The 144,179-nt window shown below is 36.1% G+C and overlaps 2 protein-coding genes across 3 annotated transcripts; one reads left to right on the top strand and one right to left on the bottom strand.

Moving 5' to 3' along the window:
• Positions 1–60,039: 60,039 nt before the first annotated feature.
• Positions 60,040–77,079, top strand: OVOL2 (ovo like zinc finger 2). The gene is made up of 4 exons (XM_053711992.1): positions 60,040–60,408; positions 61,254–61,507; positions 71,751–71,937; positions 76,368–77,079. Exons 1-4 carry the CDS (start codon positions 60,309–60,311, stop codon positions 76,676–76,678), a joined length of 852 nt encoding a protein of 283 aa, XP_053567967.1. The 5' UTR covers positions 60,040–60,308; the 3' UTR covers positions 76,679–77,079.
• On the bottom strand, positions 76,522–143,216 carry MGME1 (mitochondrial genome maintenance exonuclease 1). 2 transcript variants are annotated; one of them, XM_053711989.1, is made up of 6 exons: positions 143,106–143,216; positions 133,910–134,501; positions 122,219–122,441; positions 121,523–121,655; positions 118,216–118,385; positions 76,522–76,652 (listed from the first exon to the last, which is right to left on the bottom strand). In XM_053711989.1, exons 2-5 carry the CDS (start codon positions 134,481–134,483, stop codon positions 118,239–118,241), a joined length of 1,077 nt encoding a protein of 358 aa, XP_053567964.1. In that variant the 5' UTR covers positions 134,484–134,501; positions 143,106–143,216; the 3' UTR covers positions 76,522–76,652; positions 118,216–118,238. The 2 variants fall into 2 exon arrangements, with proteins under 2 accessions (XP_053567964.1, XP_053567963.1); XM_053711988.1 differs by lacking the exon at positions 76,522–76,652 and having other exon boundaries at positions 117,825–118,385.
• Between the last annotated feature and the right edge of the window lie 963 nt (positions 143,217–144,179).

The following is a 144,179-nucleotide window of genomic DNA, read 5'->3' as shown; positions in this document are numbered from 1 at the left end:
ATAAAAAAAAAACCTAGCCTACACTAAACTGCCAATGGCCCTTAAAAGGGCCTTTTGCGGGTCATTGCCACGAAGAAATCAGCTCTTTTACCTGTAATAAAAAATACAAACAACCCCCAACAGTAAAACCCACCACCCACACAACCAAAACCCCCAAATAAAACCCTATCTAAATAAACCTAAGCTCCCCATTGCCCTGAAAATGGCATTTGGGTGGGCATTGCCCTTAAAAGGGCATTTAGCTCTTTTACATTGCCCAAAAGCCTAAGCTAAAAATAAAACCCACCCAATAAACCCTTAAAAAAATCTAACACTAAACCCCGACGATCCACTTACAGTTTTTGAAGACCAGACATCCATCCTCATCCAGGCGGCAGAAGTCATCGTTGAAGCCAGCAGAAGTTTTCATCCAAGCGGGCAGAAGTCTTCATCCAGACGGCATCTTCTATCTTCATCCATCCGACGCGGAACGGGTCCATCTTCAAGACATTTGGCGCAGATCATCCTCTTCTTACGATGGTTGCTGAAGAATGAAGTTTCCCTTTAAATGATGCCATCCAAGATGGCGTCCCTTACATTCCGATTGGCTAACACCCTAACATAAACCCCAAGTCTAAACACCCCTAATCTGCCGCTCCCGACATCACCACCACCTAAATAAATCTATTAACCCCTAATCTGCTGCTCCCAATATCGCCCACACTAAAATAAAGATATTAACCCCTATTCTGCCGCTCCCCGACATCGCTGCCACTAAATAAAGTTATTAACCCCTAAACCTCTGGCTTCCCACATTACAGCCACTAAATAAACCTATTAACCCCTAAACCGCCAGCCCCCCACATCACAAAAAACTAAATTAAACTATTCACCCCTAAACCTAACAACCCCCTAACTTTAAATTAAAATGACAAGATCCCTATCTTAAAATAAATAAAAACTTACCTGGGAAATTAAAAAAAAAAAAACAAGTTTAAACTATAAATTAAACTAACATTACTATTATACTAAAATTAAAATAACTATCAATTAAATAAATTAAATTACTCATTAAAAAAACTAACACTACTAAAAAAATATATCTACAGTTACAAACAATTGAAAATACTATATTACAAAAAATAAAAAAAATACTAAATTGCAAAAAATAAAAAAAAAATACTAAATTACGAAAAATAACAAATGAAATTATCCAAAATAAAAACAATTACACCTAATATAATAGCCCTATCAAAATAAAAAGCCCCCCAAAATAAAAAAAACCCTAGCCTACAATAAACTACCTTTTGTAGGGCATTGCCCTAAATAAATCAGCTCTTTTCCCTGTAAAAAAATACAGAGACCCCCCTACAGTAAATCTCACCACCCAACCAACCCCCCAAAATAAAAAACATAACTCTAAAAGAAACCTAAGTTACCCATTGCCCTGAAAAGGGCATTTGTATGGGCATTGCCCTTAAAAGGGCAAACAGCTCTTTTTCATTGCCCCTAAAAGGGAATTTAGCTCTTTTAAGAATTCCCCAAACCCTAATCTAAAAAAAAAAAAACACCCAAAAAAAAGTTGAAAAACCCCCTAAAACTAACCCCTGACGATCCACTTACAGTTTTTGAAGTCCGGACATCCATCCTCATCCAGGCGGCGATGTCTTCATCCATCCAGGCGGCGGCTTCTATCTTCATCCAGGCGGCAACTTCTATCTTCATCCCGGCGGCACGGAGCGGCTCCATCCAGAAGACTTCCGGCGTGGAGCATCCTTTTCATATGGTCACCGCCGTATACTGAATCTTTAATGCAAGGGAGCCTTTTCAAAATGGCGTCCCTTGCATTCCTATTGGCTGATTTGATTTTGGAAATTCAAATCAGTCAATAGGATGAGAGCTACTGAAATTCTATTGACTGATATTACTAGGTAATTTAAGGTATGGGTAATGAAGAACTGCTTTTAAGCTGAATGGCGCTATTAAATCAGATTCTAAATCATAGTATGTAATGTATTCTGCCTCTGTTAACCAATTTATACCATATTTATTAATTGATACCCAGTTATCGTATCTAATGTTTTGGAGTAAAAATCCACCGTATTTTCTAGCTTCAGACAGTCTTTCTATTGACAAGCAAGATTTCTTTTTACCCCAGAGAAAACCCGCACATGCCCTATTATATTTACTAATGTCTTGTTTTAATATGAATGGGGTAAGTTTTGCAGTAGGAACAGAATACGTGGAAAGAATATTGTTTTGATCAACATAACTTTTGCGGAAAGGGATAGAAAGAATATATTACATCTGCTCAACTCATTCAACAAGTTTTTAAATAGGTCAGAGTAATTGAGATGGTACCAATCCTGTGGGTTCTTACCAATTTGATTCGTAAGTATTTAAGCCGATTTACCTCTTGGAATGGGTGGTTATTGTAACTTTTGAATGTATAATGTATCCATAAAATTTCAGATTTCTTTGAGTTTATTTGATATCCCGTGAATGTATTAAAGCGTCCGATAATCTGTAAACATTTTGGTATATTTGCAATTGTATTGTTTAAAAATAGAATAATGTCATCTGCATATAGTGATAACACCAAATTATGTTTCCCTAGTTTTATTTCTTTCCTACGATATACAGCTAAGGGTTCTAAAGAGATGTTGAAAAGTAATTGTGAAAGGGGGCTTCCCTGTCGGGTTCCTCTTTGTAGTGTGATGTATTGTGAAAGTTCACCATTCACTAGAAGCGGAGATCTGGGTTTATCGAATATTAATTTTATAAAGTTGACCATATTTCCAGAGAAGCCAAAATTTAACATTGCTGTAAACATATAGTCCCAGATGATGGAGTTGAATGCCTTTACGGTGTCTGTCATTACTAATGCAAGATCATTTTTACTGTGCTTATCTGTGTTGTAGATTTTGTTATAGTAGTGATCTAGTGTTAATAGTACTCTACGCATATTTTGTGTTGGGTTTCTTCCTGACATAAAACCTGTCTAATCCTCATGAATTAATTAAAACCCATGAATACTCTTTTAAGCCTATCTGCTATTATGGACCTTAGTATCTTATAGTGAAGGTTTAGAAGTGAAATAGGTCTGTATGATCCCATATCCTCTATTTCTTTGCCTTTTTTATGTATAAGGGATATAATAGAATCTGCAAAATATGGTGATTGCAATCTATTATGAGTATAATAAGAATTGAATAATTTAGCTAGCGTTTCCACTACCTCTATTTTAATAATTTAAAAAAAAAAAATCAGATGGAAAACCATCTGGGCCAGGAGCCTTATTAGTCTTCATTCTTTCTATAGCTGTTAAGATTTCCTCAACAATAATTTCTTGATTGATGTGTTCCAACCTTAGTTATTTTTGGAAGACTTATATTTTGTCAAAAATGTTCTTTTTCTGTATTATTAATAGCTTCCTCTGTATATAATCTCTGATAATAATAATAAAAGGCCTCTCTAATTTCTTTCGACTTTGTATATGTGTTATTACCCTCCTTAATGAGGGAGATCATATTCTTGTTTTTTCTAAACTTCATAAGCTTTACTAATTTTTTGGCAGAGATCCCATGATGTCCCTGGAGGTATGCTCTAGATTTTAAGTCTTCAAAGGACCTTTTTTTTAAAAAAAAAACACTTCCCGCTCTGTTTTGGCCTGGGAATATTTATTCCAGGTTAAATTATTTGGATTTGAGTTGGTTTGCCAGTTGTGTTTCACGTGCTTTAGCTTTCTTTTTTCTTTTTTTCTTTTTTTTCTTTTTTTTTTTAAATATTTTTATTGAGGATTAGAGTATACATACAGACAATCCACTATAGCAAATCAAACAGTATAAAATTTACATATAATATATTCCTTAGCATAGAAGAGACATTACAGCATGAAGGCACTAATATGTGGACAAGAGAAAATATGATTAGTACAACATTGTTACCAACTATCTAAGCGACAACTCCTTGATACAACCAAAAGAAATATAGGAATGCTATCTAGTGGTAATCCTCAGTTTTTTGCCTCCTAACCAAAAATAAGGTCTCTTACGGACCATTAACACAGCTATTATAGCGAATATAAGGAGGTTTACAAGAATATAAGGTCCCCTATGGACCTTTTGAGTGCTATTGAAACTAATAGAACATGACTATACCAGATAGATCATGTAAAATATTTATAATCATGCCGCATAAAGGGTAGGGGGGATTATATCAACAACTGCTATGTATAATAAGTTTTAACCAAAGTTTAGGGATTTTCATATGGGGTCTAAGTCCCTAAAGGCCGCTATCATATATCTTAAATATAATAATCAATAGGGAGATTTGCGATGGAATATGTGTTCCTTAGCTTACTCAGTAAACTACTAGGGGGGGGGGGCCCTAGGGGGGAAACGGAGCCAACCGATTTATAATATACAATTAGGTAAATGTGACTGTGGGGGTAGAACGTAGTGTTATCCTTGATGAATATAAAATGAACATGAGAACAATAAAATGACGAAAACACGTACAACAAAAACTGACTAGTTTCTGTATCTAATATCAAACAGGAATATCTTTGTTAACGGCAATTAGTATATAACACAGAACCTTTGGGAGGTCTATAGCTTAAGACATCGAGACCTTCGCTATGCAAGCTAACTGCATCACAATCCAAGCCAACCCAGCCGTGTGGACACGGGCCCTATGTCCCACGGCCAGGCAAATATAATGTTAGGCGTATATGGTATACACAACTCACAATGGTCTCTATTGTTCCACGTCACATATAGCACATTTCAAACACGGCAATCACACAGGCATTAGACAAGGAAATTAACTACAGTATATAGAGAGGGAACCCTTACATGTATCCTCTGAATGGTAAGTAGCCCAAAGACTGTATATTGATGGAGTTGAAAAGTATGGAGTCACCTGGGCGGGAATCTAAAATGTAAGATTTTGTAAGTGAAGCTTAGTGGCTTTAGCTCACTATGTGACCTTGTCTATGGGGACTTATGTTGAAGAGTTAAATTAAATATATTTTAGAGAGGCAACTCTTTCTTCTATCTTAGGCCATATTACATAGCATATAATGAGAAGCTCAGATGTGGTGTCATTATCCTCTGGAGATCTAGCTATATTTTTGGACATGCAAATATACAGAACAGTTCTATGGGTAGATAATATCCCTTTAAATAGAGCATCAAGCATATCACATCCACACATAGTCATTAATTTTAAGAGCTATTATCAAAAACTATAAATACCCACAGAGGAAAGTAATAATATTAAGAAATAAAGCATGTCAGGGCATTGTATCATAACAGATAGTGGCACATATACTATGTAAGTCCCAGTTGTGAATTAACTAAGAGGCCAATATGTCCGGCATAATATACCATGTAGTGAGTCACCATAGTCCAGAAATGATGTAGTCACTTCCACATGGGGCAGAGGCTCTCACAGCAGTAAAAAACATATAGAAGTAACAGCAACAGGAGAGTCTGTGAACTCACTCATATGAAACATACTGCAAAAGCAGGTCCCTAGATTAAAATAAAACAGAGCCCAGTTCTTATGTAAAGTGAACAAACACATTATCATTAAAATTAACAGTTGCAGCTTGTAACTTGGCTGCATAGCAGAAAAACAAGTAATGAAACACAAGAGGGTAAAACAAATAAATATTTAACTTGTTATATTGTGTTGGCCGTTTTACGGAGGTCTCTGATCTAACTTGAGTAGGTGCTTGCTAGGCTTAAGTCTATTAGCCCACTCCACAGCTTAGTTTGCAGGGCATTATATTTTTGTATCGCTGCCATAGAGTATATCCAGCTCTGTGAAGCCCCTCTTCCACATGCTCCGGCGACCATGCACTATCTCCTAAGAGCATACATTTCATTATGCCGGAGGTCCTCGCCAAGCACAAGCCCCGGTCTGCCACCACCCAGCACCCGCGATCACCGAGGCCCGCCGGCTGCTGCAGAGGGAAAGCCGTCTGGAAGGATATGCACCGCCACTCTAGAGCCGTCATGGAAGTCGGTACTACCATTGTAGGTAAGGGCACAGCAGGTGAGCCATTTTTAGTGTCCGGAGCGAGAGCCATTTTCTCTATCGGCTCGCAGCCAGAGGTAACCGGTAGCATAGGGTTTTGGTTCAGAGAGGCAAAGATTGTTTCCAGATCGCTTCTGAAGGCTATAAAACAAGTAGAGAGTCGTTCCTGTAAACTGCGTTCCCATCTCTCCATTGTCGGCAGCATAACCAAGTCAGTGCCGCTGGGAACCAAAGCAGTCAGTTGAGCAATAGTCCGATTATGGAGCTCTGGTGCGTGTCGTAAAATCTCTAGATTGAAGCTCACTGTATTGATCGTGTAGCCAGGCAAAATGGCGCCCGTCAGAGTGTCGCATCCACTGCTCACTATTATCTCACTCTTTTCAGTATTTTTCACATGCTATCCGTTCCAAATCAGACCGCAGCAAGTCCACAGACATGAGACTTCTTTTTTAACATAAATTTAAGTAAGATCTTGAGCTTAATATGCTTTTTTGGTCATTTAGTGCAGAGAGATACTAATCCACACGTCTGCTCTGGCTGTTGGCTAGCTCCGCCCCCAGCTTTCTTTTTTATTTTAATCATATGTGCTTTAATTTCTCCTCTCAAGGCAGCTTTGCCTGCTTCCCAGAAGGTCTCGATTTTGTGACTGTACGAATGGTTTAACTTATAATAATCATGCCATCTTTTTATAAGCCAATTGCAAAACCATATGTTATTACCCATATACCTTGGGAAACTAAATAAATTTTTGTTCTTCCCCGTATACAAATTTGATTTAATCTTTAGGGTAATGATAGCATGATCCGATAGTAAGATATCTGCAACGTAAGCTTCAAGATCCAAAGTCAGGAGTTTATCTTCTAGTAAAAACATGTAAGTTCTCGAGAAATTTCTGTATGCTTTAGATTCACATGAATAATTTCGCACATCTGGGTTTTGTGAACTCCAGATATCTTTAAGTCTTAATGCTTTACAGAACTCCTGTAGAAGTTTAGCTTCCTTGTGATATTTAGGTGAGTCTTTCTGACAGAATCTATCTATTTCTGGGTGCATTGCTATGCTAAAGTCACCCTCTAATATTAAGCTCTGATCTATATAAGGAACTAATTTGTTTTTCAGGCAATGCAAAAAATTGTAGTCGAATCTGTTTGGACCATATATTTTGCTTAAGGACCAGATCTTTTTTTTTATTTCTACTTGGAGAATTAAGTAACATCCTGCCAGATCTAAATCTTTTTTTAACTATATTGTATGTCATTTTTTATTAAAAAGTATGGCTACCCCACATTTCCTCTCTTTGCAAGGTGTTGCTATAATCTTTGTGATCCAATTAACTTTTAATTTGGGGATTTCACTGTCTGTTAAATGCAATTCCTGTAAAAACATTACATCAGGATTTTGCTTTCTGTGAAATTTTAAAATATTTTTTTGCTTAATCGGGGAAGTAATTCCCCCAACATTCCATGAAACTAAATTTAACTTTGTACACATCTAGTTAAAAAAGCCATAGCGTATTTATAATGGGACCCTGTAAAATCCTGAGGGATGAGGCGGGAAGCAAACATATTAAAGGAGGGAGAATGAAAGGAAAAAAAAAGGGGAGAAAAGTAGGAGAGGTAAAAAGGGAACACGTCCCACAAATATATCCACAACCATCTTAAATAAGAAAAACAAATACACCTCAGCATACTGCTTACTGTAGCCTGACATTTTAGTCTAGTAGCTAATATAGCTTTACTATAAGTGCAAAGGGAATAAACCTTAACATTCTTGTCTTTACAAAATGTTTTGGCCTCTGCAAATTACTTTAGGGTGATGAGACCCTGACTATTCTTAATTGTTATTGTAGCGGTGTACTTCAGATTAGCTTTCAAGCCAGCTTTAATTAAACAGGTACAAAATGGGGCCATTTCCTTTTTTTTTTTGCAGATGTCTCTGCCGCAAAGTCTTGGAACAAGAAAATCTGTTTCAAGTCTATCAATACTGGATTATTTTTCCTGTAGGATCGCATGATATTTATTTTATCTTGGAAATTTAAATATTAAATCATGACCATTCTAGGGCGACTGTTGCCATCAGAGTAATTTCTGCTAGACCCTATCCTGTGTTCTCTCTCCACTTGCACCCTCTCTTCCTGTGTCTGTATCCCTACTAAACGTGGGAGTATAATAGCAGCAAAGGTTATTAAGTCCGTAATTACGCCATTCTCTGGCAATCCAACTACTCTTTTATTATTGCGACAGGATCCAATTAATCGACTTTAGCTTGTAATAATTTAATAGTCTGTGCAATTTTTGTTATGGGTTCCCTGTTTGTTACAGTGGTCTTCTAATTCAGATACTCGTGTTTCTACCTCTGCTATCCTATTGGAAAACTGACTAATTTCCAAAGTGAGACTCGACAATTCTTTTTTAATTAAAGGGATACTAACCCCACATTTTTTCTTTCATGATTCAGACAGAGCAGGCAATTTTAAGCAACTTTCTAATTTTCTCCTATTATGATTTTTTCTTTGTTCTCATGTTATCTTGATATGAAAAAGCAGTAATGAAAGGTTGGGAGCCGGGCCATTTTTAGTTCAGCACCTGGGTAGCGCTTGCTAATTGGTTTGCTACATTTAGCCACATATCAGCAAGTGCTACCCAGGTGCTGAACAAAAAATGGGCTGGCTCTAAAGCTTACAGTACTGCTCTTTCAAATCAAGATAGCATGAGAACAAGGAAAAATTGATAATAGGAGTAAATTAGAAAGTTGCTTAAAATCTCATGCTCTATCTGAATCATGAAAGAAAAAAATTGGGTTTAGTATCACTTTAAGTCAAATTGAGGTAATATTAATTCTGCTAGCTGATTAAAGGGACACTATACCCAAACATTTTCTTTCATGATTAAGGTAGAGAATACAATTTTAAACAACTTTCCAATTTACTTCTATTACCTAATTTGCTTCATTCTTTAGATATACTTTAATGAAGAAATAGCAATGCACACAGTGAACCAATCACAGGAGGCATCTATGTGCAGCTACCAATCAGCAGCTACTAAGCATATCTAGATATGCTTTTCAGCATAGAATATCAAAAGAATGAAGCAAAATAGATAATAGAAGTAAATTAGAAAGTTGTTTATAATTGTATGCTCTTTCTAAATCAAGAAATACAAAATTTGGGTTTCATGTCCCTTTAATCATTGTTTTAGTGTCAGGATTAATATCAGATATCTCATGTGGTTCTGGAAGCCCCTCTAAAGATGCGTCATGTAACATTTTTCCTTTTTTCTTTTACTTTACTGGAATAGCTGGAAATCTAGATTTTGGGTTTGTAATACATTTTTCCATTAAAAGTGAGAAGTCTTGTTCAGAAGTGCCAGTCAGTTTTTTGAAAACCTGAGTGAAAGTGAAGTGTGTATAGTGTGAGTCTAATTCTGCTTATACACAGTACAAATGGTGAATAAGTGAAAAGGAAGAGAATCTCCTCATCCTGAAAAAAGGTGAGAGTGGAACAACACACACACAAAAAGTGCACATGTGGAAAGTGAAGAGTGAGAAAGAAGGAAAAAGAGAAAGAAAAAAAAAAAAGGTGTCTTAGAGGAATGTAAGTTTACTTATCTAGTTAAGATCTCTGCTAAATCCAGCAAGAGCTCACGCTGCCAAATTGGCGCTATTTGAAATTAAGGGCTAAATTAACCTGCTAGAGGGAATCTGAGCCACATGATCTTTTTTTAAAAGGCTTTATATTCATGGTGATGTGTCTTATGTTCAATTTACTTTAACAGTTATTTGCAGTTAGAGGCCTATAGATCTCAACATTATAGCCTCTTACAGAACTCATTCAATAGCAATAACAGCAAGTTCGCCATTTGACATATGAAATCATCTTAAACATTTTCTATGAGGAGACAATGTCATAGTTTAAATATATATGCTGTAAAACTTATACAGAAAGACAAATAAACCTGGAGGTGAAAAGAAAAATATATACAAATTGCAATTCTATCTGTGTACAGCTAAAGGGCTACTGTATCAACTTTGTTTCATTGAAGTGCAACTATATTATCTTTACCCAGGGAAACAGTGTTTTTGTGCAGATTCAGGTTTATGACCCTGATTTAGGACATCTTGCAGCCTAATGGTCATTAAGAAGTTAATAGCTGCAAGGGGAACCCTATAGCTCACTTGTTTACAGGGCAGTCTGATTTAGATGTCTGTTTGAGAGAGTTAGCACAATTGTATGCCAAATATGTTACTTATAGTAAACTATCAAAGCACAATATTGCGACCTCAGACCACAAAACAGCTCATCAGGGAAGCCTATAGATGGATCACTTTTTATACATATGAGATCCCATCAATTATCAAAAATTTTGGCTAAGAGGTGACGTTTTCACCTCTTAGCCAATAGCCATGCGGTAAATCCGGCTTGGCTCCCATGGGAGCCGGATTTACCGCACGGCTATTGGCTAAGAGGTGAAAACGTCACCTCTTAGCCAAAATGTTTTTTAGCCATGCGCTGCTGTAGGAGCTAAGAGCAGCGATCGGTTGAATCAAATAAAGGAGCTTTCTACATGAAGTATCTTATACTTCATGAATGAAAGTGCCCTTTATTTGTTTCAATAGTAAATCCTAGCATTTGTAAAACGTTAGGATTTACTTTCACTTTAACTTGGCATTTAGTTTTTTTTGGGGGGAGGTAAACAAACCTAAATTATCGCTGTCTAGACTGTCTCAACTTTGGGGGCTTCAATTTTCCATGTATCCAAAAATACAATTGGATCTGTTTAACCAAGATTATTCCTGATTGGCTGACCGAGTGTGGTCATTTTGCCCTAATAGATATTGAAAATAATATTTTTAATCCGATTTCCCTTAAAGCTGCAGTACATTTAAAATCAAATAAAATGCTGTTCTTTTAGGAATCCTATTTTAGCATGGTATTAGTTATGTAGATTTTGGGATGTCGAGATAGATTTTTTCCAATTACGTGTCACCCTGCTTTCTGTAAGCGCATTAATTCAAAATTGTTTAAAAACTGGAAACTTAAGGGCCTGGAATGCGTTTTTCATTGTTTGACTGAAGATAGGATAACTACTTGCTCTTTTGAAGTAATAAAACAGAAATGTAATATTGGAAATAAATACTTTTTTTTTTGGATACCTACAGATTCAACATTATCTTAACTCTGTGGGGCCGAATTATCAATGTGCGGGCGGACATGATCCGTTATAACGGTATACGCTGTTGGCATTTATCATTGCACAAGCATTTCACTAGTAATGCTTGAGCAATGCCCCCCTGCACATTTGCGGCCAATCGGCTACTAGCAGGGGTGTCAATCAACCCGATCGTATGTGTTCAGGCGGATTGCTGTCTGCCGCCTCAAAGGTGGCGGACGAGTTAAGGAGCATCGTCTTAATAAACAGGTGCATACAGCTCCATACGGGCCTTAATAAATCGGCCCCTGTGCTTCTTGATTTGTTTACTAGGAACTGGGATGGCCTTACTAATGGGATTTTTTTATTTTAAAAAAAGGGATGCCATTCAATTTCTTATTGGTATAGACTTTTACTTCTAAAAGAAAGAGAATGCAACCTAACCTATTTATTTTATAAATGGTTACCTGATATGCCCTCTCTGGAAGATTTTTGTATTAGGGGAAGTATTAGAGCATGAAAAGCAATACTTCTTATATCTTGGAGAGAATCTCATTAAAAGTGATTAACAGGGTTTATATTACCCCTAGTATCCTCTACAAATGGAATAAAGACTAACCTGGTAAATTCTATAGATGTAGTCATCTACAAGCGGATTTGCTGCACTGTATATGGAATTGCCCCAGACTAGTATCCTTGTACTCTTTATTGGTTGATAAAATTAAAAAAATGTGTTCTCCTATTTTCATTTACGTGATCATATACTAGGTCCACAAGTGGCCATATGCTTATTTCTTCCCCTATTATTTAGCTGAAAGGCGAGTGATCCAAGAGCGACCACTATTTAAGGGGGGATTTTTCTATTGTTTATCTTTTATTAGTCTTTAATTGGGATTATTAATCTCTTTACATTTAAAACTTGAGGTTTGCTTATCTATCTTGTGCAATATGAATAATATTCATGACATATTTTTGTTCAACACATCTGATATTTTCCCCTCAGGTGTCCTAATGAGAATTGCTGTTTAAACAAGGTTGTAAAAAATAGTGGTTGTTTGATCCCCCCCCCCCCCACACCTAAAAGGGGTTATCCACATATTTAAAAAGGCACTTTGGTTATATCTATATAACTTTGATGTGCATGTAGGGGACTCCTGTGATCCTCTACTCAAATAAATGACCATTTATACATGCCAGGTGATGATTATTACCACAGTGATGACCTGGCTATAAAAAACAAGACACAGGCTTTATTTTAAACAGGGGCTTCTGGGTGTTAAAACAAGGGGTCATAGGGGTCTCTAAGCCTTTTTGATGACCTTTTATAAATGCCCAGAGACCCCCAGCCTGCAAACAGTGTGGGAAGTGTGGGGATATTTGAATTTTCTACATATTAGTGCATTAACTTTATATCCTCAAGACATCCACCATTTAAAAGACAAACACCTAGATTACGAGTTTTGCGGTAACAGGGGTGCAGTGCTAACGCTCAGTTTATGCTCACCGCTCACCTACAAACAACACTGGTATTACAGGTTTTTTAAACCTGGCGTTAGCCGCAAAAAAGTGAGCGGAGAGCAAAATTTAGCTCCTCTTCTCACCTCAATACTAGCGTTGCTTACGGTAGCGGTGAGCTGGCAAAACGTGCTTGTGCATGATTTCCCCATAGGAATAAATGGGGCAGATTTGGCTGAAAAAAAACCTAACACCTGCAAAAAAGCAGCGTTCAGCTCCTAATGCAGCCCCATTGATTCCTATGGGAAAAAACTTTTTATGTCTACACCTAACACCCTAACCCCGAGTCTAAACACCCCTAATATTACACTTATTAACCCCTAATCTGCCGCCTCTGACATCGCCGCAACCTACTTTATATTATTAACTCCTAATCTGCCGCTCCGGACACCGCCACCACCTACATTATACTAATGAACCCCTAATCTGCCGCCGCCAACGTCGCCGCCACTATATTAAATATATTTACCCCTAAACCTAAGTCTAACTCTAACACCCCCCTAACTTAAATATAATTTAAAATAATCTAAATAAAATTACTACAATTAATTAAATTATTCCTATTTAAAAATAAATACTTACCTGTAAAATAAACCCTAAGCTAGCTACAATATAACTAATAGTTACATTGTATCTATCTTAGGTTTTATTTTTATTTTACAGGCGACTTTGTATTTATTTTAACTAGGTACAATAGTTATTAAATAGTTATTAACTATTTAATAGCTACCTAGTTAAAATAAAGACAAATTTACCTGTAAAATAAAACCTAACCTAAGTTACAATAACACCTAACACTACACTAAAATTAAATAAACTTACTAAACTAAATACAATTAAATACAATTATCTAAATTACAGAAAAAAAAACAAAACTAAATTACAGAAAATAATTACAATTTTTTTAAACTAATTACACCTAATCTAATCCCCCTAATAAAATAAAAAAGCCACCCAAAATAATAAAAATCCCTACCCTACACTAAATTACAAATAGCCCTTAAAAGGGCCTTTTGCGGGGCATTGCCCCAAAGTAATCAGCTCTTTTACCTGTAAAAAAAAAATACAATACCCCCCAACATTAAAACCCACCACCCACACACCCAACCCTACTCTAAAACCCACCCAATACCCCCTTAATAAAACCTAACACTAACCCCTTGAAGATAACCTTACCTTGAGACGTCTTCACCCAACTGGGCAGAAGTGGTCCTCCAGATGGCCAGAAGTCTTCATCCGATCGACTAAATTACGGTACCTTTAAGTGACGTCACCCAAGATGGCGTCCCTTCAATTCCGATTGGCTGATAGAATTCTATCAGCCAATCGGAATCAAGGTAGAAAAAATCCTATTGGCTGATCTAATCAGCCAATAGGATTGAGCTTGCATTCTATTGGCTGTTCCAATCAGCCAATAGAATGCAAGCTCAATCCTATTGGCTGATCTAATCAGCCAATAGGATTTTTTCTACCTTAATTCCGATTGGCTGATAGAATTCTATCAGCCAATCGGAATTGAAGGGACGCCATCTTGGATGAGGTCACTTAAAGGTACCGTAATTTAGTTGTCGGCCGTCGGATGAAGAGGATGCTCCGCGTCGGATGTCTTGAAGATGGACCCGCTCCGCTCCGGATGGATGAAGATAGAAGATGCCGTCTGGATGAAGACTTCTGGCCGTCTGGAGGGCCACTTCTGCCAGGTTGGGTGAAGATGTCTCAAGGTAGGGTGATCTTCAAGGGGTTAGTGTTAGGTTTTATTAAGGGGGTGGTGGGTTTTAATGTTGGGGGGTATTGTATTTTTTTTTACAGGTAAAAGAGCTGATTACTTTGGGGCAAGGCCCCGCAAAAGGCCCTTTTAAGGGCTATTTGTAATTTAGTATAGGGTAGGGCTTTTTTTATTTTATTAGGGGGATTAGAGTAGGTGTAATTATTTTAAATTTTTTTTAATTATTTTATTATTTTCTGTAATTTAGTGTTTTGTTTTTTTCGTACTTTAGATAATTGTATTTAATTGTAGTTAATTGTAGTTAATGTAGGGAATTAATTTAATTATAGTGTAGTGTTAGGTGTAATTGTAACTTAGGTTAGGTTTTATTTTACAGGTACTTTTCTATTTATTTTAGCTAGGTAGTTATTAAATAGTTAATAACTATTCTACCTAGTTAAAATAAATACAGACTTGCCTGTAAAATAAAAATAAATCCTAAAATGGCTACAATGTAACTATTAGTTATATTTTAGCTAGCTTAGGGTTTATTTTATAGGTAAGTATTTAGTTTTAAATAGGAATAATTTAGTTAATTGTAGTAATTTTATTTAAATTATATTTAAGTTAGGGGGGGTGTTAGGGTTAGACTTAGGTTTAGGGGTTAATACATTTAATATAGTAGCAGCAACGTTGGGGGCGGCAGATTAGGGGTTAATAAATGTAGGTAGGTGTCGGCAATGTTAGGGACGGCAGATTAGGGGTTAATAAAATTTAACTAGTGTTTGCGAGGCGGGAGTGCGGCGGTTTAGGGGTTAATATATTTATTACAGTGGCGGAGATGTCTGGTCGGCAGATTAGGGGTAAAAAAATTTATTTAAGTGTTTGCGATGTGGGGTGCTTGGTTTAGGGGTTAATAGGTAGTTTATGGGTGTTAGTGTACTTTTTAGCACTTTAGTTAAGAGTTTTATGTTACGGTGTTAACCCATAAAACTCTTAACTACTGACTTTTAAATGCGGTGTCAGTCTTGACAGGAGAGGCTGTACCGCTCACTTCTTCCAAGACTCGTAATACCGGCGTTTGGAAAATCCCATTGAAAAGATAGGATACGCAATTTACGTAAGGGGATTTGCGGTATGCTCGAGTCGCGGAAAAAAGTGAGCGGTACACCTGTACCTGCCAGACTCGTAATAGCTAACACAAGACTCGTAATCTAGCCGAAAGTGACTACCTTTCAAATGGTGGGTCTTGGGGGTTTCTAGGATTAAAGGAGGTTTAAATACTTACCCCCATTCAGCTCCCTCAAGTCCTATAAACCTGCCTCTTCACTTACTGGTTTCCAGGGAGTGGTGATATCACTGATATCTCTGGATTCCCAAGCACTACTGGACCACCAGGGATTTTGGATTACGTGCAGGCTGTCAACAATGAGCTCTAAAAGCACCCCCCCCCCCCAATGACAATCTGTGGTTATCATTCACACCTATCTCCTTGTGTGGCTAACTGCAACGTGTCATCAAGCACAGTTAAAGGGTTAAACATATACAAATGTGCAGTGAACTTTTTTTACATAGAACAATTGCATCTAGAAACCTTTAAATGTGTCATAACAAACAGATACTTATTAAATGTAAAATTGTTATAGCAGTTATTAAGACTAGATAATTTGCTGTTATGTTAAGTTTAAATTCACAGGTTTCAATTCTTGAGGCAAGTAATATGAATTTCTAATAGTTATTCTCTAAAGCTCAAACAGAAAAGACAAAACTGCACAAAGCATATTCAGACACTGAATGCTACCAATTTTACAGAGAATCTCTTTGTGTCATTTTTTTTGTTTACTTCCAGGTTATCGCTTACATTGTGCGTCTTTTACAACTCAGCCGTGCTTACTACTGTCATTGTTGCCGCGTCATGTCTGTTTTGTGTGTGTATTTGGCATGGATTTGGATCCGGTCTATGACCTATTTTTTTGTCTACTTGGTTTTTGCTCTTCTTGAGTCCGTTTTCTCACTTGTTCGACTTTGGCTTCTGGATTTCATCAGTGCTGTGTCTTGCTTGTCTCTGTATGTTCCCTAACTTAGATGACCCTGCTTGAACAGGGATTTTTTATTTTATTTTTCCAAAAGATTTATTGATTTCATACATCAAATACAAACTTTAAACAATCAATCTTTCCAGATTTTTAACAGAATAATAGAGTATCATTTTCATGATCTATACCTTTTGTTTCAATTAATATTTGGTAAAATATATATTTACTCTATTTTAACCATTTTGTTAAACAAACTAAGTAAGAGACAGCAGAAAAATACATATTATTGAAACATTCCATTAAAAAATAGTAAGAGAAGAGATAACATTTTCCCTTCCCTAATACCAGAAAGACATAATAATCTTACATACCTTCTGTCTTTTCTCCTTTTCAACCACAGAAAGCAAAAAAGAGATGACTATCTTTCCCCCTTATTTCAAAAAACAAAACAGCAAACAAACAAAAAAAAAAGAAAAAGGGGGGGCCTTCCTCTCCTCCCCTCCCCCCAACCTGTAGCCTAATCTAGTCGGCCCCTTCAAAGAGCCATTCCCCTCTCAACCTGCAGTTTTCCATATAGACTGTATTTTTAAAGTTACTAATTATTTTCTTCTGCTCTTCAGTTTCCCTAGTTTTAATCCAGCTCTCCCATTTGTTAAAAAAATGTGTTATGTTAGTGTCAATGAAATTTAGAGTATCTTGTAATTCTATAAAAAAATTGGTGGTGGATAGCTTCCCCAAGATTATCAAAGGAGGGTGGTTTGGCATTCTTCCATCCTTTCAATATAAGGTTCCTTGCTATCAAAATTACCATCGTTATAAATTTCCTGTTTTGCAGGTGTTCTTTTTTATAATGGAAGAAAAAAATCTGTTCTGGTTGTAAAAGATTTTGATTTTGATATACTTTGCTTAACCAATCATTTATCTTTCCCCAGAATCTATGTATCTTAGGACAGAGCCAAAAACTATGTATCAAGTTTGTCTTTGGTTGTTTGCATTTAACACAGATCGTTCCTTCCCCCGTACCACCCCATTTGGCAATCTTCTCAGGTGTAATATACACCATCCACATTAATTTTACATGTTGTTCACGCATAGGGATAGCTAATGATGCCTCCTCCACTCTCTGCACACTTTTTGATATTATTTGCGTGGTGAGGTTCGGAAAGAACAATTCTCTCCACTTTGCAGCTCCAGTTTCAATATGTTGTTTGTAATTGATATTATTTAATAGATTATATAACAATGATATAGAATATTTGCCACTTTTAATGAGATTTATTACTGGGACTAATGGCAAGAGATCCCAATTATTCCCTTGTATTTGTATTAGTTTCAAGCAGTAGTGCCTAATTTGTAAGTAGGAGAAGAAGTGTTTCTCTGAAAGGAGATATTTGTTTTTGATTGTTTCAAAATCTTCGACCTGAGTTGTACCTTGATTATTTTTTGTTAATTGAATAGCATTAGATAATCCCTTTTCTTGCCATACTGAAAATATTTTAGAAGAGAGGCCCTGTTTGAATTCTAAGTTTCCTTTAATAGATAAATAACGTGTTGCATAGGGATATATATTTAAATATTTACATGTTCTGTGCCATGCTACGACCGTATCCCTGAAAAAATTGACTCTTAACATAAAGTGGAAGGTTTTTAACCTCTAGGTGGAGAATATATTTTAAATAGAAAGGGTTTACCAAGCCGCTTTCTATCTCTGGCAAGGTAAAATGATTACTCTCCAAGAGTCAATCTAGCGCAATCTTTGTTACTGCTGCAAGATTGTATATTACTAAATTAGGGAGGCCGAGCCCCAGATGTTCTTTTTTGAGTACTAATTTTTGATAACTTAGTCTTGGCCTTCTATTCGTCCATAAATATTCTTTAATTGCTTGATTAGTTATCTTAATCTCGTGTTTCTTTATCAAGAGAGGTATATTCTGAAAGAGATACAATAACCTTGGGTGTGCTATCATCTTAAGTAAATTTATTTTACCAGAGATAGAAAGTGGGAGAGAACTCCACCTTTTGAGGGTTTCACAAAATTGTCTAATGCCATTGCCAATATTCAGGGCGTACCATTCTGTGGGATCATTAGATATTTTAATCCCCAGATATGTCATTTATTTTGGTTACTTCTTTAAATATTTTTATTTATGATTTATGATTTTTTTTGAATCCATAGTACTTCCGATTTAGACTGATTAATATGGTATCCTGAAAAAGAGCCATAGTTTGCTATAGTCTGGCATATTTTTTTAAAATTTTTATTTGAATTTCTGGAGAATACCAATAAATCATCAGCGTATACCGCCAGCTGTATTGTCTTACCACCTATCTCGATCCCTTGTATATTGCTTCTAAGAGCAATCAACAAGGGTTCCAAAGCAATATTAAAAATTAGAGGCGATAAGGGACATCCTTGTCTAGTCCATCTTAAGAGGGGGAAGTAATGTGTTTTGTTGCCGTTAATAATTATTGCAGCCCTAGACTCGCTATAGAGTTTCTTGATTAAATTAAGGCTATTACCTGTGAATCCAAATTTTGTAAGGGAGGTAACAAGGTGGTCCCATGTAACAGAATCAAAGGCTTTGCTTGCATCCAGTGATACTACTGAACTATCTTCTTTATTTACTTTTTTATTATATTTATCATTATACCAATGATCTGAAATTGTTAAAAAGACCTTCCTTAAGTTAACGTTTGAAGACCTCCCTTTCATAAAACCTGTTTGATCGGGGTGTATTATTGTGTCCAATGGATCCTGTATCCTTTTAGCTAAGATACTAGTCAATGTTTTATAATCAATGTTGAGTAATGAGATAGGTCTGTAAGAGTCTATTAATTGTGGATTTTTTCCTGGTTTAGGTATTACTATTATTGTAGATTCGTTAAAATCAGCGGATGGTTCCAGTCGTCCATTCCAGAGCCCATTCAGCAGAGCATTCAATGTGGGAGTTATTTCATCTATATGAATTTTGTAAAATTCAGATGGAAGACCGTCCGGTCCTGCCGCTTTGTTATTTGCCATTAGTTTGATTGTTTGTCTAATTTCATTTTCTGTAATAGGTTCATTAATTTTTATTAGGCTGTTACTTTCTAACTTTGGGACTGACAGGGACTTCCAAAATGTCTCCTTTGTGTTAAGATTGATATGCTGTGCTGAATAGAGCTCTGTAAAATAATCAAGGAAGGCCTTTTGTATGTCTTCAGTGTAAGTCCATATATGGTCTTTATCTTTGATTTTTTTTATAAAGCTTTTGGTTTTGTAGTTTTTATCAATTCGTGCTAAAAAGCTGCCCACCTTGTTACCATACCTATAAAACTTTGTACAAGATTTTATATTTTCTCTAATTTCATTTTGCATGAGGTAGTTGTCCCTATCTTTTTTGGCTTGAATATATCGTTGCCAATTCTCCTCAGTTTTTGCCTGAATATAGTTAGAGTATTTATTAATCAAGCAATTAGTTATCTGCTGTCTATATGCTTGCATTTTTTTATTTTGTTTTATTTGGTATGCCATAATCTCACCTCTTAATACAGCTTTCGCTGCATTCCAATATATATGAGTTTTATCAAAGGAACTAATATTAAACTGTTTATATTCAGCCCACTTAGCCTTTAGAAAATGTATAAACTTATTATTTTTTATTAAATATTTCGGAAAGAAGAATTGGTTCTGTTTCCGTCTCTTTTGTTTAGGATCTAATGCGATTGAAATAGGGGCATGGTCTGATATGGTTATTATATCAATGAGTGTTTCTTGGGTGCAGTCTATTAACTTCTCTGAGATAAGGAAGTAATCTATTCTGGATAACGTTTTTTTTATTTCGAGAGGCATGTATACTCTCTTTCATCAGGATGTCTACTTCTGTATATATCAATTAGTTTTAAGTCTTGTTGAAACCTCTTTAAAATAAGGGACTCTCTTTTTCTTCTTGCTATTGTAGATTTATCTAATGGTTTTTGCCTCATTGTTTGATCTACGCTACATCTACTTCTGTCTAGTGCGGTATTGGGGGCTATATTAAAGTCTCCTCCTATAATTATGGTGTTTCCCGCATATAATAACAGTTTATCCCGCAAGCTTTGCCAAAAGTCTACATCTTCCTTATTTGGACCATAAACGTTACATAAAACAATCTTTCTATCCGCTATTTCAACTTCCAATATAATGTATCTTCCTTCCTCGTCTCTCACTAATTTATCAATTTTATAGTCTATTGTTTTACTAAACAGAATAGCCACTCCTTTTTTTCTTTGATGCCCTGTGGTATATATAACCTCTTTAACCCACCCCCCTTTTAATTTACTGGCCTCTTCCCCTTTTAGATGTGTTTCTTGCAGAAACAGTACTTGAGCCCCAAGTTTTTTTGCATATCTCAGGATAGATTTACGTTTCATGGGTGATGTAATTCCCCCTATATTCCAGGATACTACTTTAAGGCTCATTTTTTCAAATCTATGGGTTTAACTAGTTTCCATTGTGATACATCCATATCTTTTGCGGTGTGAAATACCACTGGTAACCACCAAGAAAAGCAAAGTAAAGAGATGAGGGGAGGGAAGCAAAAACCCAGACGCAAAAAAAAAAAAAAAAAAAAAAAAAAAAAAAAGGGTTTTTTTTTTTTTTATAATTCTCTAAACTATCACTATAGATTACTAAAACTTCGATAATTCCATTTATTTCAATGGGATACTTCCTCATTCTATTCAGTTTCCCCTTGAAAGGGGTTCTTCCTCTGTACCTCAATTTTATTCTACACGTTTTCTTAAAAACAGTATTTATATACATTACGATCTTTTATATGTTAAATGAAAAAACAAGAAAAACCAGTATCAAAGAGTTGTAAGCTAGAGTAAACAAAATCATACTGCAAGGCCTTGTTGTCTCTCTAAGCTATCTCTATGATCCTTAAGGAACTCATTAACTTCCTCTATGTCCGTGAAAATCCTATTCCCTGCAGTGGTGTATATACTGAGTCTAGCTGGGTATAGAAGTTTAACTCTCCAGCCTTCTTGTATTAATTTGGTGCATATTGGCGCAAGTATTCGCCTTTTATTAGAGGTCTCATAAGAAAAATCATTAAATAATAAGAGTTTCCTGCCCTTGTAATTTATTTCACCGTTTGCCTTCCGATAGGCGTTAAAAATTTTAACTTTTTCCTGAAAGTTCAGCAATTTCATAATGACCGGTCTACCTGTTTTATTCCTACCCTCATCTTGTCTTTCTGGGCCTAGACTATGTTTTCTCTCAATCGTTATAGTTTGGGCTTCAGCTCCATAAATATAAATGTGTTCTCCTCCTTTACCTCTCAATTAAGTGTTATCCCTTTATGTTTGGGAACTGTATCTTTGTGTTAATAAATAAGACCAGACTGTGTGATTGTTCTTGAGGATGTTTAAGGTCCTGTTCTGTCAATGGGGGAGTTTGAATAATTTCTCTAAATTAACTTAAATTATAAGATGCCCTTATATTAACTGTATGATATTTAAGTCTTATGTACTCTATGCTTAAATAAGTTGGGTTTATCTTTTCCCAGGTTTTAAGTTTGTATTTACCAATCCTATTTTAGTTAGTTTCTTGAGTTCAGGTTTAGCAAACGTTATATCTTTTTCTACGTCATTACATATGAGGTCTCTATGACTACTATTAAATTTTCTGTCACACTTATCTACCACAATGATAATTGGCTTTTATTAGGAGTCTCTGAGGAAGCCTTCAAGTAAAATAGTTCACTATTAGTCTGACTTTAAAAATAAGAGCACTAGGAACAGAGCTTTCCCACTTTTCCAGACTATCATTCAATAATCATATATATTGATATCTGAAAAAACCTTAATCCTAGGGATAAGATAGTGATAGATCTCTCAATCTCCCTATATTATATGTATATCTACCCTTTTTCTCCTAATTCCTTTACCACTTATAGGTTAGATTTTATGTTTAGCTTTTTCTATCTGGCCTCTAATATCCTACTAATTGTTGTCCTTTTCTAACCAAAAGAGAGAGTCCTAGTAAAACAATTCAGTATTAAATTTATATGCTACTTGTAAAAAACAAAAAGATGAGGCGAAAAAAAAAACCTTGCAGATGTAAATCCAAAGGTGATTTTTTGTTTTTAGGAGTTAATGCTAGTTTATGTTATATGTTATCACCTTTTGACTTTTACCCCTATATTACCTTACCAATACACCAAACCAAAGTATTTTAAATATCAAGGGGTATGACATATATAACGTTACTACCTTATGTAATTAATTGCATCTTTTCATGGTTTTTAACTCTAAACAAAATTATCCAGCCAGAAATAAACACAAAAATAAATAATTTGTCTCTTTTTAGTCCAGGTTTGACCCCAGGGTCCTTTTCACAAAAAATTCCTTTGGCCAATATATTTGTATGTAAGATCTAATAGTTCCAGTATTAGAATTGTTATATAAAAAAAGCTGCTTGAGAAAATTTATAGTTCCCACATTTCGATAGATGAAAATAAAGAAGAGAAAAAGAAAATAAATGTCACTCTGGGCTTTCTTTCTTTCTTTCTCTTTTTTTTTTTTCTTTTTTTTCTCTTTTTTTTTTTTTTTCCAACAGCAAGCCCTCTCAGTGATCTTTACTTTTAGAGGATCTTCTATTAGGCCATTAATTGCTCTTGTTAGTTCTCTCTTTGCCGACTTTTCTTATAGAGGAAGAGATAGTTCCCAATATGCTGGTATCCTCTAAAAAAAACCGTTTCCCTTCTAGGGGTTACACTGCACTAGGAAGGGGGGGGGGAGATAAATAACCTGCGTCAGGTCCTACCCTCGCTGGAGCGCTACTATGTTCACAACATAGCTCTACACCTGACACCCCCCCCTCTACCATATATATACACGCACAGAGTTTTGCACACAGAGTTTCCTCAAAGTTGCCAATTAAAAGAGAAAAAAGCAAGTTTCAAACTTATCTTGTTCAGTAAAGTAGATTCTGCGTTCTGTGATTTCTCCACACAGCAGGGGTTTTCCTCCTGCACCTACTTCGAGTATGTAGACTTGCTGGCAGGCCGAGGTGATGTTATGCTCAGGCTCCCTTTGGGCTGTTTCCTGAGCTGGGCAACAAGAAGTACTTGTCTCCTTTCCTCTTGGGCCAAGACGTTGGTATCGAAGACACTTTTCCCGCTGTTGTTGTTTCTTTCTCCCGCTCACCAACTGCTCCTTGGGTCCTGGCGGTCAGCGTGTGTCTCAGGGGGCTTGCGTAGCGGTCACTAGAGATGGGCCGTGTGATACAATGTAAACAGGCTCTGCAGGGCTACCAGCCACCTTGGCGGCTAATACGGTTCCTGGGCTGGGTAGTTTAGGCCTGCCTATAGGCACTCAATGCCGCGGTTCCTTTCTCAGGCCTCTGGAAGCAGGCAGCGTACTTCACACGCGTCTGCTCGCTTGGCCCTTCCTACCGGAAGTCACAGTCTCCTTTGAACAGGGATTTAGTACTTCTTCTGCGTAGCTGTTAAAGGACCATTTGTCACGCCGTGCCACTCTAGCTGTTGCTAGGGACGCGGCGCCTGCTGTCTGTTCGTTGCCTAGGGGGAAGTCGGCTTCTCTCTGCGCGCGGCAGTGACATCATCGCTGCATGCTTCCTCCTGCAGAAGCAGGTCTGGATCTCCTGTGGCGCGAATCCTGCACCTATGTAAGTAACGTCAGTCCTACCTATCACTGCCCAAGTATAGGTGTTACTTACTGTTCTCCTGGGTGTTATTGATTTGTATGCTGGATTGTTATTTTGTTGCTGACCCCTGCTTGTCTGACCACTCTGCCTCTTTAACCCTTAACTGCGGGACTGATACTGCTGCTGAACTTTGCTTGTCTGACCACTCTGCCTCTTTAACCCTTAACTGCTGGATTGATACTGCTGCTGAACTTTGCTTGTCTGACCACTCTGTCTCTTTAACCCTTAACTGCTGGAATGATACTGCTGCTGAACTCTGCTTGTCTGACCACTCTACCTGTTAACCCTTATCTGCCCTGGATTGCCTCACTGTTGCCAATCCCTGCCTGCCTGACCATCCTAGTGGTTTACCCCTGGACTACCTTACTGTTGCCGAACCCTGCCTGCCTGGCCATCCTAGTGGTTTACCCCTGGACTACCTTACAGTTGCCAAACCCTGCCTGCCTGACCATCCTAGTGGTTTACCCCTGGACTGCCTTACTGTTGCCGAACCCTGCCGGCCTGACCACCCTAGTGGTTTGTCTCTGGTTTCCTGCCTGTTGCCCCCAAGGACTGTCCTGCCTGTGGTGAGTGCCATTTATCTCATCTTGCAAACCTAGTCTGCTCTAGAATATTCCCTATCATTCCGGCTCTACGTCGGACTACTGGCCGAGTTCGGTCTGATAGAGGAGTATCCCACGAGCATTACACCATTAAACTTGACATTTCAACAATGCATAAAATGTTTCATTATTGCAGGTGAAACATTTATTTTGCTACCTTTTGCTGTCAAATACATCTAAAAGGAGGTTTTTGCCAATTCTACTTCACCCTCCTTCCTAAGATTCTCAGCAGTCATATGTTTGTAAAAGTTGGATTATCAGTTTTGCATCAACAATCATGATAGGAGAATCATTCTTTGCAATAGTAAGTGGAAACAGTGCTAAACCAAAAATAAATAAGGGCAGGCTTCCCCAGTCTCTCTCAACTGCACATGTGTAAACAGACTGCTAGATTACGAGTTTTGCGTTTGCCTTAAAAAGCAGCGTTGAGAGGTCACAACACTGCTTTTTAACGCCCGCTGGTATTACGAGTCTTGCAGGTACAGGTGTACCGCTCACTTTTTTTCCGCGATTCGAGCATACCGCAAATCCCGTTACGTCAATTGCGTATCCTGTCTTTTCAATGGGATTTCCTAACACCGGTATTACGAGTCTTGGAAAAAGTGAGCGGTACACCCTCTCCTGTCAAAACTCCTACCGCATTTAAAAGTCAGTAGTTAAGAGTTTTATGGGCTAACAGGGTAGCATAAAACTCTTAACTAAAGTGCTAAAAAGTACACTAACAACCATAAACTACCTATTAACCCCTAAACCGAGCCCCCCCCCCCACATCGCAAACACTTAACAAAAATTTTTAACCCCTAATCTGCCGACCGGACATCGCCGCCACTTTAATAAATATATTAACCCCTAAAACGCCACACTCCCGCCTCGCAAACACTAGTTAAATATTATTATTAACCCCTAATCTGCCGCCCCCAAAGTCGCTGCCACTATAATAAAGTTATTAACCCCTAAATCTAAGTCTAACCCTAACACCCCCCTAACTTTAATATAATTTAAATACATCTAAATAAAATTAATAGTATTAAATAAATTATTCCTATTTAAAACTAAATATTTACCTATAAAATAAACCCTAAGCTAGCTACAATATAAATAATAGTTACATTGTAGCTATCTCAAGGTTTATTTTTATTTTACAGGCAACTTTGTATTTATTTTAATTAGGTACAATAGTTATTAAATAGTTATTAACTATTTAATAACTTCCTAGTTAAAATAAATACAAATATACCTGTAAAATAAAACCTAGCCTAAGTTACAATTACACCTAACACTACACTACAATTAAATTAATTCCCTAAATCAACTACAATTAATTACAATTAAATTAAATAAACTATATTACGGAAAAAGACAAACACTAAATTACAGAAAATAATAAAATAATTACAATTTTATTAAACTAATTACACCTAATCTAATCCCCCTAATAAAATAAAAAAGCCCCCTAAAATAATAAAAATCCCTACCCTATACTAAATTACAAAAGGGCTTTTTTCGGGGCATTGCCCCAAAGTAATCAGCTCTTTTACCTGTAAAAAAACATTACAACCCACCACCCACACACCCAACCCTACTCTAAAACCCACCTAATACCCCCTTAATAAAACCTAACACTACCCCCTTGAAGATCACCCTTTTTTGAGACGTCTTCACCCAACCGGGCAGAAGTGGTCCTCCAGACGGTCCGAAGTCTTCATCCTATCCGGGCAGAAGAGGTCCTCCAGATGGCCAGAAGTCTTCATCCAGGCGGCATCTTCTATCTTCATCCATCCAGAGCGGAGCGGGTCCATCTTCAAGACATCCGACGCGGAGCATCCTCTTCGTTCGATGGCGACTGGAACAATGATGGGTCCTTTAAATGATGTCATCCAAGATGGCGTCCCTTCAATTCCTATTGGCTGATAGAATTCTATCAGCCACTCGGAATTAAGGTAGAAAAAATCCTATTGGCTGATCCAATCAGCCAATAGGATTGAAGTTCAATCCTATTGGCTGATTAGAACAGCCAATAGGATTGAGCTTGCATACTATTGGCTGATTGGAACAGCCAATAGAATGCGAGCTCAATCCTATTGGCTGATTGTGGGTGGTGGATTGCAATGTTGGGGGGGTATTGTACTTTTTTTTACAGGTAAAAGAGCTGATTACTTTGGGGCAATGCCCCGCAAAAAGCCTTTTAAGGGCTATTTGTAATTTAGTGTAGGGTAGGGATTTTTATTATTTTGGGGGGCTTTTTTATTTTATTAGGGGGATTAGATTAGGTGTAATTAGTTTAATAAAATTGTAATTATTTTATTATTTTCTGTAATTTAGTGTTTGTTTTTTTCTCGTAATTTAGTTTATTTAATTTAATTGTAATTAATTGTAGTTAATTTAGGGAATTAATTTAATTATAGTGTAGTGTTAGGTGTAATTGTAACTTAGAACAAAAGAAAGAGTTAGAGGTGGCACCTACGGCTAGCTGTCTATGAATAATTTAAGGGAACAATTTAATTTGATGTGGTGAATAGTGCAAATCAACGTGAAATATTGATAATATTTTATAAATATAAAAAATCATACAAGAATGTTGAAAGAGTGAAAGGCCAATTGTTACGTTTAAGAAAAAACTGTACTGATATACAGGACTTTGAAAAACAATCAAAAACCCTAATAGAGAGATTTGAACAAAAAGTTTATGATAGGAAAAGAATTGAATTAATTGCAGAAGATGTGAAAAGTACAAACAGAGAAGATCTACTATCAAAAAAGAATAAAGATAGTGATAAAAAGTTTGATATGGGAATTCCTATTATAACAACATATTCCACACAATATAAACTCTTTCAAAATATAATTAAAAAACACTGGCATCTTCTATTAAAAGATCCTATTTTGGGCCAAACATTACACAAACAGCCAAAATTTATTTATAAAAAAACAAAAAATCTGAAATCTATATTAGCCCCTAGCGAAATTAAAAATACTAGAAATAAGAGAATGTTTGATAGAGGGATATTAGATCAAAAGGGAGAAAAAATTGAAGGTTTTTACCCCTGTCACAGTTGCAAATCTTGCAAGTACAGCACTAAACTAAGAAACATTAAATCCGATAAAACAGGGAGAGAGATCAAAATTTCTGACATAATCAGATGTACAGATATTAATGTCATATATCTTATCCAATGCCAGTGCAATTTGAAATACTTTGGTCAAACGAGTAGAAAACTCAAAGACCGCATAAGAGAGCATATACTGGCAATTGAACATGAGAAAGTTGACACTATCCTTTATAAACACTTCAAAGAAATACATCAAGGTAGATTAGAAGATTTTAAGTTCTGGGGCATTAGGAAAATATTACCAGATGGGAGAAGAGGAAACATGGGGAAAAAAACTTCAGAAACAAGAAGCAGAATTAATTTATAACTTCGGGACTTTACACCCCAATGGTCTTAATAATGAATTAGATCTAAATTTTCTTATATAACTTCCCACAGATGACCAGAATCTTAATAGTCGAGTTAAAATAGAGGGTATTCTCCATGAACGGAATTAAGATACAATAAAATTTATAGCTATTATGCTAACCATATATATTAACCCTATATACTAGAACTTTTTTGTAATATAGAGATGAATGTTATATGCTCATTAATGACTAATCCATCACATTAGACACATAGTGACTTAATATCTTCAGACACTGGCTCAATATTTTTAGACACTGGCTCATTATATATATATATATAAATTTTCCGCATTTTTTATATATATATATTTTTATTTATATATTATTATTTAAAAAAACATTTTTGCATATATATTTTATTGTATTTTTCATTTTTTTATATATTTTTTTATTTTTAATTTTTTTCTCATTTATCTATTATATTTCATCTTTTCATGATACTTGGAAAACAAATATATATAATTTTTATAATTATTTTACGCTTTTTAATTTTTATTTTTTACAACTTCTTTCTTTTATGTCCTTTTTTGAAAAACATCGATCCACTTTTTTATTATAAAAGTCTAAACTTTTTTAAAACCTACGAGGTATGATGTAGAAAATAACATGTCATTCACAACATCTAAGGTATATATGATGGTAAAATATACAATGGATCAAGGATATCAACAGCAATATCAAATGATGTCTCTCATCAACTACAGGGAGTGCAGAATTATTAGGCAAGTTGTATTTTTGAGGATTAATTTTATTATTGAACAACAACCATGTTCTCAATGAACCCAAAAAACTCATTAATATCAAAGCTGAATAGTTTTGGAAGTAGTTTTTAGTTTGTTTTTAGTTATAGCTATTTTAGGGGGATATCTGTGTGTGCAGGTGACTATTACTGTGCATAATGATTAGGCAACTTAACAAAAAACAAATATATACCCATTTCAATTATTTATTTTTACCAGTGAAACCAATATAACATCTCAACATTCACAAATATACATTTCTGACATTCAAAAACAAAAGAAAAAACAAATCAGTGACCAATATAGCCACCTTTCTTTGCAAGGACACTCAAAAGCCTGCCATCCATGGATTCTGTCAGTGTTTTGATCTGTTCACCATCAACATTGCGTGCAGCAGCAACCACAGCCTCCCAGACACTGTTCAGAGAGGTGTACTGTTTTCCCTCCTTGTAAATCTCACATTTGATGATGGACCACAGGTTCTCAATGGGGTTCAGATCAGGTGAACAAGGAGGCCATGTCATTAGATTTTCTTCTTTTATACCCTTTCTTGCCAGCCACGCTGTGGAGTACTTGGACGCGTGTGATGGAGCATTGTCCTGCATGAAAATCATGTTTTTCTTGAAGGATGCAGACTTATTCCTGTACCACTGCTTGAAGAAGGTGTCTTCCAGAAACTGGCAGTAGGACTGGGAGTTGAGCTTGACTCCATCCTCAACCCGAAAAGGCCCCACAAGCTCATCTTTGATGATACCAGCCCAAACCAGTACTCCACCTCCACCTTGCTGGCGTCTGAGTCGGACTGGAGCTCTCTGCCCTTTACCAATCCAGCCACGGGCCCATCCATCTGGCCCATCAAGACTCACTCTCATTTCATCAGTCCATAAAACCTTTGAAAAATCAGTCTTGAGATATTTCTTGGCCCAGTCTTGACGTTTCAGCTTGTGTGTCTTGTTCAGTGGTGGTCGTCTTTCAGCCTTTCTTACCTTGGCCATGTCTCTGAGTATTGCACACCTTGTGCTTTTGGGCACTCCAGTGATGTTGCAGCTCTGAAATATGGCCAAACTGGTGGCAAGTGGCATCTTGGCAGCTGCACGCTTGACTTTTCTCAGTTCATGGGCAGTTATTTTGCGCCTTGGTTTGTCCACACGCTTCTTGCGACCCTGTTGACTATTTTGAATGAATCGCTTGATTGTTCGATGATCACGCTTCAGAAGCTTTGCAATTTTAAGAGTGCTGCATCCCTCTGCAAGATATCTCACTATTTTTGACTTTTCTGAGCCTGTCAAGTCCTTCTTTTGACCCATTTTGCCAAAGGAAATGAAGTTGCCTAATAATTATGCACACCTGATATAGGGTGTTGATGTCATTAGACCACACCCCTTCTCATTACAGAGATGCACATCACCTAATATGCTTAATTGGTAGTAGGCTTTCGAGCCTATACAGCTTGGAGTAAGACAGCATGCATAAAGAGGATGATGTGGTCAAAATACTCATTTGCCTAATAATTCTACACTCCCTGTATAAGGTAATTGGCATACATAAACAGACCTTTGTTCTAGCCAATTAAGGGTTAACAGGAAACCCTTTAAATACCTAGGAGAAGCCAAATCTGGTATACTTGATAAAGGCTTGTGTCCTAAAAGCCGAAACGCGTAGAAGACAACCAGCACCAGCATTTACTCTTCAAATAACTGGCCAGTTATAGCTATCTTATGCTCCCAAGACCGTCCGCCTGAAAGTAAAATTCCTTGACTCACCGGACGATAGGAGATTTTCTACAAATCATCGGAAAAGATTTTCCATCTCTTTACGGATACAAAGGAGGGTATTTGAGGATCGGATCCCCCGTAATACAGCCGGATCCTCCGTGATACAGCCACTTCCGGTTAAAAGAAAAACGCCACTACAAACAACAATCGGCGTTGCTGCAAATAGAATTATCGTAGGATTGGGTAAGAGAATCTTTTCTTTTTATATGTCTATGAAGATAATATAACATATATAAGGACAAATAAAGAATCTATGTCCCATATGAAAAGAATATATGCCCCACATAAGAGTACAGTAAAGAGATTCACCTGAAAGCTGTGAGTGAGCCTCTTTGAAATAACATCGGCTGTTCCGTCTTGAAAGGAATCACACTCTAGCAACAATTTGCAACATTGTTATAGAAGAAGATTTATATATACCTTGAAGTGGATACATACTAACAAAATGGTTGGATTACAAGTTTCTGTGGTCACATTGCAATAATCACAACATTATAGACTGTAAAAAGAAGTATATCCAGAACAAGTAGTTGAAAATCAGTTGTAGCTTTATTCCTTAAAATTGTATGAAGACAACATACAGCAACACTGGGTTAGTGAAGACTAAAAAAAACTTCTGACCGGTTTCGGTCATATTGACCGTAATCATAGAATAACACCTGTTAAGGGGTGCACCCTTTTAAGTCTAACACTTCATGTTCATTGATTAAAAACAAGGAGACTTCAAAACTTAACCCTATACATACCATATTAACATTTTGTGCAGATAGTAAACACTTAATAAGTGAACAAATAGATGAAGATGTATATTACAAATAATAAAATTGAAACAAATTTTATATACATATATACACTGCATATAATTGGGATAACAATGCTTTTAGAGATTGAACAAAGGTTTGAACACATTATAAAAGACTGAACACATTGTAAGGAATGATGACTCCGTATATATATATATATATATATATATATATATATATATATATATATACCTACATACATACATACACAAGCACATATACATATATACACATATACATACACCCATACATATATGCGTGCATCTATACTAACTTGCCTGCACATAATATTAACATTATAGACTGTTACTAACACTGCAAGAGACAATATATAATATCTGGTATTATTGTGAAGATTTAAGGATCTACATAGGAACTTAGAGACTCTAAAGACATATTCAGAAATATTTATTTAATAATATTTGAATAAGAAGTTGATTGTACACACAATTTGAAGTGCCAACTTTTGCTAACTTTCATTACCTTTTTTTGCTGCAGCAATTTTTAACCTCAGAACTGTTTTTATATATTTTTTCCAATTTATATATTTTTTTATTTTTTTCTATTTCTTTCATGTAATTAGCAAGAGTCCATGAGCTAGTGACGTATGGGATATACATTCCTACCAGGAGGGGCAAAGTTTCCCAAACCTCAAAATGCCTACAAATACACCCCTCACCACACCCACAAATCAGTTTTACAAACTTTGCCTCCTATGGAGGTGGTGAAGTAAGTTTGTGCTAGATTCTACATTGATATGCGCTCCGGAGCAGGTTGGAGCCCGGTTTTCCTCTCAGCCTGCAGTGAATGTCTGAGGGATGTGAGGAGAGTATTGCCTATTTGAATTCAATGATCTCCTTCTACGGGGTCTATTTCATAGGTTCTCTGTTATCGGTCGTAGAGATTCATCTCTTACCTCCCTTTTCAGATCGACGATATACTCTTATATATATACCATTACCTCTGCTGATTTTCGTTTCAGTACTGGTTTGGCTTTCTACAACATGTAGATGAGTGTCCTGGGGTAAGTAAGTCTTATTTTCTGTGACACTCTAAGCTATGGTTGGGCACTTTTTTATAAAGTTCTAAATATATGTATTCAAACATTTATTTGCCTTGACTCAGGATGTTCAACATTCCTTATTTCAGACAGTCAGTTTCATATTTGGGATAATGCATTTGAATCAATCTTTTTTTTTTTTTTTTCTTACCTTAAAATTTGACTTTTTCCCTGTGGGCTGTTAGGCTCGCGGGGGCTGAAAATGCTTCATTTTATTGCGTCATTCTTGGCGCAAATTTTTTTTTCTGTTTCCGGCGTCATACGTGTCGCCGGAAGTTGCGTCATTTTTTACGTTCTTTTGCGCCAAAAGTGTCGGCGTTCCGGATGTGTCGTCATTTTTGGCGCCAAAAGCATTTAGGCGACAAATAATGTGGGCGTCTTATCTGGCGCTAAAAAAATATGGGCGTCACTTTTGTCTCCACATTATTTAAGTCTCATTATTTATTGCTTCTGGTTGCTAGAAGCTTGTTCACTGGCATTTTTTTCCCATTTCTGAAACTGTCATTTAAGGAATTTGATTAATTTTGCTTTATATGTTGTTTTTCTATTACATATTGCAAGATGTCCCACGTTGCAACTGAGTCAGAAGATACTTCTGGAAAATCGCTGCCTGGTGCTGGAGCTACCAAAGCTAAGTGTATCTGCTGTAAACTTTTGGTAGCTGTTCCTCCAGCTGTTGTTTGTATTGAATGTCATGACAAACTTGTTAATGCAGATAATATTTCCTTTAGTAAAGTTCCATTACCTGTTGCTGTTCCGTCAACATCTAATACTCAGAGTGTTCCTGATAACATAAGAGATTTTGTTTCTAAATCCATTAAGAAGGCTATGTCTGTTATTCCTCCTTCTGGTAAACATAAAAAGTCTTTTAAAACTTCTCATTGTTCAGATGAATTTTTAAATGAACATCATCATTCTGATTCTGATAGTGGTTCTTCTGGTTCAGAGGATTCTGTCTCAGAGGTTGATGCTGATAAATCTTCATATTTATTTAAAATGGAATTTATTCGTTCTTTACTTAAAGAAGTCCTAATTGCTTTAGAAATTGAGATTCTGGTCCTCTTGATACTAAATCTAAATGTTTAGATAAGGTTTTTAAATCTCCTGTAGTTATTCCAGAAGTTTTTCCTGTTCCTGGTGCTATTTCTGAAGTAATTTCCAGGGAATGGAATAATTTGGGTAATTCATTCACTCCTTTTAAATGTTTTAAGCAATTATATCCTGTGCCATCTGACAGATTAGAGTTTTGGGACAAAATCCCTAAGGTTGATGGGGCTGTCTCTACTCTTGCTAAGCGTACTACTATTCCTACGGCAGATGGTACTTCCCTTAAGGATCCTTTAGATAGGAAAATTGAATCCTTTCTAAGAAAAGCTTATTTGTGTTCAGGTAATCTTCTTAGACCTGCTATATCTTTGGCGGATGTTGCTGCAGCTTCAACTTTTTGGTTGGAAGCTTTAGCGCAACAAGTAACAGATCATAATTCTCATAGCATTATTATTCTGCTTCAACATGCTAATAATTTTATTTGTGATGCCATCTTTGATATCATTAGTGTCGATGTCAGGTATATGTCTCTAGCTATTTTAGCTAGAAGAGCTTTATGGCTTAAAACTTGGAATGCTGATATGTCTTCTAAGTCTACTCTGCTTTCCCTTTCTTTCCAGGGTAATAAATTATTTGGTTCTCAGTTGGATTCTATTATCTCAACTGTTACTGGAGGGAAAGGAACTTTTTTACCACAGGATAAAAAGTCTAAAGGTAAATTCAGGTCTAATAATCGTTTTCGTTCCTTTCGTCACAACAAGGAACAAAAGCCTGATCCTTCATCCTCAGGAGCGGTATCAGTTTGGAAACCATCTCCAGTCTGGAATAAATACAAGCCTTTTAGAAAGTCAAAGCCAGCTCCTAAGTCCACATGAAGGTGCGGCCCTCATTCCAGCTCAGCTGGTAGGGGGCAGATTACGTTTTTTCAAAGAAATTTGGATCAATTCCGTTCACAATCTTTGGATTCAGAACATTGTTTCAGAAGGGTACAGAATTGGTTTCAAGATAAGACCTCCTGCAAAGAGATTTTTTCTTTCCCGTGTCCCAGTAAATCCAGCGAAGGCTCAAGCATTTCTGAAATGTGTTTCAGATCTAGAGTTAGCTGGAGTAATTATGCCAGTTCCAGTTCTGGAACAGGGGCTGGGGTTTTATTCAAATCTCTTCATTGTACCAAAGAAGGAGAATTCCTTCAGACCAGTTCTGGATCTAAAAATATTGAATCGTTATGTAAGGATACCAACATTCAAAATGGTAACTGTAAGGACTATCCTGCCTTTTGTTCAGCAAGGGCATTATATGTCTACAATAGATTTACAGGATGCATATCTGCATATTCCGATTCATCCAGATCATTATCAGTTTCTGAGATTCTCTTTCCTAGACAAGCATTACCAGTTTGTGGCTCTGCCGTTTGGCCTAGCAACAGCTCCAAGAATTTTTACAAAGGTTCTCGGTGCCCTTCTGTCTGTAATCAGAGAACAGGGTATTGTGGAATTTCCTTATTTGGACGATATCTTGGTACTTGCTCAGTCTTCACATTTAGCAGAATCTCATATGAATCAACTTGTGTTGTTTCTTCAAGATCATGGTTGGAGGATCAATTTACTAAAAAGTTCATTGATTCCTCAGACAAGGGTAACCTTTTTGGGTTTCCAGATAGATTCAGTGTCCATGACTCTATCTTTGACAGACAAGAGATGTCTAAAATTGATAACAGCTTGTCGAAACCTTCAGTCACAATCATTCCCTTCGGTAGCCTTATGCATGGAAATTCTAGGTCTTATGACTGCTGCATCGGACGCGATCCCCTTTGCTCGTTTTCACATGCGACCTCTTCAGCTCTGTATGCTGAACCAATGGTGCAGGGATTACACAAAGATATCTCAATTAATATCTTTAAAACCGATTGTACGACACTCTCTGACGTGGTGGACAGATCACCATCGTTTAGTTCAGGGGGCTTCTTTTGTTCTTCCGACCTGGACTGTAATTTCAACAGATGCAAGTCTTACAGGTTGGGGAGCTGTGTGGGGGTCTCTGACGGCACAAGGGGTTTGGGAATCTCAGGAGGTGAGATTACCGATCAATATTTTGGAACTCCGTGCAATTTTCAGAGCTCTTCAGTCTTGGCCTCTTCTAAAGAGAGAATCGTTCATTTGTTTTCAGACAGACAATGTCACTTCTGTGGCATACATCAATCATCAAGGAGGGACTCACAGTCCTCTAGCTATGAAAGAAGTATCTCGAATTCTGGTTTGGGCGGAATCCAGCTCCTGTCTAGTTTCTGCGGTCCATATCCCAGGTATAGACAATTGGGAAGCGGATTATCTCAATCGCCAAACGTTGCATCCGGGCGAATGGTCTCTTCACCCAGAGGTATTTCTTCAGATTGTTCAAATGTGGGGAATTCCAGAAATTGATCTGATGGCCTATCATCTAAACAAGAAACTTCCCAGGTATCTGTCCAGATCCAGGGATCCTCAAGCGGAAGCAGTGGATGCATTGTCACTTCCTTGGAAGTATCATCCTGCCTATATCTTTCCGCCTCTAGTTCTTCTTCCAAGAGTGATCTCCAAGATTCTGAAGGAATGCTCGTTTGTTCTGCTGGTAGCTCCAGCATGGCCTCACAGGTTTTGGTATGCGGATCTTGTCCGGATGGCTTCTTGCCAACCGTGGACTCTTCCGTTAAGACCAGACCTTCTGTCGCAAGGTCCTTTTTTCCATCAGGATCTCAAATCCTTAAATTTAAAGGTATGGAGATTGAACGCTTGATTCTTAGTCAAAGAGGTTTCTCTGACTCTGTGTTTAATACTATGTTACAGGTTCGTAAATCTGTATCTAGAGAGATATATTATAGAGTCTGGAAGACTTATATTTCTTGGTGTCTTTCTCATCATTTTTCCTGGCATTTTTTTTAGAATTCCGAGAATTTTACAGTTTCTTCAGGATGGTTTGGATAAAGGTTTGTCTGCAAGTTCCTTGAAAGGATAAATCTCTGCTCTTTCTGTTCTTTTCCACAGAAAGATTGCTAATCTTCCTGATATTCATTGTTTTGTACAAGCTTTGGTTCGTATAAAACCTGTTATTAAGTCAATTTCTCCTCCTTGGAGTTTGAATTTGGTTCTGGGGGCTCTTCAAGCTCCTCCGTTTGAACCTATGCATTCATTGGACATTAAATTACTTTCTTGGAAAGTTTTGTTCCTTTTGGCCATCTCTTCTGCCAGAAGAATTTCTGAATTTTCTGCTCTTTCTTGTGAATCTCCTTTTCTGATTTTTCACCAGGATAAGGCGGTGTTGCGAACTTCTTTTGAATTTTTACCTAAGGTTGTGAATTCCAACAACATTAGTAGAGAAATTGTGGTTCCTTCATTATGTCCTAATCCTAAGAATTCTAAGGAGAAATCGTTGCATTCTTTGGATGTAGTTAGAGCTTTGAAATATTATGTTAAAGCTACTAAGACTTTCCGAAAGAATTCTAGTCTATTTGTTATCTTTTCCGGTTCTAGGAAAGGTCAGAAGGCCTCTGCCATTTCTTTGGCATCTTGGTTGAAATCTCTAATTCATCATGCTTATGTCGAGTCGGGTAAAACTCCGCCTCAAAGGATTACAGCTCATTCTACTAGGTCAGTTTCTACTTCCTGGGTGTTTAGGAATGAAGCTTCGTTTGATCAGATTTGCAAAGCAGCAACTTGGTCTTCTTTGCATACTTTTACTAAATTCTACCATTTTGATGTGTTTTCTTCTTCTGAAGCTGTTTTTGGTAGAAAAGTACTTCAGGCAGCTGTTTCAGTTTGAATCTTCTGCTTATATTTTCAGTTTTTTTCATTTAAATTATTTTGGGTGTGGATTATTTTTCAGCGGAATTGGCTGTCTTTATTTTATCCCTCCCTCTCTAGTGACTCTTGCGTGGAAAGATCCACATCTTGGGTAGTCATTATCCCATACGTCACTAGCTCATGGACTCTTGCTAATTACATGAAAGAAAACATAATTTATGTAAGAACTTACCTGATAAATTCATTTCTTTCATATTAGCAAGAGTCCATGAGGCCCACCCTTTTTGTGGTGGTTATGATTTTTTTGTATAAAGCACAATTATTCCAATTCCTTATTTTTTATGCTTTCGCACTTTTTTCTTATCACCCCACTTCTTGGCTATTCGTTAAACTGATTTGTGGGTGTAGTGAGGGGTGTTTTTGTAGGCATTTTGAGGTTTGGGAAACTTTGCCCCTCCTGGTAGGAATGTATATCCCATACGTCACTAGCTCATGGACTCTTGCTAATATGAAAGAAATGAATTTATCAGATAAGTTCTTACATAAATTATGTTTTTTCATTTTTTAGAATTTTTGAATTTTTATATATATTTTTTGAGCCTTATAGTGTCTATTGATATATATTATTATATAAAAAACTTTTCTTTTGATTGACACATTTTTTTCCTATATCGGATTTTCAACCAGTCAATAGTATACTCATTAAACTATTGAATCCAGTCTACTTAGTTACACGTCCAGCACATGTCTGGTCCCATTCCATTTCTCTGTCATATTTTATTATTAGCATTGTTTTTATATATATTGTTTCTACAATAAATTAATAATTTAATTCACTCTTTCAACATTTTTGTATGATTTCTTTATATTTATAAAATATTTTCAATATTTCACGTTGATTTGCACTATTCACCACATCAAATTAAATTGTTCCCTTAAATTATTCATAGACAGCTAGCCGTAGGCGCCACCTCTAACTCTTTCTTTTGTTCTGTCTAGCATTTCCGGTTGCAAATTTGTGAGATTTTTTGCAAACCCAGAGGTAGGCCAGTCTGTCTCATAAACAGTTTTATATACACCACTTGTTTTTTGTTGTAATTGTAACTTAGGTTAGGTTTTATTTTACAGGTATATTTGTATTTATTTTAACTAGGAAGTTATTAAATAGTTAATAACTATTTAATAACTATTGTACCTAGTTAAAATAAATACAAAGTTGCCTGTAAAATAAAAATAAACCCTGAGATAGCTACAATGTAATTATTAGTTATATTGTAGCTATCTTAGGGTTTATTTTATAGGTAATTATTTAGTTTTAAATAGGAATAATTTATTTAATGATAGTAATTTTATTTAGATGTATTTAAATTATATTTAAGTTAGGGGGGTGTTAGGGTTAGACTTAGATTTAGGGGTTAATAACTTTATTATAGTGGCGGCGACATTGGGGGCGGCAGATTAGGGGTTAATAAATGTAGGTAGGTGGCGGTGACATTGGGGAAGGCAGATTAGGAGTTAATAAATAAAATGTAGGTGGCGGCGATGTTGGGGGCATCAGATTAGGGGTTCATTAGTATAATATAGGTGGCGGCGGTGAACGAAGCGGCAGATTAGGGGTTAATAATATAATGCAGGTGTCGGCGATGTCGGGGGTGGCAGATTAGGGGTTAATAAGTGTAATATTAGGGGTGTTTAGACTCGGAGTTCATGTTAGGGTGTTAGGTGTAGACATAAAAAGTATTTTCCCATAGGAATCAATGGGGCTGCGTTTGGAGCTGAACTCTGCTTTTTTGCAGTGTTAGGTTTTTTTCAGCCGAATCTGCCCTATTGATTCCTATGGGGAAATTGTGCACGAGCACGTTTTGCAAGCTCACCGCTACCGTAAGCAACGCTGGTATTGAGGTGAGATGTGGAGCTAAATTTTGCTCTCCGCTCACTTTTTTGCGGTTAACGCCGGGTTTAAAAAAACCTGTAATACCAGTGTTGTTTGTAGGTGAGCGTTGAGCATAAACTGAGCGTTAGCGCCCCTGTTACCGCAAAACTCGTAATCTAGGTGAGAGATTGTGCTATATCTGAATATTAGTTTGTGATTGGTTAGCAAGGATTCTTTTGTTCTGGAGGACAGGGAAATCAGTAAAATGAATAAACATAAAACAATATACTTATTTGACTCATTTGACAAAATAAAGCTGCAGTTTTCATTGCAAAATTATTCTCAGATATGAAGGTTCAAAATCATGTAGTTTCCAATTTGTGTTTAATGGTCCTTTAATAATTGTCTTGTTCTAGACCAGCGGTTCCCAACCTGGGGTACGTGTACCCCTGGGGGTACTTGGCAGGGCGGTTGGGGGTACTCAAAAATATTGTTGGTAATGGCGGAAGATGCTTTGGGAGGGTCGGGGGGCACTCTCAATGGGTCATCAACTAATAAGCATTGTGGAACTGTGGAAGGAAGGAGCATTTAGCCAGAAAGTGACAAATGAAGTCCTGGCCTGGCATATAGGCAGATGGGAGCCCCTGCACCTGAAATATGTGGACCGGGTGTGGATGACTCCGGTCCACATATTAATAATCACCCTGTGTCACCAGACAGCTTAGCCTCCTGCTCCACCCATCTCTGTCCCATGCACACAATTTTGACTGCAAGTGCTCAAATAGAAGCGGCACTGCAGCAGCGTAGCTACGTGGACACGTGTGATAGAGCCGTTGAGATTGCGAGTCACACAGGCGAGGCAGGTCTGCATCCCCAAATAAGTTATAGTCAGTGCTGGTAAGTAAAGTACTGCTTCTAGTGCTTGCTTGATTCAGACTGCTTCACTTCCAACTAAAAACGTTCATAGTGTCTGGGTGGTTAATATCGATCTGATCTCACAAATTTAAATATTTATTTTTATGATCATTAGACTTTGACTCCCCCCCCCAGGGCCTTGTTTAGGAGCAACCAGGTAGCTGTCAGGGGCACCAGCCACACAGCAGGACTCCTGAGAATAAGATCTGAGCTTTAATCCTGTTGATACACGTACAGTCATATGCAATTCAGGTATAGCTTACCTCCCCTATAAAAAAGTGCTTCCTTTATTTTGAGGGATGGGTGGGGGTAATGAAGAGAGGGGGTACTCATAAATGAAAAGCCTAATCAAGGGGTACAGGAGAGAAAAAAGGTTGGGAACCGCTGTTCTAGACAACTCTCCAGATTAAAACTGTTGGACTATGCTACTGTATTTTCCTCTATAGGTTATGTCCTGGGGCCTATTCACTGCATTGGGATAGTGTCAGTATATATTGCATCTCTGCCATTGGGTCCATACATGGTGTGACATTTATAAACACTACCAATTAGATATGTGCATGATCGAAAAATTTGTTTCGGTTTCGGATCGATTCAGAGTTTTTTGAATTTCGGATCGATTCGAATTCGGAAAACTTCGAATGAATTTGTTTCGGATTCGTTTCGGATTTGAAAAAATTCGGCTGGATTCAGTTCGGAAATTCGGAATTTCGGTATGTGTGCTGTGTATTAGACTAGTATTATGTACTGTATATTAGGTGTAACCCATAGCAGAGTGATATAACCTAATATACTGTACAATACTAGTGTAATCCATGGCCATCCGAATTTACCGAATAAATCCCAACTAATTCGGATTTATTCGGTAAATTCGGCAGTATTTTAATTCGGAAATTCGGATCGATCCGAATCTCCGAATTTGCCGAATTTTCCGAATTTCCGAATCGATCCGAACCAAATTGCACATGTCTACTTACCAATCATGGACTGCTTGTCAAATTAAACTGTTTGTATATCTGTGCAGTTCTGTCACATCTTGTTGTACCTAGATTATAAAAGGCATTCTGCATAGAAGTATCCACCTTCACAATGTTCAGCAGCACTGAAGTTCTGATCTCCAAATTTGACTTAAAGTGAAGGTAAACTTTGATGAATGAAAGCCTGTTTTTTTTTTAAATACTATTAAAAACAGGGGCACTTTCATTCATCAAAGTTTAGAAGGCAGCCGTTTTGATTAAAAACTTTCCTCTCTTCTTTGCAAAGCCAGAGCAGCTTCCCCCACCCGGAAATCCTCTCTTCACATGTCAGCAATGACTAATCCAGCTTCCTCCAATCACGGCATGGCCTCAGGCAATGTCTACACTGGGGGGAAAGCCGTGATTGGAGGAAGCTGGATTAGTCATTGATGACGTGTGAAGAGAGGATCTCCGGGTGGGGGAAGCTGCTCTGGCTGTGCAAAGAAGAGAGGTAGGTTGTTAATCAAAACCGCTGCTTTGTAAACTTTGATGAATGAAAGTGCCCTTGTTTTTAATAGTATTTTTAAAAAACGGTCTTTCATTCATCAAAGTTTACCTTCACTTTAATGTAGAAAGTTATACTGAAGTCATTTGTTTTAAAAAAAAAATTGTGGGTAAACATTTTATGGAGAATTCAATTTCAAGTGTAATAATACCCATCCATATTTACACTTAACTGTGTGAGAGGCAGAGGTGTAACTCGCACTATGTTATCTCTGTTATATAAATTGACTGTTATTGCTAAAGGGAATATATTACACTCAACGACAGTCAGATTTTCAGTGAAAATTTCAGAATGACTGAACATATTGGCGATAAGTGCAATTAAATAAAAGATACATTAAATTAGTTTTATCTTTTTGTTATAAATAATATAAGTTATGTCTGATACACCCTGCAATGCAATGCAGAACACTTTGAAACCCAAAGTAAAAATGTTCATACAGACATAAGAAAAGCCACGAGTATTAAAGGGACACTGAATCCAAATTTTTTTCTTTCATGATTCAGACAGAGCATGCAATTTTAAGCAACTTTCTTATTTACTCCTAGTATCAATTTTTTACCGTTCTCTTGCTATCTTTATTTGAAAAAGCAGGAAAGTAAGCTTAAGAGACAGCCTATATTTAGTTCAGCACCTGGGTAGCGATTGCTGATTGGTGGCTAAATGTAGCTACCAATCAGCAAGCGCTACCAAGGTGCTAAACCAAAAATGGGCCGGCTCCTAACCTTATATTTCTGCTTTTTCTAATAAAGATAGCAAGAGAACGAAGAAAAATTGATAATCGGAGTAAATTAGAAAGTTACTTAAAATTGCATGCTCTATCATGAAAGAAAAAAATTGGGATTAGTATCCCTTTAAGTGTGTATTTTAGCTAAAATGTCTCTAATTCTTATAATTATCCTAGTAATAATACTACAGGTAAAGACTGAATACATAATCATGTTGTTTCTCCACTTAGAATTCAAAGAAGGTTGTAAAGAAAATACCACAGTTTCAATGCTAGAGGGCATTGGGTGGGATATGATGTAACTAATATGATTTCATTGTTAAAAAAAATAAGCAGAATTTTTAATAATGCTACAAAGCAGAAGACTTGTAGATACATTCCACTTCATATATTGTTAAAAAACAAACATTATAGGAACATGATGCAATAAAATGTTATCTGTTCTGTCTAAATACTTCAAAATGAATAATGTTTGTTTTAAAAAAAAATCCTATTAAAAAATTCTTCTATTGAAGAAGAAAAAACAAACAAACAAACAAAAAATGCTGTGGAAGTTGTCCCTGTGAGCAGTAGTCATATGACCGTTTTAAATAATCATACACTTCTTGTTAATTTAGGCAGCTTTCAAATTAGGCAGCAGAGTACTGCTGGTCCCTAGTGGAACCTGCCACTTACCAATACCCAGTCAGCAGCATCAGTCTGGGGGTAGCTTGGTAGAGGAAATACCACTGCTGAATAGGTTAGTGTCAGTTCCTGCTCCAGCAGTACACTCCGACTCTTGAGAGTTAAAGGGACAGTATACTGTAAAATAGTTTTTCCCTTAATGTGTTTACAATTGCTTTTTTACCAACTGCAGAGTAAAAAATGTATGAAAATTAGCTTTTTAAGGCTTGTTTGTGTATATTAAAGCTCTGATTTTGTGTTTTGAAGCCACAACCTAATAAAATGGGTTGAGCTTGTAGGTATAATCAGATCTCATTACTGTATCACATTGTGTTCATATACCTGCTTCTTTATCTTATATCTGTCCTTAAAACATTCACCAGTACTTTGAGAGAACAATGGAAAATCAACATTTTATTACCTTATCTCTGCTTTATCACACTGGGAGTGTAATTTCTTTTGCTGGCTGTGTTTACAAAGCTTATCTATAGCTGGTACGCGCGGCCACAAACTTTCAGAATAGGTGGGGATACCACATGCTAAATTAACAATTTCAAATGCCAATATAAGGGTAAAGGAGCTACTTGTAAACAATTTAATACACTCCAGCAGGTAAAGTGGATCATTGGGAACAAATTAAAGGGGAGAACATTTTTGAGTAAACTGTCCCTTTAATTTACCTATGTGTTAAACCCTTTTACCAACCTTAAACACATAGATTTGCAGTGTCACCTGTCTTAAAATTGCATGCTCTAATGAATAAGAATATTTATTTTTTTCACTAGAACGGTCCTTTAACCCTTTTTTCATGCAAACTATATAGTTTTATTGGGTTTAACTGCTGTTTTTTTGTTTGTTTGTTTTTTAAATGCATGATAGAAATATTTGAGTAATAAGTCCCGTTACAATCTGTTTCAGTGTGCAAGGTATATGAATCACATACTTTTAAAACTTGGAATTTAATCAAAATATTGATTTTGAAATTATGGGTAGTGTCCCTATAAAAAACATGTACTGAAGATACCTTTTTGTAAATGATTCAGAGAATGGGCGTGTCTGAAATTCCCCTATTGATGGTGGGAGTGTTAAGAAAAACACCTCTGAACAACTTATAGAATGAATATATTGTCTTTTACTTGTTTAAAGGGATATTACACAGTCTGTTTCATTGTTGTAATAAGCAAGCACTATGCAGTTGCAATATTAATTATTTTTTTAATGGATTTTACCTTTTATTTATTTTTTAAAACTTCATTTGTGTAGTGTCCATCACTTCCCGTCGCAGCCCTACAAAGAGGCTGTGGTCTCTACAAGAAGCTTATCTAGCATAATGTTATATAACTTACAGAGTTGGTTTAGTATTAACATAAAATTATAAAAAGGTTAGATGGCGCTAATAGCTTTGGGTTAAATATGGTATAAAAAAGCTCACCAAATGTCCCTTTAAATATCTGTATTGGATAGGGTTTAAAACTTCTAAGGTAGCCTTAAGGTATGTCGTTCCAAATTAAAATTTGTAATAGCAATGTGTAATCTGTGCACCTTCCACTTATTTACTATGACCAAAGAGATAGACTAGGCTGGATATATATATTAAATAGACATATATTTTTATTTTATTCTCCACCAATAGGATCAAACAGTTAATTGTCAAGACGATTAAAATCTACTAAAAACAAAAATCATTCATACATACATGCGATATCAAATCCCTAATAAACTAATTTTGTTGAAACTATGAGTTGAAATAGCAACAAATCAGATACCTTCTCCTTTGATATATATAAACAAAATATATTCCAGTGTTTATAAGTTGTCTAATAGCAGCAAATTAGAAACCTTCTCCTGTGATATATAGGAACAATTTTATAAGTGTAGGTAAATAATATAAGTGTAGGTAAATAATCTAATGGCAGCGAATCAAAACCTTCTCCTGCGGTATATAAAAACAAGAGATATACAATCTTGTGCAAAATACATATATTTGTGAAAAAATAATGTGCAAAAATAAAAATAAAATAAAAGAGGGATGTAACCAGACAATATAAATATGATTTAAGCCACTTTTGGAACTGGTTCCTATTGTGCCCAAATGCTTCTTAAAAGGCAATGATTATTCAGCAGGTCAGCTATTTGTAAGCTGGCTCTTACCTGCTTCCTCCTCCGGCGGTGTTGTTTGTATTATTGTCAGGCCGGGAGTCCTCGCGCTCTTCCACTTCTAATGCGCCTCTGACATCACCGGCTTCTGACAGCTGTTCACAGAAATAGGAGAAAATACTTGCGCAAGTATCCGGGGCTTTCAAGAGAAAGCCCCGGATAACAGGGGTGAAACGCGTAGAAAGTGCTGTGAGCGATACCTGCAAAAATTAAACATTTACGGAGGGAGCAAAGAGCTGTCAAGCTGAGAAACCAAAGACCTCTGCGTACGCCAAGTACTGAAGTGCAGAGATACCAACGGTGAACGGACACAAGATATACTTGCGCAAGTATTTTCTCCTATTTCTGTGAACAGCTGTCAGAAGCCGGTGACGTCAGAGGCGCATTAGAAGTGGAAGAGCGCGAGGACTCCCGGCCTGACAATAATACAAACAACACCGCCGGAGGAGGAAGCAGGTAAGAGTCAGCTTACAAATAGCTGACCTGCTGAATAATCATTGCCTTTTAAGAAGCATTATCAAGTAGAACTCTAACATATATACCTGTATGAGGTGGGATTTGGAATTTTAACCCAGCTATTAACTTTACAAATTTTAACCCAGCTATTAACTGAACATTTTTAACCTAGCTATTGATTGAGTTTGGATCTGCAATTGTGTTTTTTTGGAAAGGTGCCTATGAGAAAGACTGATTGATATATTGAAGATTTCTACGGAGAGAACTCTAACTTTTACATTGTTCACCTGAACATTGAGAAGGATTTTTTTGGGCACAATAGGAACCGGTTCCAAAAGTGGCTTAAATCATATTTATATCATCTGGTTACATCCCTCTTTTATTTTATTTTTATTTTTGCACATTATTTTTTCACAAATATATGTATTTTGCACAAGATTGTATATCTCTTGTTTTTATATACCGCAGGAGAAGGTTTTGATTCGCTGCCATTAGATTATTTACCTACACTTATATTATTTACCTACACTTATAAAATTGTTCCTATATATCACAGGAGAAGGTTTCTAATTTGCTGCTATTAGACAACTTATAAACACTGGAATATATTTTGTTTATATATATCAAAGGAGAAGGTGTCTGATTTGTTGCTATTTCAACTCATAGTTTCAACAAAATTAGTTTATTAGGGATTTGATATCGCATGTATGTATGAATGATTTTTGTTTTTAGTAGATTTTAATTGTCTTGACAATTAACTGTTTGATCCTATTGGTGGAGAATAAAATAAAAATATATGTCTATTTAATATATATATCCAGCCTAGTCTATCTCTTTGGTCATAGTAAATAAGTGGAAGGTGCACAGATTACACATTGCTATTACAAATTTTAATTTGGAACGACATACCTTAAGGCTACCTTAGAAGTTTTAAACCCTATCCAATACAGATATTTAAAGGGACATTTGGTGAGCTTTTTTATACCATATTTAACCCAAAGCTATTAGCGCCATCTAACCTTTTTATCATTTTATGTTTGAATTAACTGTCTAGGAAGGAGACAGTATTACTAGATAGGCATATTTGGGTATTTTGTCTAGCGCTACACACATTATCTTTATATACACTGTGGTTTAGTATTAACCCCTTCCCGCCATAAGGATGTTCCATGTTATCCTAACTACGCTGGGCTTTAGCGCCGTTAGGGAGGCATGGAACGTCCTAGTCGTTTGGCTGTCCTGAAGCCACAGCTGCTTCCTAAATGGGATCGCAGGCTGACGGGCGTGCCTAGCGTCATAGGCACTCCATCTGACCCGATCCCATAATTGAAATCACGCGATCACATGAACAATTGCATGTTTTTTTATTTTTACTTATTTGTTTACATCGGAACAAATAATAACCCGGCTGGAAAGGGTAAAGTGAATAGACCAGATAAGCAGGAAGTCAGATTTGTTTGTGCTCAGAACTGGAAGAATGAAACAAGTTTAAAAATGTTTTCACTCATCATACTGGGGGCCGAGGCTACAGTGAGAAATTCTAAGTGCTAATTTTGCAAGAAAACAAGTAAATTTTTGCTTTTTTAAACACAATCTGTTACTTTTTAGCAAAGGAGCACTTTTAATATCTAGTATGAGAAAGAATACTACTGCATTTAGTTGTTCCACAGGTAGAAAACAGTTATCGATTGGATGTCTACTAGTGCAGAGTTAAAGGTACCTTCTACAATACATAAAAAGAGCAATGATTAAACATTTAAACAATATATGTTCATGCAAACAACTAAGATGTTTAAATAGATATTAAAACTAATAGTGTACTCTATTTGTGTACTGTACACGGATAAGCCCCACAAATATGAACAACAAACCTAGTTGTATTCAATATAGGAAATTTCATTTAAAACATATAATACATTTATGTCCCTTTAAACTAGTATATTTACTTTGTTATATAATGTGCATTCCCCAACACTGAAAGACTTGAGAAAGATATCCAACGATGTCCTTAAAGGGACAGTCTACTCCAGAATTGTTATTGTATAAAAAGATAGATAATCCCTTTATTACCCAGTTTTGCCTTGTATCTAAGCCTCTGCAGACTGCCCCCCAATTTCAGTTCTTTTGACAGACTTGAATTTTAGCCAATTAGTGCTGACACATGAACTAACGCCCTCTAGCTGTGAAAAACTGTCAAAAACTATCCTATCCATTCCCATCTAATACCTTCCACCCTCACTCCTGCTCTTACCCACATCTTCAACCAATCTCTCTCTACCGGCTCATTCCCATCTTCTTTCAAACACGCAAAAGTCACTCCCATACTCAAAAAAACCTCCCTCGACCCTAATTCTCCTGAAAGTTACCGCCCCATATCACTGCTTCCACTAACATCAAAACTCCTTGAAAAACTAGTTTACAATCGCCTAACCCACTTCCTGTCCGCCAACTCCTTGCTTGACCCACTGCAATCCGGATTCCGCCCAAAACACTCAACTGAGACTGCCCTTACCAAGGTCACAAACGATCTTCTCTCTGCTAAAAATATTGGCCACTACTCTATACTCATCTTACTTGACCTCTCAGCTGCCTTTGACACAGTTGACCACCCCCTCCTCCTACAGACCCTTAGCTATTTTGGTCTCTGTGACACTGCTCTTTCCTGGATTCACTCCTATCTTTCTCACAGGTCTTTTTCTGTGTCATTTGCCGGCGACTCCTCCTCTCCTATGCCTCTGTCTGTTGGAGTACCTCAACGATCTGTTCTGGGTCCTCTACTCTTCTCCATCTATACTTCTCCGCTGGGTAAACTTATCAACAGTTATGGTTTCAAATATCACCTCTATGCTGATGACATCCAGATCTACCTCTCCACCCCCGCTCTCTCTCCCACTGTCCTCTCTCATGTCAGCAACTGCTTATCTGGTATTTCTTCTTGGATGGCCTCTCACCACCTAAAGATTAACATGCCCAAGACTGAGCTCCTTCTTATCCCTCCCTCAAGTTCTACGCTGACTTCTGACTTCTCTATCCCTGTTGACGGCATCACCATTTCCCCATCGCCCCAAGTCCGCTGCCTCTGAGTCACACTTGACTCAAACCTATCCTTCGTCCCCCATATCCAATCGCTTTCTACATCCTGCCGCAATCATCTACGCAATATTTCCAAAATTCGCCCTTTTCTGAGCGCTGACACCACAAAGCAAATTATCCACTCCCTTGTTATCTCCCGACTTGACTACTGCCATAACCTACTCACTGGCCTTCCTCTTTCCCGCCTCTCCCCCCTTCAATCCATCCTAAATGCCTCTGCCAGGCTGATCCACCTTTCCCATCGATCTGTATCTGCTGCACCTCTCTGTGAGTCCCTTCATTGGCTCCCCATTCACAGCAGAATTAAATTCAAAATTCTCACCCTTACATACAAAACTTTCACCAACGCCGCTCCCCTCTACCTATCCTCTCTAATACACAAGTATACTCCAGCCCGTCCACTAAGATCCAACAATGACCTGCTCCTTGCATCCGCAACTATCACCTCCTCTCATGCTAGACTGCAGGACTTCTGTCGTGCAGCACCTACCCTCTGGAACACTCTCCCTCGTGATGTCAGACTTTGCTCTAATCTTTCTTTCTTTAAATGATCCCTGAAGACTTTTCTGTTCAGGGAAGCCTACCACCCAACTCAATAATAAATTAATTTCACTTACCTAAACATTTCCCTCATCTAACTCTGTATTAACATCTTTCTCAATCTTGCAGTCCTCACCTCCTGTTTCTCAACCTCCTACCCTTCTAGATTGTAAATTCCCACGGGAATAGGGCCATCAATCCCTCCTGTATGTGTTTGTAAATGTTGTCCTGTATCTTACAAGTCTTGTAATGTTTTATCTAAATGAATTGTATCCATGGACAGCGCTGCGGAATATGTTGGCGCTTAATAAATAAAGTATAATAATAATAATAATAATAATAATAATAATAATAATAAATGCATTCAGATAAGAGGTGGCCTTCAAGGGCTTAGAAATTAGCATATGAGCCTACCTAGGTTTAGCTTTGAACTAAGAATAACAAGAGAACAAAGCAAATTAGATGATAAAAGTAAATTGGAAAGTTGTTTAAAATTACATGCCCTATCTAAATGATGAAAGTTTAATTTGGACTAGACTGTCCCTTAAACGTTCTGTAGATTTTATAGAGACATAATCTGTAATGATTTCTAAACAGCCGTAAATGCATTAAAATATCAAAGACTTTAGCTAGTTATGATTTAACTAGGAAAACATTTGTAAAATCATGAATTATGGTGAATTTGAAAGTGAAGCTGAAAGTGAATTTGTAACTAACTATTTTAAAGCTGGTATGCAGAAAAAAAAAACGATTTTGTTTTTACAATTTTAAAACTTTCAGTAAAAAAAAATAATAGATATTGTAAATTCCAACCTCTGGAGTAATCTGACTGACAAAATACAACCTCAAAGCTCATTGTTGAGCAATGCAATAATCTACACACAAAAAACACATATATACACACACACACATTTTATATATATATATATATATATATATATATCCAAAAGTAAGGGCACTCACAGGACTTGAATATAGAAGAAAAATATTTAATTTATTTCAACATTTATATGTGTCAGTCGACATTTCGGCTACACAGCCTTTTTCAAGACAATCTAAAACCATAATATATACAAAACAATTGTTTAATATATAAAAAAAATTACATAAAACAAACAATTTAATTACACACTGGGACTCATACTATGGACAAGACAAAAACCACAATGGTGTTCCCAGTAGTGTATTGTTAAAAATTGTACCATAAATTAGTTACAATAATGAGAATTTAAACTAGGTCCTATATACAACATAATGATATACACAATGTAGTTATGTGTGGAAAAAGAAACATTGCCTAATCAGATACAATGTATCCTAAATGTGTATATGCACAAGCCCTTATTAAAGTGAATGTCAATTTTAGCAGCCTGTAATGCGAGTACCGATATACGATTAATTAGTATAATCGCCAAGTTTTTTGTTTTTTTTTAAATATATAGTTTATATAATTTTTTATTACCTAAAATGAAGTCCGTTTTCACTAGGACTCCTCCCAGCCACAACTTTCTATTTCGGAGAATAGTGACGTATAGAGTAGTCCCACCCGCTCTATACGTATCTCTGAAGCGCGCGCCCATTGATCGTATCTGCGCATGTGCTAAATTACGACACAGTTTACTCACAACATAGTATTCATTGAATACTATCAGCCTTCGCAGCAGCAGACTTTCTGGGGATAGAGAGCATGCGCGACGAGTGAACGCGCATAGAAACTGAACAAGCGAAATCGGCTTGAGCGCATTCGACGCGTGTGACGTTGTAAAAAAAGGGGTTGAACCCCCTGGGGGGGGGAAGTAAGTGGATAATGAAGGTCTAAAAAGATGTCAATCAAAGTGCAAATATGGTGGGCGGATGATCGGAGCTACGAACGAACATATTAAAAGGTAGAATTGGGCAAAAATAAACGGTTTTATAAAAAATCATGAATTAAAGTCCAGCTATTTTTAAAAGAGGAATTATGTGCATTACCGGATGTCACTGACTTGACATTCACTTTAATTAGGACAGAGCCATATAGTTTGAAAGCATCAGCCTGCTAATAAAGAAATGTGCATACCACTGCCTGCTGTCAGGAGCATGTTAATCATGGGCTTTTAATAAACTTTAAACTAAGACTTGCTAGATGTTATTGTCCACCACTCATTTTTTGTATTCCCAGGCTATATAATCTTATATCATCAGCAAGCATGCTTGGAAAGTGCTTAGTAATTTTTTACTGATAAAAGAAGTAAATAGTAAGCCTTGTACAATATATATATATATATATTATATATATATATATATATATATATATATATATATATATATATATATATATATATATATATATATATATATAAACAATTACATGGCTGGACATTTTTCACTTGCCCTTGACTAGTATGTCTATAAAAATAAAAGCCTAACTTTTTCATCTTGAATGGTAACCTTTTGACTAATATAAATAGTGAAAATGTTCTAGCCCTGATATATTTAGTTCATTTCGTTACCTTCTGTGGTTTGCTTGATCCACATAAACCTTTTTGTTTGGCTGTGAATTCAGCTGATTCTAATCTGAGCAATTTTTAACAATAGCCACTGTGTTCATGTGGTAAAAACCAAGCCCAGAACTTGAATGATATATAGTATGTACAATGGTATACTAGGAACAAGTTACACATAAAGTAAAAACAGATAAACAGACCAGCTGTAATACATTATTGAAGACAGTTTGTAATTTATATGTTTTTTTCACAGTGATATATTTAGGTGTCCACAAATCTCCACCAGAAACAATTTTAGCTCATGTACAATGGCGTTGTTTAGGTTTTGTGCTGCCCTAGGCACTCAAAATTCTGCCCGCCCCCCTCCTCCAGGTGGCATAATATTTTTTGGTGAGTGTGTAATGTGACTATTTTTTATGACATTTCCAAGGTAAATTTTAATGTTCAAGTGTGTGTGTTTGTGTGAGTGTGTGAAGTCTAATGTTTGTGTGTAGTGCTGCGAGTGTATGTTTAGGTGTAGTGAGTATGTGTGTGTAGTGAGACTCAAAAAGTGCCCCCCCCCCCCATCTGCCTCCCTAGCCAAGTGCCTTGTTTGTCTAGGCCAAAATACGCCCCTGTTCATGTACCTCACATATTTCTCAGCAATGAATGTTAGGGTATATAACCCCTACAAGACCACAAGGAATCATTGATCATAAAATTGATCTAGAAGACATTTGAAAAGCATGTGAGTAAAACGGTATCATGTCATAGAACTTGTGCCTCAAAATCCCCAGTTAAATCCTACTGCCCTAGGCCCAGACATTGTTAGCCTAAGCCAAAAATTTACAGTTACTTCTTTACATGCAACAAAGGTTCTTTGCAATCAATTGCAGCTAAGATATTCAACTATCCCTTTAAACAAGTGTGCATGTTCAAAATGGTATATTCTGGCAATGAATGAGTTAAACAGACCTTCATTGTAGTATATAGAAGGCAATTCTTCATTTGCAGTAAATTGTATGTATTATTGATACAATATATAAGGATCCATAAAAGTATCCAAAAGGAGTTTCTAGTTACACAAACACAGGAGCAACAGATATACCTTCTTCATCCCCCTCCAATTGTACCAATAAAATGTGTAATTTTCTATATCTTTACATATATTTAAAACATATTTACGTTACTATAAAAATGAGTAAGAATATCCCTATAACACTACACATAGTTAAATGTGATCCTTTTGGAAGAAGAAAAAAAAAGGTATTTAATGAATAGCAGTGTTTGGTATTGTGGCAGTCAAGCCTTGCTTTCAGTTGAAATGTTATCTAGGGGGAGATACAGAGATCCGTTAAGATTTTTTTTTCTCTTCCAAAGGTCAACATTAAGGTGGATAGTTTTGTTCTGCGTGTTTGCAGAGCCTCCCATATCTGCAAACTGCTCACATTTCACGCACATACAGGTGAGGTGTCGTGTTAGTAAACAGCTTCAGTGCTAGAGGCACATTCAGTAGAAGACAGAACTCTGAAAAGAAGCGTCACAGCTAGGTCAGGCCACAATTCAATAAATATGTAATCAGAACAGGGAAACTGGGAGAACATTTCTCACATCACTTAAAGAAAACACCTAAACACAGAGAACTCAAAATGATAGAAGAAAAAGACATAAGAAAGAAAATGAGTTTAAAAATGTCACAATAATAAACACAGCAAAGATCCCTTCAGAAAATAATTACAATTGTTTTTAACCATAATTACATAGTTGCTGATAATTATTTTCATCGGCAGTTAGCTGTTAAAGGGATAGAAAGACCAAAATTGAAATGTGCACGGGTTAATTTCAGTAAAGTGGCATACACACATATGCTGTGAGGGGTAACGCAGGCAGTATTCAAACACCAAACCTTCTTAGAGTCAGCAGTGGCTTGTATGACACATATTAAGGGCAAGATTTATCAAAGTGAGAATAAGAAAATTCTCACATTTGTCGTAAAAAAAAACCCCTCACAAATAATATCACCATATTTATGAAAGGTTATGCGCCAATAAAGTCGCAACTTTTCATATGTGCGAACAAATTGACTCATGACCATTCGCAAAGTCTTAAATATATGCAAATAAGTTGTGTGGAAATGCCTAATTCTTGTATTAATCTCTATTGGCATTTTATATATTCGCAGTTATCATATATTTATGAAAAGTGGTGCATTCAATATTCACTGTATTTAATCTCGCCAATTTGTAGGTTGCGAGGAGTGAAAAACTTAAGAGCGATATTGTTGTTTGTCTGGAGGGAAAATGGAAATATGTCTTGTTCTTGCTGTATCTAGGGTTCGAAATTGCCCACAACAAGGCGCAGAACCTGAATAATATTAATAATGAAATAACAAAAAGGTATACACAAATTTATAAAAAGTTAAATAATTTAAGTGCAATTGAAATAAGTGTATTAAAAAGAACGAAGATAAGCTCCAAAAAACGGGCAACCTTTCTCAATGAAAGAGAGACAAAAAAGGGGCAAAATACAAATAACTTTATTATATAAGAAATAACATTCTTACAAACGATCACTTGATTAAAACAATAAACCATTTACCTGTGTCTAAAATTAAGATTGATAAATAAAGTGAAAATTAAATTTTTGCAAGAAAACTAGGCTCAGTCATTCGCTTGACATTGCAAAAAAGTTTTGCCCCAAAAATGTCTCTCGAATTTTAATAAATACTGGCGACATTTTTGACTTCACACATTGCGAACTATTGCGGAAATAATCGCAACTTTTTAGGTGCATTTTTTCTGGGCTTAATAAATTCTGTCCTAAGTCTTAGAAAAAAAGAAAAGAGCAATCCTATATCCAAAAATAAAACAGAAGTTTATTTGAACCAATCTAAGAACACAGCTACTAAACAGTCTTACGCGTTTCAGCGAAAATCTTAATCATAGACCTAAAAAGACACAGGTTAGTGCCGTTTTTTAAAAGATCAACAAAACAGGTTATTGGTTAGTGTTAAACACACCCTTATTAACCCTATACAAATCATTCCACACAGATATATACAGACATCCATATAATAAACATAGTCACATGATCATATAAATATTGGTGATATTACACGTTCACTGTAATTAATTATAAAATTTTATATGTATATATGGACCAACATTTTGCTCATTTCAACATAGACAAATTATATTAAGGTCAAGAGAAATAACGACAAGGTAAGAGAAACGGCTATACAAAGAGAGAACTAAGTGATTCAAGATAAAATGAGCATACAATGCATAATGTGTGCAAGAAAAGTACTTAGAACAGCTGGATGCAAAATATATGTGTAATGATACATAGCAATTTATAATACATAATGATCCTGGCGGTCTAAATGGCCAGGATTATATTCTTAATTGTATATCTGAAATATACATAAATATTGACAATCCACACGGCAAGGATATTTGTATTGATGGAATGAGCTCAAGTATATATATATATTTATATTAAGTCTTCACAGATTCAATAAATACCACTGCCAGTTCTCTTCCTGCATACAGTGGGGCAAAAAAAGTATTTAGTCAGCCACCAATTGTGCAAGTTCTCCCACTTAAGAAGATGAGAGAGGCCTGTAATTTTCATCATAGGTATACCTCAACTATGAGAGACAAAATGTGGAAACAAATCCAGACAGACAATCACATTGTCTGATTTGGAAAGAATTTATTTGCAAATTATGGTGGAAAATAAGTATTTGGTCAATATCAAAAGTTAATCTCAATACTTTGTTATATATCCTTTGTTGGCAATGACAGAGGTCAAATGTTTTCTGTAAGTCTTCACAAGGTTGTCACACACTGTTGCTGGTATGTTGGCCCATTCCTGCATGCAGATCTCCTCTAAAGCAGTGATGTTTTGGGGCTGTCACTGGGCAACACGGACTTTCAAATCCCTCCAAAGGTTTTCTATGGGGTTGAGATCTGGAGACTGGCTAGGCCACTCCAGGACCTTGAAATGCTTCTTACGAAGCCATTCCTTCGTTGCCCAGGCGCTGTGTTTGGGATCATTGTCATGCTGAAAGACCCAGCCACGTTTCATCTTCAATGCCCTTGCTGATGGAAGGAGGTTTGCACTCATAATCACACAATACATGGCCCCATTCATTCTTTCATGTACACGGCTCAGTCGTCCTGTTCCCTTTGCAGATAAACAGCCCCAAAGCATGATGTTGCCACCCCCATGCTTCACAGTAGGTATGGTGTTCATTGGTTGCAACTCAGCATTCTCTCTCCTCCAAACACGACGAGTTGTGTTTCTACCAAACAGTTCTACTTTGGTTTCATCTGACCATATGACATTCTCCCAATCAGCTTCTGGATCATCCAAATGCTCTCTAACATACTTCAGACGGGCCTAGACATGTACTGGCTTAAGCAGGGGGACACGTCTGGCACTGCAGGATCTGAGTCCCTAGCAGCGTAGTGTGTTACTGATGGTAGCCTTTGTTACGTTGGTCCCAGCTCTCTGCAGGTCATTCACTAGGCCCCCCGTGTGATTCTGGGATGTTTGCTCACCGTTTTTGTGATAATTTTGACCCCACGGGGTGAGATCTTGCGTGGAGCCCCAGATTGAGGGAGATTATCAGTGGTCTTGTTTGTCTTCCATTTTCTAATTATTGCTCCCACAGTTGATTTCTTCACACCAAGCTGCTTGCCTATTGCAGATTCAGTCTTCCCAGCCTGGTACAGGTCTACAATTTTGTTTCTGGTGTCCTTCGACAGCTCTTTGGTCTTCACCATAGTGGAGTTTGGAGTATGACTGTTTGAGGTTGTGGACAGGTGTCTTTTATACTGGTAACAAGCTCAAACAGGTGCCATTAATACAGGTAATGAGTGGAGGACAGAGGAGCCTCTTAAAGAAGAAGATACAGGTCTGTGAGAGCCAGAAATCTTGCTTGTTTGTAGGTGACCAAATACTTATTTTCCACCATAATATGCAAATAAATTATTTCCATATCAGACAATGTGATTGTCTGGATTTGTTTCCACATTTTGTCTCTCATAGTTGAGGTATACCTATGATGAAAATTACAGGCCTCTCTAATCTTCTTAAGTGGGAGAACTTGCACAATTGGTGGCTGACTAAATACTTTTTTGCCCCACTGCATGTCGCTGAAAAACAGTAATATCTTTCACTAGAAGCTTTTTTGCTAATGGAAGTTTGAACAAATAAGAGATTTAAATAAAAATAGTGCAGAAAAGCAATATTTTGCTAAATATAAAATATATATATATATCTTTAAATATGGAGCTCTATTGTAGGATCAATCTTTATAGTTTAAGAATACACAATTACATATAATAAGCAGCTGCCTTATCATAAAAAACAGATGGATACTTAAAATGGGTAAGAAAAAAAACTGCTAAAGGGATACGAAACCAAATATTTCTTCTCTTTCATGATTCAGATAGAATACATTTTTATGCAACTTTCGAATGTGCTTCTATTATCAAATTGTTTTCATTCTTATGGTATCCTTATTTGAAAAAGCAGGAATGAAAGCTTAGGACCCGGACCCTTTTAGGTTTAGCACTTGGGTTGCGGTTGCTGATTGGTGGCTAAATATAACGATAATCCAAAAGAAGGAACAGCACCACAATAATAATGCTTAAGTAGTATTTATTGGGACAATAAATACTACTTAAGCATTATTATTGTGGTGCTGTTCCTTCTTTTGGATTATCGTTGGATTTAAGGTTTTGGCAGAACCTGGGAACGTGCACACTGATTATTGCAGTACCCTATGCTGTGCCCTCTCTATTTCTACTGGTGGCTAAATATAGCCATCAATTAGCAAGTGCTATCCAGGGTGCTCAACCAAAAAGGGGCTGGTTCCTAAGCTTACATTCCTGCTTTTCAAATAAAAATACCAAGAAAATTGGTAATAGGTGTGAATTAGAAAGTTGATTGAAATTGCATTATCTATCTGAATCATGAAATAAAAAAAAATGTGTTTCATATCCCTTTATATTCATATTAAAATAATATGGTATTTATATGCCAGTGGAACTCCAGTATTTCAGTATGCAACTCAAAACAAAAGTAAAATATGTTCTTGATAGTTTTTGATTTAAAAAAAAAAGGTAAACTGCAAACTATTGAAATTGATATGGAAACAAAAAGGAAATGCATACTTGTGCACAATTGATATTCAAAGGTTAGTTTATTTATTACTTTAATACAATGCGTTTTTAGATGCAACAAACAAAATTAAATCCAATGCCCTGTGTACAATCAATTGGTAGCTGTTACTAATAAATGCAAAAGTAAAGTGTGTGTGTTCGTATAAACCAGTTTATAAGTATGGACTATGGATGAATGAATGTGAAATTGGAATCCTGGAAAATATGACATTAGAGAATATGTACAAACTGTTATAACTTCCTCATTAGACATAAGACCTGGTAATATTATCTTAAAACCACAAATCTGAAAAAAAAAAAAACTAATGGCAAGTTTAAAATGATTAGATCACTTATTTGTTCTCAACCACAATGCACATCTGTAGTAATATAGGGCAGCTCACTATGATTTATTTTCAGTTGTACAATGACCATTCCAACATATGTGTTCAGAATCTGTCTACAACAGATAAAGATGCATCAAAATGGTCAGTAAATGTTACCTAAATTATTCTGTACTATTCATTCTGACATTTTGAAAAAACAGTTAGTTACATACCTTTAATGTTTTAAGTATAGTACAACCTTCAGTGAAAAACACTGTTATTGTGGGGACTTCAGCAGATATAAAATGAGAGTACAAATTGATCTTTTTAAATTCTTACAAGATTTAATTAAAAGAAACAAATGCATGTTACTTCAACCGAATTGTACTATTCTAACTGTTCTTTTGTTCCCTGGTGATGGGTGTGGTGTCAGAAATCTGCTTCTCCCCTATGCTATTTAATTTAAGCACCAGAACAATTAGTGGCATTTACCAGGTCAGTCAGCTACCAGTTCAAAGAAGTAAGATCTGGAGTTTAGAATAAAAAAAAAACAAAGTGCAAGAGTGATTTCCTAGCAAATTTGAATGGGACATAAATATCAGAGTTGATGGACCTAATAGTACACACCTTAACAGAGGTTTTGTCCAAATTAAATAGCTACAAATGGGTGAGACTAAATATTTAATGTTTTTATTTTTGTACATGGTCAGTAGAATATTTGAGCAGTAGACGCACACACATATATATATATATATATATATATATACACACACACACATATATTCTTAATACATACTGATTAATGATGAGGCATTTTTAAAATTAATGTATAGGGATATAAACTGCAAAAAGAAAATGCTGTAATTGGTTATTGCACTATTCTTTGTGTATAATTATGTGTTTAAATCTAGGAAAGTAGTTAAACTCATAGTTCAAGTCAGATCCAGAGCAGCAAACCACCACTGGGACCTAGCTGAACACATCTGGAGAGCCAATGACAGAAAGCATATGTGTGTAGCCACCAATCACCAGCTAATTCAGGAAAGTGCATTGCTGCTCCTGACTCTAAAATGTCTCTTAAAATTGCAGGTTCTGTCTGAACCAGGAAAGTATATTTTGTACTTCCTTATCTCTTCTAGAAAGTGTATAATGTGCAACATCTGCTGATTTAAAATATATCAAATTTAGAATATTCAAAAGACGACATCTATATTGAGAGGATAATTAATAGGTTAAGTTCCATTCTGCTGGTGTTCTGGACATTACAATTGTGTTGGCTATTTTCATGGCATAAATTGGACATTGCATTCTTTACTGTTCTAGAAGATGAGACAACTGGGAAAAAAACCCTCTGTGAACCATTTGTATCCTCAATTTTTTTTTTCTAAAACTACTTCTTTTTAGGACACAGAGACCAATAAAAAGATTGGACCTTTAACTGACCAACACCTCAAGCTTGTTATATTCATTTTTTTCCCTAACAGTTTGTTTTAAACATACAGTTGTCTCTTTTTTGTTAATTTATCTCCTTATAATTTGAGTTGAATTTAAATAAACAAAAACTGTGGGCACCAGACTATTTTTGTGCTAAAATTTGCATAGGCTCCAAAAGGTTTGTCTTGTTCCCCTGGGCCAGGATTGGGCGAGTGGTGGCTCAGCTTTGTCTTGTGCTCTCAGACGCTGCATTCTTCTGCAAACACTCAGCAGCCTGAGGAAGGGCAGGGACTGAGCTGCTCTAACCGGTCAGACAGGTAAAGAGGGCTTGTTGACACCGTTATATTTGCAGCACGCATGCTCACTGCTTCAGTTCCTGGTGAATTTTCTATTCCACCTTCTCGTAACTTTTTTTTTTTGTAAGGTAACGCTGATAATATTCTAGCGGAGCTACCTGAGTCACCTTATCTCCATTTTATTCTTCTCTGTGACTGAAATAACTGCTGCAAACGAAGGGAGGTGCCAATAAGGGGGGAAAGAAAAAGTTCTGAGGGATATTCCGCAAGGTGAGGAGTCCTCATGCCCAGAGCCTTCTTAGTAAAGAGGAGAAATCCTCTGCCCGTTGTTCGCAACTGGGACGAACTTCCAGACGAGGAGAGAGCGGATACCTATATCCCAGGTAAGTTACAGGCGGGACGTGGCACCACCGGGGGTGACTGCATAATGATGTACCGCGCTTTTATAGGAGCTGATGTCACATTGTTAGATGTCACTTTACTGTAGATATTGTTATAAATCTACTCACAGTAATAAACTGGTTGCTTATAGCAGGGCAATGCATGAACAAATTAGTTTTATATATATATATATATAGATACTGTTATTTGCAGAGGATGACTTAGCACTAATTATTCTGTATATAGGAGTTGTACAAACGGACCACCTTGCATTGTCCCCTCGTGTCACAGGGCACTGCTTGTGTTCATGTGCTGCTTTATGTAACTGATACAGGTGCTGCTGTCCTTTACTTGTGCGTTTGCTTTATAGTGGCTATTTAGGGGCCCCCATGTCGCATGCACTTTGCGTTGGGAGTTTTGTAGCTATAGAGGGCTGGGCCACTCACACACCTATCTGGTAGCCACCTGTCTAACATTCATGGTTTCAGTTTGCACACACCAGGTACTCTTTTCTTTCAATCTAACGGAAAGCTCCACGCCATCACTCCAGCTATTTGTTTGCTTTTCTTGCCATTGACTTGTTAATGAGAGCCTTACAGAGAGACTACACCCTCAGTTCAAACACTGCAATAGCAGGGAGAAAAGTCCTCACCTGCCTCCTCCCCCAATTCACCTTCTTCTTCTCCTCCTCCCCCTTTACTTGTAGCTCCCGGGGATAATGTCTCCTGTACATATTTGCCTTTCCTTGAGAGGAAAAAAAAACTTTGCCTAACTGTTTGCTGCAGGTGATTCTGTGCCTTTGTGTGTTGCTTATCTGCTCACATCCATTTCATGTGTTTGTCTCCAGTCAGCATTGATTGCATTCTGAAGTATGTCCATGAGGATAGCTGCAGTAACAGCAGTGGTGGGGACCCTGCAGGGGAGAGCCCAGAGAGAAGCAGTAGTGTGGCCAGCAGCTGTAACAGTAGCATCACTACCCCTAACAACAGTGACCAAGGTGGGGACCTGACACCCTCTACTGAAGAAAGAAGCACACAGGAAGATGAAGGTCATTCTCCAATATCCCAAGAACAAGAGCCACCTTTAAGGTCCAAAATCAAGGTATACCAATTTCTTTCTCTCTTTTTTTAATCATTCAATGGACATGGATAACCCAGCACTAAATATGTTTCCAAACACTGCTCAATACACATGCACACTCCTGAGCCTACCTAAATATGCTCTTCCATATAGAATATCAAGAGAACAATATAGATTTGATAATATATGTAAATTTGAAAGTTGTTTAAGAATGCATTCTCTATCTAAATCCTGGAAGTTTTTCTTTGCCTTTCATACCCTTTTAATATATTTTATGATAAAATTATGTGTTTTTATTTCATTTGAAAGGAGATCTTAAATTTGTATTATAGTAATAAATATATTTTTATGTTTACACGGATTGTCTAGCTGTTTTAATTTTGTAACTTCTATGAAGTAGACAGCTGCTTCAAATTAAAAAATGTTATGCATTTTTTTTTTTAAAGGGCGATTTCATATGCACAAATAGTTTTTTGGTTACTATCCCTTTAAAATGAGTGATACGGCTTCTTTTGACACTCACTATCTGAAGGCTGTGACACTGAATGGTGTCACTAAACTAAAGAGTCTTTGATGTATTTTGTATTTGCAACACAGTTTTAATTGTATAGTGAAGGTCAGTTTTGACAAATTAGTGCCCGGTTTTTAATAATCCTATTAAAAACAAGGGCACTTTAATTCATCAAAATTAACATTTCAAGGGTTTTTCTTCAAAACCTTTTAATCCTGAAAGCTGCTGCAGCGCTTCCTCTGCCCGTTGCAAGTCCTCTTGGCGGGCCCAAAATGACGAACCCGGCTTCATCCAATCACGGCATTCCCTCAGGCCATGACCCCCCTGGGGAAACGCAGTGATTGGACGAAGTCGGATTCATCATTTCTGACGTAAGCAGGGGCTTCAGACAGCCGGGGGAATCAACGGAGCAGCTTTCAGGATTAAAAGGTAAATTTTTGAAATGTCAATTTTGATGAATTAAAGTGCCCTTGGTTTTAATAGGATTATTACAAACCGGGCACTTATTCATCAAAATTGACCTTCACTTTAAAAAGACACAAATTATGTAACTTTATATCTAATATAATCTCAAGCATTGAACAGTATAAGTGGCTCAGAAAACCCCTAAATTCTGTGTATTTGTCAATAAATCATTAATAATATGGCACATATCTTCCAATGACCTGCATTAAAGGGACAGTCTACACTAAAATTGTTATTGTTTAAAAAGATAGATAACACCTTTACTACCCATTCCCCAGCTTTGCATAACTAACTAATATATTAATCTACTTTATAACCTTAAAACATCTACATTTCTGCCTGTTTCTTAGCCACTAAAGACAGCCTCTTATCACATGCTTTTTTTATTTGCTTTTCACATCAGGAGACTGTTAGTTCATGTTGGCCATATAGATAGCATTGTGTTCACACCCAAGGAGTTATTTAAGATTTAGCACAACACAGTACTAAATGCAAGTCCATAGATAATAAATAAAGTAATGTGATCTGGCGCTGTCAGAAGATGTTAGGATACAAAGTAATAACAAAGGTAAAAAGTATATTAATATAACTGTTGGTTATGCAAAACTGGGTAATAAAGGGATTATCTATCTTTTAAAACAATACAAATTCTATGGTAGACTGTCCCTTTAATTACTCATATACAGTATATTAAAATTTATATTACAATATTCTCTTAAGATACAATTTATCAAAATTAATTACTATAAAGAGCTATACTAATTGTCTGCAAGCATTTGAAAATGTTTTGATATGATTTTCAACTGGAATATAATATGCATCTATAGTTTATGGTTTCATTTAGATTTTCCACTTTTCTAACAATACTACTTTGAAAATAATATAAACTTGTGTTTGTTCTTCTTACTACTACTAAAACTATTTGAGGTTAATCATAGGAAAATCTTACCCTGTTTTTTATGTTATATGTAATTTACAAGAAATGGCTTTATTTATTTTAACCATTTAATAAATAAATATATATATATATATATATATATCATTTTCTTTTAATTTAGTAGGTATATAATATCTCAATTCAGTAGATATGGGTAGTTCATTCAAGTACTTATGTTATTATGTTTACCAGTACACCTACCTAGCTTCAGGAAAGATACAACAAACCCTCCCCCTCTAACATTAATTGAACACCAAATCCTTTGATCACTTAGACAAAAAAGTTTTTTTAAGCTACAAACTAGTGTAGTGTCAAATAACTAAAAACCCAGAGGAAATGGAACATAGCTGATGCAGTGTTCAGAGTAACTGATGGTGCATGCATTCCTCTAAAGGATCAATATCTGTGAGCAGACTAGTGAAAAGCTAGAGGTTATAAACTATTGTAAAGAAATTACACCAACAGGGGTTTAATACCAATATCTCTGTGTGTGTGTGTGTGTATGTGTATATATGTGTGTGTGTATATATATATATGTGTGTGTGTGTATATATATAAAATTATATAAACATTTTTGTTCTTTTGAAAATATTTTATAGTTTGTGTTTTTTAGATTTTTTTATGCTAAACAGAGACATTAATAATATGTATTATTAATTATTTAATAGAATCTTACTTGTATCAATTTTATTAGCTTCCTTTTTTCACTTTCGTGCAAATCATTTAAAGGCTGGTGTATCCTAAATTGTTCTTCCCTTTAATTTGTTCCTAATGATCCATTTTACCTGATAGGGTGTATTAAATGGTAGCTAATTTACCTTTACTTTTGAAATATTTGAAATAGGCACTTTTGTCATTAACATCCCTACCTATACTATACCTATACTGAAAGCTATAGAAAAGCAGTGTAAGGTAAGCCAGCAGAACAAATTTCACTCCCAGTAATGAGTAGGAGACATAAGTAATAAAATGTTAATTTTCAATTATTCCCTCTAGACATAAATAATGATGTGTGTGTGTGTACAGAAATTGATAAGGAGATCTGATTTCCCCACAAGCTCAACTTATTTTAATGGGTTGTGGTTTTAAAGAACAAACGCAGCTATTTCATATACAAAAATAAATCAAAAGAAGCAATTTCTCATACATTTAAACTTTGCAGCTTGTATGACAAGTCATTTTGAACATGCTTTTACAGTACATTGTCCCTTTAAAGGGGCACTTAAAGGGCCATTATACACTCATTTTTTCTTTGCATAAAAGTTTTGTTGATGATCTATTTATAAAGCCCATAAAGTTTTTTTGTTTTTTGTTTTTTTTTTTTTTTTTTAACTGTATAATTTTGCTTATTTTTAAATAACATTGCTCTGATTTTCAGACTCCTAACCAAGCCCCAAAGTTTTATTTGAATACCGTTAGCTACCTTCTTCAGCTTGCTCCTGTTTGTGTAAAGGGTCTTTTCCTATGCAAAAGAAGGGGGGGGGGGGGAGTGTCTTATTTCCCATTTGCAGTGGGCTTTCCAGCTGCCTTTTCAACAGAGCTAAACTGAAAGCTTCTAAGTAAGTTTTTAAACCATTTTATACTGGATTTTTATATCAGTATCTGTGCATCTTATCCTTTATAGTAGTGTCTATTACATGCAGTTATATGAAAATGAGTGTATACTGTCCCTTTAATCAAAATTAAACTTTAATTATTCAGAAACAGCATGCCATTTTAAACAACTTTCTAATTTACTTCCATTAACTAAATGTGCACAGTCTTTTAATATTTAAACTATTTGAGTGACCAGTTCCTACTGAGCATGTGCAAGAATAAGCGTGTATGCATTTGTGATTGGCTGATGGCTGTCACATGGTACCCTACAGGGGGAGTGGAAAAAGACATAACTTTTAAAATTGTCAGAAGAAAATATCTACCACTCATTTGAAGTTCAGACTAAGTGCTATTGCATTGTCTTGTTATCTTGCATTTGTTGATTATGCAAATCTACTGTGTTGACTGGTCTTTTAACTACATCCATGCTCACAAATCAATGTATTTTTTCTTATTAAAATGAAGAAAAATCATTTTTAGTTCAGGCGTCAAAAATATTTAGCACAATCCTATTTCAAAAGAATGCAAAGCAAATATTATGATTGTTTATTTAAAATATTTTCATAATACTTTTCATTATTCATTTTGCCCCCTTTGCCTTTTAATTTAATTATAAAAATGAAGGTCTTTCCGATTTTCCCTGACTTTCTTTAAAGTAATGGCTGCTACCTTGTTGCAACTTTGTCCTTAGCAGGGTTTTTGAGGTAAAAAAAAACTACTTTTCAATCTAGGCTGAATATTATTACTTTATAAACTCTTTTATTGCTATCTCACAGGGTTTTTCATGATTCAAATAGAATATACAATTTTAAACAACTTTCCAATGTATTGTAATCATCAAATTATATTAGTTTTCTTGTTATTCCTTTGTTGAAAAGCATAAAATTCCAGAAGTCCAGCACCTGGGATCCAAGGTGTGCAAACTAGGGGGCACTGCACAATACCCCCAGTCAATATAGCAAAAGATGATAGTCGCACCACCAAGTTAATCAAATGAAGTGCTTTATTGAGCCAAATTAAAAAAATCAGCAACATTTCGGACACAAGTCCTTAATCATGCAAGATTAATGCATGATTAAGGACTTGTGTCCGAAATGTTGCTGACTTTTTGAATTTGGCTCAATAAAGCACTTCATTTGATTAACTTGGTGGTGCGACTATCTTCTTTTGCTTTGTTGAAAAGCTGGAAGGTGAGATCAGGAGTGTGCACGTGTCTGCAGCACTATATGACAGCAGTTTTGCAACAATGTTATAAATAACAAGAGCACTAGATGGCTGCACTACTTCCTGTCATGTAGTGCTCCAGACGTGCACAGTACCTATCTAGATATCTCTTCAATAAAGAATAACACAAGAACAAAGCAGATTTGAAAATATAAGTAAATTGGAACTTTTTTTATAATTGTATTCTCTGTCTGAATCATGAAATTAAAAATATTAGGTTTCATGTCCCTTTAACATTGCTATATTCCACACATTCATTGTTTGTACACTCTAGTGCCTCTTTTATATTTTAGTTAAAGGGACAGTCTACACCAACATTTTTAATTGTTTAAAAAGATAGATAACACCTTTACTACCTATTCCTTGGCTTTGCACAAGCAACATTGTTATATTAATATACTTTATAACATTTACATCTAAATTTCTGCCTGTTTCTAAGCCACTACAGACAGCCTCTTATCGCATGCATTTTTATTAGCTTTTCACAACAAGACAAGGCTAGTTCATGTGGGCCATATAGATAACATTGTTCTCTCTCCTGTGGAGTTGTGGCTGACACTACACTAATTGTCTAAAATGCAAGCCAATAGATAATAAAAAGCCACGTGATAAGGGCTTAGATCCAAGGTAATCACAGAGGTTAAAAGTGTATTAATATAACAGAGTTGGTTATGCAAAACTGGTGAATGGGTAACAAAAATATTATATATATTTGTTTAAACAAGAAACATTTTCAAGTAGACTGTCCCTTTAATACTTTTTAATGTCTGCTTGACAATTGCAGTTTTTCCACTGCCCCAGAGAGGTTACAGTAGAGCTCTGACCAGCCTACATGCAGCACAGTGATTGTTTAATCAGTGCAATAATGAATTTATATTGTCCTTAAAGGGACATTATACACTCATTTTTTCTTTGCATAAATGTTTTGTAGATAATCTATTTATATAGCCCATAAAGTTTTTTTTTTAAATTAATGTATAGTTTTGCTTATTTTTAAATAACATTGCTCTGATTTTCAGACTCCTAACCAAGCCCCAAAGTTTTATGTGAATACGCTCAGCTACCTACTCCAGCTTGCTCCTGTTTGTGTAAAGGGTCTTTTCATATGCAAAAGAAGGGGGAGGGGGGGAGTGTCTTATTTCCCATTTGCAGTGGGCTTTCCAGCTATCTCTTCAACAGAGGTAAACTGAGAGCTTCTAAGTAAGTTTTTAAACTGTTTTATACTGGATTTTTATATCAGTATCTGTGCATATTATTCTTTATAGTAGTGTCTATTACATGCAGTTATATGAAAATGAGTGTATACTGTCCCTTTGATTGGACACTGCAAAGGGGATTTTATAACTAAATTAAAGGAATGTTAAAGCGAGGATTACCATCTCTCCTCTGTTTTTCACCCTACCCAAAATAAGTCTTAAACTGATTTGACTTGTTGCTGCAACTACAATGTGACAAGCTACCCCAAACCCTATGTCTCTTCCCCCTCAGTCTGTAGACTGTAAGCTCTTTAGCACAGTGCCCTACTCCTCATGCACTAGTTTTGTTTAGTCTGTTATGTTTTGTATTTTATCACTGTTTACCCCTTTCTCTGTACCCAGCGCTACGGAGGTTTGTGGCACTATACAAATGAACAATAATAAGGGGTATGTCCCCGGATTGAAAAACAATGCATATTTTGCAAACAGAATTATAGTTTTAAATACTGTACATTCCAAACAAAAATTAAGCTCTTTTGCAATGTACACACATTTTATTTAATATACTTTTTAAAATTCTGGCTTGTTCCTAAATTTCACATGAAATAATCCACCCTGTATTATAATCCACCCCGTATTATAATATTATATTTCAGAGACAAGCTATGCCTGATTGGTCTTTCATGTAGATCTCATCTGAGTGCTTATATTTGGGAAAGTTTGAAAACAGTGGTTGCTTGAAACATGTCTGCTGTGGGGTCTGATGTTTGGTCATTTAGGGCCAGATTAAGTGTGGCGCGCTAACAGTTACGCGCAAGTGAAAAGGGGTTTATGGCTGGTGTTTGTGCGCATTGGGTGTAGCGCTCATATTACAAGTTGAAAGTAAAGGCATGAGCACAATCGCGATTTACGCTAGAATGATTACTGTGTCCTCAGAACTCTGGTTAACTGTTTTGCGAAACAAAAAAGTGTCACAAAACATAAAAAATAAATTACAAAGTACAGTTACACTCACAATAACGCCATCTGATAAAATATATATATATATATATATATATATATATATATTTATATATTGCATAAAAAAGTTATAAGGGCTCAAAGATATGAAGTCTCTGGTGCTAGAAAAAAAAGGCAGGCAAAGGGCTTTAACATAGATACATACGTATACATGTCTAAAGGTGTGTGTGTATGTGTGTATGTATATATATATATATATATATATATAATTATACACACACAGTATGTTTGTGTGTACAGATGTATTTATATGTGTGTATATATGTATTTATTTATACATATGTATACACACACACATATATATATATATATATATATATATATATATATATATATATATATATATATATATATATATATATATATATATAGTGCATTGGAGCCCTTTGCAATTAAGTGATTAACTTGTAATACAAGCGCTACCCAAGGCAACCAAAAACCTTACTTCTAGCTGTGTTAGCACACGAGCGGGAGCGTTAAATACCACTCCACTTGTAATCTGACCCTTAATTTGCATTCAGAGGATCATAGGAACATGCAGCTGACCTGGAAGCTGATACTTTGGTGTTAATCTGATTTGCAGTGGTTCCTGGGGACAGGCACATCATCATCATCATCTGAGTTGGTGCAAGTATTCGGTAATGCTAGGGGCATATATATATGATCAGGTTTAACGGTTTTGATGTTTAGGCATAAAGCCGGCAAACAGATGCTACTAAGGATTAGGTTTGAGTTCAACTGTTTGGGCATATATCTAGGATATGGGTGGTAATGGGGACTATATGTAACTGAAAGAAAATATTGCTGCATTTTCAATTATAAAAATCAGGCTTTGCAAATACTTTCTTTATGAAAAAATTATATATATATATATATATATATATATATATATATATATATATATATATATATATATATATATATATATATATATAATTAAAACACGGAAGGGGACTACACTCTCAGACTAGACTGGGTACACATCCCATGACCCTGCAACATGCTCAGCCCTGGGTGCTAATAGCACTCTCAGAAAGCTGTGCTGTCTCCAGAGTCACGGGCAGTTAACCCCAGACAAGTCTGGGTGCAAGGCCCATAGGGAAAATTACAAAATAAATTATATATATATATATATATATATATATATATATATATATATATATATATATATTGTAGGAATAAAGCACCTGTAAAAAAACAGCCGTTTCTGTTATAATTACACACATATCAACTTTTCTTTAATATTTGCAGAAGTGTGTCCATGTGTACTGTGGCAGTTCTATTAGATTAGTGCACAAATATTCATTAATTTTAGTATAAGTTTAAAAAAAAAAGCTTAAACAGACCTAAAAGTGCAAACAAGAAAATGCTCTAATGTACATAGGGGTTAAACCAATAGTGTTAAAGTCTGAGCAACAATGCATTACTGTGAGCTAGCTGAACACATCTGGTAAGACAGTGTCGAGGCATATGTGTATAGCTAGCTCCCAGTAGTGCATTGCTGCTCTTGAACCTACCAACAAATTATAATAAGCTCACAAAGCAAATTTGAAAACAGAAGTAAATTGAAAATGTCCCTTAACATTGCATGATCTATCTTAACTTTCATATCCTTTTTTATTTTTTATGCAAAACATATAATTTAATTGCTGTTGTTTTGTTAACCTTTATTGAATACCAATGAGTTGTTCCTTTTAGTCTCAGCAAGATTAACCAGTTTTTTTTGTGTGGCCCTAACCGCAAAAGTGAGTGACCACTAAATGCAGTAGAATTGCAGAATTAACAAGTGCATAATAAAAAGACAATGCAATAACACCTACTCTGAATTTCAAATAAGCAGTAGATTTTTTTTTTTTTCTGGCAAATTAATTTTTTCTCCCATTTTCCGGCCCCCTGTATCATGTGATAGACATCAGCCAATCACAGACTAGTATACGTATACCCTGTGAGCTTGTGCACATGCTCAGTAGGCTCTTGTTCCCTAGCAAGTGTGAATATAAAAAGACTGTGCACAATTTGATAATGGAAGTAAATTGGAAAGTGTCTTAAAACTTCATGTTCTTTCTGAATCATAAAGGTTTATTTTGACTTGAGAATCCCTATTAAAGGGACACTGTAGTGAAAAGTATCATGCAAATGAAAGAGCAGTTTTTACCTGCAATAAAGTTATGTAGAAGTTATTTAAATTGAAACTACTACTGCAATATTGTGTCTGCTTTTTCTACTAAGACATACTTAACTGGCTAAAAAGGATATTTGGCTATATTTTGAATTGATATCTTTTAGATAAAACAAAGTAAAAAGTTAACTACAATGTTCTATAAAGGGGTGGGGACCAGCACAGATCAGCAAACATGAATTCACAAAATGTCACATGCGCACGCACACACACAATATATACACAGCGGGTCAGGTGGTAATGTCTCCATCAGATGTATTTAAAGGGACATAAAACCCAAAATGTTTCTTTAATTATTCTGATACAATTTTAAATAACTTTCCAATCTATTTCTATTATCAAATTTTCTTCATTTTATGGTTACCCTTTGTTGAAAAGCAGGGATGTAAGGTCAGGCATGTGCACGTGTCTGTAGCATTATATGGCAGATGTTTTGCAACAATGTTATACATTAGCAAGAACACTAGGGGGTAGCAGTATTTACCTGTAATTTAGTGCTCCAGGCATGTGCACGCTCCCTACCTAGGTATCTCTTCAACAAAGAATATCAAGCAAACAAAGCATATTTGATAATAGATCTAAACTGGAAACTTTTTTTTTTTTAAATTGTATTCTCTATCTGAATAATGAAAGAAAAAATGTGGGTTTCATGTCCCTTGAAAGGGACATAAAACCCAATTGTTTTCTTTCATGATTTAGGTAGAAAATACAATTTTAAACAACTTTCCAGTTTACTTCTATTATCAGATTTGCTTCATTCTCTTTGTATCATTTGTTGAAGGAGCAGCCGTGCACTACTGGTTTCTAACTGAACACATGGATGAGCCAATGACAATCGGTATATATATATGCAGCCACCAATCAGCAGCTAGCACCTAGGTTCTTTGCTGTTCCTGAGCTGACCTAGATAAACCTTTCAGCAAAGGATAACAAGGGAAGGAAGCAATTTAAATTATAGAAGTAAATTGGAAAGTTATTTAAAATTGTATGTTCTGTCTAAATCACAAATGTCTAATTATGACTTTACTGTCCCTTTAATGTCTTCTTTACAGACTGAACATTCTCCATAGTTAATTGCTGTACATTTTTAAGCTTGTGTTTTCATACTGAATCATTGCTTTCATATTATCCCCTAGTTTACAACTGGAAGCTGCAATGAAGAGATTTACAGCTGCGAAATATGTGGTAAAGGCTTCCGCTTACAGCGCATGCTCAACCGTCACCTTAAGTGTCATAACCAAGTAAAGCGGCATCTCTGCACCTTCTGTGGGAAAGGATTTAATGATACCTTTGATCTGAAGAGACATGTGAGGACTCACACAGGTATGAATGTGAACACTTTATTTGTTTCTCTACTGCCCTCTGCTGGTTTCCAAGTCAAATTAATTTACTGTAGATAAATGATATTAATAAGAAATAAAGAAAGAAAAACCCTGTTATGGTGAAAACGTCTAAATGTGTTGTAATCTAGTTTTAATAAATAATCTTCTTAAATGTAGTTCCTTTTCATAAGAGGATACAAAGCTAGGCCCTGAAATGTACACTCGAGAACTATATTGTAGCAATGTTAGCAACAATGTAGAACATTGCTGCCATGTAATGCAAGACACATGCACGCTCCTGAGGCTAACTAGGTATGCACTCAGAGAACGGAGCTATGTTTCAACAATGAATACCAATAGAAGGAAGTAAAATTGATAAGAAAAGTGAATTGGAAAGTTTGGTTTTGGTTTTGTTTTTTAAACTGCACTCTTTATGTGAACCATGAAACTTTAAAGGGATAGTAAAGTGAAATGAAACTGTTATTATTCATAAAGGACATGCAATTTAAAAAATTTTTTTTTTACTTTTGCCATTATAAAATGATGTATTTTTATATGCACACTTTCTGAGGCACCAGATCCTATTGACCACGTAGAATAGTTCAGTGTGTACATATGAGTCTGTGATTCATTGATGGCTGTCACATGATAAAGGAGCAGGGAAATGGGGGGGGGGGGGACTATTGCTCATTTGAAATTCAGAGTAAGTGTTATTGCATTGTATTTTTGTCATTCATCTGTTGAATATAATATTTTACTTTATTTAATGGTCTTTTAATTTTGACTTCTGTGTCCTCCGTGTCCTTAATGAAAATTTTGTTGGCTATTTATCTGCCTGCCTCAGTAGTAATAATAATAATTACAGGAAATATTTGTATTTTATGCTGAACAAGGGATATATATGAACTGAACCATATTTCAAATTATTTAGAAAATAAAATATTCAATTGGATGCAGATGTTTTTTGCTCAAATTGACAAAATTAAATTCTAGCTCATCTAACAGTGAATGATTTAAAATAAAATGTGTGCACCATGGGCTGTAATTCTATGTTGGCATGAAAGGGTTAACTGCTTCTAAAGCTACCACTGCCGTACCAGGAGGAAGTGCAAACTTTGTCCTCTGTTATCACCAGCTCTTTGCAGCTCAAGGTGTGTACTATATGCTCAAAGTCTGAAAATCCTGAGTCAACTGTGTTTTGGTTTGCTCATAATACTGATAGCAGTTTCCAAATACACAAATACAATCATAATAACCAGCTTTTCATAATTACTAAGTTGCAAATGTGCCCTGCACTGTAGTTTTCTACTGAGTAATAGCTGTGTTACATCTGTGCACAATAAAGACCCTAATGTTGATGTTTTGAAGAATTTAATTACAGAATTATGTTGTATCTTTGCAAAATTTATTGGCCCCACCCTTTATCCTGATATTAAAGGACCACTAAAGTCAAAATTCAAAGCTTCATGATTCAGATAGAGCATTCAATTATAAAAATAAATCCAATATGTCTTTTATAAAAAAATGCACATTCTTTTTATATGCACACTATCTGAGGCTCTAGCTAGTACTGAGCATGTGCATCAGTTATATATATATATATATATATATATATATATATATATATATATATATATATATACACATATATATATATATATATATACACACATAAATTTTTTGATTTTCTGATGGCTGTCACATGGTACAGGGGTAGGGAAATTTTGGATTAACTTTGAAAATTGTGAGAAAATATTCTTCTGCTCATTTCACATTTAAAGTGCTATTGCATTGTCTTTCTATTGTTTATTTGTAAGTTGTTGAATACTACCGTGTTTGGTGGTCATTTAAACAAATTTTTTATGTCAAGAGATATACACTGCATATACTTTTCATTTCTCTTTAGTTTTGTAAGTTTATTTAAACCATTAAAAGCTGCTACTTTGTTAATAAAATATATAATGTTTTGGATTGCAGGGGCATAGCCCTTGAAAAATGTACATGGGTATTATTCATCTTCTGTCCATACTGTATATGAATGATAACCTGCAAAGATCAAGTGGTTTCAGTGTATAGATGTATCAATTTTATTTGGAATTCAAGTTCGAGTTTAAAGACTTAGTTCTTTCACATTATTAACCCCTTAACAACCCACAATGTACGTCACTGGTCGTTAAGGGTTTTTCAGGTCATAGTAGCGCACGTCTCGCCGTGAGCAGCATTACCTCACTATTATGACCTCCCTTTCCGGCTGCAGGTATCAGGGTACATCACTGATTATTAAGGGGTTAAACAGCTGGTAGAGTAAAATAATCCATTAACACAGAATACAATAATAGTTTTATTAACAAATTCCTGCATACTTGTGCATCTTTTTAAGGTATATTGTAATGTAAAAAAAAACAAAACGTTCTAATTTATTTAGAGCGTGCAATCTTTGTAGTACAGGCTATGGAGCCAAATGTTTCTTTCATGATTCGATTTTATACAACTTTCTAATTTACTTCTATTGTCAATTTTATTTTGTTTTTGAGCACTAGAGGGCAGCGCTATTTCCTGCCATGTAGTGCTCCAGAATCCTACCTAGGTATCTCTTCCACAAAGAATATCATAGAAATAAAGCAAAATTATAATAGAAGTAAATTGGAAACTTTTTTAAAATGGTGTGCTCTGTCTAAATCATAAAAGAAAACCATTTTTGTGTTTCATAACCCTTTAATCTATGTGTTTTACGTGGGTTAAACACAAAGAATTCCGAAGTGAGTTGCGCTCTAATTTCAGGTTAAACGGATAATTGTAAAGACGTTAAGGTGAAGAAATGTTACAGTACAATACCCCTTTTAATTTGGGTTTCAGCATTGTTTTTTCAGTTGCAATCTAATATAAATGCATTATGGTTTAAATAAACATTGGCTTTTGTTGTTTACCATAAGCCCTTTTGTTAATAATACAGCAGCTTCCTATTTTAAGAGGAACATCAGAAATAAAATTATAAATAAAGAAGCACAAAACAATGGATATTTTGTTAACAGTTATCCACTCCAGTAACAAATCTGAATTGGCTCCTCCAAATAAGGCCAAGTTTTGGTCCATGGAAAAATATTGCAGCAATCAAAGTGTTACTGTATCTAGAAAGTTTTATACTATAATGGTATGGTAATTTATTGCAAGAAAATGTGTTTTATGTCCCTAGTCAACTCCAAAATTGTTATTGTTTAAAAAGATAGATACTCCCTTTATTACCCATTCCCCAGTTTTGCATAACCATTATGATTGTATTAATACACTTTTAACCTCTGTGATTACCTTGTATCTAAGATTCTTTTGACAGCCCCCTGATCACATGGCTATTTATTATCTATTGACTTGCATTTTAACCAATTAGTGCAGTGTCATCCACAACCCATGTGCGTAAACACAATGTTATCTATATGGCCCACATGAACTAGCAGTCTCCTGTTGTGAAAATCAAATTAAGAGGCTGTCTGTAGTGGCTTAGAAACAGGCAGAAATTTTAAATGTTATAACGTATATTAATATAACAACGCTGGCTGTGCAAAGCTGGGAAGTGGGTATTAAAGGCATTATCTATCTTTTTAAACAATAACAATTTTAGTGTTGACCGTCCCTTTAAGGTCGTTCTTAGCTGATCTGATATCATATTATAAAAGTGAAGGGAATCTCCAAACTGTAATTTTATAAATCAAAGATCAGTTCACTGAATCACTGACGGTTCTGCTGAACTCATTTTACAGAATAATTTTTAAAATGCACACGGGTGTCTCAGATATGTCATTTAACCCTTTGAGTGCTAAGCACATTCCCACCTGGGTGCTAAGCTGGATTGAGGGGTTTTTATTTTATTTTTTTTAAATCATTTTTTTTTTAAACTTTTTTTTTCAGATCCCCTAGACTTATACCGTTGGAAAGGTTAGGCGATTACCTGGGTCTTGGGGGTCTGTAGCTGTTAAGATGCCTGATATACAGGCTTCTAAGCAGCAAACCCCATTTTCCTATACTGTCTTTTGTATTTTTTAAATAAAGATGCGCAGTGACGTCATCACGTCATTGTGCATGACGTCACTGTGCGAAACCTGAAGCCCCGGCGATGCTTGTCACTATGCAGGCCAGATCGTCGGGGTAGGAGCGGGTGGGAGCCCCCAGATGTCCCTCAAGGTGGGAGAGTGCTAGCGACTGCTCTGAGCCATCATTAGAATCTGACTGAGGCAATTTGCGATGGCTCAGAGCCCTCGTTAGCACTCAAGGGGTTAAAAGAATGACTAACTTTTTTTTTTCTCAAGGATTAAACACATTGAATAAGCAACAGAAAAAAAAGTCAAATGTCTGAAACCATTACAAAGAGAAAATAACTCTATTGGCAGGGAGGTATCAAATGGGATTTAAATACCTTTTTCTTCTCTTAAATTGCAGGAATCCGCCCATACAAGTGTGAGATTTGCAACAAAGCATTTACTCAACGCTGTTCTTTAGAATCTCACCTTAAAAAAATTCATGGAGTGCAGCAGGGTTTTGCCTACAAACAGCGAAGGGGCAAACTATTTGTCTGTGAAGATTGCGGCTATACGGGGCCGTCCCAAGAGGATTTGTATCTGCATGTTCTTGAAAGCCACCCTGGAAGTGCCTTTCTTAAAAAGACCACCAAAAAACTGGCTGCCCTTTTACAAAACAGAATAACATCGACTCTTCAGATGAGTCCTGAGGAAGAGGAGAAGGTGGAGTAAATATGACATACTGGATTTTTATGCAGTTTACATAGAATATGAAATTCTTCCTTTATTTTATAGTCATTTTTAAAGGCGAAGGGCTTTTTTAAATTAAAATAATAATAAACTGAATGTACTTTTGAAATGCAAATTTTTTTTTTTGCAAAAAGACAAGTAATTTTTAGAATAGAATTATCTCAATCATTATGGTGAGGTACAATCTTTCTAAAGGATTATACAGCTATTTGTATATGTAAATATTGTGATATAAACAGTTAACAAAAGCTAATATACAGACAACTTGCTAACAATGAATGTAAAAAGATGAGATTATTTTATACAGATTTTTTTTTTCGTATGAACTTTATTATAAATAATATGGATGGGTGCTGGTGCCTTGTAATAAAATGCTGTTTATAGTTTGTGTCCATTTTTGTGTACTTTTTCATACTGACAGTATAACACTTTATTCAGACTGTAAGACAGTGTGACACTCCGTGTGATCACATTATGGAACAATTAAAGGGCAGTAAAGTCAAAATTAAAGTTTGAGCATTCAGATAGAGTATGCAATTAAAAAATAAAAAAACATTCCAATTTACTTCTGTTATCAAATTCTCTTGGTATCTTTTATTGAAGAGTAAAACTTTTTAGGCGCATAAGAGCTCAGGAGTGTGCACGAATTTAGTACTCTATGGCAGCAGTGTTTTGCAACATTATTTGTAGCTTTGTTATACAATGTTGCAAAACACTGCTGCCATAGAGTACTAAAGACACGTGCACACTCCTGAGCTCTTATGCGCCTAAAAAGTATTACTCTTCAATAAAAAATACCAAAAACAAAGCAAATTTGATAACAGAAGTAAATTGGAAAGTTTTTTCAAAATTGCATGCTCTATCCAAATCATGAAAATTTAATTTTGACTTTATTGTCCCTTTTAAGAGATCATTTTACAGTACTATATCAGTTAGTATATTCATTTTATAGTGTGTATGTGTATGTATGTACAGTGTGTGTATGTATGTGTGTGTATGTACAGTATGTGTGTGTGTGTATGTACAGTATGTGTATGTATGTGTGTATGTATATGTATATACATTTAAATATTTTTTTTAATCTATTATTTGCTACAGGGATAAAAACATATTCAGGTACCTTGACTCTAGAATGTATAATTCTAGTTTCAGAACAAATAGTAGCAAGATTGTTATATTCAAAGCTGCTGCAGGCTACCCTTTCAAATACACAGTCTCTCTGTCTCACTTGTAGCTGGTCTATATCCAGTACTGCAGTATTTACATTTTCAGTATAGATGTCAGTTTAAACAAGCAAAAATAGCTATTTTAAAAAATCAAAGGAGCTATTTGTAAACCAATAGTTCTAGAAGGTAAAATGGATAGTAGTATAAAGGAGGACATTTTAGAGTACAATGTCCCTTTAAGCACTGCATTGCATACAATTTGTTTCCAATGCTTTTAAAGCCTATATTATTAGTAACATTTACATTGTTTTGAAAAGTCTTGTGAGTGACCAGTTAAGAATATATATGAGCCACTAACAGGGATCAAGCAATCACTGTGTACACTGTTGCAGGGCTCTAAATCCTGCTGGATGCACTTTTCATCTGCCCTGGAAAAACTAGTTTTTTAGTAGCAAAATAAGTAATGAAAGTACATTACATTTTTTGCTACACATTTTTATTGGAACCAAGTTTTGAGTTTTATGTCTCTTTTATACTGTATCTTGAACTTTTCATTTACGAGAAATGAAACCCAACATGTTTATTTCATGATTCAAATAGAGCATACAGTTTTGAAAAACCTTTCCAATTGACTTTGTCTTTTGATGCCTGCAGATAGGTATGCTCAGGAGTGTGCAAATATTTGAAGCATCAAATGCAAGCATTCTTACAAAACTGCTTCCATATAGTTCTCCAGATATATGTAGGTTATTTTCATGAAAGGCTACCATGAGAACAAAGTAAATATGATAATAGAAATACATTGGAAACATTTTTTTTTAATTGTATCCTCTATCTGAATCATGAAAGAAAAAATTGGGTTTCATGTCTCTTTAATTTTGAGTAATCAAAGAACTCTGCAAAATAATTGTATTTAATTTTACACACCTTCCTGTAATTGAAATCAGAAATGTAAGAGTTTTCCAATTCTGACAACTGGGAGTGCACATGGCAGGCTTTACAAGTTTAACCCAGAGATGTCTGTCTCTAACTGGCTTCAGCAGCAGAGATGAACTACAAGTCAATGCTAATTTTACTAACATAATGACCGTAGCTAGCTGTGTCTACTCCAGACAAATCTATTTTTAAATGTGCTGCATTCAAAACTCACCCACTATGTTAATTTATTACAAAGATGCAGACAAAAATTTTGTTGTTCACTGTCCATTTTTAAAGCTTTTGAATTCCAGGCATTCTCAATAGCGGCTGGTGTACACAGTACACACTTTTTCAGGTGAGCATATAAGTAATGGTGTATACTGAAGCTAATGGAGGTGAGCTCCCTATTTGCTATTGTTGTTTTTTATTTTAAGTGACATTCAGGAGCTGCAATGCAACTACGATGCTGTGACTATTAAAGGGACATTAAACACTTAGGGCTAGATTACAAGTGGAGTGGTATTTTGTGTTTTAGCTATAGCTAAAACTCGGCTAGAATTAAAATTTTTGCGCTAGTCGAGTTGCACTAGTATTACAAGATGAAAATAAACTTTTTTTTTTCCTCTCTTGCGCCAATACCATCACATATTCTCATTAGAGCTAACCCGAAAATGAAAATATGAATATTTACTATTCCAATGTTTATTTATGTAATGGAATAAGTTCTATTTATTCATAATTAAATATTTCTACATATGCAAATATTGATTTATTATATATATATATATATATATATATATATATATATATATATATATATATATATATAAAAACAGAACATTGGAATGTGAAATATTTACAATAAATACATAGATAAATTTAAATAAATATGAATACTGCATAAATATTTTTATGTTTTCATCTACTTAACGGCAAAAGGGCTCTGAGGCACTTATATATATGTCTATATAGGTATATATATATTTGTGTTTATATATGTCTGTAAATACACATATAAATATGTGTGTGTGTATATGTATGTATATATATATATATATATATATATATATATATATATATATATATATATATATATATATATATATATATATATATATATATATATAAAAAATTGACACTTTTGGCCGCTTTTGGGAGAAAGTTTCTTCAACCAGTGGTGCCTTCCGTTTAGGTTCCCTGTCTTGTCCCTCCTGTATCATCTGTGTACTGTGAACTCATCGTGTCATTAAAAAGAAAAGAAAATGTATGCTTACCTGATAAATGTATTTATTTTTTGACACAATGAGTCCACGGCCCGTCCTGTTTTTGTGAAGACAGGTTGTTGGTTATTATAAACTTCAGACACCTCTGCACCTTGTTACTTCCTTTCTCTCTTTTACTTTGGTCGAATGACTGGGTTGGGAGGAAGGGAGGTGATATTTAAAAGCTTTGCTGTGGTGCTCTTTGCCGCTTCCTGCTGACCAGGAGGTGAATATCCCAATAGTAATTAAGATGATCCGTGGACTCATCGTGTCAAAAAAGAAATAAATTTATCAGGTAAGCATAAATTGTTATTTTTTTCAATTTTTTCGAATAGAATTTATAAGGGTCTGCACCAATTTTCTTACAAGATTTGTAATTTAATAAACCAACTTTAAACATTCAGACATGATGGTTTTCTCTCTCCTATAAGAAGATGCCACAAACAGATATGTTATTTAATTGGCTAATGTGCCACGTGAGATTGATACATAAATGTGTACAATATAGAAATAACTGATTCTTTGGATGCCTATGTAAACCATATAGATTATTCTTAATGTGACATTGAAGTCCATTTTTTGGCCTTTCTTCACCTACAGGGAGTGCAGAATTATTAGGCAAGTTGTATTTTTGAGGATTAATTTTATTATTGAACAACAACCATGTTCTCAATGAACCCAAAAAACTCATTAATATCAAAGCTGAATAGTTTTGGAAGTAGTTTTTAGTTTGTTTTTAGTTATAGCTATTTTAGGGGGATATCTGTGTGTGCAGGTGACTATTACTGTGCATAATTATTAGGCAACTTAACAAAAAACAAATATATACCCATTTCAATTATTTATTTTTACCAGTGAAACCAATATAACATCTCAACATTCACAAATATACATTTCTGACATTCAAAAACAAAACAAAAACAAATCAGTGACCAATATAGCCACCTTTCTTTGCAAGGACACTCAAAAGCCTGCCATCCATGGATTCTGTCAGTGTTTTGATCTGTTCACCATCAACATTGCGTGCAGCAGCAACCACAGCCTCCCAGACACTGTTCAGAGAGGTGTACTGTTTTCCCTCCTTGTAAATCTCACATTTGATGATGGACCACAGGTTCTCAATGGGGTTCAGATCAGGTGAACAAGGAGGCCATGTCATTAGATTTTCTTCTTTTATACCCTTTCTTGCCAGCCACGCTGTGGAGTACTTGGACGCGTGTGATGGAGCATTGTCCTGCATGAAAATCATGTTTTTCTTGGAGGATGCAGACTTCTTCCTGTACCACTGCTTGAAGAAGGTGTCTTCCAGAAACTGGCAGTAGGACTGGGAGTTGAGCTTGACTCCATCCTCAACCCGAAAAGGCCCCACAAGCTCATCTTTGATGATACCAGCCCAAACCAGTACTCCACCTCCACCTTGCTGGCGTCTGAGTCGGACTGGAGCTCTCTGCCCTTTACCAATCCAGCCACGGGCCCATCCATCTGGCCCATCAAGACTCACTCTCATTTCATCAGTCCATAAAACCTTAGAAAAATCAGTCTTGAGATATTTCTTGGCCCAGTCTTGACGTTTCAGCTTGTGTGTCTTGTTCAGTGGTGGTCGTCTTTCAGCCTTTCTTACCTTGGCCATGTCACCTTGTGCTTTTGGGCACTCCAGTGATGTTGCAGCTCTGAAATATGGCCAAACTGGTGGCAAGTGGCATCTTGGCAGCTGCACGCTTGACTTTTCTCAGTTCATGGGCAGTTATTTTGCGCCTTGGTTTTTCCACACGCTTCTTGCGACCCTGTTGACTATTTTTAATGAAACGCTTGATTGTTCGATGATCACGCTTCAGAAGCTTTGCAATTTTAAGAGTGCTGCATCCCTCTGCAAGATATCTCACTATTTTTGACTTTTCTGAGCCTGTCAAGTCCTTCTTTTGACCCATTTTGCCAAAGGAAAGGAAGTTGCCTAATAATTATGCACACCTGATATAGGGTGTTGATGTCATTAGACCACACCCCTTCTCATTACAGAGCTGCACATCACCTAATATGCTTAATTGGTAGTAGGCTTTCGAGCCTATACAGCTTGGAGTAAGACAACATGCATAAAGAGGATGATGTGGTCAAAATACTAATTTGCCTAATAATTCTGCACTCCCTGTAAGAGAGAACATTTCTAAATGTTTCTGTCTTTTTTACTTTTCCCACTCCACCAGTTAAAGGGACATAAACCCACATTTTTCGTTCATGACTCAGAGAATACAATTTTAAACAACTTTCCAATTTACTTCTATTATCAAATTTTCTATTTTTTTGTTATCCTTTGTGGAGTTCAGGAGTGTTCAGTTGTAAGTTCAGGAGTGTGGACGTGTCTGAAGCACTATATGGCAGCAGTTTTGAAACAATGTTATACATTAGCAAGAGCACTAGATAGTAGCACTATTTCCTGTCATGTTGTGCACCAGAAATGGGCACACTACCTATCTAGACATCTCTTCAACAAAGAATAACAAGAGAACAAAGCAAATTTGATAATAGAAGTTAACTTTTTTTATTTTTTTTATTGTATTCTTTATCTGTATCATGAATGAATTTTGGATTTCATGTCCCTTTAAGTAAGGCGATTGTCTTTATCAGCCAGTGAGGATTAGTAGGAAATAGAAAACCAATACCACATTATTCATTTAAATTTAAAGGAACAGTAAACACTATAATTTGTATATAAAATGTTTAGTTATCACATAGTAACATAGTAGATGAGGTTGAGAAAAGATAGAAGTCCATCTAGTTCAACGTATATTAATCTTAATATACTTACAAAAAAAAGCTCCAGTTGATCTTAAATTAATCCCATTAAAAAGGTGACCCATTTAACAAAAGAAATCACATACCTGAATTCTATTTCTAGACAGAAATGTATCTAAACCATTTTTAAATGTATCTAAGGTATTGGCAGTTACTACCTCCTTAGGTAATGAGTTTCACAATTTGATTGCTCTTACAATGAAAAAATGTTTACGTAGCTGGAGATTAAATTTCCTTTCATCCAGCCTCATTGTGACTTCTTGTCACAAACAATTTTCTTGAAATAAACAGAGCTTCTGCCATCTCTGTATATGGGCCTTGAATATATTTATATAAATAATCATGTCACCTCTCAAGCGCCTTTTTTCTAGAAAAAAACAGACCCAGTTTGGCTAACCTATCCTCATAGCTTAAATTCTCCATTCCACTTATTAGTTTTGTGGCCCTTCGCTGAAGTTTTTCTAAGTCTGCAGTATATTTTTAAAGGGACATAAAACAGGTAGAGATCTGTGCATATCATAAAAGGGGTAATTCATTAAAAATAGTTTGTATAAAAAATTGTTTAAAAATTGCTGACAAGTATTTTAAAATAATTTTCAAAAATAATCAAAATGAATTACATAGCTAAGCTGCATGGTGAAGCCAACTCCACCCCCCTTATCAGTGTTTAGAAACAGACATTGTATTTCAACTGAGTTCACAGCATCTAGGCATGCTCCAGCAGATAATCCCTATGCATTTTTGCATTCTACCAAAACAACAATAGATATAGATACAGCTATAGAAGGAAATGTGTGGGGGAGATAGAGTTTTACAATTCAGAAACTAAAAAGAAAGAGTTAATGGTGAGGCACCGCAGTATAAATATGCAGGTACAGTAATTAAAATACATATTATTATATTTTGTATCTATCCCAACTTGTTTTATGTCCGTGTAGAGAAAGTGGCATACACCATCCAAAGTAACTGCCTGGTGCACTGCTAGTTAGAGTGAATACAAATGGTCCACAGTATATCAAACCTGGCTAGGAATAGATGGTAATACTGAAATGAAGCATCCTGTCTATTATGGGCTCTGTTTGATAAAGGTTAAAGGGACACTGAACCCAAATTTTTTCTTTTGTGATTCAGATAGAACATGACATTTTAAGCAACTTTCTAATTTACTCCTATTATCTAATTTTCTTCATTCTCTTGGTATCTTTATTTGAAATACAAGAATGTAAGTTTAGATGCCAGCCCATTTTTGGTGAACAACCTGGGTTGTCCTTGCTGATTGATGGGTAAATTCATCCACCAATAAAAAATTGCTGTCCAGAGTTCTGAACCAAAAAAAGCTTAGATGCCTTCTTTTCAAATAAAGATAGCAAGAGAACGAAGAAAAATTGATAATAGGAGTAAATTAGAAAGTTGCTTAAATTCGCATGCTCTATCTGAATCAATAAAGAAAAACATTGGGTTCAGTGTCCCTTTAAATCCTGAACCGAAACAATATGGGTTAAGGTCCTGTTTTTATGCACCTTGTGGATTAAAGGGCTTATTTGCATTGCATCCTGTGTTGCCTGCTTCATTTCAGTATTACCATCTATCCGTAGCCAGGTTTCGTATACTGTGGACCATTTATATTTTATATATATATATATATATATATATATATATATATATATATATATATATATATATATATATATATATATATATATATATATATATATATATATATATATAAATAAACCACAATTACATATAAAGATGCTTGGTAATTTCCATTAGCAATCCTGTGTAGGTAATGCCAAGCCTCTCATTCCCTCCCCAAGTAAATAAAATCTCATTGCATATAGCAGCATACATCCTTTGTTTACAGTAAGTATTCATGGCTATTAGCATCAGTTGAATTGCTCAGGGCCTCACATCATAATAAAAAGATCTAGGGCAGACCTAAAATCTTTCTTTACACTCAATCCCTGAAGGGATTTACCCCTCTCCCAGAGAGCATGGTTATGGTTAAATTATGAGTAAACAAAAGCTCAGGTAAGTTAACAAAATAGAATACTTTGTCCGTCCATTCATTGCAGATGTGCACTATCCCACAATGCACTTCCATTTTGCGCTATAAATCTCTGTCAAAATATTGTTTCTAGGCCTATATTATATACCTTGTGTTGTTTTGTTTTTCTATGCAATGAAACATATATGCGTGTGATGAACAATATTTCTTTTACTCCCCTTATGATCCCTCCTTTTTATTACATACCACTCATCTCTTTCATCCTCCCTGTACTGTGACATGTGTGTTATAACACAACTGGTATGTCAAGAATAACAGCTTCAGGCGATAGCTGTAAGTTTTGTTTCATTTCAGAATGAGTACTGCTTTCTTCCTTTTTTTTTTTTTAATTAAAAACCCCCAAATGTATCATGCATACGAAGGATCACTATTTATACAAGAAAATATTTTTTGCATAACAAAAAAAAAAGATACAAAATAGTTTATTTTAGCAATTAAAATAGCTGGTTTTACACATTGAAGCCACCACCCATAATGAACATTATAGTACCTAAGCATTGACCTTTGCGTACAAAGCGAGAGATAAGATATGCAGGTATGCTGTTCTTGCAAAGTTAGCCTATTTGACAACAATGGGTGTTGTCTTCAATGAGCTAAAGCAGCTATTTTGAATACAAAAATAAAACTAAAGGATCCATTTCTAATATATTTAGAGTGATGGTAAATTCATCTAAGTAACTTAATATTTTGAAAGCGCATATAATTTTAAGCAATGTATCAATGTTCTTCTTTTTGCCCTAAACAAAATCTTTTATAAAAAAAACTTTTTGTGAGGCTCTGTTACCTGCTTAAATTCAGCCTCTGCCACACAATTTCTTATTCTTCAATTTGACAGGCAGCTCTTCCAGCCAATAGGAGCTGCACCATATGCCTGTAAGTTACTGACAGCACGCTCCCGTGCTGATAAGTTAACTTGAAGCTGACTCAGCCTTGCTGTTTTAGACAGTGAATCGCTACAGAAAAATACAATTCACTGTTTGGGCTGCACAACAGCGCAGCGAACTACGCTTGCGCAGTTGTATTTCATGGCTGAGTCAGCTTCAAGTTACCAGCACGGGAGTGTGCTGTCAGTAACTTACATAGGGCATATGGTGCAGCAACTATTGGCTGAAAGAGTTGCCTGTAATGATTAAAGAATAATAATAATGTGTGACAGAGGCTGCATTGAAGCATTTAAAAAAAAGATTGTGTTTTGGACAAAAATAAGCACACTGACATGCTTCAAACATAACACACACTTTCAAAATATTAAACGTAATTTAGGTGAATTTACCATTAACACTCTGCAGCTAGTAAAACAAGTCATTGGGAAGAGTGCCAGATAAAAACATAAAGATTTTACCATATGAAATGAAAATTGTTCAACAAATTATCATTAACTTTATTTCTAATGAGCCAAAAGATTCTGTAGCAATATGCAAGGGTGATAATAAAGACAAAACAGGGAAGATAGAATGTGGCTGAAAAATTACAGAGTCTTGCGGACCTGATCCGACAGTGCGGATCAGGTCAGCAAGACCTCGCTGAATGCGGACAGCAATACCCTCTCCGTATTCAACAACGCCGCCCCCTGCAGGGAGGTGTCAATCAACCCGATCGTACTTGATCGGGTTGAATTGTAGTGATTCCTGTCTGTTCAGAGCAGGCGGACAGGGTTATGGAGAAGCGGTCTTTAGACCGCTGCTTCATAACTGCTGTTTCTGGCGAGTCTTCAGACTCGCTAGAAACACGGGCCCACAAGCTCCATACGGAGTTTGATAAATGAGCCTCAAAAGGTGAGTGCTGATTGCGGGCCATGATTCTTTGGGGAGATGAGTTTCTGGTTTGGAGTCAGAGTACTGGTCTTGGATGAAGGAAAAAAACCTTTGAAGATTTAGGTTTGGATGGAGGATTTATAGCTTTCAATGCTGGGGAGTATCTGACAGAATGAGGAAGAGAGTTTCCTACAGGATGGATGAGAGACGTCCAAAAAGTAGGAGTGGGAGGTGGCGAGGAAAGAAAATAAGAGGCTTAGATTAGAAGGAGACTGGTAGGAGAGAATGAAAAAATAAATAATTATAAAAATACTGCCCCTTCTCAATCAGTAACAAATTCCACTTTAAAACATTGAATGGCAGATTAGTTAAAAATGTTGCATAACAATATCTAGTATGGGTATTGCCATTAAATAAGGAAACAAAAACATATTTATAATATAATTATGGCTACAATTCTGTTTTTAGATAGTGGAGTCATAACGTAGTAATTATATAGTTAAAATTTAAAAGCATACACAAGCCCCTGTTGATAATTATTTAAAAGAACATATTTTTTTAAAAATGAAAAGTTTTGCTTCTCCTGCCCCTGGAAAACTTCTGTACTACTTCTGAAAGTAAAAGGCATTATTTATTCAGCCTTTGTTTACTAAACAAATGCTGAATATCACCACAGGCTGTGGCATTCAGCAATTTTAGAAGCCGGATTTATTAGTGTAAAAACGCAACACAGATTACATTACAACACTTGGTAAATTGTAATAAGCGATATGATTCATGCTGGAGTCATTAGGACAAAAGTAATAACCACCTCAAGATGAACACTTATTAGAGAAAAAAAATATTCTTTCATCTAAAATCTTTACAGAATTACACTGGAATTAGGGAGACTATTTCCTATACGCCCATGTTCAGCCTATTTTATGAAGAAACAATTACACTTTGTATTTTGTACATTATATATATATATATAATATATATATATATATATATATATATATATATACTGTGTATATATATACTATTTTTTTATTTAATTTTTATTTTCAAAAAATAAACTTTATTGAAATAAAGTGAGATTACAGAACAAAATTTAAGTATATACGGTACACACCATAGTTACTACATTAAGATATGTTACAACTGTAAGCCCATATAATAATTGCCTTTAACTAGTACTCACATAGCTTGGGATACAGTCCAACAAATATATGTCTAACTATAAAATCTAGTACATTTATTATGTTAGTACAGAATATCATATCCATGTATCTCAGTATTCATTGAAGCATTTAAAGATAATAAACTAGGTTATAAGAGATGATCTATGTGAGAGACGTCTGGTGGGGCTGGTTAATAATCATAAATACAGTAGTGTGTAAAATAATTTCTCCTTTCTGATATGTAGCTAAAATCTATTTAATAAAGTTGTGGTCATTTTTCAGATATTCTCACTATTTGCCAACAGAGTGGACCTCTCTTGGATCTTGAGTATATTTCATAAAAGTAACGTTGGGGTTATATAAAGGTTAATTGTAGGAAAGTAAAAGAAAAATAGGGACCCAAATTGAGCCAAAGTTTGATATCATGAGGTATACATTTAAGTTTCACCTTGTATATATAAAAGTCTTAGTATAAAATAATATTATAAATATTTGAGATAAATGTGAATAAGTATTAAAAAAGTGATATGTTTGCAATTGGGGTATACAGGGAGTGCAGAATTATTAGGCAAATGAGTATTTTGACCACATCATCCTCTTTATGCATGTTGTCTTACTCCAAGCTGTATAGGCTTGAAAGCCTACTACCAATTAAGCATATTAGGTGATGTGCATCTCTGTAATGAGAAGGGGTGTGGTCTAATGACATCAACACCCTATATCAGGTGTGCATAATTATTAGGCAACTTCCTTTCCTTTGGCAAAATGGGTCAAAAGAAGGACTTGACAGGCTCAGAAAAGTAAAAAATAGTGAGATATCTTGCAGAGGGATGCAGCACTCTTAAAATTGCAAAGCGTCTGAAGCGTGATCATCGAACAATCAAGCGTTTCATTCAAAATAGTCAACAGGGTCGCAAGAAGCGTGTGGAAAAACCAAGGCGCAAAATAACTGCCCATGAACTGAGAAAAGTCAAGCGTGCAGCTGCCAAGATGCCACTTGCCACCAGTTTGGCCATATTTCAGAGCTGCAACATCACTGGAGTGCCCAAAAGCACAAGGTGTGCAATACTCAGAGACATGGCCAAGGTAAGAAAGGCTGAAAGACGACCACCACTGAACAAGACACACAAGCTGAAACGTCAAGACTGGGCCAAGAAATATCTCAAGACTGATTTTTCTAAGGTTTTATGGACTGATGAAATGAGAGTGAGTCTTGATGGGCCAGATGGATGGGCCCGTGGCTGGATTGGTAAAGGGCAGAGAGCTCCAGTCCGACTCAGATGCCAGCAAGGTGGAGTTGGAGTACTGGTTTGGGCTGGTATCATCAAAGATGAGCTTGTGGGGCCTTTTCGGGTTGAGGATGGAGTCAAGCTCAACTCCCAGTCCTACTGCCAGTTTCTGGAAGACACCTTCTTCAAGCAGTGGTACAGGAAGAAGTCTGCATCCTTCAAGAAAAACATGATTTTCATGCAGGACAATGCTCCATCACACGCGTCCAAGTACTCCACAGCGTGGCTGGCAAGAAAGGGTATAAAAGAAGAAAATCTAATGACATGGCCTCCTTGTTCACCTGATCTGAACCCCATTGAGAACCTGTGGTCCATCATCAAATGTGAGATTTACAAGGAGGGAAAACAGTACACCTCTCTGAACAGTGTCTGGGAGGCTGTGGTTGCTGCTGCACGCAATGTTGATGGTGAACAGATCAAAACACTGACAGAATCCATGGATGGCAGGCTTTTGAGTGTCCTTGCAAAGAAAGGTGGCTATATTGGTCACTGATTTGTTTTTGTTTTGTTTTTGAATGTCAGAAATGTATATTTGTGAATGTTGAGATGTTATATTGGTTTCACTGGTAAAAATAAATAATTGAAATGGGTATATATTTGTTTTTGTTAAGTTGCCTAATAATTATGCACAGTAATAGTCACCTGCACACACAGATATCCCCCTAAAATAGCTAAAACTAAAAACAAACTAAAAACTACTTCCAAAAATATTCAGCTTTGATATTAATGAGTTTTTTGGGTTCATTGAGAACATGGTTGTTGGTCAATAATAAAATTAATCCTCAAAAATACAACTTGCCTAATAATTCTGCACTCCCTGTATTGTCTTCTGATTATTTGGCATATGTTAGTTAAATCTTTAATTATTACAAAATTATTGGGGTCTTCTGTAAATGTAGTATCTCTGTCAAATGAGAGAGGGAGAATAGTAACTTCTATATATTAATGGTGGTTTAAGGGATCGCTGATGGATCTGTAAATAAGCATCTAAGTATTATGGGATCGTATTAGGCCATCATCCCCTCTGCCGCCTCGGCCACAGGCCACAGAAGGAGAGTCATATGCTTGCTAGCTGTGTATTACCATGCATTTGCATTGTATATTCTATTACCTCTACTCATAATATATATCATAACTTTGTTATAGCTGGGATATTATATTAATAAAGAGAACAAACATTTTAAGTAGTGTGTGAACATAACTCAATCCAAAACCAAGGAACACATTAACGTTTAGCTTTTACCAGCTTCGTCCGGTCAGAATTATAATAACAGTAGTGAGAAATTTGTTTGTTGCATATCAACCAACTATGTCTGCTTGGCAATCAGCGGGGCCTTGTGTGGAGAGTTAGCAGTCCCAATCATTTGGTACAAAGCCGCATTGTCTATGGGCCCTTTAATGTAGTTTGATGTTTTAGAACCTTGAATCAATACTTTGGGTGTCTCTTGAAAGCTGGCCTTAAAGACGCTATTATGCAAAACGTTTGGCGTCTCTGCAGTCTTGTAGATCCGGGGACCCTCCATACCCCCTTAGGAACATATCTTCCACCTTAATCTGGTTAGCTTGCAGCATCTGATGTAGCGGCTTGGGTGATTCGGAAATGTGGGTGGCCTTCCTGATGCCGCCATCTTGTACTCGCTTCACGGAGGAATCTTTATTGTATTGTGGTGAGATGGCTAGGCTTGATATGGATTCCGTGATGAGGTATGGATCTCAGGTCTGTGACTTAGAAGTGTTTACCTCTGAAGGCTCACAACGTGGATCATATTCCATTGCTGTTTGCTTGATCATTTTGGTGCCATTCTGTGTGCCGGGCTCCAATGTCTCCTCCGCAATAGCCGGTGGTGTATTGCTTGTGCATAGCTTGTGTATCAGGATATCGTATGGGACTCTCTCAAGCAGTTTCTCCATATGCCTAATGAAATTCGCAAACTGTGAATGAAGATCAATTAACAGGTCTACGTCTCACACAGCTGCCATTTTCTTTAGTGAGTGCTTGATGCCAGAATGTTTAGCTTCTTACTCGTCTATTTCGGGTATCACTTGTCTTCGTTGTGTGTGAGATTAAAGTTGAGATAGAGGTACAAGGGTGAATTTGTGCTCAATTTAGGCAAAGAAGGGGGTGGCGCTGACTATAAGCCCCCGCTTTAGGCCTCCTTGGTCTGATACTGGGCTCTAGTGTCACAAATACAGCAAAATCGCTTGAGGTATAGAGCTCTTCTGAGCAGTATAACAGTATAAATGGCAAATGATGTGACGTCACTGTAAAATGATTTTTTTTTATCAAATAATCAACAGGAGCTATGGAAAAGTGCGACCGCTCCAGATCGCTGTTCGGACACGCCCCCCATATATACTAATTTCTAAGTGATTTTTGCACATCCGGTGTACTTCAATTACGATTTATGCTGTGCATATTTAATACGATTTTTTCATAAATAATTTACATAATTTTTTTTCTTAAGACGATTTTTGGTGAAGAATTTTGTTACGATTTTTGATGCACCTTAACAATACAATTTTTATTCTGCATATTTTTGTGTGAATGGTTCAATTATTCGTTTTGTATGATTTTTGAAATACATTTTTTTTGCACTTTGTTTATATGTATGCATAGCCTCCCCATACAAAAATGCAGTAAATGCCCCTTAGTGAGATACCCTGTATTAGATCATTCCACCAGGGAAATAGAAGTACTGGTGAGCATTATTTAATAGTCTCGCCAACCTAGCCTTATAACTAAGGGCCATTTAGATCATCAACCCTTTAGATCATCTCAGGGCCCTGAGTCAGGTAAAAGTAAGCCAGGATCCAAACTGAGCAGCACAGGTGAAGTCAATTTTTAGCTAGGGTCAAACCCAAACATGAAATAGTTACTAAATCAGAGAGCAAAAGAATGGTTACAAGCCAAGCCAAGATCAAGATACTGGAAGAACAAAAATGCGCAAACTGACACAGAGTATCACAAATGGTGAGTAATAATAAATACAAATGTGCTAAAAATAATAATAATAACAGTGTTATTGATGCAGTGTTAACAAACAAATAAAAAAACATACATTCAAATCAGTGTGAATCTTATGCTTTGTAATGTGTTTGTACAGTGCTCAATTACATACAACATAAAAACAATTATATTGCTGTGACTTTAGTTAAAATAAATGTAGTGTCAAATGTGTTCTCACATATAATGAATATTTGCTCAGTGACTATTTCTTACTGGTAGGCTACAGGGTTTCCCATTAGGCATGGCCATTTGGATGCTTCGTTAGCTTTTAGAGCCAGATTCATTCTTGTGAAAGTGCAGCACAGATAGCCGATCCCTAGTTGCCACATGTGTACTGATGATGGTTTAATCAAAAGAAAAATAGAATACACACTTCTTATTTTACATACAATTGCAGGAGCATAATATAGCTCTTTTTATTGCAATGCCTGGATTTCTGGCAGGCAAGAAAGTCTCAGACTAATAAAATTATAATAAAAACAACATACATTGCATAGTGAAATAGGTGGTCCTTATGGTAGAGTTAGACTAGCACAGTATTTTTAGCCAACAGTTTACCCCAAAAACAGATTGCATACCAAGTATTCAGATCTGTTTGTGTATTAATCTCCGTAACAGGTTATGCCATATTTCTTTACTGTAACATGCCAAAAACCTAAAAAATATATACATAAAAAAGATAGCTAAATACACAAAACAATGTTTTCATGAAACTTAGTACACTCTTTAAAGTGATGCTCAAATCATGATGCTGGAATCAATTTCCTCTAACTTTATTGCAGCCACACAAAAAACAAAAGTACACTTTTAAAACAACATTCTTAAAATTAGAGAATTCCATGTTTCTAGATAACACATGGTCAGTGTAAAAAATATAATTAATTTGTCAAGGAAGCTTACCATCATCTCCATGCAGTGATATCCAAAGGAAATTTTGCCAAGCCGGTAACATTATGAAGTTGCCAGATGGGGGGCAGTGTAATACTTTCTAATATTAAAACATGTTTTGTTATTTATAAATGTTACTTAAAGGGACATGTAACCCACATTTTTTCTTTCATGATTCAGATAGAGAATACAATTTTAAACAACTTTCTAATTTACTTCTATTATCTAATTTGTTTAATTCTCTTGGTATCCTTTGTTGAAGTAGCAGTAATGCACTAATGGTTTCTAACTGAACTCATGGGTGAGCCAATCACAATCAATATATATATATATATATATATATATATATATATATATATATATATATATATATATATATATATATATATATATATATATATATATAATATACTGGATCCAAAGTAGTGCACTCTCACTTGCCAACCCTGACATAGACCAGGGTGCTTCACATAATATTCAATAAGGACAAGTAATAAGCACTCACTGGATTTAAGCACAGCACACTATTTATTAGGCAGTGACGTTTCGGGGCATTCACCCCTTCTTCAGTAAATAGTGTGCTGTGCTTAAATCCAGTGAGTGCTTATTACTTGTCCTTATTATATATATATATATATATATATATATATATATATATATATATATATGCAGCTACCAATCAACAGCTAGAACCTAGGTTATCTGCTGCTCCTGAGCTTTCCTAGATAAAGCTTTCAGCAAAGAATAACAAGAGAAGGAAGCAAATTAAATAATAGAAGTAAACTTTAAAGTTTTTTAAAATTGTATTCTCTATCTGAATCATGAAAGAAAGGTTGGACTATACCGGGGAGATTAGAATTCGCCACTTTAGAGGTGGCGAAAGGTTAGGAAAGCAGTGGTCTGATTACCTCTGCTTGTTAAATATGGCGTGCAGGTTCTCTTGTGAGAACCTGCAGTCGTATGGGGTTGAAAGGCTTGTGAAGCCTTTGATAAATCGACCCCTTAATACTAAGGCCCAGATTACAAGTGGAGCGCTAATTAACGCTCCCACTCAAGCGTTAATTGCGCTAGAAGTAAGCTTTTTGCGCTCTTCAGGTTGTGCTGGTATTACGAGTTGAAAGTAAACGCACTTACCCAATGAGCACAAAAAGCAGAAGTTAGAATATCACGTGCGCGTTCACGTATTCTCCCAGAAGTCAATGGAGAAATAAAAAGGGGAAAAAACACCCCACTCTCACGCAAACCTGGTTCAATATATATTTATACCACTAAAACAATATATATATACAGTATATACTGTATATATACACACACATGATATACAATATATACAGATGTATACAGGAATATCTATTTTAAAATACATAGAACATATCCTGCTGTGTGAAGAACATTGGAATGTGAGATATTTACAGTAAATACATAGTTAAAACCTTTATTAAATATGAATATTGCATAAATATGCTTTTACTTCCCTCCACCTAAAAGATTTCAGTTTGTTTTTCAATTTAATTGTACAGTTTATAGGTCACATTAAAGGTGGGAAAAGTTCTGAAATGATTTATATTTGTCTCATTTTTTTACATCACAGAAACCTGACATTTTAACAGGGGTGTGTAGACTTTTTATATCCACTGTCTATACATATATAGCCATCTTTAGACATGTATCTGTATGTATCTCAATGTTAAAGCCCTTTGCCTGCCTTTTTTTCTCTAACACATGAGATCTCATATCTTTGAGCAGGGCCGTCTTTAATATTGACTGGACCCTGGGCAAACATTTTCTTCCCCCCTCCCCCCCAACCCACCATGCAATTTTGCTCTCGACCCACACATCCCAAAAAACAACTACATTCATTTATTTTATATTTTTTTTTTTAAATGATTAGCCCAGCAGTGGATCATCCACTGCTGGGCTAATCATTTTTAGAAAAATATGAAATATGTGAAACTGGATTTAAGCAGTACTATTAAGTAAATACATTTATAAATTCCTCCACTGTGGATTAATTTAATATATTTATTTACTAATTAATTAATTAATTAATTAAATGTTGGTTTTTAATTTATTTATATATTATACCGTATATATTTTTTTTAAGTACATAAAATTTAATGCAATGCACAGCATCGCATAGCAAAAAATCAGTGGTGGACCGAATGTCTACAGGGCCCCAGTGCAAGAATTTATTTTGAGCCCCCCCCCCTAAAAGCATCTCACCAGTTTTGGGATAGTCACTACATATTTATTGTTTAGACAGCCACTGTACAGCAAAATTACCACTTTCATGAATACCAAGGGAATGCCTAACCAATCAAACTACCCTAACCCATATACACACACACACTCTCCAGAGCATACACATATATATGTACACACAAACACACACACACACACTCCAGAGCATACACATGTACACACACACACACATGTACACACAAACACATACTCTCCAGAGCATACATATACACACAGACACTACAGAGCATACACATATACATGTACACACACACACTACAGAGCATACACATATACATGTACACACAAACACACACTCTCCAGAGCATACACATACACACACAATCTCCAGAGCATACTCATACACACACACAATCTCCAGAGCATACTCATACACACACACAATCTCCAGAGCATACACATACACACACAATCTCCAGAGCATACTCATACACACACAATCTCCAGAGAATAGACATATACACACAATCTCCAGAGCATACACATATACACATAATCTCCAGAGCATACACATGTACACACAATCTCCAGAGCATACACATGTACACACAATCTCCAGAGCATACACATGTACACACAATCTCCAGAGCATACACATGTACACACAATCTCCAGAACATACACATGTACACACAATCTCCAGAACATACAGATATACATGTACACACAATGTACACACAAACACACACTACAGAGCACACACATATACATGTACACACAAACACACTCTCCAGAGCATACACATATACATGTACACACACTACAGAGCATACACATACTTATACATACACACACTACAGAGCATACACATATACTTATACACACACACTACAGAGCATACACATATACTTATACACACACACTACAGAGCATACACATATACTTATACACACACACACTACAGAGCATACACATATATATGTACACACAAACACACACTCTCCAGAGCATACACATGTACACACAAACCCACACTCTCCAGAGCATACACAAACCCACACTCTCCAGAGCATACACATGTACACACACACTTTCCAGAGCATACACATATACACACAAACACACACTACACAGCATACACACACAATCTCCAGAGCATACACATGTACACACACACTCTCCAGAGCACACATATACATGTACACACAAACACACTCTCCAGAGCATATACATATACATACAAACACACTATAGAGCACACATATACATGTACAAACACACTCTCCAGAGCATACACATATACATGCACACACAAACACACACTACAGTGCACACACAAATTTATGTACACAATATATATTTATATACATGTACATATACAAATACTACATACACACACATTCCCTCTTACACACACATACTTTAGAGCATACATATATAATATAACCACACTTGGCTTAACAAACAGCACACGTTAAATAAACGACAACTAAATGGCATCTCACAGAATTCATATAGATGGGGTGTTTTTTATTTCCAATGAAAGTGGAAAAGGCTCTAGCAATCTGTACTGGGGCCAATATTAAAAATACAAAGTATGTGTGCACTGTGCCTTATACTGATGTGTGTCTGACCTGTAAGGGGGAAGGGGGGAATCCTGACATTTAGGGAGAACAAGATCAGCTATGGATCATCTATCTAATCAATCAAGCTGATAATTATAAATGTGATTCTGGTGTGAGGTTAGTTGGTTAAAGAGATTTAGGACTAGTTAAAGAGATTTAGGGCAGCCAACAGGAGCAAAGTAAAGACTGAGGAGGATCATGGAGGTGCAGACAAATATAAGTTCACTACCTGAAACAGCAGAACTACTATGGGAAGCTGTAAAATCTGAGACAGAGAGAAAAAATCCATAAAAATAAACCTTACCTTAATGTGTGAAGTATCAGCATGACACTATACATCAGCCACGCAGCACATGTAACTTCTCTGCTAGGTACAAGTTCCCTCTCACTTACCTTATGTGTGAAGTATCAGCATGGCACTATTACATCAGCTACAGCAGCACATGTCACTTATTTGCTAGGTTCCCTCTCACCCTGCACTAGACAATGCTGCATGGTGGAGGGGTGTGTGTGTGTGCACTCACTTATTCTTCCCACTGACACCTTTCTACAAAGCACTGTTCTCCTAACAAACTTCAGTTAGTTGATCTGAGGGCCACAGCAGAAAAAGCAGGGCTAAGGGGACCAGCAGAATGGATGCTGTCTGTCCAAGGCTGCAGGGATACAGTGTGAGATGAGTCACACAGCCTCAAGACTGAAGAGAGCAGTGTCTGCAGCTTCACAGATGTCCAACTCCTCACGTGCCTGCCGCTCCAGCATTCTGCTGCATGTGCATACAGTAAGCCCTACCCTGAACAATCCCCACCACCAGAGAAGTTACCTGGTAACAGTGGTAACTCAAGCAGGATCTTTTTTGATGCAGTGGGATTGGCTGGATGCCGAGTTAGGGCTTAGCATTTGGTGCTACACAGTGCACACCTAAAACAGCACTAGCACGGTCTGGCACAGTTTCTCACAAATAAATATAAGCAAAGAACTTTTGATTGTGACAGTATTAGGACTGACTGTGTGCCCCCCATGTCACATGACATCAGCAGTCTGCCTAGCATGAACCAAAATGGACTCTTGGGCCCCACAACAAAGACTGGGCCCTGGGCAGCTGCCCCTTTTGTCCTGTGTTAAAGACGGCCCTGTCTTTGAGCCCTTATAACTTTTTTTGTGCAATTTGTTTTTAAAATAATTTTTATTAGATGATGTTATTATAAGTGTAACTGTGCATTATAATGAATTTTTGATATGACTTGTGACACTTTTTAGTTTCACAAAAAAGTTTACTAGAGCTCGAAAGTCGCAGTAATGATTCTACTATAAATCGTGATTGCACTCAAGCGATCAGGTTTTCTTTTAACTCGTAATACGAGCGGTAAGCCTGACGAGCGCAAACACCCACAATAAATCGCTTATCGCTCGGGTGCAAATGTTTGCGCTACACTCGTTATCGGGCCCTAAGTATTTTGTTCAAAACAGTATAGTTTTTAAATAACTGAGTTCCATTCCAAAACATCTGGATATGTACAAAAAACATGGGGCTTGTCAGGGTATCTGTGAATGTCAGTAGATATATATATATATATATATATATATAAAATAAGATAAAATAAGGATACAATCTATCAAATATTAAATTTGATAATGCTTATTTTATTACTGGACACATTCTGTGATATTGCAATTATAAGATCATGAGACATTAAATGCCTGGCTAACTACACTTCAAAGTTCAATCCTCCCCCACTCAATATGCAAAATTACACAGGAGAGAACAAAAGGTTTAGAGCCTTGTATAAGGTAAGGCCAGTGGCCACTTCAAGGTAAATATTAGCAGTTTGGAGACAAGAGTCTGTGAATAAATTAGATAAACATCACTAAAGCCAGGAATATAGTAATTAGCACAGACCTGTTAATTGCCCCTGAACCAACTAAATACACATAGGACATCTGAACTCAAGTTACCTACTGACATGGGAAACTAAATCTCAGGTAAAGAAATTATGCCTAATTTTCATGTAGTTTAAGATACTCAAATGAATATATATTTATATATATATATATATATATATATATATATATATTTTTTTTCAGACAACATATTAAATATGAACACATGAATCTGGGAGATTGTCTATGCCTAAGAAGGGTAATATTGGAAGCTGAAAACCTAAGAATCCAGATTTCAACATGTCTTAACTTATGTATTTTTGAAAACATAGAAGTCTTAAGGATCCTAAGTATGGACAAATCATATATATAGTTTTCAAACATTAAATATGTGCCTCAGACTATTAAATAATAGGTATGAATAAATTGATATGAAATTGTCTGTTTGTATAATATTAAATGTGAATGTCTGCTAAATGAAAAATATAAATATAATTATGTGAAATGACATCGGATTGCTGATCTCAAGGTATGTATGTGATATTAAGATGATAACTGAGATATAAATTAGATCCATGCTCAGGGTATTAAAATTCTTTAAAATACCCATATATTTTAAATGTATACGATTTACTTTATATTATGAGAAATATATCATGTCTGGTCTTGAAATGCTCAGGATGAGTGGTGTGAAGTGGTCCACTACACATGGAACATGTGACACATTAATACTAGAAAATATAATACATTGAAAAAAAAAAAAATATATATATATATATATGAATCTATATTAGACTGTAGCAGCATTGATGATAAAACTGCATTTCTAGTTATCTGCTGCCACCTATAGTTCAAAAATGGTATTACAACCAAAAGCCATTTGGCTACTCAGGGAGGCGTTTCCCAAAATAACCTATGAGATGTTCAGATCCAAGGGCGATTCAGAGACAAGCTCCACAAGGGCGAATCAGAGACAAGCTCCGAGGGCCTATCATATCATTTCACAGATGATTAGAATAATAAAGGGAGGGGATTATCACGTGATATAACCTCATAAAAGAGGATAGAAGAGGCTGGCTGGCTGTCGGCTGCTGAATTTTGACTGATAACTTGCTGCCTTGGAACACAGTCACCATAAGCAAAATTGGGCTACCTTTTATTATCCATATTGCAATACCCTTATTCATATGAGGTGAAACAAGAAGTTCTGGAAGCTGAAATATCAATTTGGTTATTATTGGTAAAGTATACACGATTGATACATATAAATATAATATTTAAATCAAAAGGTATTGGTAACTATAACTATATTGCAGTTAGTAATTTTAAAAGGGCACAATTTGTATTTTAAGTTATATCCATAGTCCTGCGTAGTCTTAACTAGTCACTATTGCTAAATAATTTATTTGCTAAACAAAGGTCCTTTGTATTTCATATTTCTAAGTCAGGCCTATTATTGTAAGTAAATCTCTCTGGTGTGCATTAAGTAATATGCAACTATATATATTTTGGAACTTGCCTTAATTGTAGCTGATAAGAATTCATTTGAGCTCAGATAACTTGGCATAGAAATTGGCTGTTAAAGTAATTTGTTCTATTGTTTAAAGGGATAGTCTACCATAGAATTGTTATTGTTTTAAAAGATAGATAATCCCTTTATTACCTATTCCCCAGTTTTGCATAACCAACACAGTTATTATATAATTTTTACCACTGTGATTACCTTGTATCTAGGAACCTTCTTCCAGCCCCCTGATCACATGACTGTGACTATTTATTATCTATTGTCTTAAATTTAGCATTGTTTTGTGCTAAATCTTAAATAACCCCCTGTGCCTGAACACAGTTATCTATATGGCCCACGTGTACTTTCTGTCTCTTTGTGTTGAAAAAAGATTTAAAAAGCATGTGATAAGAGGCAGCCCTCAAAGACTTAGAAATTAGCATAAGAGCCTACCTATGTTTAGTTTAAACTAAGAATACCAAGAGAAAAAAAGCAAATTTGATGATAAAAGTAAATTGGAAAGGTGATTAAAATTAAAAGTCCTATCTGAATAATGAAAGTTTAATTTATACTAGACTGTCCCTTTAACTAAGCACTGATAAAGTTAGTGATCCATATTCTGGTGTTTTATTGTGATACTTTAATGCGAATATTGTAAACAAAGTTAATTCTAAAGGTACATTTGGTTTGCGTTGTAAAGAATATTGTAACAGTTTAATCATGTATAGTTTGATTCATAATCTGGTTTTCTATAAATATAATTCAATGTGTTTATAAATTTAGGAATTTATATTAATTTTAATTGTTTTGTATATGCATTTTATTGGGGGTTTGTTTTAAAGAATTAGTAAATATATTGTATTATAACCCGGCCATATACTGACAGGATCCACGTACAGAGCTGCAAATGCGTGGCCGGCTCACTCATGCGAAACTGCCTTCTACAATGTAAGAAGTTGCAGTCAGCTGACCGTTCCATCTTACCCTCTCAGCCACCTGTGAGTTGGCAAAGGTACAGCACCAAAATAAAACAACAAAAGCACAGACAACTTATAAGAAATAAGCTCTTAAAAAAAGTCTGCAGTTAGCAGAGGAAACGCGTTTAGGTAATATAATCTGGGGAGGGGGGGAACTGCAGTGACTGGAGGAGCGTAAAGGAACTCTCAGAGACTGTAGTTTACTATAGTGACAAGCAAATCTAATTGTGTGCATTTTAGAGTGTTTTCTTCCTTTGTATATTAAAGTGCCTTTGAGTCATGGATAAACTGTTTTTTGTTGTAGTTAAGTGCATTACGTTGGGACCAGGAGGGTTAAACAGCTTGCACTGTGACAAGAGACTTCCACAACAAACTTTCAGCAATGGATTACTACCCTGAGTGGACGAAGATTGACTGATCACACAAACCACAAACGCGCTATATATTTAAAGTAAGACTGTGTCAGTAGTAGAAAAGAATAGCAGTGGACATTGTATTACACTGCTTGAGAGAAATTGGTATATGAACATTATTTTATTTCACTTTACAGGGAGTGCAGAATTATTAGGCAAGTTGTATTTTTGAGGATTAATTTTATTATTGAACAACAACCATGTTCTCAATGAACCCAAAAAACTCATTAATATCAAAGCTGAATAGTTTTGGAAGTAGTTTTTAGTTTGTTTTTAGTTATAGCTATTTTAGGGGGATATCTGTGTGTGCAGGTGACTATTACTGTGCATAATTATTAGGCAACTTAACAAAAAACAAATATATACCCATTTCAATTATTTATTTTTACCAGTGAAACCAATATAACATCTCAACATTCACAAATATACATTTCTGACATACATCAACATTGCGTGCAGCAGCAACCACAGCCTCCCAGTCACTGTTCAGAGAGGTGTACTGTTTTCCCTCCTTGTAAATCTCACATTTGATGATGGACCACAGGTTCTCAATGGGGTTCAGATCAGGTGAACAAGGAGGCCATGTCATTAGATTTTCTTCTTTTATACCCTTTCTTGCCAGCCACGCTGTGGAGTACTTGGACGCGTGTGATGACGCATTGTCCTGCATGAAAATCATGTTTTTCTTGAAGGATGCAGACTTCTTCCTGTACCACTGCTTGAAGGTGTCTTCCAGAAACTGGCAGTAGGACTGGGAGTTGAGCTTGACTCCATCCTCAACCCGAAAAGGCCCCACAAGCTCATCTTTGATGATACCAGCCCAAACCAGTACTCCACCTCCACCTTGCTGGCGTCTGAGTCGGACTGGAGCTCTCTGCCCTTTACCAATCCAGCCACGGGCCCATCTATCTGGCCCATCAAGACTCACTCTCATTTTCTTGGGCGGACTTCCGGTAGGAGGGGCTAGGTGCACAGTCGCGTGTGGAGAACGCTGTCTGTACCTGGAGGCCTGAGGCAATATTGAGAAGCTGAGTGCCTATAGGCGGGTGAAACTAATCCCGTCCAGGATTCGCAAAGGCCAAAACGGAGACCGGTGGCTACCGACAGCTGGCCTGATCTAGGCTGAGAGAACTCGCTGAGGAGGTAGCTGCCCGATCACCGGGAGGAACACGCTAGCCGCGGGGACCCACGAAGGGAGTGGCGAGCGGTAGTAGCGGTGAGAGCGCCCAGGCACCAGGATCCCGCCCCTGGGGAAAACAACAAGGTGACAAGACAACCGGTTCACCGGCTCAGAAGGTCCCACGGGAACCGGAGCGTAAACATCAACTGTGTCTACCGTCAAGTCCCAAATTGCAAAAGGGAAACTAAGGAGGAGAGAGCTTGCTGCTCTAGAGAACGACGGAGGCTGAAACCACTCCACAACTAAGATAAGTGAAAACTTATTAACTGTTATTTTGTTCTTGGATCCTGCTTCTGTTTTCTTCGGGCCTGCTTGGAAAATTGGGCAGAGAGAGGGGGGGGAGGGCCAGGTGAATATCCACAGCTAAAGCATTAAGGGGTTCCTGCGAGAGTAGAACCTGGCAACGACTGTCTTCTCTCCCCCCCTGATCCTTTGCTACCCATAGTGAAAGACTTTTTACAGCACCTTTAAGAAACCAGGGACTAAGTAAAGCAGAGACTGTTGCTGGGATAAGCATTAAAAACACTAAATAAGTAAAGAATCGTCAGAGAAGTACTGATTAAAAGGCCTAAGATACCCTTTATGTAAAAGGAGGAAAAAAGAAAAGAGAAAAAGGAAAGAAAAAGAAGGGGATAGGATAAGAAAAAAAAAAAAAAGAGAATACATATACACCTAAGGACTTTAAAAGAACTCTGCAGCATAGATACTGAGGATTCAGTGATTAACTGTAGTAATGTATATATTCTATCTGTGGTAATGCTGTTGAGTATTATTGATAATGATGATATGACTTAAAGGATAATTGAAGTACTGTGTGTATTCCACATATGACATTGTTGCTGACCAATAGTGATATTGATATGGAGATTAATGATAAGATACTGAAGCAGAACTTACTACTATGTTAGGCGGATAAATGTGAGATAAAACTCTGAAAATACATGTGAATCTACCATAGCAAAAAGGTTTTGAATATGATAACTGTGAGAATACATGTGGATCCCCAGACATAGGATTGGTTAAAGTACTATATAGGTGATTTATATAAATTCCTGCACTGTGGGAGGGTGAGCAGAGTATAAACGGAGTGCGGGAAGGTTTAAATTTACTTCTCAGCTGGAGATAAGACTATAAGTGGAATTTTTAGAAATTAAAACTCACCATTTATAATAAAATAATAGAGAGGTAAAAGGACATAATACCAAAAAGACCTGATAGATACATATTGAGAGTATTATTTCTGGATTAAGGTTTTTTTTTTTTTTTTTAAAGAAAAGGAAGAATTAGGGAAAAGGGAGAGGGAAGAGAATAGTTAAAATTTGTTTGTCACTAGTAAATATAATCACTATAATTTTGTTACTCTATTTTAGATATATATATATGGAAAAATACTTAAATAAAAGTAAAACTACCTCACCAAATATGTCCTCTAGAAATAAGAACCAGGAAAGAAAGGGGAGTAGAATTTCATTAGAACCCCATGGGGGAGCAGTTGAAACAAGTCTTATCCAGAACTCGAATAATGAAGAGTTAATAAAACAACTGGACGCATTATTTACACCTAAGTTGAGATGATACAAAATAATATTTCCACACTAACATTAGAGATCAAACAGTTTGCAAACAGACTAAACAATGTAGAGCAAAGAATCTCAGACATTGAAGATGGGGCTATACAGAGGGAACAGGCCTTTCACTCTATGTCCATTCAAATTGAAAGTATGAAAAACAAAATAGAGGACATAGAAAATAGGGCCAGGAGAAATAATTTACGCCTCATTGGCCTAACGGAAGAAATACAAGAAAAAGACCTTAAAAAATTTGTTGAGGTAGAGCTAATGGGTCTATTAAAGATTAGAGCAGAAGATCACGATATAGTGATCGAACGAATTCATAGAATAGGCCCAGAGAGGAATGAGGAAGGAAGAAATAAAGGGAATAGACAGATTATTATGAAATTATTAAATTTCCAAGGAAAGATCCAAATCATGAATGCCTATAGAAAGGCAAATGGCGAAATTAACTATAAAGGAAAGAAAATCTTACTATTTAATGATTTTTCATATGAAACATCAAATAAAAGGCGTACATTAGCTCCGATTTGTACGAAATTGATCCAGGAGGGATATCGAGCCAGACTCCTGTACCCAGCTAGACTTAGCATCCAAACTAGGCAAGGAAACAAAATTTTTACTGAAAGTGACGAAGTTAATAAATTCTTAGAAAATAATAGAGATAGTCTGGAGAAGTAGGAAGATCATTGTAGGTCTAATAGGTTTTCATAGTGAAATAATGGCTATAAACTTAAATAGCCTGAGGGCGTGTTTTTATTGGGGGGTTACAGTCAAAGTTATTTTAGGGAAACTCAAATGTATAGAATTAAAATATGGGTTTTTTTTTTTTTTTTCCCCCCTCTGTCTTCCTCTCCCTGCTATGTGGGTTTCTCCCCCCCTTCTTATCTCCCAACTTCTTCTCCTTACCTTAAGTAAAATGGTAAAATGAGTTTGAAAATTGTTTCATGGAACGTAGATGGAATTACATCACCCATCAAACGTAAAGCCATCTTAAGGTACGCAAAGAAATTGGGAACCCACATATTACTTCTACAGGAAACTCATTTGAAGGGAGAAGAGGCGGCTAAATTAAAAGGAGGATGGGTTAAAGAAGTCATATTCACCCCAGGATATCAAAGGAAGAAAGGAGTAGCTATACTATTTAGTAAAAACCTAGAATATAAAATAGATAACTTAATCCGAGATGAGGAAGGCAGGTACATTATAATGGAAGTGGTAGTGGAGGAAAAAAAATTTGTTATATGTAATGTATACGGCCCAAACGAGGAAGATATAAGATTCTGGCAGATATTGAGGGATAAATTACTTAAATATTCTGGCAACACACTAATCATAGGAGGAGATTTTAATATTGCCCCAAATAGTATATTGGATAGATGTAGAGATAGTATAACGCAAACAGGGGAGAAGACACTGGACAAAACGACAATAGCTAAGAGAAAGAGAGAATCTAATATAATAAAGAAATTTCAGCAAGACCTAACAATTTTAGACAGCTTTAGAGTCATGCATCCAGAAGACAGGGAGTATACATGCTGTTCAAAATCTAAAAAAACTTTATCTAGGATAGATTATTTTCTGGTCTCAGAGAAATCATTTGCCGCGATACAAGAAATATATATAGATATGCTAACAATCTCAGATCATGCCCCTATTGCAATCGTGATGAATCTTAAGAAGAAGGATAGGAAGAGTAACCAATTCTTCTTCCCGAAATACTTGATAAAAAACACCAGATTTATAAATTTTTTAAAAGAGAAGTGGGCTGATTATAAACGTTTTAATGAAGGCTTTTTAGATAAAACCCATATATTTTGGAACGCCGCCAAAGCAGTGCTTAGAGGAGAGATTACAACATACCTAATACGATTAAAAAAAAAAAATGAACTTACATAGACAACAGGTAACTAATTGTTTAATTAACAAATACTCTAACTACATACAGGAAAAAAATATGGTCAACTGGCAGAAATATTTACAGGCTAAAAAAAACAGAGATAATTACTTATTACAAAATGAAATCAAAGAGAATATAAAAACTTGTACACAGTTTTACAGGTATGGGAATAAGGTAGGCAGCTTCCTAGCTCGTATAGATAAAAACCATAAGACTAAAAATTTTATAACTAAAATTAAAGACAAAGACCAAATATGGACAAGCACCGAAGACATACAAAAAGTTTTCCTTGAGTATTTCTCAGAACTATACTCAACACAACCCATAAATCTAGATAAGAAGGAAAAATTCTGGGCTTCACTAACAAATCCTCGTTTGGAGAGTAGTCAGTTAAATAGTATTAATAAACCCATTACAGAAATAGAAATAAGTCAGACAATTAAAGCAATGGCGAACAATAAAGCAGCAGGCCCAGATGGTATGCCATCTGAGTTTTATAAAATTTTGAATGATGAAATAACCCCAACGTTAACTATCTTGATGAATAAATTTTGGAACGGTCAGTTAAAACCGTTAGCAGACTTTAATGAGTCCACAATAATTGTAATACCTAAACCAGGAAAAGATCCACAGTCAATTGATTCTTATAGGCCCATTTCACTTTTGAACATGGACTATAAGATATTAACCAGTATATTAGCTAAAAGGATACAAGGGTCACTTGATACTATAATACACCCTGATCAAACAGGATTTATGAAGGGAAGATCTTCAAACACTAATCTGAGGAAGGTCTTCTTAACAATTATAGACCATTGGTATAGTAATAAATACAACAAGAAAATAAATAAAGAAGACATTGCAATAATATCACTGGATGCAAGCAAAGCCTTCGACTCAGTTACATGGGACCATCTTGTCACTGCTCTTAGAAAATTTGGGTATGAAGGGAAATGCCTTAACACAATTGAGATGCTGTATAGGGAGTCCAGGGCATCAATTGTTATAAATAATAATAAAACATCTTATTTCCCTCTTTTAAGAGGGACAAGACAGGGATGCCCTCTGTCCCCCCTAATCTTCAATTTAGCTCTAGAACCTCTACTGATCGCCCTGAGGAATAAGATACAAGGGATAGAGGTAGGAGGTAAGAATGTGCAACTAGCTATATATGCTGATGATCTCTTGGTATTTTCTAGAAAGTCTTGTGAAAGCTTTAATCAAATTTGTCAAATCATAGATAATTATGGTTCCTTCTCAGGGTATAATATTAATAGAAACAAATCTGAAGTTTTGTGGCTACAAAAAAAACAGACATCAGAAGACAAGATCTTCAGGGAAGTAAGCAAACACATTACTTATTTGGGGATTAAGATCTCTAATAATCCTATGGAATGGTATTCTTTAAATATCTGTAACGGGGCAAGGCAATTTTCTGAAACCCTTAAAAGATGGAAATCTCTCCCACTCTCGATCTCCGGCAAAATAAATTTGTTAAAGATGATTGCACTTCCAAGGCTACTATATTTGTTTCAGAATATACCTTTCTTAATCAAAAAACAGGAGATTAAGATAATTAATTCTGCGATCAAAGATTATATATGGATGGGCAAGAAACCCAGGATTAGTTATCAAAAACTAGTCCTTAAAAAAGAATTTCTAGGCCTGGGGCTCCCTAATATTGAAATGTATAATCTAGTGGCGGTTACGAAGATTGCCTTAGACTGGCTCTTGGAGAGTAATCATTTCTCCCTCTTAGACATAGAAAACGGCTTAATAAAACCGTTCTGCTTAAAAAATGTTCTTCACTTAGAAATTAAAAATCTTCCAGAGTATGTTAAAAAAAATAGACTTCTTCAAAGATACAATAGTGGCCTGGCATAGGACATGCAAACTTCTAGGCTTAAAGCCCTTTGCAACTAAATTTTTGTCTATAGAGGGAAATCCAGGGTTTAAACAGGGTCTTTTTTCGGGAACCTTCGCACGCTGGAGAGAGAAGGGATTATCTAAACCTATACAACTAGTTAAAATTAATCAAGAGGTAATGAAGGTTGAAGAATTTGAAGTAATTAGGAATAGATATAGTCTGGCAGACAGACACTTCTTCTCTTTCCTACAAATCAGACACTACTGTTTGAAACTAATGCAACTGCAAGGAAACAACTGGGAGCTTACAGCATTAATCCCGGTCATTAATTTAATCAAACAGGGTAAATACTCTATCTCACTTCTCTACAACCTAATAAATAATAGAAATCATAAACAGCATATAGAGTTAGGGGTCGCAAAATGGAGAGATGTATTTTTTAAGAACCTCAGTACACAAATAATATTGAAAAGTGTAGAAAGGGTAGAAGAGGCATCGCTAGCTATCCCTATGAGGGAGCAACATACTAAGATAATGTGGATGGTATATATCACGCCTGAGAAAATCGCTAAGTGGGGAGGCACTGGAGAGGGAGCATTATGTATAAAATGCAGGCAACAAAGTACAAACTTGCTACATAGTTTCTGGTCATGCCCAAGAATACAAAAACTATGGGGGAAAATAAACTATTGGCTAGGCAAGATATATGAGACCCAAATCACGCTACAAGCAGATCAGGTTATTTTTTTCCACTATAAGAAAGAACATTTAATGTTTAGAAAATTTATAACATTAGTGATTTTAATAACAAGGAACCTTATATTAAAAGGGTGGAAGAAAGTTAAAACTCCAACTCTAATATTGATAAAGGAAAATATTCACCACCAATTCCTGATAGAACTTCAAGATACTTTGTTCCATATTGAAACTAATATCACCCGCTTCTTTGATAAATGGGGAAGGTGGGTTAAAACCCAAGACTTAGAAGAACAGAAACGAATAATTAAAAAGTTTGATAATACAGTATACATAGAAAACTGTAGACTTAGAGGAGAATGGTTATTTGAATAGGATAGATGTCCTATAGGGAGAGGGGGGGGGGAGGCGGGAGGGGTATACCCCCCTTTTTTTTTTTTGTTGTATTTTTATTTTACTGTTTTTGAATATGCGTTGGTTTTATTTTTTTGGGGTTTGGGGGAAGTATACCCGACTGAATAAGAGTTAAGTTAAAAATTATCTACGCCATATTGAAATGTTGACAAGAGTAATTATTTACTCATGTGATCGAAAGTGAGTTTGAATGTTTATTTGTTTTTTCTTGCTCTCGCTCCTTATGTATTGTTTTCTGTTAATTAAAATTGGAAAGGAGTGATATGACTAGTAACATAGTTTGGAAGGTAAAACTTGACATTATATCAAGATAAAAATGTTATCTGAATTGATGAAATTAGTGTAATACGTATGCAGATAAATATGTATAATATTTTGCTGGATTTGTTGTGTTGAAACAATTTACTGTTTTTCTTCCTTTTTCTGTATCTGACATAGAATATCAATAAAACTTCTTTCAAAAAAAAAAAAAAAAAAAAAAAAAAAAAGAAAAAGACTCACTCTCATTTCATCAGTCCATAAAACCTTAGAATAATCAGTCTTGAGATATTTCTTGGCCCAGTCTTGACGTTTCAGCTTGTGTGTCTTGTTCAGTGGTGGTCGTCTTTCAACCTTTCTTACCTTGGCCATGTCTCTGAGTATTGCACACCTTGTGCTTTTGGGCACTCCAGTGATGTTGCAGCTCTGAAATATGGCCAAACTGGTGGCAAGTGGCATCTTGGCAGCTGCACGCTTGACTTTTCTCAGTTCATGGGCAGTTATTTTGCGCCTTGGTTTTTCCACACGCTTCTTGCGACCCTGTTGACTATTTTGAATGAAACGCTTGATTGTTCGATGATCACGCTTCAGAAGCTTTGCAATTTTAAGAGTGCTGCATCCCTCTACAAGATATCTCACTATTTTTGACTTTTCTGAGCCTGTCAAGTCCTTCTTTTGACCCATTTTGCCAAAGGAAAGGAAGTTGCCTAATAATTATGCACACCTGATATAGGGTGTTGATGTCATTAGACCACACCCCTTCTCATTACAGAGATGCATATCACCTAATATGTTTAATTGGTAGTAGGCTTTCGAGCCTATACAGCTTGGAGTAAGACAACATGCATAAAGAGGATGATGTGGTCAAAATACTCATTTGCCTAATAATTCTGCACTCCCTGTATATATGACCATTATTATAGCATACTAACACATCGGTCTGATTTTTAGTAAGCATTGTATAGGTTATATCTGTGGTTCATATACAAATGGATTACAATTAATAGTATTGTTCATAACCAGGTTGTGATTCTAGTAGACATGGTACAGATTGTGGTACATTTGTTTTGTCAGAAGATAAATCACCCCAAACACATTTATTCCCAGTGATGGACAGGCCCTGCACATGCAAATTTTAGTGGAAAACCACATAAGAGCAGCAGACATACAGTATCCGACCACAGCCCTTTTGCCACGAAGCCGGGAGGACAGGTTCCCAAATCTGAAACCTTGTCCACCCACACAGGGTTTAGTATATGGGGCCCATGGTATAGCAGTATAGTAGATAAATCTAGTCAAACAGAAGACATTATATATATATATATATTTGCGGCACATGCTACTACAAGTGCTTTCAAAGATATAACTCAATATATACTGTATAAAATAGCACTTATTAATAAACAAAAAAAGTATATATCTTTATTAAACATAAAAGTAAAATCTGAATAAAACTTGTAGCACAACACCCCATCCTTGAATAAAGCATAAATGGATATGCCAGAAAGTGAAAAATGCTTATAGGTCAATTCCATTATAGTACCAAATAATAATAATTATTATCATTAGTTATTTGTAGAGCGCCAACAGATTTGTAGCGCTATAAACATAGGCATGGTATACTATACAAGCTACAGTTTATAGAGATCAAGTGGATAGAGGGCCCCGTCGAGAGTAATGGGATTCAAGGCAATAAAAAGTATAAGGAGATAATAATAATACCCAGACTCTCATACTCACTCACTTACCATTTTACAGTTATGCAGTATATAACTAGAGACGTTTCCTCACTACATAATCCTGATGCCCCGCTCTGTTCTTGACGCTGTGGAATATACTGACTTTGGGTGGTATTACTTCCAGCTGTTCAGCGTAACTCACAAAAGTTCTCCCAGTCCATCCTGAGTCCTCTACAGACATATTCATGATTTACAGGAGTTCAGGAGAGTGAACATCATTGCATCCATCACCAATTATTACCAATTACCACTCAGGGTCCTCTCCATTTGACACATGTTCATCTAAATAGAGATCCATAAGAATCTTTGTGCCCTAAATAGGAAGCAAGTGTCTCTTTAACAATTATTTACTTAAAGGGACACTGAAGTAAAAATTTAACTTTCATGTTTCAGATAGAGCATGCAATTTTAAGAGACTTTCCAATTTATTTTCGGCTAGATTTAGAGTTCTGCGGCCAAAGGGGTGCATTAGCTACACGTGCTTTTTTCCCCCTGCACCTTTCAAATACCGCTGGTATTTAGAGTTCACAGAATGGCTGCGTTAGGCTCCAAAAAGGGAGCGTAGAGGCATATTTACCGCCACTTCAACTCTAAATACCAGCGGTGCTTACGGACACGGCCAGCTTCAAAAACGTGCTCGTGCACGATTCACCCATAGGAAACAATGGGGCTGAGCTGGCTGAAAAAAAACCTAACACCTGCAAAAAGCAGCGTTCAGCTCCTAACGCAGCCCCATTGTTTCCTATGGGGAAACACTTCCTAAGTCTGCACCTAACACCCTAACATGTACCCCGAGTCTAAACACCCCTAACCTTACACTTATTAACCCCTAATCTGCCGCCCCCGCTATCGCTGACCCCTGCATATTATTATTAACCACTAATCTGCCGCTCCGTACACCGCCGCAACCTACGTTATCCCTATGTACCCCTAATCTGCTGCCCCTAACATCGCCGACCCCTATATTATATTTATTAACCCCTAATCTGCCGCCCCCAACGTCGCCGCCACCTACCTACAATTATTAACCCCTAATCTGCCGACCGGACCTCACCGCTACTATAATAAAGTTATTAACCCCTAATCCGCCTCACTCCCGCCTCAATAACCCTATAATAAATAGTATTAACCCCTAATCTGCCCTCCCTAACATCGCCGGCACCTAACTTCAAGTATTAACCCCTAATCTGCCGACCAGACCTCACTGCTACTCTAATAAATGTATTAACCCCTAAAGCTAAGTCTAACCCTAACACTAACACCCCCCTAAATTAAATATAATTTTATTCTAACGAAATAAAATAAATCTTATTAAATAAATTATTCCTATTTAAAGCTAAATACTTACCTGTAAAATAAACCCTAATATAGCTACAATATAACGAATAATTATATTGTAGCTATTTTAGGATTTATATTTATTTTACAGGCAACTTTGTATTTATTTTAACCAGGTACAATAGCTATTAAATAGTTAATAACTATTTAATAACTACCTAGTTAAAATAATTACAAAATTACCTGTAAAATAAATCCTAACCTAAGTTACAATTAAACCTAACACTACACTATCAATAAATTAATTAAATAAAATACCTACAAATAAATACAATTAAATAAACTAACTAAAGTACAAAAAATAAAAAAAGAACTAAGTTACAAAAAATAAAAAAATAATTTACAAACATTATAAAAATATAACAATTTTAAGCTAATTACACCTACTCTAAGCCCCCTAATAAAATAACAAAGCCCCCCAAAATAAAAAAAATGCCCTACCCTATTCTAAAATAAAAATAGAAAAGCTCTTTTACCTTACCAGCCCTTAAAAGGGCCTTTTGCGGGGCATGCCCCAAAGAATTCTGCTCTTTTGCCTGTAAAAAAACAAACATACAATACCCCCCCAACATTACAACCCACCACCCACATACCCCTAATCTAACCCAAACCCCCCCTTAAATAAACCTAACACTAAGCCCCTGAAGATCTTCCTACCTTGTCTTCACCACGCTGGGTATCACCGATCCGTCCAGAGGAGGCTCCGAAGTCTTCATCCAAGCCCAAGCGGGGGCTGAAGATGTCCATCATCGGGCTGAAGAGGTCCATCATCCGGCTGAAGTCTTGATCCAAGCGCGGGCTGAAGAGATCCATCATCCGGCTGAAGTCTTGATCCAAGCGCGGGCTGAAGAGATCCATCATCCGGCTGAAGTCTTCTATCAAGCGGTATCTTCAATCTTCTTTCTTCCGGATCCATCTTCATCCCGCCGACGCGGAACATCCATCCTGGCCGACGACTTCCCAACGAATGACGGTTCCTTTAAGGGACGTCATCCAAGATGGCGTCCCTCGAATTCCGATTAGCTGATAGGATTCTATCAGCCAATCGGAATTAAGGTAGTAAAATTCTGATTGGCTGATGGAATCAGCCAATCAGATTCAAGTTCAATCCGATTGGCTGATTGGATCAGCCAATCGGATTGAACTTGAATCTGATTAGCTGATTCAACCAGCCAATCAGAATTTTCCTACCTTAATTCCGATTGGCTGATAGAATCCTATCAGCCAATCGGAATTCGAGGGACGCCATCTTGGATGACATCCCTTAAAGGAACCTTCATTCGTCGGGAGTTCGTCGGTGAAGAAGGATGTTCCGCGTCGGCGGGATGAAGATGGATCCGGAAGAAAGAAGATTGAAGATGCCGCTTGACTTCAGCCGGATGATGGATATCTTCAGCCCGCGCTTGGATCAAGACTTCAGCCGGATGATGGATCTCTTCAGCCCGCGCTTGGATCAAGACTTCAGCCGGATGATGGACCTCTTCAGCCCGATGATGGACATCTTCAGCCCCCGCTTGGGCTTGGATGAAGACTTCGGAGCCTCCTCTGGACGGATTGGTGATACCCGGAGTGGTGAAGACAAGGTAGGAAGATCTTCAGGGGCTTAGTGTTAGGTTTATTTAAGGGGGGTTTGGGTTAGATTAGGGGTATGTGGGTGGTGGGTTGTAATGTTGGGGAGGGTATTGTATGGTTTTTTTTTTACAGGCAAAAGAGCAGAATTCTTTGGGGCATGCCCCGCAAAAGGCCCTTTTAAGGGCTGGTAAGGTAAAGAGCTTTTCTATTTTTATTTTAGAATAGGGTAGGGCATTTTTTTATTTTGGGGGGCTTTGTTATTTTATTAGGGGGCTTAGAGTAGGTGTAATTAGCTTAAAATTGTTGTAATCTTTTTATAATGTTTGTAAATTATTTTTTTATTTTTTGTAACTTAGTTCTTTTTTTATTTTTTGTAACTAAGTTCTTTTTCTATTTTTTGTAACTAAGTTCTTTTTTTATTTTTTGTACTTTAGTTTATTTAATTGTATTTATTTGTAGGTATTTTATTTAATTAATTTATTGATAGTGTAGTGTTAGGTTTAATTGTAACTTAGGTTAGGATTTATTTTACAGGTAATTTTGTAATTATTTTAACTAGGTAGCTATTAAATGGTTATTAACTATTTAATAGCTATTGTACCTGGTTAAAATAAATACAAAGTTGCCTGTAAAATAAATATTAATCCTAAAATAGCTACAATATAATTATTCGTTATATTGTAGCTATATTAGGGTTTATTTTACAGGTAAGTATTTAGCTTTAAATAGGAATAATTTATTTAATAAGAGTTATTTTATTTTGTTAGATAAAAATTATATTTAACTTAGGGGGGTGTTAGGGTTAGGGTTAGACTTAGCTTTAGGGGTTAATAAATTTATTAGAGTAGCGGTGAGGTCCGGTCGGCAGATTAGGGGTTAATACTTGAAGTTAGGTGTCGGTGAAGTTAGGGAGGGCAGATTAGGGGTTAATACTATTTATTATAGGGTTATTGAGGCGGGAGTGAGGCGGATTAGGGGTTAATAACTTTATTATAGTAGCAGTGAGGTCCGTTTGGCAGATTAGGGGTTAATAATTGTAGGTAGGTGGCGGCGACGTTGGGGGTGGCAGATTAGGGGTTAATAAATATAATATAGGGGTCGGCGGTGTTAGGGGCAGCAGATTAGGGTTACATAGGGATAACGTAGGTTGCGGCGTTGTGCGGTCGGCAGATTAGGGGTTAAAAATTTTTATTAGAGTGGCGGCGATGTGGGGGGGGGGCCTCGGTTTAGGGGTACATAGGTAGTTTATGGGTGTTAGTGTACTTTAGAGCACAATAGTTAAGAGCTTTATGAACCGGCGTTAGCCCAGAAAGCTCTTAACTCCTGGCTTTTCTCTGCGGCTGGAGTTTTGTCGTTAGATTTCTAACGCTCACTTCAGCCAAGACTCTAAATACCAGCGTTAGAAAGATCCCATTGAAAAGATAGGATATGCAAATGGCGTAGGGGGATCTGCGGTATGGAAAAGTCGCGGCTGGAAAGTGAGCGTTAGACCCTTTAATGACTAACTCTAAATACCAGCGGTAGCCCAAAACCAGCGTTAGGAGCCCCTAACGCTGGTTTTGACGGCTAACGCAAAACTCTAAATCTAGGCGTTTGATTATATAAATTTACATAGCATTTTTGCATACTTTGAGGATCCAGCTACTACTCAGCATGTGCAAATGTTCAATGTGTAACTATACAAGTCTGTGATTGGCTGCTGGCTGTCACATGATACTAGAGATTGGCAAATTGAAGAAACTTTTTAAATTTGTCAGAGTTTACTGCTCATTTAAAAATTCTGAGAAAGTGCTTTTATATTGTCTATTTATTATGCACTTGCCGATTATGCAATTCTAATATATTTAAAGGAATAGTGTATTCAAAATTAAACCTTTATGATTCAAATAGAGCAGGCAATTGCAAGCAACTTTCTAATTTACTCCTTTAATAATTTTTTCTTTATTCTCTTGCTACCTTTATTTGAAAAAGCAAGAATGTAAGCATAGGAGCCGTCTCATTTTTGGTTCAGCCCCTGGGTAGCGCTTTCTGACTGGTGTCTAAGTGTAGCCACCAATCAGCAAGCGCTACCCAGGTGCTGAACCAAAAATGGGCCGGCTCCTAATCTTACATTCAAATAAAGATACCAAGAGAACAAAGAAAAAAAAGTGATAATAGGAGTAAATTAGAAAGTTGCTTAAAATTGCCTAGACTATTCCTTTAATGGTCCTTTAATATAATGCCATTGTGCTTCAGCTCCTTATTTTCCTCACCAGGTAACAAGCAAAGTGTTTACTGTGGAATACAACACATCATCATCTTTATCACACAGTCAGAGGTGTAAAGGAAGTTTTACTCTGTTTTACTATATTTGAAATCATTAGATGTTCAAGAGAAAAAACATTGCACACAGATGTTTTCTAAGGGGAGGTTTCACCTGGGACTACCATTGAGTAAAAAGTACCGCTAATCAAGACAAGTCTAACTCTTTGCAAGAAATCTTTATACACAATTTTAGTTTAGAGTCTGTGTGAACTTGGTTCAATTTATGATTCATTTGACGTGTTATATATCTGAACTACTTGTAAATAGCCCAAAACCTCTTTAAAGGGACAGCTTACCCAAACATTTTCTCCCTTTTAATTTGTTCCCAATTATCCATTTTACCTGCTGGAGTGTATTAAATTGTTTACAAGTGGCTCCTTTACCCTTATTTCTGCATTTCAAATAGCAGATTTAGCCTGTGGTATCCCCACCTATACTGAAAGTTTATAAACTCAAGTACAGGCTATTGCCAGGCACTGTAAACACAACTAGCAGAAGAAATAACACACCCGGTGGGATGTAGAAGATTTAACTAATAAAATTATAATCCTCCATTGTTTTGTACTGAGCTTTAGTTTACAAACGGATATAAAATGAGGAAGCAAGTGTGTGTGCACAAAGTGATAACATAATGAGATCTCATTTTACCTGCAAGCTCAACCCATTGTAATAGGTTGTGGTTTCAAAGCACAAAACCAGCAATTTCATTTACACAAATAAACCTGAAAATGCAATTTCTCATACATTTTATACTCTGCAGCTAATATAACAAGTCATTGAAAATACATTTAAAAACTAAAAAATGGTACAGTATACTGTCCTTTTAAACAGATGTTTTATAGTATAACAAAGTATAAAATGTGTTTCAATAATGTTCAATGATGTCTTGTCTCTTTTTTTTTGTAACCCTTAATGTGTATCCTATAAAACCAGAATATTTCAGTGTGATGGATAAAGAAAAGCTAAAGAACGCTTACCAAAATAGTATTTTATGTAGGTTAATTACAAAGGAAAAAATAGAAAGAGATTAGATAGATATTTTAATATGCACTGTTCTGCATTGGTTTTATTTTTTATTATTTTAGAAATTATGTAAAATCCTCTCAAAAATATATATAAAAATTCATATGGTAATTCAGATACTGAATATATCTTCAGATAGGAATAGTCTTTCACATGAAGGGCTTTCTTTCATTTTTTTTATAAATTAATTTAGAATGTAATTCTCTTTAGTTATGTAGCAAACATTTTTAATTTGTCAATATTACCAGCAATACATTTATAAAATCTTATGGCTATTTGCAACCTTATACAATGTTCTTAAAGGGACATTGAACCCAATTTTTTTCTTTTGTGATTTAGATAGCGCATGCAATTTTAAGCAACTTTCTAATTTACTGCTATTAACAAATTTTCTTCATTCTCTTGGTATCTTTATTTAAAAAAACAAGAATGTAAGTTTAGATGCCTAGGTTGTTCTTGCTGATTGGTGCATGAATTCACCCACCAATAAACAATTGGCTGGTTCCTTAGCTTAGATACCTTCTTTTTCAAATAAAGTTAGCAAGCGAACGAAGAAACATTGATAATAGGAGTAAATTAGAAAGTTGCCTAAAATTGCATGCTCTATCTGAATCATGAAAGAAAGAAAAAAAAATTGGGTTCAGTGTCCCTTTAAATAATCCATAATTATTAAATTTGTACCACACGAAGAAATCTGCATGGTGCCTCATAGACATGTAACAAAATCTGAATGAATTGGAGATGGGCCATTACCACTGCTTAATTAGTAACTTTTGTTATTGCTTTTCTTCCTTTTTCTCGTTATATTCCTCCAAGCGTAACAGCCACTTCTTCCAGTAGTGCAAACACAGGTTTGAGTCCATAAAATGTGAATGGGCAGGGGAGCCATCTTTGTAAGCTACCACAATCAGGCCGCAATCAACCTGAAAGAGAAAAATAACGTTTTTTATTAATAAATAAAAAAAGAATAAAAAAATCAATGAAGATACCTTAATGCAATGTACTCAGACATAGAATTATATACTGATTCATAAAATCTAGTATAACATTTGCAGGCAGTGCGTTATCAGGTGGAGCTATAAAATTAATAATATATGTAAAATTATAAGTTTTAAGAATTGCAACTGATTTAAAAAGGACATCCTAATAATAACAATTAAATGCTCTGATTTTGCAGTGAATTCTCATTATAATTCCTTGTTTTTTCTACCATTTCTGCAATTACACGTTTTCCTAAACTTGCAAATACATTTCTGTCTGTTTTTATTTGCTATATTTTAATATGCTGGGATACACAAAACAAAATGTGTGGAATTACTAGATTTCCCCATGTGCATAGTTACTTCGAATCAGCAAGATGTCAACTGCAAACGAGCAGCCTATAAAATAAAGGTTTTAAAGCATTTAAATCTGTCATTTTGTTTGTGAAGTGCACAACTCCTTAAGAACAGGTATCTTTGGGACAGTAAATGGTGCATTACACTTTATACATATTTTATGTATCCCAATATTATAGATAGTTTTCAATCATTCTAATATGGTATGCAAACTTCCTTTGTGTTGTTATTCTACATCTACCCTGACTCGCTTTAATTTTTTTTTTCGATCCTAGAGGGGGTAGTTATTTTAAATTGAAAGCATACGCCTACTCCTCTTGCTGCAGCGAGAGCTCACAAAGTACCTACCATGTGTGATCGCACATGTACTGCAGCGTCACTCGCTCTTACACTGACTGGACACAGAAATCTAAACTGTAGATTGCTATAATATTGTTATAGCGATTTGCTGTTTACATACTGTACTTGTTTGCTGCATTTACTACTTCTCCTGAAAAACAAAACTCATTTTACTCTAACTTGCGAGTTTAGTATTAAAGGGACAGTCTAGTCCAAAATAAACTTTCATAATTCAGATAGAGAATGTCATTTTAAACAATTTTCTAATTTACTTTTATCACCAATTATGCTTTGTTCTCTTGGTATTCTTAGTTGAAAGCTAAACATAGGAGGTTTATATGCAAATTTCTAAGCCCTTGAAGACCGCCTCTTCTCTCAGGGCATTTTGACAGTTTTTCACCACTAGAGGGTGTTAGTTCATGTGTGTCATATAGATAACACTGTGCTCATGCACGTGGAGTTCAGGTGAGCCAGCTCTGATTGGCTAAAATGGATATCTGTCAAAAGAACTGAAATAAGGGGGCAGTTTGCAGAGGCTTAGATACAAGGTAATCACAGAGGTAAAAAAGTATATTTATATAACTGTTAATTATGCAAAACTAGGGAAGGGTAATAAAGGGATTATCTTTTTAAACAATAACAATTCTGATGTAGACTGTCCCTTTAAACTAGACTCAAACATTTTTTTTTATATCAACATGCATTAAAAATTTATATACACATACATACATTATATATTTCTATATATTATGACCTTCCAAGACACATTTCTCTGTGTAGCATGATGGCCATTGTAAATATACATAATTTAGTTTCCTCAACAAGCCAAGACAAGAGCTGCGCCACATGAAGAGTAAATCACTATGCTAATCGCATAGCGTTCCACTCTTTCCACTTCCTGATTTGGAGCTGAATAAGTGAGTATGTGCGCCATCTCAGTATTAGCCTGAGACCTAGGGTGACCATATTGCAGCTTTAAAAAGGGACATATGAAAAATACATATGTCAGGGCTGTTTTAAGAAATGTTTTTTTTTTATAAGAACCCTGACACATGTATTTTTCATGTGTGTCCCTTTTTAAAGAAGCAATATGGTCACCCTACTGAGAGCGCACCTTCATTACACAACAGTGCTAACGTAACAGTCCTCTCCTTATTTGATAAAGCGCAACAGAGAGTCATGAAAAAAAAAATCAGAAACGGTGGGTGGCCAGATGGGGAATGCCAATGGGATATAAAAAAGGTAATAGAAGTTTATTTTAATTTTCTGAAAGCTATGAAAAGTTTTAAACTTATACAAAATAAAATAAATGTATGCAGATTTAGAAACTGTATAGTTAAAAATAACGTTGACTGTCCCTTTAATTCTCTTAATTGTGGCCAATAAGGGCTAGCTGTAAATGTGTTTGTTAACTGATCTAAGCAATCACTGTCCAGTATGTATTTGGTTAAGGCAATCTGCAGCATTTTTTAAGGAAACCTAGGTTATAAAATTTGCTTTTCTGCCCCTCTCAAATATCTAATAGTAATAATAATAAAAAAATGTTTATTATAATATTTTTTTCATTGCATAATTATGCATTTTTTTATTTTAATAATTGAGTATGTCATGTCCCTTTAATCACAGTTTAATTTAAGCACATTAAGAAGGTCAGAGTTAAAATTCCAATACAACTCCAAAAAATAAGATCTACTAATAAAGGGATATTAAACACAAAAATACATTTATTTAATAACCCTCTTAATATGGGTGCCTCTATTTCAGAAGTGAGATTACACAGCAGGTATCTGCACATATGCAGCAACTCTCCTTCAAACACATCAGCACTGGAATGCAGTGAAACCTAGATTTCAATATGGCGACACCCATGACTAGAGATCTCAATACTACGTTTATAAAATGTATTTTGTGTTTAATATCATTTCATTAGACAACAATCACTTTGTCATTACAAGACACTTCTGCTGTGTTTCTATGAAATAAAAAACATCAGCAATTAAAATCCTTTTTACTGCAATTGGTTTTCAATAGCCAAACTCCGTCTACCATTTGCACTATTTGGAGTAGCCAATTTGGGCTTTAGTCAATGAAAACAACAAGACTAACCACTATTATAATATTAGTGGTATTGTTTTGCAGTTGTTATCAGTTAAATCCAATTAGGGAACAAATATGTAGCATGGTTAGCCTTGGGAAGTCAGCAGGGTTCAATTCAAGTTCTGAAAATGACAAAAATCCACAATTTTCAAAGCTAAATTACTCAAACAACGGTGCAAAAAAATGAATGAAAATATTTTGCAAAGTTGTTTCACTATGCATAACAAAAAATGTACATAAACATTTTAAGACTGTCCCTTTAACAGAATTGGATTAGTTGAACTTACTTGAAAGTTATAATTCTCATCATGATTTACTGCGCCTACATATGCTGCCACCTGTAGTGGATTGTCAAATGTGTCCCGTAAATATGGCTTTGGTTTTTCTGAGGTTTTCCAGTCTATCACACACAACTTGTCTCTGCAACCAACATAAGCACAATATTTTGTCTGAACATAAAGCACACAAGCAAGTGCGTTCCTTTATAAAACAAGCGGAAAGAATATAGAATATAGTAGAAAAAAACAAATTAGCCCTATCACGACAAGCTATTACCATAAATACAAATATATATATATATTTTTTAAAATAACGTGATTCTAGGAACTGGTTTTGACCGTAAAAATTCTGTTTGAAGACTTATTCCATGTATTTACTTTCTCTACTACTGCTGATTTTACAGATCACTAAATTTTACTGAAGCAGTCTGTTTTGGCATTTGTTTCCATAAGACAAGGTAGACAATTAAAACGTTTTGTAAAAGTGGTATTGAAGAAACTAAAAAAACAGAAAAACTTCCTTTTTTTTTTTAAATTAAGTTACCACTACTAAGGGTATAGCTCTAAAGGAGCGTACAATCCACTGCCAATATGGAGGTAGACCTTTTCCATACACACTAACCCAAAGTTTAGCATAAACTGATTTATAAATTGAATACTAAAGTTAAAAAAATATAAATCTTTTTCCAGCAAGGATGAGTTTACCTGTATTTTGCTACGCAGTCTACAAGGCCTAAGTATTGTAAGGCTGAATGATGAACTGCGCTTTCAAGTGTCCTGACTCCAACAACATCAGCCAGAACATGCTGGACGCTGGCTAGGTATCCCGAGAGCTGCTCAGACTCTTCATGTTTACTTTCAGTGTAATCCTGTGACAAAAGCAAGTCCTCCAACGTTGCATGAAACAGCTTTCCCTGTGAGAATAGAGCTTAGAAACAAAAGGAAGGGTGTTAAAAATTCAACCAGGATAACATTTAAAATGCTATAAGATATAGCCAGAAACTGTATATTGTGCATGTGGACAAATAGGAAACCCCCTACTATACGACAGTTTAAGCGTAAGCTTTACAAACAGCTGTTTACGGAACAGTTTGACGTTAAACTTGATATGACACGCAGGCTGCGACCTTTCCTGACTAAATGGGAGCCCTTCCTACACGCCCAAAGCCCTGTGATACAAAGACAAATTCTGGGACCATTTGCTCAGACGGAAATACTTTTGTCTGCTTCTCTAAGAGGAGAGTGGACAGCGCTATATGACTCAGAGACACCTGCAGGGGGGGGCGAGATTTTAATCTTGCAAATCTTATAGGAAAATCAAAGTCAAACTAAAGCTATATAATAAGCCATATAATGTGCTTGGGGGGGGGCGGGGAGAGAGTACACTTTTTTTTTTTCAGGCCCCGGGGACGCCTGCCATCCTTTAAAGTGAAGGTAAAGTTCGTTATATCACATTAGTCATGTATACAGTTCACCCTAAAATAATGGTACTTTCATTCATCATTTTTTTATATTTTTATTATACACTGAGTTTTCGCCGTTTTTATTTACCTTATTTCAATTGCAAAATTCAACCCGGTGTTTTTTTTTTTTTTTAACTTGCAGGTCACGTTTTAACAGTAGCCAATTGAAATACTGGCCGTTAGGCGGCCGTCATATTGCGTCATTAGTCTCTTGGATGATTTGCGCATGCGTCCCTGAAATGTTATTTGACTATGATGACAAGCGCGCTCCCGTTGCGCGCATGCTTATAGCAAATCTGTGGTTATTGAATGCCTTGCAAATGTTTTTTTTGTTTTTTTTAATAAGACGTAGGGAGCTTTGTTAAAAACTTGGCCAATATCAGTGTCTCAAATCCGGAGTGATAGAATTATAACAAGATTATTGGTGACTGTAGAAGACGCTATGCGCATGCGCAATTTGTGGAATCCTTGTGAACGCGCTCTAGAGAGAGCTCTATACGTCAGACTGTCAATACTGATGGGAGGAGTCTGTCACGCACGGTAGGGAAATAAAAAAGATGTTTATTAGAAAAATATATAATTGTTTGGGGCAAAGAAGGTAGCGATTAGATTGTTTAACTTTTGACTAATGTATCTGTATATAGAGAAAGTGAAAACTTTACCTTCACTTTAAGTATCCTCAGGCCATACATGGTTTAGGGAATGTTAGATATTGTAGTAGTAAGTTGTATAAAAACAACAAAATGCAGAGAGAGAAAGGAATAACAGGATATTATCAACAACTCGATAAAAGACTATTGTGTTGCTAAAAGACAACACTGTGATTAGTGTACGACAAGGGGATCATATGTTTGTTTACGATGTCCTGTCAAAATGTTTAGAGCATTATGTATAAACTCTAACTAATGCAGTTGGTGAATATGTAATTGCAGTGCTGACAACCTGACTATGTTACTGTATGACATTTTGTATCTGTTCTTGATCTCTTTCAATAAAAAGAATTAAAAAAAAAATGCTATAAGATATTAAAAGGGAGACTAGAGTGTGTATATATATATATATATATATATATATATATATATATATATATATATATATATATATATATATATATATATAATCATGTTAAAACATATTTTTGCATGAAAAAAATTAAAGTAAAAGTTATTTAAAATAATACTGAAAGGAGATGTAAGATTTTTGTACCAGGACTCTACTGCTCACTGGCTGAAAGGAACAACTCCCATAGAAAAAGTTGATTTATGTTACATTTGTAAAGCACAGAAATACATTATGAAACTCTTTTTCATAGAGTAGATATTTTTTTTTAATGTCATGTTCCTTTAAACAGAATACCTGTAGGTTTTTTGAAAGTCATACGTTACAAGTGAAGAAATGCTCCTATATAAAAGAACTATCCCACAATATAAATATGTATTTCAAAGTAAATTTTACAATATACGTCAATACAAAAAATGCTTAAAATAAAAAAAAAATCAGCGGCATAAGCACATATGCTGTGAGAGCCAGTGCACCAGTATTCAGTGTGAGAGAGATGGCGCTGGTGTGTATTGTGCCTGTGAAGATTTAAATTTGTGTCATACAAGCTACTGCTGACTCTCTGAGGTGGTGTAGTGTTTGAATACTGGTGCACGGCCCTCACAGCATATGTGTGTATGCCACAGAAAAACAGTAATAACTTTTACTAGAAGCAATTTTGCTAATGTAAAGTGTATTGCAAAAATGCTTCTATTTAAAATTGAAATGCACCCATGCAAAATTTTAAATTTGACCATTCTATCCCTTTTAAAGGGCCATTACAGTCAAAATTGTCCATTTAAATGTTTTTTATATTATTTTATATATATATACACACATACACACACACACAGGTGGCCCTCGGTTTACAACGGTTCAATTTGCACCGTTTCAGAATAACAACCTTTTCTTTCAGTCATGTGACTGCTATTGAAAAGCATTGAGAAGCAGTGCATTGATTAAAATAGTCAGTAGGTGGAGCTGTCCGCTTGTGTTGCAGCAAAGATATGCAAGCCAAGCACACAAGCAGGCTGAAATTAATTAGTGTAACTAGCTAGCTAGACCTGAGCTATCAAGCAGCTTTCAAAGGAACAATATCTTCCTGTCTATAAATCAGTCCAGATTGGAATGAATAGAAAGAACTGTTTGCAAAAAAATGCAAGTAAAGTCTGTGTTGTATGATTTTTTATTAGGTTTATAATGCTGTTTAGCAAATGTTTTTGTTCATTTAAAGGGACAATGAACCCAATTTTTTTCTTTTGTGATTCAGACAGAGCATGACATTTTAAGTAACGTTCTAATTTACTCCTATTATCAAATAATGTATTAGGTGTTATGACAATTTTGAGAGGGGCCTGGAACCTAACTCCCTCACTTCCCATTGACTTACATTATAAACTGGGTTTCAATTTACAACGGTTTTGATTTACAACCATTCCTTCTGGAACCTAACCTCAGCGTAAACTGAGGGCTACCTGTGTATTTATTTTTTGCACATGTATTTTAAAGTATTTTCAAACACTATCCTAACAATAATTGTCAAGATTATTAAAAAACTATGGCCTAGATTTAGAGTTCTGCGTTAGCCGTCAAAACCAGCGTTAGAGGCTCCTAACGCTGGTTTTTACCGCCCGCTGGTATTTGGAGTCAGTCAGGAAAGGGTCTAACGCTCACTTTGCAGCCGCAACTTTTCCATACCGCAGATCCCCCTACGCCATTTGCGTATCCTATCTTTTCAATGGGATCTTTCTAACGCCGGTATTTAGAGTCTTGGCTGGAGTGAGCGTTAGACCCTCTAACGACAAGACTCCAGCCGCAGAAAAAAGTCAGTAGTTAAGAGCTTTTTGGGCTAACGCCGGTTCATAAAACTCTTAACTACTGTGCTCTAAAGTACACTAACACCCATAAACTACCTATGTACCCCTAAACCGAGGTCCCCCCACATCGCTGCCACTGTATTAAATTTTTTTAACCCCTAATCTGCCGACCGCACACCGCCGCCACCTACGTTATCCCTATGAACCCCTAATCTGCTGCCAATAACACCGCCGACCCCTATATTATATTTATTAACCCCTAATCTGCCCCCCACAACGTCGCCGCCAGCTACCTACAATAATTAACCACTAATCTGCCGACCGGACCTCACCGCTACTATAATAAAGTTATTAACCCCTAATCCGCCTCACTCCCGCCTCAATAACCCTATAAGAAATAGTATTAACCCCTAATCTGCCCTCCCTAACATCGCCGACACCTAATCTGCCGACCGGATCTCGCCACTACTCTAATAAATGGATTAACCCCTAAAGCTAAGTCTAACCCTAACACTAACACCCCCCTAAGTTAAATATAATTTAAATCTAACGAAAAAAATTAACTCTTATTAAATAAATTATTCCTATTTAAAGCTAAATACTTACCTGTAAAATAAACCCTAATATAGCTACAATATAAATAATAATTATATTGTAGCTATTTTAGGATTTATATTTATTTTACAGCCAACTTTGTATTTATTTTAACCAGGTACAATAGCTATTAAATAGTTAATAACTATTTAATAGCTAAAATAGTTAAAATAATTACAAAATCACCTGTAAAATAAATCCTAACCTAAGTTACAATTAAACCTAACACTACACTATCAATAAATTAATTAAATACAATACCTACAAATAACTACAATTAAATAAACTAACTAAAGTACAAAAAAATAAAAAAGAACTAAGTTACAAAAAATAAAAAAATATTTACAAACATTAGAAAAATATTACAGCCAATAGAATGCGAGCTCAATCTGATTGGCTGATCCAATCAGCCAATCGGATTGAACTTGAATCTGATTGGCTGATTCCATCAGCCAATCAGAATTTTCCTACCTTAATTCCGATTGGCTGATAGAATCCTATCAGCCAATCGGAATTCGAGGGACGCCATCTTGGATGACGTCCCTTAAAGGAACCTTCATTCTTCAGTTGGACATCGGAAGAAGAGGATGGATCCGCGCTGGAGGTCTTCAAGATGGAGCCGTTCGTCATCGGATGAAGATAGAAGATGCCGCTTGGATCAAGATGGTTGCTGGTCCGGATCTCCTCTTCTTCCCGTATAGGATGAAGACTTTGAAACCTCTTCTGGACCTCTTCAGCCGCCGCTTGATAGAAGACTTCAGCCGGATTATGGATCGCCAGCCCCCGCTTGGGCTTGGATGAAGACTTCGGAGGCTTGGATCAAGACTTCGGAGTACGGATCGGTGAACCTGGCATGGTGAAGATAAGGTAGGAAGATCTTCAGGGGCTTAGTGTTAGGTTTATTTAAGGGGGGTTTGGGTTAGATTAGGGGTATGTGGGTGGTGGGTTGTAATGTTGGGGGGGGGGTATTGTATGTTTTTTTTTTACAGGCAAAAGAGCTGAATTATTTGGGGCATGCCCCGCAAATGGCCCTGTTCAGGGCTGGTAAGGTAAAAGAGCTTTGAACTTTTTTAATTTAGAATAGGGTAGGGCATTTTTTTATTTTGGGGGTCTTTGTTATTTTATTAGGGGGCTTAGAGTAGGTGTAATTAGTTTAAAATTGTTGTAATATTTTTCTAATGTTTGTAAATATTTTTTTATTTTTTGTTACTTAGTTTATTAAAATTGTAGTTATTTGTAGGTACTGTATTTAATTAATTTATTGATAGTGTAGTGTTAGGTTTAATTGTAACTTAGGTTAGGATTTATTTTACAGGTAATTTTGTAATTATTTTAACTATTTTAGCTATTAAATAGTTCTTAACTATTTAATAGCTATTGTAATTGGTTAAAATAAATACAAAAAGTTGCCTGTAAAATAAATATTAATCCTAAAATAGCTACAATATAATTATTCGTTATATTGTAGCTATATTAGGGTTTATTTTACAGGTAAGTATTTAGCTATAAATAGGAATAATTTAATTAATAAGAGTTAATTTTTTTCGTTAGATTTAAATTATATTTAACTTAGGGGGGGTGTTAGTGTTAGGGTTAGACTTAGCTTTAGGGGTTAATCCATTTATTAGAGTAGCGGCGAGATCCGGTCGGCAGATTAGGGGTTAATAATTGAAGTTAGGTGTCGGCGATGTTAGGGAGGGCAGATCAGGGGTTAATACTATTTCTTATAGGGTTATTGAGGCAGGAGTGAGGCGGATTAGGGGTTAATTATTGTAGGTAGCTGGCGGCGACGTTGTGGGGGACAGATTAGGGGTTAATAAATATAATATAGGGGTCGGCGGTGTTAGGGGCAGCAGATTAGGGGTACCTAGGGATAACGTAGGTTGCGGCGGTGTACGGAGCGGCAGATTAGGGGTTAATAATAAAATGCAGGGGTCAGCGATAGCGGCGGCGGCAGAATAGGGGTTAATAAGTGTAAGGTTAGGGGTGTTTAGACTCGGGGTACATGTTAGGGTGTTAGGTGCAGACTTAGGAAGTGTTTCCCCATAGGAAACAATGGGGCTGCGTTACGAGCTGAATGCTGCTTTTTTGCAGGTGTTAGGTTTTTTTCAGCTCAAACTGTCCCATTGTTTCCTATGGGGGAATCGTGCACGAGCACGTTTTTGAAGCTGGCCGCGTCCGTAAGCACCGCTGGTATTGAGAGTTGCAGTTGCGGTAAATATGCTATACGCTCCTTTTTTGGAGCCTAACGCAGCCCTTCTGTGAACTCTAAATACCAGCGGTATTTAAAAGGTGCGGCCAGAAAAAAGCACGCATAGCTAACGCACCCCTTCTAACGCAAAACTCTAAATCTAGGCGTATGACTTTCAGATACAGAGGATGTTTCTGAATGTATCAATGTAATAATAAAAAAAAAGGTTCCTGTACTGAATATCAGCAGAGTTCCAGGACTAAGTTGTAAAAAAAAAAAACATTACAAAAAAAAAAAATATATCATACATTTATTAATTTAGTAAATTAAGGTGAGGGGTAGATTTACCAATTGTCGGGCAGACATTTGCAGGTGAGCCGGAATTTTCAGGCGTAAAAAACATCTGCTGTTTGTTATATCTACCCCTAAACCTCCCATAAAATGTACTAAACACTATAAAACGAACATTTCATACATTCATTTATTTTGTCTACTTTTCATTTAAAACATTTTCTTTTGACCTTTCACAGCAAGACCAGAGGTAATCTTATATATATGGGGCGCGATCCGATATCGATCGCAGTTTGCGGCGCAAGCGAGGGAACCGGCGTCGCCCGCAGTTTCAGCTCGCAACTCGAGCCATCCCATATAGGTCGCCGTCAGATGCTAACGTGCCGTAAGTCTCACAAACCAGCGATGTCCAGAAATCTGCGTAAGTACAAATTTCTGGCGTCGCCAGTGACTTGCGTCACGTTAGAAACTGCCGGCGCCTATAAAACCTGACTAAAGTTTAAAACACCCGCACTGTCTAACACGCCTCCCTAACATAGCCCGCACTGTCTAACACGCCTCCCTAACATAGCCCGCACTGTCTAACCCTCTATCCGCTATCCCCCCTCACTATCCTAACAATAAAAAAGCTATTAACCCCTAAACCGCCGCTCCCGTACCCCGCCGCAACCTAATAAAGTTATTAACCCCTAAACCGCCGCTCCCGTACCCCGCCGCCAGCTATATTATATCTATAACCCCCTAAAGTGAGCCCCTAACACCGCCGCCATCTATATTAAAATTATTAACCCCTAATGTAAGCCCCTTACACCGCCGCCATCTCTATTAAAATGATTAACCCCTAATTTAATCTACCTACCCCGCCGCCAGCTATATTATCTATATTAACCCTAAGTATATTATAGTTAATATAGGTATTACATTATATATATTAACTATATTAACCCTAATTATATTAGGGTTAATATAGTTACTATAGTATTTATATTAACTATATTAACTCTATCTAACCCTAACTAAATTTATATTAAATTAATCTAATTCATTTATAAACTAAAATATTCCTATTTAAATCTAAATACTTACCTATAAAATAAACCCTAAGATAGCTACAATATAATTAATAATTACATTGTAGCTATGTTAGGGTTAATATTTATTTTACAGGTAAATTGTTAATTATTTTAACTAGGTATAATAGATATTAAATAGTTATTAACTATTTAATATCTACTTAGTTAAAATAATTACCCAATTACCTGTAAAATAAATCCTAACCTAAGTTACAAATACACCTACACTATCAATAAATTTAATAAACTACTAACATCTATCTAAAAATACAATTAAATTAACTAAACTAAATTACAAAAAAAAAAAAACACTAAATTACAAAAAATAAAAAAAAGATTACAAGATATTTAAGCTAATTACACCTATTCTAAGCCCCCTAATAAAATAATAAACCCCCAAAATAAAAAAAATTCCCTGCCCTATTCTAAATTCAACAAATTTCAAAGCTCTTTACCTTACCAGCCCTTAAAAGGGCCTTTTGTGGGGCATGCCCCAAAGAATTCAGCTCTTTTGCATACAACAAATACAATACCCCCCCCCCCATTACAACCCACCACCCACATACCCCTATTCTAAACCCACCCAAACCCCCCTTAAAAAAGCCTAACACTACCCCCCTGAAGATCTCCCTACCTTGTCTTCACCACACCGGGCCGAACTCCTGATCCGATCCGGGCGATGTCTTCCTCCAAGCGGCAAAGAAGAATTCTTCCTCCGGCGATGTCTTCCTCCAAGCGGCAAAGAAGAATTCTTCCTCCGGCGACGTCTTCCTCCAAGCGGCAGCAAAGTCTTCATTCTTCCGGCGGCATCTTCAATCTTCTTTCTTTGCTCCGCCGCCGCGGAGCATCCATCCCGGCCGACTGCTGAACTTGGAATGATGTACCTTTAAATGACGTCATCCAAGATGGCGTCCGCCGAATTCCGATTGGCTGATAGGATTCTATCAGCCAATCGGAATTAAGTTAAAAAAATCTGATTGGCTGATTGAATCAGCCAATCAGATTCAAGTTCAATCCGATTGGCTGATCCAATCAGCCAATCAGATTGAGCTCGCATTCTATTGGCTGTTCCGATCTTGGATGACGTCATTTAAAGGTACCTCATTCCAAGTTCAGCAGTCGGCCGGGATGGATGCTCCGCGGCGGCGGAGCGAAGAAAGAAGATTGAAGATGCCGCCGGAAGAATGAAGACTTTGCTGCCGCTTGGAGGAAGACGTCGCCGGAGGAAGAATTCTTCTTTGCCGCTTGGAGGAAGACATCGCCCGGATCGGATCAGGAGTTCGGCCCGGTGTGGTGAAGACAAGGTAGGGAGATCTTCAGGGGGGTAGTGTTAGGCTTTTTTAAGGGGGGTTTGGGTGGGTTTAGAATAGGGGTATGTGGGTGGTGGGTTGTAATGGGGGGGGGGGTATTGTATTTGTTGTATGCAAAAGAGCTGAATTCTTTGGGGCATGCCCCACAAAAGGCCCTTTTAAGGGCTGGTAAGGTAAAGAGCTTTGAAATTTGTTGAATTTAGAATAGGGCAGGGAATTTTTTTTATTTTGGGGGTTTATTATTTTATTAGGGGGCTTAGAATAGGTGTAATTAGCTTAAATATCTTGTAATCTTTTTTTTATTTTTTGTAATTTAGTGTTTGTTTTTTTTTGTAATTTAGTTTAGTTAATTTAATTGTATTTTTAGATAGATGTTAGTAGTTTATTAAATTTATTGATAGTGTAGGTGTATTTGTAACTTAGGTTAGGATTTATTTTACAGGTAATTGGGTAATTATTTTAACTAGGTAGATATTAAATAGTTAATAACTATTTAATATCTATTATACCTAGTTAAAATAATTAACAATTTACCTGTAAAATAAATATTAACCCTAACATAGCTACAATGTAATTATTAATTATATTGTAGCTATCTTAGGGTTTATTTTATAGGTAAGTATTTAGATTTAAATAGGAATATTTTAGTTTATAAATGAATTAGATTAATTTAATATAAATTTAGTTAGGGTTAGATAGAGTTAATATAGTTCATATAAATACTATAGTAACTATATTAACCCTAATATAATTAGGGTTAATATAGTTAATATATATAATGTAATACCTATATTAACTATAATATACTTAGGGTTAATATAGATAATATAGCTGGCCGCGGGGTAGGTAGATTAAATTAGGGGTTAATCATTTTAATAGAGATGGCGGCGGTGTAAGGGGCTTACATTAGGGGTTAATAATTTTTATATAGGTGGCGGCGGTGTAAGGGGTCAGATTAGGGGATAGATAAGGTAGATGGCGGCGGTTTTAGAGGCTCACAGTAGGGGGTTAGTTTATGTAGATGGCGGCGGGGTCCGGGAGCGGCGGTTTAGGGGGTAATAACTTTATTAGGGATTTCGGGGGGGGGGGGGGGGGATCGCGGTTGACAGGGAGATAGACATTGCGCATGCGTTAGGTGTTAGGTTTATTTTAGCAGATCGCGGTTGACAGGGAGATAGACATTGCGCATGCGTTAGGTTTATTTTCTAGTTAGTTTAGGGAGTTACGGGGCTCCAATAGTCAGCGTAAGGCTTCTTACGGCTGCTTTTTGTAGCGAGGTGAAAATGGAGTAAGTTTTCTCCATTTTCGCCACGTAAGTCCTTACGCTGCATATTGGATACCAAACTGCGCGGGTTTGGTATACCTGCCTATGGCCCAAAAAACTGCGGGCGACGGCAGAAATATACGGGCGTAACTTCTAGGTTACGCCGTATATGTGATACCAAATCCGCGCAAATATTGGCGTCGCCGGCTTTTGCGGGCGACGCTTTATATCGGATCGACCCCATGGTATGGTAAGCAGTGAACAAGTGCTACCTTAGCACGAAACATGTCTGCAGCAGGAACCCAGCAGTCCTTATTCACTGTATATTAATTGTTTAAAGCTGTGTCAGTTTGGACTAAGCTTTAGTCTGTTTTTACTATATCAATTAATAAAGCCTTCTTTTTACATTATTCTCTGGGAAGTGCCTGAGTTACCCTTTGTACTTTTTGCATACCTGTATTGCGAGACGAGCAGTACCTACTCAGCAAGCATATCCAGGAGAGTTGATGACGTCATCCCCCCCCACTGGAACTCCGAAAGTGCCGTGAGAACGTGCAGCGTGTATGGTGAGTGTGATAGAGCGCGACGCTGCAATTGTTGTGGAGTATATATATATATATATATATATATATATATATATATATATTACAGTTACAGGATACATTATATCAAACTGAAAATACAGAAATTAAAGACTTCAACCTAGTTTCCATTGAGGTGGTTAAGTTTGGAAACTGGTGGTAACATGAAAATTCTCCATAGACATTAATGAAGATTAAAGGGACAGTAAACACCAAAAATGTTATTGTTTTAAAAAAGATAGATAATCCCTTTATTTACCATTCCCCAGTTTTGCATAACCAGCACTGTTATAGAAATTTCCTTTTTACCTCTGTAATTACCTTGTATCTAAGCTTCTGCTGACTGCCTCCTTATCTCAGATCTTTTGACAGACTTGCATTTCAGGCAATTAGTGCTGACTCTTAAATAACTTCACGTGCATGAGCACAGTGTTATCTATATGAAACACATGAACTAACGCCCTCTAGCTGTGAAAAAACTATCAAATGCATTCAAATTAGAGGCGGCCTTCAAGGGCTTAGAAATTAACATATGTGCCTACCTAGTATTAGCCTTCAACTAAGAATAACAAGAGAACAAAGCAAATTTGATGATAAAAGTAAATTAGAAAGTTGTTTAAAATGGCATGCCCTATCTAAATCATGAAAGTTTAATTTGGACTTTACTATCCCTTTAAAATGTTTTTACCACCAGTTTCCAAACTTTAGCACCTCAATGGAAACTAGGCCTTGGCAAGTATTTAGCAGTAGCTGTGTGTTGCATCACACACACACCTGCAGTATATTCTATGAATCCTTTCTCTCCTAGTTCCATGATCATCCTTTGTTTCCATCTCTCCAGATAAAATGCCTGCTCCATTGGCATTGTCTGCTGAAGGATACGAGTGACACTGGGCACTTTTCCATTTGTCATTTGACTCCTTCCTGGTAAGCTGATCTTTATTGGGATGTTAGGCTCTGCCTTATCTACTGGCACATTTAATTTGTTTAGGTTAGTCAGTGGAAAAAAACTCTGGGGAAGCTTCTCTTCAGTTACTTGTGATTCAAGCTTAGATTTTACAACTTTGCCATATAAGAAACTGTCTTCTCGAAATAAGCTATCGGGTGTCTGGTGGCTCACTCTGGAAGAAGTCACCGTGCGAACTAAATTTGCATATTTTTCCTGGTTAACCTCTTCATAAGCATTCACTTTTTTCTTCCTACTCAGGTGGCTACAGGATGAAGACAAGAAAGCCGAACAATAAATGTTCTGTTGTAATCCATTACATAACGTTCCAAACTTGTTTATAAGCTGGAGTGGCTTAATTTCCAAAACGCTGGTAAATAACGTAGGCGTCACCTTGCACATTAGAGGGCGCTCAATTACCTATTAAAAACAAAGAGGACAACTTTTAGTATTTTAGAAAGTGGCATATTTGTTTGAGACATAAATGTCGCAAATGAAATGCATGGTAGTGCATTTCAAATTCGATTAGAAATGTTTGTGCAATAATTTGTAAAAATGCACCTGTAAAAGTTATACCATTTGACAAATATTTACTGTGCGTGTGTAACATATATTTGTAGGTCACAGCACAAGCATTCCCTAATGTGCTGGTGGAGATTCGCAGTGTAACACCATCATAATTTGGAACCAGTGTAAAAGTGATGGTAAATCCTAGCGTTTGTGAAATGCCAGGAACAAATAAAGGAGACTTTCAGTCATGAAGTATAAAATACTTCATGCTGAAAGTTCCTTTATTTGTTTGAAGCGTTCGCCCCACTTTGCCGCTCTGGCAGCCCACGGCAAAACGCTGTTTTGCTGAGAGGAGACATTTCCACCTCTTATCCAATAGCCGTGTGGGCTATCCAGCTTGGTCCAGCTGGCCCACACGGCTATTTGCTAAAAGGTGGAAACGTCACTTCTCAGCAAAATAATTTTATGCCGTGGGTTGCCAGAGCAGCTCAGTGCGGCGAACGCTTCAAACAAATAAAAGGAAAATGAAGTATTTTATACTTTATTACTGAATGTCCCTTTATTTGTTCCAATGGTAAATCCTAGCGTTTCACAAACGCTAGGATTTACCATAACTTTAAGAGTTTTTACAATGATCATTTTTGCAAATGTATTTGGCAGAAAAGGCTTCTATTTGAATTCATAATGCTTTTTTTTTCTTTTAACATGGGAAAAATATAAGGTTGGTTACAGTATATACGGTACATCAAAAAACAAAAAGGAAGACATGGGACTTTCCATGAGCAAATGTTTGATCTGTATCTTGCATAAAGTGTAACTCAGTATAAAGTTGCAAAAGACAATGAAAAAAGAAAAATTCTAATTTTCAATTACTAATTTGTAACTAAAAAATGTAGGTTTGCAATCCTAATTGTTGGTATTCTGTAAAGGAAAGTTGATCTTAAATTAGGAAACAAAGTGGTTGATTGAATTATTTTGGAAATATCTTCCATGCTATTTACAGAAAAATGACAACAACAAAAACATTTTCACTATGTATAGTGGCTTTTTACAACAAAAGAGAAAGGTGACACAGGTGACTGAAAAGCGCAGATGTGTGGTTGTCATACTGTGTTATTGGGGATCAAGATTCTGATCACTTCGCCTCACTCGGGAAGGAAGTTAATAATTTGAAATATTCTGCAGCAGTGTTTGCTTTCAGGATTTTAAGATTTCCCCCCATATTTCTGGACTATATATATCATATATTTTGTAAAAAAATATCCCAAGAAGTTCCAAGCATCCACGACTGTACGAAGTATTTAGAAAAAAGTCCAAAGTCTCTCAGAAGTAAGGTATATTTAAAATAGTAAATTTATTAATGACTATTTAAAAAGGCAGACTCCATACAAAAAAAAAACAAACAAAGGGTAAAGAGCAGTAAAAAGAAAGTCTGACCGGCTTCGGTCACTCAGACCGTAGTCTTAGACATAAAATGCAGACTACAGGTGTACGCTATTTAAAGCCACAACCCATCTGCAATTGGTGTAGTTTGTACACTGCACATACGTGCTTTAACCCTTTAAGTGACAGCATATTTTAAATTAAGGTCACAGTATATTATTAGAAAACTAAAAAATGTTTATATAACTTGAATGCATTAAGTGCATATACAATTTACATGAGATGATGATAATAGTAATAGCAAGAAAGACTTGATACTTTATAGTTAGTACATGCATAGTAAAGTCAATTATTGAAAAAGTGTATCTGAAGATTTGTTAATCTTAAATGAAAGGGATAAAAATGTAGTAACTCATACTAAGGCTAACCATGCTACATATTATTCAGTATAGATAAGGCATATTAATAACAATGAATAGCAAAAATATACGTTTAAACCTAACTGCTACAAAAGATTATAATGATAACATTAGATATTAATAAATTTGGTTTAGATAGAAATAATGGCACAATACAATATGAAACTTGAATTGACATGCCTATTTCTTAAGATATAGGTGTTAAAAATAATTAAATATGATAATTAGTTATAATTCAACACATATAATTTCTGACTTTACACTTGATGAAATTTAAAACATATGTCGAACTTTTTTTTAATTATATATATAATATTTAATGCCAGTATGATAAAAATCATAAATCTCCTATAGTTTACAGCCGTATTGCTGATGCAAGCCTATTTAGTAAATAGTACATGTTTAAACCTTAAGTGTCAATTCCCTTTCATCATTTGAACTTCCATAGAATAGCTAACATGATATACTACCTATGCCAGTAATTAATGATGTCAAACTCTGAATTAAATCCTGTAGGTAGCAGGCTACCGAGTTTATGAATCCAGTAGATCTCCTGTCTGGATAAGATATGAAATTTGTTACCACCTCTAGGGGGACTTACAATCTGCTCGATAGCCTGCCACCTAAAGGTGCTCAAATTTCCATGATGTACCTCCAAAAAATGTTTTGATAGAGCTGAGACCGCTCTCTCTTGATTAACGTATGAAAGGTGCTCTTTTATCCTAGTCCCCACTTCCCTGGTGGTTCTACCTACATATTGGCGGACACACTGGGTGCATTCTATCAAGTATACCACATATTTGTTACCACACTTAACACGTCCTTTTGTTTCAAAAACTTCCATAGTTGTGGCTGAAGTAAAGGTGTTAGATACACATATGTGGTCACAAGATTTGCACGACCTTTTTCCACATTTGTAGGTACCATTGAAGTGTAACCAAGAGTGATTTCTTTTTTCCTTCTTAAGCATACTAGGGGCTAGAAGATTGCCCAGCGTCAGATTCTTTTTGTAAACAAAGTTGCATCCATCTTTAATGACGCCGCGCAGTCTAGTGTCCCCTCTTAGAATCGGTAAATTCTTTCTTATTATGTTGCACACTTGGTAATATTGGTTGGAGTATGTGGTAACCAATGTTGGTTTTGTCTTAGTGTCAGTGCTGTTAGTCAGTGTCTTTGTCTTGTGTGTAAACAAATCCTCTCTGTTCATTTGGCTAACTTCAATATAGGATCTTCTGACCAATTTTTTAGAATACTGTCTGTCTGCAAACCTTTCACTAAGGCTTTGACTCTCTCCCTGAAAATCTTCAAAACGAGTGCAGTTTCGTCTAGCTCGCATAAATTGACCTTTGGCAATACCCTTAAACACATGCCCAGGATGACTGCTGCGAGCGTGTAACAGGGTATTGCCCGAGATCGGTTTTCTAAAAAGAGTAGAGTTTATCTTTTTGGAACATTTATCAAATGTCAATGTGACATCAAGGTAGTTAATGGATTTCTTGTTCCATTCAAACGTGAACTTCAGTCCTATCCTATTCGTGTTAAGATGTTCAACAAATGCCTGTGCCTGAGAATGGCCTGAAGACCAGATAATCAACAGGTCATCAATGAAACGCATGTATTTCACTATTGAAGATGAAAAGATATTGCTATCTCCATAGACGTGGAACCGCTCCCACCACCCCATAAAGAGGTTGGCATAGGAGGGGGCAAATTTAGCCCCCATCGCGGTTCCACGCCTCTGGAGATAACAATCGTCATTGAACATGAAAAAATTATGTTGCAACAGAAATTCAATTGCTCGAATAAAAAAATTTCTGTGTTCCTGCGTAATATTGGTATGTTGTTCCAAAAAGAAAGAAACCGCCTTAATCCCGAACTCGTGGGGTATAGTTGAATATAGTGAGACCACATCTATGGTGAGCCAACTGAATTGTGGTTCCCACTGTGTGGTCTCAAGTTTTGATAGCGCATGTGCAGTGTCACGTATATAACTAGGTAGACAAGAGACTAAAGGCTGGAGATAGTCATCTACCCATTTGGACAGTGGTTCCAAAAGGGAACCTATTCCGGCCACTATGGGCCTACCTTGTACATTTGTCAGGCTTTTATGGACCTTTGGGAAATGGTGGAAGATGGGCATCACTGGACTATCTACTATGAGGCAATCAAATGTCTGCTGATCAATGATGCCCATCTCCAAACCATCATCCAAAAGATCCACAAGAAGATCTTTATAGTTTGCGGTGGGATTTTTGGGAAGTAGTTGATATGCTTCAGAATCGCTTAACTGTCTGAGTGCTTCATCAATATATGTACTCTTATCCATAACAACCAAACTACCACCCTTATCCGACTGGCGGATAACAATGTGCTGGTTGTTCTGGAGAGTAACAATAGCCTCTCTTTCTCTCATTGACAAGTTTGAAGCCTTACCAGTCTGAGATTTTGAAAGAAGGGTAAGATCTTCCACTATTCGTTTATGAAAAACCTCTAGACTTTTACCCCTTGTTTGTAAAGGATAAAAGTTTGAGTGAGACTTCAGCGTATGTTGTATTTTACCACATATCTGAGTGTTGGAAGTTTCTCCTTGTATAGATAGATCCTCAAGATTGGTGAGGGCACATATATCTGTAAAACACATCTTGTCATAATCTGGTGTATTGAGTATCTCTGCTGTACGTGTAGATGTCATAGTATCTGTATCTGCAAAATGTTTTCTAAGAGTTAAATCTCTCACCAATCTGTTGACATCTAAGATGGTCTGAAAGAGATCAAAGTTACGTGAAGGCACAAAGCCTAATCCATAACTCAAGACTCTTTTTTCAGTGTCGGATAGTGTATATGAGGAGAGGTTGATAACTGTGTTATCTATTGGTACTGATGTCTTTGCGCCCTCCGATTCTCCCTCACCGGGTATCTCTGTTGGTGTTGTTCCATCAGGGATAATGAATTTCTCTGTGTGGCCCCTCTCCCCCCTCCCCTGGGTCGCCTCGGGGCCCAGTGAAAAACCTGAGTGTCAGATTCAGTGTTGATCTCTCTAGGATTAACTTCCCTATAGTGATGTGATCGACTTCTACCTCTCCCTCTTGGTCTACCTCTTTTTGGAATAGTCCCTGTATTGCGATAATCCTTCAGAATGCCTTTAGGTACTACCTCATCTTCTAAAGCTTGGGTGTCAATAGCCTGGCTCAAGGTTACTTCCTCTCCCTCAGAGCCCGAAAAAGCATCTGAATCGAAGCTAGAAGCAAATCGATCTTCATCAGTCAATTCGGGCTCTGAGTCAGAGAAGGCAACCTTTTTCTGGGTTTTGGTAGTTGATAACTTATTGATGCTATGATTATCTTGACTATGCATCTCGTTGGAATCAGGAAATTGACCACCCCTAACTATAGAGTTAGAGTTAGACCATGTCCTACTCCTCTGGCGACGTCGCCAGATGTATACAGTGCCTTTAGTGTAGTCTTTTTGGTCACGGATAAATTTGGAATGTTTTATCTGTATGATCAATTTCCTTGATTCTTCTATTGTACTTTTAAGTATCTTATCATACTGAGGATAAACATCATACTCTTTATATTTGTTCATGTCAACCTGTAAAAGAACAATTTTCTGTTTAACTTCATTTAAAAGCATATCCTTATACTCTATAAGCAATGCAATTAATTTCAAAGAGCAGTCAGTTAAAGCCTGATTCCATTTTTCAACAAAACTTGCATCTTGTATGTCATATGTGGGGAATTTGTTTATCCGCAGTCCCCTAGGTATCATCTTCATAGCTATATATTTGGATAAGATCCATTTGTCCCATTTAAGTTTTTGTTCTTTTCTTTTAAGGGATTCCATATCATAGAAATAATCTCCTAGTTGTGTATTGGGGACATCTTTTTCAAATACATCTTTGAGCTCTAGAAGATCTAAATCATCATCATCAGTAATATTCAAAGAAAAAAAGGAGTCAGTCCCTGCCATTTCTTCCATATATCTCCAAGAGCGTTATACCAGTGTATTGGCAAAATAATAATATACAGACAGTCTGAGAGAGAGACCTTAATAGGTATTGTGAACCAAGCAAAACTGGAGCTCTTGTAAACAACAACCCATCCAGGGAAAGAAACAATCAGCACAGACATAACATAGTAGGGTGCTGTTTAGGGACCAAAGGGAGCTAAGAGGTGTTACTGTTAGCAACTTGCAGCGGTCATGCAGGACAAATTTACTGATCATTCATAGATATTCATATATATAGATGGTTATTGGTCATTAGCTTATGTTAATTAACAGCTTAGATGAAGCAACCTCTTAGAGGGAAGAGAAGCATGCAGGTGGCAGTCATTTTGAATGAGTTAATGTCCATGCAAATAGTGTGATATGAAATGCAGGTGATAATAGGTTAAACAGTTAGAGAGGCAAGCAAGCAAGCAACTGTCCGTTTACTCAGATTTTAATGCTTTTATATAGAAAAGATAAACAAAGCGACAGTCCTGAATTAGTCCAGGAAGGGGTTAACCTGTATTTTCAAAAGAAAAAGCCCTAAACCCAAGTCAACCAGGTGACCAGGTTAATGTTTGAATAATTGATTGGCCTCCCAAAAAGTCACCTGGTTGACTTGGGTTTAGGGCTTTTTCTTTTGAAAATACAGGTTAACCCCTTCCTGGACTAATTCAGGACTGTCGCTTTGTTTATCTTTTCTATATAAAAGCATTAAAATCTGAGTAAACGGACAGTTGCTTGCTTGCTTGCCTCTCTAACTGTTTAACCTATTATCACCTGCATTTCATATCACACTATTTGCATGGACATTAACTCATTCAAAATGACTGCCACCTGCATGCTTCTCTTCCCTCTAAGAGGTTGCTTCATCTAAGCTGTTAATTAACATAAGCTAATGACCAATAACCATCTATATATATGAATATCTATGAATGATCAGTAAATTTGTCCTGCATGACCGCTGCAAGTTGCTAACAGTAACACCTCCTAGCTCCCTTTGGTCCCTAAACAGCACCCTACTATGTTATGTCTGTGCTGATTATATCTTATATATTGTTTATACATTTATTTTTACATGTTACTGGACTATATATAGCTTATATATTGTTTATACATTTATTTTTACGTTACTGGACTATATATAGCTTATATATTGTTTATACATTTATTTTTACATGTTACTGGACTATATATAGCTTATATATTGTTTATACATTTATTTTTACGTTACTGGACTATATATAGCTTATATATTGTTTATACATTTATTTTTACGTTATGATCGATTGTGTGAACTTTAAACTATGTAATAAATATATTCACATGTGAGTTTATTTGATAAGAGTGTATGTTTAGCATTGTAAGTAAACAGTCAAATATATGAGAGAGTGAGAGTGAGATAGTGAGATAATAGGTGTCCCAGCACAACCTTGGCTATGTATCAACCACCTGGGTGCAATCCTCAAAATTCATATTTAGTTGCATTTGGAAGTAAAGAGCACTCTCAGGATTTTTAGAAGAAACAATGTTTTTATTCAGATCCACAACAAGCCATCAAGGACAAAGTCAACGTTTCGGCTCACTTCAGAGCCTTCTGCAAGACAAAGAAAATCTCATTGCGGCGCAAAGCCGTGCTCCACAAACAGGAAAATTTTCCTGTTTGTGGAGCACGGCTTTGCGCCGCAATGAGATTTTCTTTGTCTTGAAGAAGGCTCTGAAGTGAGCCGAAACGTTGACTTTGTCCTTGATGGCTTGTTGTGGATCTGAATAAAAACATTGTTTCTTCTAAAAATCCTGAGAGTGCTCTTTACTTCCAAATGCAACTATCTATATATATATATATCTTTTTTTGTAATTAGATAGTGGCTTTTGTCATTTTTGAGTACTTTGAAAACTAAAGTTATATTCTAAAAGTACTTGTTCTGCTTTAAAAAAACAAACACAAAAAAAAAAACATGATTTGTGTGGGTAACCTGAGATTAATGTTTAAATGCAATGACTTCAAAAGACTAAAAGCTGCTTCAGCAGAGGTCAGAAATACCTTTGCAGTAAAGGGGTTATGCAATTGTAGCCACACAAATTTATAGACATCCAAGGTTAGGCTATAGGCTATGCTCATTCTGTTAGCAGGATTGTAATCTGTTTTAGTTACCTACTAAAGAAAAATAGGTAATGATATGTAGCACAGTCTGCAATGTTCATTTCCAGCTCTAATTAGAAAATCCACAATTTCTGAGCTGTTACATGAAAAAGGGGCAACATAAATAATTAAAGTACATTGCAAAGTTGTCTTAAGATGTGAATTGTTACTTTAAACAAATCTGTAAAAAATATAATCGAGATAACAAGCTATGAAAAATACGTTAAAAGCAATAAAATGAAGTTTAGCTCTCCCACCATTGGGTGTACAGATGTGTAGGCTCCATATTAATTACCATGAGACTACAATATATATATATATATATATATATATATATATATATATATATATATATATATATATATATATGTGTGTGTGTGTGTGTGTGTGTGTGTGTGCAATACTGTATTGCAAACATTTAGCACTTGAGAGAAACTGTAGTACTACAGGTAGTAATGATATCTACAAGTCGGAGCAGTATTATATTTCCTTCACTGGATCTGGATATTGAGCAGACTCACACAGCTTTCTACCATTTGGATTTAAACAAAAAAACACGTGACTTTAGCATGTCTTACATACTTGCCCACAGTCCCCTTTCGAGTTTCGATATAGGATAGAATTCCGTACAGACTCGAGCTAACTCTGATGCGCAGAAACAAATACGCGCATGCGCGGGACAAAGGTCTTAACCTGCCGCATGCGTACTAAAATAACTAGCGGGTCCGGATGCGATTTTGCTGAGGACAACGTTTACTGAGCGAGCATGCGCATTGCGCAGTAGCATATTTGATTAAGTGAAAGAAGTGGAACAAATACGAAAGAAGCACGAGTACTCCGAATTATATTGACCTAATCCATCTTTTTAAAATTAGAGTAATTCGGGTCTCTGTCGTATTTCATCCAGGAGATCCACAGTTTCTCTCTTACCGGGTTGGCCCACTTGCCATTTCAACTCTATGGAGCTTGAATTGTCTGCTTTTAGAGTATTTTCTAGTGGTTTGAGAGTAACTGGATGGTTGCTTGTAGAATTGTACCCTTTACTCTTTATAGCAAGCATTAACTTTGAAAACTTTTGTTTGAACCAGAAACAGGGCTTTTGTTATTTGACGTACTCGTGATAACTACAAACAGGCAATTATATCATTAGAAAGTTGCTTCCATATAAATATTTATTAATTGTAATATTATGCATTCATTAGAGCATGCGATTAAAACAAATATACAACTTTTCAATTCACTTCTATTATCAAATATGGGTTGCTCATTAACATAAATTTGAATAAACAGCAAAACTCCAAAACTAAAGCTGCTCGGACTGATTTTAAATGCTCATTTGTTTAGAACTAGTATTAATCACACTCAGAAGACGTTTCAATTTGACAGAGGCTTTCTTTCAAAATGTATATTTTCTACATTGACATGAACCTTAAAAATAACAACCATGTCGGTAAAAGCTGGGTGGCAACCATAATATGCACACTACAGCTCCTATTGAGCAAGCACAAGAATTCCTAGTATATATTTGTGTGAGCATTTTGTGATTGGCTCAGGCTGATGACTGTCACATGCTACACCAGGAAGGAAAACTGAACTAAATGAAATTCTTTTTCTGGCAAGAAATGCCTCTAAGCCATTTTTAAATGTATCTAGGGT

The sequence above is a fragment of the Bombina bombina genome, chromosome 4 (assembly GCF_027579735.1).
Source record: "Bombina bombina isolate aBomBom1 chromosome 4, aBomBom1.pri, whole genome shotgun sequence".
Taxonomy (NCBI): Eukaryota; Metazoa; Chordata; class Amphibia; order Anura; family Bombinatoridae; genus Bombina; species Bombina bombina.
This window is presented reverse-complemented; position numbering and strand designations above follow the sequence as displayed.

What these genes read in the sequence shown, in the direction of transcription:
- OVOL2 (XM_053711992.1), top strand. Translation starts at nt 60,309, where the DNA reads ATGCCCAGAGCCTTCTTAGTAAAGAGGAGAAATCCTCTGCCCGTTGTT. An exon ending in AGCGGATACCTATATCCCAG is followed by an intron (nt 60,409 to 61,253) that starts GTAAGTTACAGG and finishes GTTTGTCTCCAG; the next exon opens with TCAGCATTGATTGCATTCTG. An exon ending in CTTTAAGGTCCAAAATCAAG is followed by an intron (nt 61,508 to 71,750) that starts GTATACCAATTT and finishes ATTATCCCCTAG; the next exon opens with TTTACAACTGGAAGCTGCAA.
- MGME1 (XM_053711989.1), bottom strand. Translation starts at nt 134,483, where the DNA reads ATGTGCAAGGTGACGCCTACGTTATTTACCAGCGTTTTGGAAATTAAG. An exon ending in ATTCATAGAATATACTGCAG is followed by an intron (nt 122,442 to 133,909) that starts GTGTGTGTGTGA and finishes TTTGTTTCTAAG; the next exon opens with CTCTATTCTCACAGGGAAAG. An exon ending in GACTGCGTAGCAAAATACAG is followed by an intron (nt 121,656 to 122,218) that starts GTAAACTCATCC and finishes TGTTGGTTGCAG; the next exon opens with AGACAAGTTGTGTGTGATAG.